The 120,231-nt window shown below is 47.8% G+C and overlaps 1 protein-coding gene and 1 long non-coding RNA gene across 5 annotated transcripts; one reads left to right on the top strand and one right to left on the bottom strand.

Annotated features, from left to right (window-relative positions):
- Positions 1-5,203: 5,203 nt before the first annotated feature.
- LOC143788428 (uncharacterized) lies at positions 5,204-46,565 on the bottom strand. Of its 2 annotated transcripts, none has more exons than XR_013218629.1 (3): positions 46,450-46,565; positions 9,034-9,107; positions 5,204-5,590 (listed from the first exon to the last, which is right to left on the bottom strand). It is a non-coding gene; the product is annotated as an uncharacterized LOC143788428 (long non-coding RNA). The 2 variants fall into 2 exon arrangements; XR_013218630.1 differs by lacking the exon at positions 46,450-46,565 and adding an exon at positions 20,624-20,637.
- Positions 46,007-119,358, top strand: IFT27 (intraflagellar transport 27). 3 transcript variants are annotated; one of them, XM_077278100.1, is made up of 7 exons: positions 46,007-46,193; positions 90,769-90,848; positions 99,825-99,884; positions 110,304-110,363; positions 115,460-115,577; positions 115,857-115,966; positions 118,320-119,358. In XM_077278100.1, the coding sequence occupies exons 1-7, from the start codon at positions 46,160-46,162 to the stop codon at positions 118,416-118,418; spliced, it is 561 nt and encodes a 186-aa protein (XP_077134215.1). In that variant the 5' UTR covers positions 46,007-46,159; the 3' UTR covers positions 118,419-119,358. The 3 variants fall into 3 exon arrangements, with proteins under 3 accessions (XP_077134215.1, XP_077134216.1, XP_077134214.1); XM_077278101.1 differs by lacking the exon at positions 46,007-46,193 and adding an exon at positions 46,202-46,317 and having other exon boundaries at positions 110,304-110,357; XM_077278099.1 differs by lacking the exon at positions 46,007-46,193 and adding an exon at positions 46,208-46,317.
- The last annotated feature ends 873 nt before the right edge of the window (positions 119,359-120,231 follow it).

Here is a 120,231-nt window from a genome sequence, read left to right as displayed (position 1 = left end):
ATCCTAAATAAAATCCATAGAAATATGCGCCCAAGGCCTCTCAGGGACCGGCAAAGGCAAAAGCAACCCACTAGCGCTGGAACAGCAAGGCTTGGCCCGCGCACAAGTCCCACAGGACTGCACAAAAGAACACACATCCCGTGACAAAGAAGGTCACCAAAAGGACCTACCAACCAAATCTCTGGTACCAAAAATCCCAGGATGACCAGCCAACACAGAACAATGAACCTCCAAAATCACTTTACTAGTCCATCTGTCAGGAACAAACAGTTTCCCCACTGGACAGCGGTCAGGTTTATCAGCCTGAAATTCCTGAAGAACCCGTCGTAAATCAGTTGAGATGGGAGAAAGAATCATCCCTTCCTTCAGAATGCCGACCGGCTCAAGGACTCCAGGAGAATCAGGCAAAAAGCTCCTAGAGAGGGCATCGGCCTTAACATTCTTAGAACCCGGAAGATACGAGACCACAAAATCAAAACGGGAGAAAAACAGGGACCATCGGGCCTGTCTAGGATTCAGCCGTTTGGCAGACTTGAGGTAAATAAGATTCTTATGATCGGTCAAGACTAGTGTTGAGCGATACCGTCCGATACTTGAAAGTATCGGTATCGGAAAGTATCGGCCGATACCGGCAAAGTATCGGATCCAATCCGATACCGATACCCGATACCAATACAAGTCAATGGGACTCAAGTATCGGACGGTATTCCTGATGGTTCCCAGGGTCTGAAGGAGAGGAAACTCTCCTTCAGGCCCTGGGATCCATATAAATGTGTAAAAGAGAGAATTAAAATAAAAAATATCGCTATACTCACCTGTCCGACGCAGCCTGGACCTCAGCGAGGGAACCGGCAGCGTTGTTTGTTTAAAATTCGCGCTTTTACTTGGTTACGTGAAGTCCCGGCTTGTGATTGGTCAGGGCGGCCATGTTGCCGGGACGCGGACCAATCACAGCAAGCCGTGACGAAATTACGTCACGGCTTGCTGTGATTGGTCCGCGTCCCGGCAACATGGCCGCCATTAACCAATCACAAGCCGTGACGTCACGGGAGGCTGGACACGCGCGCTTTTTAAAAAGCGCGCGTGTCCAGCCTCCAGTGACGTCCCGGCTTATGATTGGTCACGGCGCCATGTTGCCGGGACGGGGACCAATCACAGCAAGCCGTGACGAAATTACGTCACGGCTTGCTGTGATTGGTCCGCGTCCCGGCAACATGGCCGCCATTAACCAATCACAAGCCGTGACGTCACGGGAGGCTGGACACGCGCGCTTTTTAAAATGGGCGCGTGTCCAGCCTCCCGTGACGTCACGGCTTGTGATTGGTTGCGTCTCCCATGTGACTGCGACGCAACCAATCACAAAGCCGGGACGTAATTTTAAAATCCTTAAGGACCTGAAATTACGTCACGGCTTGCTGTGATTGGTTGCGTCGCCCATGTGACTGCGACGCAACCAATCACAACGCCGGAACGTAATTTTAAAATCCTGAAGGACCTGAAATTACGTCACGGCTTGCTGTGATTGGTTGCGTCCCGGTCACATGGGCGGCACGCAACCAATCACAAGCCGGGACTCACGTAAAGGAAAGAAAAGCGCGAATTTTAAACAAAGAACGCTGCCGCTTCCCTCGGTAAGGTGCAGGCTGCGTCGGAGAGGTGAGTATAGCAATATTTTTTATTTTAATTCTTTCTTTTACACATTTTTACATTAATGTTGTTTCGATACCGATACCCGATATCACAAAAATATCGGATCTCGGTATCGGAATTCCGATACAGCAAGTATCGGCCGATACCCGATACTTGCAGTATCGGAATGCTCAACACTAGTCAAGACCACAATACGGTGCTTGGCCCCCTCAAGCCAATGTCGCCGCTCCTCAAATGCCCACTTCATAGCCAACAACTCACGATTGCCGACATCATAATTGCGTTCCGCAGGCGAAAACTTTCGAGAAAAGAAGGCACACGGTTTCATCAAGGAACCATCAGAATTCCTCTGAGACAAAACGGCCCCTGCCCCAATCTCAGAAGTGTCAACATCAAACTGAAAAGGAAGAGAAACATCCGGCTGACGCAACACAGGGGCAGAAGTAAATCGGCCTTTAAGCTTCTGAAAGGCAGAAACAGCCGCAGAGGACCAATTCGTCACATCAGGGCCTTTCTTCGTCAAATCGGTCAGGGGTTTAACCACACTGGAGAAGTTGGCAATGAAACGGCGATAAAAATTAGCAAAGCCCAAAAATTTCTGAAGGCTCTTCACGGATGTGGGCTGGATCCAATCATGAATGGCCTGAACCTTAACCGGATCCATTTCTATAGATGAGGGAGAAAAACTGAAGCCCAAAAAAGAAATCTTCTGTACTCCAAAGAGGCACTTAGACCCCTTCACAAACAAGGCATTATCACGAAGGATCTGAAATACCATCCTGACTTGTATCACATGAGACTCCCAATCATCTGAAAGAATCAAAATATCATCCAAATATACAATCATGAATTTATCAAGATAATTCCGAAATATATCATGCATGAAGGACTGAAACACAGATGGAGCATTAGAGAGTCCGAATGGCATCACAAGGTATTCAAAATGGCCTTCGGGCGTATTAAACGCAGTTTTCCATTCGTCACCTTGCTTAATACGAACAAGATTATATGCCCCTCGAAGGTCAATCTTAGTAAACCAACTAGCCCCATTAATCCTAGCAAACAGATCAGAAAGCAAAGGCAAAGGGTATTGGAATTTGACCGTGATCTTATTCAAGAGGCGATAATCAATACAGGGTCTCAAGGAGCCATCTTTTTTGGCAACAACAAAAAAAACCTGCTCCCAATGGTGAAGAAGATGGCCGAATATGCCCCTTCTCCAAGGACTCCTTAACATAGCTCCGCATGGCGATATGTTCTGGCAAAGACAGGTTGAAAAGTCGGCCCTTAGGGAACTTACAGCCTGGAATCAAGTCAATAGCACAATCACAGTCCCTATGCGGTGGAAGGGAACTGGACTTGGGCTCATTGAATACATCCTGGAAATCTGACAAAAACTCAGGAATTTCAGAAGAGGGGGAGGAGGCAACTGACATCAAAGGAACGTCACCATGAACCCCCTGACAACCCCAACTAGTCACAGACATAGATTTCCAATCTAATACCGGATTATGCACCTGTAACCATGGGAAACCCAGCACAATAGCATCATGCAAATTATGCAACACCAGAAAACGACAATCTTCCTGATGGGCTGGCGCCATGCACATGGTCAGCTGTGTCCAAAACTGAGGTTTATTTTTAGCCAACGGTGTAGCATCAATGCCCCTCAAAGGAATAGGACTCTGCAAAGGCTGCAAGGGGAAACCACAACGTCTGGCAAATTCTAAGTCCATTAAGTTTAGAGCGGCGCCTGAATCCACAAATGCCATGACCGAAAATGACGATAATGAGCAGATCAGGGTCACAGATAACAGAAATTTAGGTTGTACAGTACTGATGGTAACAGAACTAGCGATTCTCTTGGTACGCTTAGGGCAATCAGAAATAACATGAGCAGAATCGCCGCAGTAAAAACACAACCTATTCTGACATCTGAATCCTTGTCGTTCCACTCTAGACACAATCCTATCACACTGCATAGGCTCAGGACTCCGCTCGGAAGACAATGCCATAGTGTCCACAACTCCGCGCTCGCGCAAGCGCCGATCAATCTGAATGGCCAGAGACATAGAATCACTCAGACCAGCAGGCGTGGGGAACCCCACCATAACATCTTTAACGGATTCAGAAAGACCGTTTCTGAAAATTGCCGCCAAGGCATCCTCATTCCATTTAGTCAGCACAGACCATTTTCTAAATTTCTGGCAATATGATTCTGCCGCTTCTTGACCCTGACACAGGGCCAACAAGGTCTTCTCAGCATGATCCACTGAATTAGGTTCATCATACAATAACCCAAGCGCCTGGAAAAAGGTGTCTACATTAAGCAAAGCCAGATTCCCAGGTTCCAGGGCAAATGCCCAATCCTGGGGGTCACAACGCAGCAGAGATATAACAATTTTAACCTGCTGGATGGGATCACCAGAGGAACGGGGTTTCAGAGCAAAAAACAGTTTACAGTTATTTTTAAAGCTCAAAAATTTGGACCTATCCCCAAAAAACAAATCAGGAGTTGGAATTCTAGGCTCTAAAACCGGAGTCTGAACGATATAATCGGAAATACCCTGTACTCTAGCAGCAAGTTGATCCACACAAGAAGCCAATCCCTGAACATCCATGCCAGTGCCAAACTCCTGAGCCACCCAGAGGTAAAGATGGAAAAAAAAACACAACAGACTACAGAAAAAAAAAATGGCTCAGCACTTTCCTTCCCTTCTTCTGAGATGCGGTTAACTCATTGTTGGCCAGTTGTACTGTTATGATCTGGTGGCCTAAGAGCAGCATGAGACGTACTCTGGAGAAGGTGGTACCTGTACTGACCGCAGACCCTGAACTTAACACCGCAACTAGAAGTAGCCGTGGAATGTACCTTTTACTCCCTAGACATCTTGACACAGCCGGAGGACTAATTACCCCTAGAGATTGAAAAGGGAAAACCATCTTGCCTCAGAGAAAATCCCCAAAGGATAGACGGCCCCCCACAAATATTGACTGTGAGAGGAGAGGGAAAAAAGATACACATACTGAAATCAGAATTTAGCAAAGGAGGCCACTTCTAGCTAAATAGAAAGGATAGGACAGAGTACTATGCGGTCAGTATTAAAACACTAGAAAATATCCACCACAGAAAATACAAAATCTCCACATCTAACTAAAGATATGGAGGGTATATCTGCATCTCCAGAGATACCAGCTTGGCTAAACAAATCCTTATACAGACCAAGCTGGACAAGACAAAAACATGGAAAAGAACTGAACAATAAGGCCCACAGCATGTGGACAGCAAAAATAAAGGCCAGAACTTATCTTTGTTGAAACAGCAAAGCAGGAGAGACCAGGCAGGGATGTGAATCCTCCAGGAACAATGGACAACTGGCACTGACTAAAGGGTCAAGCAAGACTAAATAGCCCAGTCCGAATTGCAAAAAGTGGACACACCTGATGAATGCTGCGATCCAGAGACAGCAGCACTACCACTTATAACCACCGGAGGGAGCCCAAGAGCAGAATTCACAACACATGTTATTTGTATGCACTGTTGCTTTTACTTATTTACTTACAGCAGGGTACAGTTACTCCTATGGCGGTAACCTCGGGTGAGGTACTCGTCTTTTACACCCCGCTACGTTACATGTGTGGACTTGTGCTGTGAGGGTCCGTAAAGGCCACATATAACCGGTGTTGCTGGTTTACCAAGACCAGATGTTTTACAGTTCAATGAGGGAGACCACCATTTGAAAATAAACTTTTTACTAAACGGGAACTTGGCAGGGAATATATACAAGAGATAGAGGGCATTGAGTCTTAGGCACAATTTCTTCACAACTTGAAGCATTTTCCACACACTTTGCTTCCTTCTCTGCTGTTCTCCATCTTCACCTTTCCTCTTTACTCTTTCTACTTTTCCCTGTTTCCACTGTTTCTCACTACTTCACCACTGTAAAGGGGGTGAGAAGAAGATGCCGAGTCAAGAAGAGTTAAATTATATGAGTTATATTAATATTTATTGTTTTATTGTTATTACTGTTTTATATAAAGTTGCATTATATCCTTATGACCTGTTTGTGTCTTGGTTCTCCTGGAGGTTTTACCCCAATTATTTGGAGGGGTTAGATTAGATAACAGGGAATTGTGAGATGCTAAAAGTTAAAGGTCAATGTTTCTTTCATCAATTTTACTCTGCCATCCATGTCCAGGAAGATTAGCTACAGAGCCATAAGCTGTAAACTTGAGTATGTTCTGCACCGTGGACCAAGGAACATCAAGGTCTAAGGAGATGTGCTTGTAACTTTGAGATAGTTAATATTGTTTAAGAATTTTGGTTCTCAAGTCCTCAGACAGTTCTCTTCTTCTCTTTCTATTCTCCATGCTTAGTTTGACACACAGACACATAATGCAAAGATTGAGTCAACATCTCCCCTTTTATCTGGCTTCAGGTGTGATTTTTATTTTGCCCACACCTGTTACTTGCCACAAGTGAGTTTGAACAAGCATCACATGCCTGAAACAAAGTTGTTTACCCACAATTTTGGAAAGGTGCTAACAGTTTTGTCCTGCCCATCTTTGAGTTTTTGTGTGAAATTATATTCAATTTGACTTTTTTTCTTAGTTTTTTTTGTGTTGTTGCAATACATACAAAGAAAATAAACATGTGTATAACAAAACGTGTAATTACAATCATTTTCTGGGAGAAATACTTCATTTTATGGAACAATTTCAAGGATGCCAACACTTTCGGCCATGACTATAGATCACATAGACACTGGTAGCCATGTTATACATCGACTAGAAACACACTGCCTTATTATATACAAACTATAAACTGGCAGTCATGTTATATAATAATATTACACATTATTGTACTAGTTCAGTTAGTCCATGAATGTCTTGCAACACTTGAATGTGAGGGGTCACATAACTGAGCCATCGCTTTAATTTCTAAGCAATACACAAGCTAATCTATACTATCCAATTGGTACAAGAAAGGTATATGAGCAGAATTTTCAATATACTTATATTAGGAAATGGCGTGATTTCCTATTTTTTATTCTTTCTGTAAAAAGAAATAAAATAATTAAATATAAATCTGACAGCCCATTTAACTTCAATAAATGACATGCAGACATATACTATTCCACTGATAAGTTTTTTTTTGCCATGGGCATCCCATTTTTATGTCATGACAAATTAAAAGGAGAAAGGTGGTGACAACAGCTTTGTGTATTTGTGCCACAGAAACAATATGATGTAACCTGTCTGTATTGACGGTTCAAATAAAAAATGCGAGAAGACCATAAAGGAGTGATAGATTTTAAGATATAACTACATATCTAAAACAAGACTGATCACATTGAAGGCTGTCCTTCTCCGCATCTTCAATGTCAAGCATGTCACCACAAAAAATAAGATATTCCAGTGAAAAGTTACAAGCCGAACCATGGTTGCTAAATATCTTTCCATCATCGCATGTCTTGGAGCTAGTCAGCCGCAGAATAGATAAGGGACATGTGTCTTTTACATGGTGCGCACTGTGGGAAATGACCAAATGGGCTTTTATCACCTACTTGTGCAGACATATCCTGGAGTATAGCCTCAGGCCTCCTATGTTCACATACAACTCGATCCATACTGATACTCCAACTCTGTGGCTTAAAAGAGATTGAATAAAAGCAGCATTTCTATGTCCAGCCCAGAATTCATTATATTATCAGTTCTATATATAATCTAACCCAAATATTGGCAGCTGTGAGCAAATGATTGGGTGTGGATACATGTAACGTAGAATCCATAATCCATTCTAGGTTATATTCTCTATACTATATAAATTTATACTGTAAGTGGCTGTAGGACACCTAGTGGATGGGAGATTAACCTGGAGTAATACATATGGGACTATAAGGGGTTAATCAGCCATGACAGGCTGATTGTGAGAAGCTTAGGAGTTCGGAGAGACTGCTACTCACCATGTCTCCACCTTTTGGGTGTGGGTCACTTTGTTAAATGAGACCAGTTTGTCTCACACATGGCTGTGTGCATGGAGGTTGCAGATCTCCTGGATTGAGTGCCTTTGCTAAAGGTACTAGGAAGCCAGATGGGCTAACCAGCACTATCGTATGGACTTTATGTTTTACTTTGTGCCGGACAAATGCTGTATTTAAGTTTTCTTGTGATGTGGTTTATTAAGACTGAAATAGAAACGGATCCTGAAATCCCTCATATCGCTCCCAAGTGAGTAGCATTGTTACAATACATATATTGTTGCATATTTAAAAGCATACTGAATAATTCACACTCGATAGTTGTGCTGAGTTGTTATCCTATTACAGACACAGCCACACATAAAATCAAGTTGTAATCTGAGGATGAGAATAAAACATAGTAGAGACCAGTTAGTATTGGGTAACATATAACAGTGGTTTACCATTGAGGTCAGTATTGGGCCATCTTCCTTTTTTACTATATTTAACCCCTTAACAACCGTCAATACTCATTAAAACAGCGGCCGCTAAGGGTACATATTCCTTCATCGCCAATTGGAAATGAGGCTGTACCACCCCCACAGTCAGAAAATCTTAGAGCTTTCGGCTAACTGGAGTAGCCGAGACCTAGAACATGAACACTCACGTGCCCGCCGTTATTTAGCTAAAACGGCGATCACAAAAAAAAAGTGTGCACACTGTTACAATGACTTCTCTCTCTTCTGACACGATACACGTGTCAGAGTAGAGAGAAATGATGCCTCACGAGACCCCCTGATACATCCACCATCCCCAGGCCCTCCTCATCCATCTGCCAGCCCGCATCATTGTTCTGGAAGATCTGCTGGCCGGTCCCCGGAAACAATAGGAAATTTTTCCTATGGGTTGCTTTTGATCATTGTAATAAACCGTATCACAGTGATTAAAAGAAAAAAAAAGTAAAATCAAATCCCCTTTTGTCACTCCCTTAGTTAGATAAAACTTATAGAATCACATTTTTTTTCCATTCTTTGCAGTTGGGGATAGGGTTGGTATTAAAGGGAACCTGTCACCTGAATTTGGCGGGACAGGTTTGCGGTCAGATTGCCTTGCGCAGGCGTGTACTACGGAGGACACAGCATGAACGTCAATCCAATATTGCGGCCAGCATGCAGCCAGCGGGTAAGGAAAGGGTGAATCAAACACCCGAAAACCCCGCCCATATGACCGCAAACCTGTCCCGCCAAATTCAGGTGACAGGTTCCCTTTAAAGCTGGGTTAGGCTTAGGGTTAGGGTTGGGGTTAGAATAGGTTTTTTTTCCAAAAGTAAAAAAAAATGACGATATGATGGCTAGGGTCAAGCAGAACAGTCGCAGAAATAGTGGGATACGTTGAAGCACTGCAGAGTTGTAGGGTGACTCACTCGGCTGCTTTCTGTAGTAGACACAGGACACCAGGGTCCATCGGCCTCTAGTTGCACATACATCTGCATGTGAGCTGTGTACAAAAAACAGTGGAGTATTGTCAATAAAGATTATTTACAAAGGTTATACATTTTTTTCCAACACATTTCCTAATTAAACCACACAAATACAGATGCCAGATCCTGGGAAAGCTCCATCCTCAGAAATAATAGCACAGACTTGGCTGGAGCATAGTCTTTCTTCCACCTCATAGACTGTCTCAGCAACATAAATTTGACACAATGTCAAAGCTTGTACTATGGCTGTTTAAAGAGTTGTTCCCAAAAACACAATGTGGACTTATAACAATGTACACATATATTTATGCTAATATAACTCACTTTTATATCTTCCTGTTTTGCATTTCTCGCCCTCTAAAGCAGGGATTTCAAACTCAAACACACAGCAGACCAAAACTTAAAACTGGGACAAAGTTGTGGACCAATATTGTTATTTAGTGCAAAAATTGAAAAAGTTTTTCCTTTTCATCAAACGTAAAAATGAACCTTTTCGTATGGAAACAAATATAAGTTTTGCTTCACCCCTTTACCCCCAAAGGTAGTTTACATGTTAATGACCAGGCCAATTTTTACAATTCTGACCAGTGTCACTTTATGATGTAATAACTCTTGGTAGTTGGACCATGAGAAAATACCAAATAATGTCTAACAGAGCTGACCTGTGTCTCAAGGTTGATGTGTAACAGCCGATCTGTGTGCCTCAACTCTGATGTGTTACTGCCAAGCTGTGCCTCAACCATACCTCCCAACTTTTGAAGATGGGAAAGAGGGACAAAGGTTGCGGCGCGCAACGTGCGCCACGGCAAATTTTAGGCCACGCCTCTGACCACACCCATTCATAATTAGTCACACCCATATCCATGTCCCAACCACACCCATTTAGCACTGCTGATCACACTGTTTTATATGCAATAATTCTAAACAAAAAAATATGGCCACACAGTGCTCCATACTGTATAATGGCCACACATGATGCTCCATACTGTATATTGGCTGCACATGATGCTCCATACTGTATAATGGCCACACATGATGCTCCATACTGTATAATGACCGCACATGATGCTCAATACTGTATAATGACCGCACATGCTGCTCCATAATGTATAATGACCGCACATGCTGCTCCATAATGTATAATGACCGCACATGCTGCTCCATACTGTATAATGGCCACACATGATACTCCATACTGTATAATGACCACACATGATGCTCCATACTGTATAATGACCGCACATGATGCTCCATACTGTATAATGACCGCACATGATGCTCCCCCTGACGAAGGCAGACGCCGAAACGCGCGTCGGGGCTCGGCACATCCCAGGGACGTCTTACTCCATATAGCAGGTAAATACCAGGTGGCTTTGGCCTCTATTTCACTTAGTCTTTTGCCCGCTTGGCGCTCTACACTTTACTGGTCACTATGTTCCTCATGTCACATATCGGCTGTATTTAACGCCAGTATTTAGCGCCAGTATCTAGCGTTAGCAATTCTATTTGGTTCTCTTTTTGCCACCAATCGATTTTTGCACATGCACTTTATAATATTGATTTGGTATACCTGCTTCTTATACCTATATGATTTACATACATAGGTATGCACATATGTCGTACCTCCACTGTGGTTATATATTTAATTTATTTTTAGTGCTATTTATATGTCCCTGGTGTTGTGCTTTTTATGGTATTTTTTCCACCGTTCCACTATATCATATATTTTAATAAATTTTGGTATTTATACTTCATCTTGGACTTTGTTTCGGTTGTTTTCTTCATGTTTTTAGGTGTTATTCCGATTTGTCTGTTACACTCCTTATTGGTGCACATTGGGTGGTGATATATATATTTTTTCCCCCTTTTTATTTATGTGTACCGTGCCTTGAGATGATGCTCCATACTGTATAATGGCCGCACATGATACTTCGTACCATATAATGGCCACACATAGCTACTCCTACACATGCGGCTGCGCTCCGTACACTTTGCACGCACGGCTCCGCTCCGTACACACGCGCTCCGCTCCATACATCTCGTACACATTCAGCTCCGCTTCATACACCTCGTACACATTCAGCTCCGCTCCATACACCTTGTACACACACGGCTCCGCTCCATACACCTCGTACACATTCAGGTGTGCTCCGTACACCTCATACACATGGCTCCGCTCCATACACCTCATACACACACGGCTCCGCTCCATACACCTCGCACACACGCGGCTCCACTCCATACACCTGGCACACACGCGGCTCCGCTCCATACACCTCGCACACACGCGGCTCCGCTCCATACACCTCGCACACACGCGGCTCCGCTCCATACACCTCGCACACACGCGGCTCCGCTCCATACACCTCGCACACACGGCTCCGCTCCATTCACCTCGCACACACGCGGCTCTGCTCCATACACCTCGCACACACACGGCTCCGCTCCATACACCTCGTACACACACGGCTCCGCTCCATACACCTCGCACACACACGGCTCTGCTACATCCACACTGTACACCTCCTGACCCCACACAAGGCATTACTTACTTACCTCATCATCGTGCAGCACCATGTGGCAACCAGCACAGCCGAGTCCTGCAATCCACGGACGGAGGTCCCGATCATGTGACTCCTGACTCCTCCCCTCCTGTGACCTCATCACAGGTCCTGTGCGCAGAAAGCAGGCAGCCATATGGAAGGGTAAGGGCCCGGGGCATGGCTTAACACAAGGGGGTGTGTCGGCTGCTTCTCACTCCTGCTGTCTGTGGGATCAGAGCGTCCCGTGCGGGAGTGCGGGGCAAAGGCTCAAAACCGGGACAGTCCCGCACAATGAGGGACGGTTGGGAGCTATGCCTCAACTCTGATGTGTAACTGCCAAGCTGTGTGCCTTAACGTTGATGTGTAACTGCCAAGCTGTGTGCCTCAAGATTGATGTGTAACTGCCAAGCTGTGTGCCTCAACTCTGATGTGTAACTGCCAAGCTGTGTGCCTCAACTCTGATGTGTAACTGCCAAGCTGCGTCTCAATGTTGATGTGTAACTACCAAGCTGTGTGCCTCAACTCTGATGTGTAACTGCCAAGCTCTGTGCCTAAATAAAATGTTTAACCATCAAAGTTGAGCTCATTTTGAAGTTCTATCAGATCACAAATTACTTTACTGAGTAAACTCTTGTTCCAGTTAAGACTTGATGTGTTTCTGTGAGTTACTGCGCCATTCTTTAATGGGGATACTGAGTAAAGGGTCCGCAAACACTGACTTCCTCCTCTTGTAAGCCAGTGTAGATTGCTTCTTATTGGTCTAAGTTTTTACCGTCAGGTTTATCTATGGTGTGTTTACATTCTCTCCCATTTTGCTGCTACTTCCCTCCAACTTAGCGTAATTTTTTTTTTATTATTTATTTTTTGCAAAAAGGTGTTTTCAGATACAAAATAAGTGGTTCAGTCAGGTCATTTATGTTTTAAGCAGTAAAAGAGCCTTGATTTTTTTTTCAATGATTCACTACTTTTTCCCTGCAGTTAATGCCTACATCCAAGGACCTAGAAGGCATCAATACTTCCGTCCCACTTCTTTATTGTGCAGCTCTCAAGTTTCTATAGCCATCCTTACATCTGGAGAGGTTTTCTACGTCTTTTATACTTGCCCTGCTAAGTGCCAGTCTATAATGCATTCACTGACTGCAGGATCCTTTGTTGTTTATATGCTATACTAGATGGCAGCCCGATTCTAAAGAATCGGGAGTCTAGAATCCATATATACTTTATTTATTCAAATGTAAGAATAATTTGGTGGGCGGGGACCCTCGGCCTCCGATTTGGTTGGCGGGGCCCCACGGCCTCCGATTTGGTGGGCGGGGTCCCTCTGCCTCCGCTTTGGTGGGCGGGGCCGCTCGGCCTTCGATTTGGTGGGCGGGGCTCCTCGGCCTCCGATTTGGTTGGTGGGGCCCCTTGGCCTCCGATTTGGTAGGCGGGGCCCCTTATCCTCCGATTTGGTGGGCGGGGACCCTCTGCCTCCGCGTTGGTGGGCGGGGACCCTCTGCCTCCGCTTTGGTGGGCGGGGCCGCTCGGCGTCCGATTTGGTAGTCGGGGCCCCTCGGCCTCCGATTTGGTGGGCGGGGCCCCTCGGCCTCCGATTTGGTTGTGGGGGCCCCTCGGCCTCCGATTTGGTGGGCGGGGACCCTCGGCCTCCGATTTGGTGGGCGGGGACCCTCGGCCTCCGATTTGGTGGGCGGGGACCCTCGGCCTCCGATTTGGTGGGCGGGGACCCTCGGCCTCCGATGTGGTGGGCGGGGCCCCTCGGCCTCCGCTTTGGTGGGCGGGGCCAGGCCCCTCGGCCTCCGCTTTGGTGGGCGGGGCCGCTCGGCCTCCGATTTGGTGGACGGGGCTCCTCGGCCTCCGATTTGGTTGGCGAAGCCCCTCGGCCTCCGATTTGGTTGGTGGGGCCCCTCGGCCTCCAATTTGGTGGGCGGGGACCCTCGGCCTCCGATTTGGTGGGCGGGGACCCTCAGCCTCCGATTTGGTGGGCGGGGATCCTCGGCCTCTGCTTTGGTGGGCGGGGCCCGTCGGCCTCCGATTTGGTGGGCGGGGCCCCTCGGCTTCCGATTTGGATGGTGGGGCCCCTCGGCCTCCGATTTGGTGGGCGGGGACCCTCGGCCTCCGATTTGGTGGGCGGGGACCCTCGGCCTCCGATTTGGTGGGTGGGGACCCTCGGCCTCCGATTTGGTGGGCGGGGCCCCTCGGCCTCCGATTTGGTGGGCGGGGCCCCTCGGCTTCCGATTTGGATGGTGGGGCCCCTCGGCCTCCGATTTGGTGGGCGGGGACCCTCGGCCTCCGATTTGGTGGGCGGGGACCCTCGGCCTCCGATTTGGTGGGTGGGGACCCTCGGCCTCCGATTTGGTGGGCGGGGCCCCTCGGCCTCCGATGTGGTGGGCGGGGCCCCTCGGCCTCCGCTTTGGTGGGCGGGGCCGGGCCCCTCGGCCTCCGCTTTGGTGGGCGGGGCTCCTCGGCCTCCGATTTGGTGGGCGGGGCCCCTCGGCCTCCGATTTGGTTGGCGGGGCCCCTCGGCCTCCGATTTGGTGGGCGGGGACCCTCGGCCTCCGCTTTGGTGGGCGGGGCCCCTCGGCCTTCGATTTGGTGGGCGGGGCCCCTCGGCCTCCGATTTGGTTGGTGTGGACCCTCGGCCTCCGATTTGGTGGGCGGGGACCCTCGGCCTCCGATTTGGTGGGCGGGGACCCTCGGCCTCCGATTTGGTGGGCGGGGACCCTCGGCCTCCGATTTGGTGGGCGGGGCCCATCGGCCTCCGATGTGGTGGGCGGGGCCCCTCGGCCTTCGATTTGGTGGGCGGGGACCCCCGGCCACCGATTTGGTGGGCGGGGCCCCTCGGCCTCCGATTTGGTGGGCGGGGACCCTCGGCCACCGATTTGGTGGGCGGGGACCCTCGGCCTCCGATTTGGTGGGCGGGGCCCCTCGGCCTCCGATTTGGTGGGCGGGGACCCTCGGCCACCGATTTGGTGGTCGGGGCCCCTCGGCCTCCGATTTGGTGGGCGGGGCCCCTCGGCCTCCGATTTGGTGGGCGGGGCCCCTCGGCCTCCGCTTTGGTGGGCGGGGCCCCTTGGCCTCCGATGTGGTGGTCGGGGCCCCTCGGCCACCGCTTTGGTGGGCGGGGCCGGGCCCCTCGGCCTCCGCTTTGGTGGGCGGGGCCGCTCGGCCTTCGATTTGTTGGGCGGGGCTCCTCGGCCTCCGATTTGGTTGGCGGGGCCCCTCGGCCTCCGATTTGGTTGGCGGGGCCCCTTATCCTCCGATTTGGTGGGCGGGGACCCTCGGCCTCCGATTTGGTGAGCGGGGACCCTCGGCCTCCGATTTGGTGGGCGGGGCACCTCGGCCTCCGATTTGGTGGGCGGGGACCCTCGGCCTCCGATTTGGTGGGCGGGGACCCTCGGCCTCCGATTTGGTGGGCGGGGCCCCTCGGCCTCCGATTTGGTTGTGGGGGCCCCTCGGCCTCCGATTTGGTGGGCGAGGACCCTCGGCCTCCGATTTGGTGGGCGGGGACCCTCGGCCTCCGATTTGGTGGGCGGGGACCCTCGGCCTCCGATTTGGTGGGCGGGGACCCTCGGCCTCCGATTTGGTGGGCGGGGCCCCTCGGCCTCCGATGTGGTGGGCGGGGCCCCTCGGCCTCCGCTTTGGTGGGCGGGGCCAGGCCCCTCGGCCTCCGCTTTGGTGGGCGGGGCCGCTCGGCCTCCGATTTGGTGGACGGGGCTCCTCGGCCTCCGATTTGGTTGGCGAAGCCCCTCGGCCTCCGATTTGGTTGGTGGGGCCCCTCGGCCTCCAATTTGGTGGGCGGGGACCCTCGGCCTCCGATTTGGTGGGCGGGGACCCTCAGCCTCCGATTTGGTGGGCGGGGATCCTCGGCCTCCGCTTTGGTGGGTGGGGCCCGTCGGCCTCCGATTTGGTGGGCGGGGCCCCTCGGCTTCCGATTTGGATGGTGTGGACCCTCGGCCTCCAATTTGGTGGGCGGGGACCCTCGGTCTCCGATTTGGTGGGCGGGGACCCTCGGCCTCCGATTTGGTGGGCGGGGCCCCTCGGCCTCCGATTTGGTGGGCGGGGCCCCTCGGCCTCCGATTTGGTGGGCGGGGCCCCTCGGCCTCCGATGTGGTGGGCGGGGCCCCTCGGCCTCCAATTTAGAGGGCGGGGACCCCCGGCCTCCGATTTGGTAGGCGGGGCCCCTCGGCCTCCGATTTGGTGGGCGGGGACCCTCGGCCTCCAATTTGGTGGGCGGGGACCCTCGGCCTCCAATTTGGTGGGCGGGGACCCTCGGCCTCCAATTTGGTGGGCGGGGCCCCTTGGCCTCCGATGTGGTGGTCGGGGCCCCTCAGCCTCCGCTTTGGTGGGCGGGGCCGGGCCCCTCGGCCTCCGCTTTGGTGGGCGGGGCCGCTCGGCCTTCGATTTGGTGGGCAGGGCTCCTCGGCCTCCGATTTGGTTGGCGGGGCCCCTCGCCCTCCGATTTGGTTGGCGGGGCCCCTCGGCCTCCGATTTGGTGTGTGCTCTGCCTGGGGCCACTGTGCTCTGCCTGAGGCCCCATATGCTGCCTGGGGCCCCTGTGCTCTGCCTGGGGCCCCATATGCTGCCTGGGGCCCCTGTGCTCTGCCTGGGGCTCCATATGCTGCCTGGGGCCCCTGTGCTCTGCCTGGGGCCCCTGTGCTCTGCCTGGGGCCCCATGTTCTGCCTGGGGCCCCTGTGCTCTGCCTGGGGCCCCATAAGCTGCCTGGGGCCCCTGTGCTCTGCCTGGGACCACTGTTCTCTGCCTGGGGCTCCATATGCTGCCTGGGGCCCCTGTGCTCTGCCTGGGGCCACTGTGCTCTGCCTGGGGCCCCATATGCTGCCTGGGGCCCCTGTGCTCTGCCTGGGGCCCCTGTGCTCTGCCTGGGGCCCCTGTGCTCTGCCTGGGGCCCCATGTTCTGCCTGGGGCCACTGTGCTCTGCCTGGGGCCCCATATGCTGCCTGGGGCCCCTGTGCTCTGCCTGGGGCCCCTGTGCTCTGCCTGGGGCCCCATATGCTGCCTGGGGCCCCTGTGCTCTGCCTGGGGCCCCTGTGCTCTGCCTGGGTGTAGGACACTGGTGACGTCACTTATCTCCGGACATTAGCTCCGGACATTAGCTCCGGACATTATCTCCGGACAAAGCCACGGAAGTTGGCACAAATTGCAGGAAGTAGTATTCTAGGCAATTATATATTAGATAGTTCTTTGTTTTCCCCAACAATGCAATGGTTGTCACTCTTTCTGCTTGTCATAATAACCTTTGCTTTATTCAAATTATATGAAGCCTAATCTTTCATTGTGTTCTATAACTTTCCTTTCTATGGTGTTAAAGGAGTTTAGAAAGAACCTGTCAGCTCTCCTGACATGTCTATTTTAGTGAATACCTGATTTCTCTATGACAATTCCGCGACAAATCTAGATCATCATTTCATATAACACTATTCTGTTATTCCTCCTAGAAATCTAATATATAATTGCCTAGAATACTACTTCCTGTAATTTGTGCCAACTTCCGTGGCTTTGTCCGGAGCTAATGTCCGGAGATAATATCCGGAGATAATGTCCGGAGCTAATGTCCGGAGCTAATGTCCGGAGATAAGTGACGTCACCAGTGTCCTACACCCAGGCAGAGCACAGGGGCCCCAGGCAGCATATGGGGCCCCAGGCAGAGCACAGTGGCCCCAGGCAGAGCACAGGGGCCCCAGGCAGAACATGGGGCCCCAGGCAGAGCACAGGGGCCCCAGGCAGAGCACAGGGGCCCCAGGCAGCATATGGGGCCCCAGGCAGAGCACAGGGGCCCCAGGCAGCATATGGGGCCCCAGGCAGAGCACAGTGGCCCCAGGCAGAGCACAGGGGCCCCAGGCAGAACATGGGGCCCCAGGCAGAGCACAGGGGCCCCAGGCAGAGCACAGGGGCCCCAGGCAGCATATGGGGCCCCAGGCAGAGCACAGGGGCCCCAGGCAGAGCACAGGGGCCCCAGGCAGCATATGGGGCCCCAGGCAGAGCACAGGGGCCCCAGGCAGCATATGGGGCCCCAGGCAGAGCACAGTGGCCCCAGGCAGAGCACAGGGGCCCCAGGCAGAACATGGGGCCCCAGGCAGAGCACAGGGGCCCCAGGCAGAGCACAGGGGCCCCAGGCAGCATATGGGGCCCCAGGCAGAGCACAGTGGCACCAGGCAGCATATGGGGCCCCAGGCAGAGCACAGTGGCCCCAGGCAGAGCACAGGGGCCCCAGGCAGCATATGGGGCCCCAGGCAGAGCACAGTGGTCCCAGGCAGAGCACAGGGGCCCCAGGCAGCTTATGGGGCCCCAGGCAGAGCACAGGGGCCCCAGGCAGAACATGGGGCCCCAGGCAGAGCACAGGGGCCCCAGGCAGAGCACAGGGGCCCCAGGCAGCATATGGGGCCCCAGGCAGAGCACAAGGGCCCCAGGCAGCATATGGGGCCCCAGGCAGAGCACAGGGGCCCCAGGCAGCATATGGGGCCCCAGGCAGAGCACAGTGGCCCCAGGCAGAGCACACACCAAATCGGAGGCCGAGGGGCCCCGCCAACCAAATCGGAGGCCGAGGGGCCCCACCCACCAAAGCGGAGGCCGAGGGGCCCGGCCCCGCCCACCAAAGCGGAGGCCGAGGGGCCCCGACCACCACATCGGAGGCCGAGGGGCCCCGCCCACCAAATCGGAGGCCGAGGGTCCCCGCCCACCAAATCGGAGGCCGAGGGTCCCCGCCCACCAAATCGGAGGCCGAGGGTCCCCGCCCACCAAATCGGAGGCCGAGGGTCCCCGCCCACCAAATCGGAGGCCGAGGGTCCCCGCCCACCAAATCGGAGGCCGAGGGTCCCCGCCCACCAAATCGGAGGCCGAGGGGCCCCGCCCACCAAATCGGAGGCCGAGGGTCCCCGCCCACCAAATCGAAGGCCGAGAGGCCCCGCCAACCAAAGCGGAGGCCGAGGGTCCCCGCCCACCAAATCGGAGGCAGAGGGACCCCGCCCACCAAATCGGAGGCCGAGGGGCCCCACCAACCAAATCGGAGGCCGAGGAGCCCCGCCCACCAAATCGAAGCCCGAGAGGCCCCGCCAACCAAAGCGGAGGCTGAGGGTCCCCGCCCACCAAATCGGAGGCAGAGGGACCCCGCCCACCAAATCGGAGGCCGAGGGTCCCCGCCCACCAAATCGGAGGCCGAGGGTCCCCGCCCACCAAATCGGAGGTTGAGGGTCCCCGCCCACCAAATCGGAGGCCGAGGGTCCCCGCCCACTAAATCGGAGGCCGAGGGGCTTCGCCAACCAAATCGGAGGCCGAGGAGCCCCGCCCACCAAATCGAAGGCCGAGCGGCCCCGCCCAACAAAGCGGAGGCCGAGGGGCCTAGCCCCGCCCACCAAAGCGGAGGCCGAGGGGCCCCACCCACCACATCGGAGGCCGAGGGGCCCCGCCCACCAAATCGGAGGCCGAGGGTCCCCGCCCACCAAATCGGAGGCCGAGGGTCCTCGCCCACCAAATCGGAGGCCGAGGGTCCCCGCCCACCAAATCGGAGGCCGAGGGTCCCCGCCCACCAAATCGGAGGCCGAGGGGCCCCACCAACCAAATCGGAGGCCGAGGGCCCCCGCCCACCAAATCGGAGGCTGAGGGTCCCCGCCCACCAAATCGGAGGCAGAGGGACCCCGCCCACCAAATCGGAGGCCGAGGGGCCCCACCAACCAAATCGGAGGCCGAGGAGCCCCGCCCACCAAATCGAAGGCCGAGAGGTCCCGCCAACCAAAGCGGAGGCTGAGGGTCCCCGCCCACCAAATCGGAGGCCGAGGGTCCCCGCCCACCAAATCGGAGGCCGAGGAGCCCCGCCCACCAAATCGAAGGCCGAGCGGCCCCGCCCAACAAAGCGGAGGCCGAGGGGCCTGGCCCCGCCCACCAAAGCGGAGGCCGAGGGGCCCCGCCCACCACATCGGAGGCCGAGGGGCCCCGCCCACCAAATCGGAGGCCGAGGGTCCCCGCCCACCAAATCAGAGGCCGAGGGTCCTCGCCCACCAAATCGGAGGCCGAGGGTCCCCGCCCACCAAATCGGAGGCCGAGGGTCCCCGCCCACCAAATCGGAGGCCGAGGGGCCCCACCAACCAAATCGGAGGCCGAGGGCCCCCGCCCACCAAATCGGAGGCTGAGGGTCCCCGCCCACCAAATCGGAGGCAGAGGGACCCCGCCCACCAAATCGGAGGCCGAGGGGCCCCACCAACCAAATCGGAGGCCGAGGAGCCCCGCCCACCAAATCGAAGGCCGAGAGGTCCCGCCAACCAAAGCGGAGGCTGAGGGTCCCCGCCCACCAAATCGGAGGCCGAGGGTCCCCGCCCACCAAATCGGAGGCCGAGGAGCCCCGCCCACTATATCGGAGGCTGAGGGGCCCCACCAACCAAATCGGAGGCCGAGGGGCCCCGCCCACCAAATCGGAGGCCGAGGGTCCCTGCCCACCAAATCGGAGGCCGAGGGGCCCCGCCAACCAAATCGGAGGCCGAGGGGCCCCGCCCACCAAATCGGAGGCCGAGGGGCCCCGCCCACCAAATCGGAGGCTGAGGTTCCCCGCCCACCAAATCGGAGGATAAGGGGCCCCGCCTACCAAATCGGAGGCCGAGGGGCCCCACCAACCAAATCGGAGGCCGAGGAGCCCCGCCCACCAAATCGAAGGCCGAGCGGCCCCGCCCACCAAAGCGGAGGCAGAGGGACCCCGCCCACCAAATCGGAGGCCGTGGGGCCCCGCCAACCAAATCGGAGGCCGAGGAGCCCCGCCCACCAAATCGAAAACCGAGCGGCCCCGCCCACCAAAGCGGAGGCAGAGGGACCCCGCCCACCAAATCGGAGGCCGTGGGGCCCCGCCAACCAAATCGGAGGCCGAGGGTCCCCGCCCACCAAATTATTCTTACATTTGAATAAATAAAGTATATATGGATTCTAGACTCCCGATTCTTTAGAATCGGGCTGCCATCTAGTGTATAATAAATAAATTGACAACTGTTACCAGCTGGTGGTGAGTTGAGTCACCCGCCAGGGCCGTGGGGTACCTGGCTCCGGGTCCAGTGTTCACAGGGGGATGTCACGGTGGCGACCGGGTCCGTGGTCCTGGGCGCCCATGTAAAAGGGGAAAGTCTTTAAAGGGATTTGGTGAATAAAGTCTATTGTTCGTGATGCCACCTGTGGTATTCGGTCAGTGGGGACCGATGCTGCTTTAAGGGGTCCTCTGGGGTGATGTTATGGCAGCTAGATGGTATAACTTCCCACAGGTGAAGTGTATCTCCAGGGCTCCCGGTCTGTAAGTGGAAGATGGTGTGAGGCGCAGTGAAGAACGAGGACACAAGGTTGCAGTCTCTTTACCTTATTTACTGAAGACTTCAGCAGCCACAGTCCAGGGCACCAGATCACAGGGCAGGCAGGGTTCGGCCGGTTTGGAGGCAAGTTAGGAGTCCCCTTATCCAGGTGGAGATCAAAGCCTTCCTCTAGCGCGGTGGTGTTGTAGTCCCTTACTGCCTATGGCTTCAGATAAGGTCCTCACAGTTCGTCTCTGTCCGAGCCTGTTTTTAGGAACTCTAGCACGCCCCGGGCTCTATGTGTTACTGTGTCTCAGGTGTGTGTGGCGGACAGGTAATTTGCAGTTGAGCTGTCCTGCCGGTCTCTGATGTAAGTCATGGAGTCCCTTACAGTCCTCGGTATTCCGGGTACCGGTGTCTGCACCTCAGAAGGAGGCAGCCTGCTCGTGGCTGGTCTCCCACTGGTCTCCTCGCCTGTGCTCCTCTCTCTTACACGCTCACTGCAATGTATTCGGCTTTCGTATAATCTCTTCCCAGGAGCTGCAGCACTGCGGCTACACAGCTCCGTACACCTTCTTCTGCCTCAGACTGCTCCAGTCTGCTTCCTGGCACTAACTGTCTAACTTTCCCTCCAAACTACCATATATATGGGGAGTCACCTAGTAAATAGGATCAAAAGCTCCCCTTGGTGGCCTGGAGTGTGAACATGTTGCATGCTTGTGTTTACCTGGTGACAGTTATCCTTTCTTGCCTCCAAACGTAACATCACCTCCCCCGTGAGGGAAGCAATGCTACTGTGATGACCAGGACCCTGGGGCGCCACAGAGTCCTTTCACAGTATGACACTGTCCAATCAGTGGTATGGTTTTTGGCCCGAAGAAGAAGTAGGTTACTTCGAAAGGCGTCGACAAAAAAAACCCACATACCCTTCTTGTTGGTACCTTCGTATGTCCTTCCATCCACCAGCAGCGCAGAATATCCACATTTTTTTTCCTCTTCACTGTCTAATCAGGCCTGTCCCTGTCAGACTCTTTCAGGACGCAAAATGGTAACACACATTTATTAATTTCCAGGAGGAATAATAGAGAAATAGTATAGATCACAGTTGTAAAAATAGATGCTTCAGAGTTATCACTTCATGGGGAACATGTCACTAATGTCCCGCACTCTGCTAGGACTTGTTGTAGTTGAGCACATGTACTCATTGAAATCTACATGGCCATTCATGACTTAAACAGGTTTATGGTTTCTTGTGGTGTGGATGGGGTTAAGAGTTCCTTGTAGTAACTCTGCTGAGTTTTTCTATTGGTTCTTGTGTCAGTTGCTGCCTCTTGGAATTACGCCCGTTCCTTGCTTTCTCCCATGCCAGCTATAGAGTTTCTATCCTGCGCCTCACTACTCTGGAGAAGGTGTTCTTGGAGAAACTGTTTTGCTTCTGGAGCACCCCCCAGGGCCGTGGGGATACTCGGTATCTGTCCGGTTCTTAAAGGGTAAGTGGTCACAGCAGCAGTGACCCGGTCTGTGGCCCTGGGCGCCCAATTAAAGGGGAATGGATTCTATTAAAAATAAAGTTTGTTCGGGATAACGGGAGATTGAAAAATGTTTGTGATGCCACCTGTGGTACTCGGCAATAAAGGTGTTAGCCGATGCTGCTTCAGAGTCCAATGGGGCTGATGGTGATGCAGCAGAGTTGATACAGCTCTCCACAGGTAGAGCTAAACCCCAGGGCAACTGTATGAATAGGTGATGAGATGATGGTGATTGTGGTAGGCCGGGCAGGTGTTGTAGGAATAAGGCAAGGACACAGCAAGGTGCAGTTTCCACCTTTACTCACAGTTCTCCAGTCCACAAACGTCAGCCGAATGCTGTGTTCTCCGGGTCAGTGGTCCAGCAAACTCCCGGGCAAATTGGGATGCACCTTTCCAGGACTCATTTCATATGCCTTTCTCTGGCCATCTCACTACACTGGCTTTCCATTTTTCCTGCCCAGCGACTTACCCACAGTGTCCCAAGCCAGCAGCCACGAACCTGGTCGGGCAACATCCTCTCAGTCCCCTGGATTCTATGCGGCTGCCTTTTTGGCAAAGTATGGGTGGATGTGGCTGTGACTCTTGCAAAAGCCACAGCCTCCGGTTTCTTAGCTAAACTTGAAGATTTCCACTAAGTTGGGGCCGTGTTATGGACCTGGTGGTTAGGAGCACCCGAAATGACCTGATGGTTAAAATGGAAAAACCTGGGACAAGCTCTGAGGAAGTGGTAACTCTACTGACCGCAATCCCTAATCCTATCACACACACTAGAAATAGCCGTGGAGCGTACCTAACTCTCCCTAGACGCCTCTTCACAGCCTAAGAGCTAACTACCCCTAAAGATAGAAATAGCAGCCTACCTTGCCTCAGAGAAATTCCCCAAAGTAAAGGTAGCCCCCCACAAATATTAACTGTGAGTTAAGAGGAAGTAACAAACACAGGAATTAAACAGATTTTAGCAAAGGAGGCCGAATCTTCTCTAGATAGACAGAGGATAGGAAAGGGAACTATGCGGTCAGTATTAAAAACTACAAAAACCACGCAGAGTGTGCAAAAAGACCTCCACACCGACTCATGGTGTGGAGGTGCAGCTCTGCACCCCCAGAGCTTCCAGCTAGCAAGGAAATATCATAATAGCAAGCTGGACTAGAAACATAGCATGTACTGAGAAATATATTCAAAAACCAATGAACAGCAAATGGACTAGCGAGGACTTAGCTTCTGCTGGAGTAGACAGGTCATCTGAGAAATCCAAGAGAGATCTGAACCAGTACAGAGACATTGACGGCTGGCATGAACTAACGACCTGGGAAGAGTTAAATAGGGAAGCCAGCAGCAGCAATAAACGAGGGCAGCTGAGAAAGCCAACCTCAAAGATCAGCAGTTCCACTTAAAGCCACCAGAGGGTGTCCAAGGACAGAACTCACCAAAGTACCATTCACGACCACAGGAGGGAGCCCGAGAACGGAATTCACAACAGTACCCCCCCTTGAGGAGGGGTCACCAAACCCTTACCAGAGCCCCCAGGCCGATCAGGACGAGCCAAATGAAAGGCACGAACCAAATCGGCAGCATGGACATCGGAGGCAACAACCCAGGAATTATCCTCCTGACCATAACCCTTCCATTTAACCAGGTACTGAAGCTTCCGTCTCGAAATACGAGAATCTAAAATCTTCTCCACCACATACTCCAACTCCCCCTCAACCAACACCGGAGCAGGAGGATCAACAGAAGGAACAATAGGCGCCACATATCTCCGCAACAACGACCTATGGAACACATTATGGATGGCAAAAGAAGCTGGAAGGGCCAAACGAAACGACACAGGATTGATAATTTCAGAAATCTTATAAGGACCAATGAAACGAGGCTTGAACTTAGGAGAAGAAACCTTCATAGGAACATAACGAGAAGACAACCAAACCAAATCCCCAACACGAAGTCGGGGACCAACACAGCGACGGCGGTTAGCAAAACGTTGCGCCTTCTCCTGAGACAATGTCAAATTGTCCACCACGTGAGTCCAAATTTGCTGCAACCTGTCCACTACAGAATCCACACCAGGACAGTCAGAAGGCTCAACCTGCCCTGAAGAAAAACGAGGATGAAAACCAGAATTACAAAAAAAAGGCGAAACCAAAGTAGCAGAACTAGCCCGATTATTAAGGGCGAACTCGGCCAATGGCAAGAAGGTCACCCAATCATCCTGATCAGCAGAGACAAAGCATCTCAGATAGGTCTCCAAGGTCTAATTAGTTCGTTCGGTTTGGCCATTTGTCTGAGGATGGAACGCTGAAGAAAAAGACAAATCAATGCCCATCTTAGCACAAAAGGACTGCCAAAACCTAGAAACAAACTGGGAACCTCTGTCCGACACAATATTCTCCAGAATGCCATGCAAACGAACCACATGCTGAAAAAATAATGGAACCAAATCAGAGGAGGAAGGCAATTTAGGCAAGGGTACCAAATGGACCATCTTAGAAAAACGATCACAAACCACCCAGATGACAGACATCCTTTGAGAGACAGGAAGATCAGAAATGAAATCCATGGAAATATGCATCCAGGGCCTCTTCAGGACAGGCAAAGGCAAAAGCAACCCACTGGCACGAGAACAGCAAGGTTTGGCCCGAGCACAAGTCCCACAGGACTGTACAAAAGAACGCACATCCCGTGACAAGGAAGGCCACCAAAAGGACCTAGCAACCAAATCTCTGGTACCAAAAATCCCAGGCTGACCAGCCAATACTGAACAATGAACCTCAGAAATAACCCTACTAGTCCATCTATCAGGGACAAACAGTTTCTCCACTGGACAGCGGTCAGGTCTATCAGCCTGAAACTCCTGCAGCACCCGCCGCAAATCAGGGGAGATGGCAGACAAAATCACCCCCTCCTTGAGAATACCAGCCGGCTCAGAGACTCCCGGAGAATCAGACAAAAAACTCCTAGAAAGGGCATCAGCCTTCACATTCTTAGATCCCGGAAGGTATGAGACCACAAAATCGAAATGGGATAAAAACAGTGACCATCGAGCCTGTCTAGGATTCAACCGCTTGGCGGACTCGAGGTAAGTCAGATTCTTGTGATCAGTCAAGACCACCACGCGATGTTTGGCTCCCTCAAGCCAATGTCGCCACTCCTCGAATGCCCACTTCATAGCCAACAACTCCCGATTGCCGACATCATAATTACGCTCAGCAGGCGAAAACTTTCTAGAAAAGAAAGCACACGGCTTCATCAAAGAGCCATCAGAACTTCTCTGAGACAAAACAGCCCCTGCCCCAATCTCAGAAGCATCAACCTCGACCTGAAAAGGGAGCAAAACATCTGGCTGACGCAACACAGGGGCCGAAGTAAAACGACGTTTAAGCTCCTGAAAAGCCTCAACGGCCGCAGGGGACCAGTTCACCACATCAGCGCCTTTCTTCGTCAAATCAGTCAAAGGCTTAACCACACTAGAAAAATTAGCGATGAAGCGACGGTAAAAATTAGCAAAGCCCAGGAACTTCTGAAGACTCTTCACAGATGTAGGTTGAGTCCAATCATAAATGGCCTGAACTTTAACAGGGTCCATCTTGATAGAAGGGGAAAAAATTAAGCCCAAAAAGGAAACCTTCTGAACTCCAAAGAGACATTTAGACCCCTTCACAAACAACGCATTAGCACGAAGGACCTGGAACACCATCCTGACCTGCCTCACATGGGACTCCCAATCATCCGAAAAGACCAAAATATCATCCAAATATACAATCATGAACCTATCCAGATACTTCCGGAAGATGTCGTGCATAAAGGACTGAAACACAGATGGGGCATTAGAAAGCCCGAGTGGCATCACCCGGTACTCAAAATGGCCCTCGGGCGTATTAAATGCTGTTTTCCATTCATCGCCCTGTTTAATACGCACAAGATTATACACCCCTCGAAGGTCAATCTTGGTAAACCAACTAGCCCCCTTAATCCGAGCAAACAAATCAGACAACAGAGGCAAAGAGTACTGAAGTTTGACCGTGATTTTATTGAGAAGGTGGTAATCTATACAGGGTCTCAGAGAGCAATCTTTCTTGGCCACTAAAAAGAACCCTGCTCCCAACGGTGATGAAGACGGGCGAATATGTCCTTTCTCCAAGGACTCCTTCACATAACTCCACATAGCGGCATGTTCTGGCACAGATAAATTAAACAGTCGGCCCTTAGGGAACTTACTACCAGGAATCAAATTAATAGCGCAATCACAGTCCCTATGAGGAGGTAGGGCACTGGACTTGGGCTCATCAAATACATCCTGGTAATCCGACAAAAACTCAGGAATTTCAGAAGGAGTGGAAGAAGAAATTGACATCAAAGGAACATCACTATGTATCCCTTGACAACCCCAACTAGACACAGACATTGATTTCCAATCCAGTATTGGATTATGAACCTGTAACCATGGCAAACCCAACACGACAACATCATGCAAATTATGCAACACCAAAAAGTGAATATTTTCCTGATGTGCGGGAGCCATGCACATGGCCAGCTGAGTCCAGTACTGAGGTTTATTCTTGGCCAATGGCGTAGCATCAATTCCCCTTAAGGGAATAGGAATCTGCAAAAGCTCCAAGAAAAAACCACAGCGCCTGGCAAACTCCAAGTCCATCAAATTCAGAGCAGCGCCCGAATCCACAAATGCCATAACAGAGTAGGACGACAATGAGCAAATCAGAGTAACAGATAAGAGAAATTTAGGCTGCACAGTACTAATGGTGACAGACCTAGCGAACCTCTTAGTGCGCTTAGGACAATCAGAGATACCATGAGAAGAGTCACCACAGTAAAAACACAGCCCATTCTGACGTCTGTGTTCTTGCCGTTCAGCTCTGGTCAAAGTCCTATCGCATTGCATAGGCTCAGGCCTATGCTCAGAGGACACCGCCAAATGGTGCACAACTTTGCGCTCGCGCAAACGCCGATCAATCTGAATGGCCAAAGACATTGATTCATTCAGACCAGCAGGCGTGGGGAACCCCACCATAACATCTTTAAGGGCTTCAGAAAGACCCTTTCTGAAAATTGCTGCCAGGGCACACTCATTCCATTGTGTAAGCCCAGACCACTTTCTAAACTTCTGGCAATATACTTCTGCCTCATCCTGACCCTGACATAGAGTCAGCAAGATCTTTTCTGCCTGATCTACAGAATTAGGTTCGTCATAAAGCAATCCAAGCGCTAGAAAAAATGCATCTACATTAAGCAATGCAGGATTTCCTGGCTCAAGGGAGAATGCCCAGTCTTGCGGGTCACCACGCAACAAAGAAATAACAATCTTTACTTGCTGAATGGGGTCACCAGAGGAGCGGGGTTTCAGAGCAAGAAACAGTCTGCAATTATTTTTGAAATTCAAAAAATTAGATCTATCCCCAGAAAACAAATCAGGAATTGGAATTCTAGGCTCTAACATCGGATTCTGAACTACATAATCTTGAATACTCTGTACCCTAACAGCGAGTTGATCCACACAAGAGGACAAACCCTGAATATCCATATCTACACCTGAGTCCTGAACCACCCAGAGGTTAAGGGGAAAAGAAAGACAAAACAAGCAGCAAAGAAAAAAAAATTGACTCAGAACTTCTCTTTTCCCTCTTTTGAGATGCATTAACACTTTGTTGGCCAGCTGTACTGTTATGGACCTGGTGGTTAGGAGCACCCGAAATGACCTGATGGTTAAAATGGAAAAACCTGGGACAAGCTCTGAGGAAGTGTTAACTCTATTGACCGCAATCCCTAATCCTATCACACACACTAGAAATAGCCGTGGAGCGTACCTAACTCTCACTAGATGCATCTTCACAGCCTAAGAGCTAACTACCCCTAAAGATAGAAATAGCAGCCTACCTTGCCTCAGAGAAATTCCCCAAAGTAAAGGTAGCCCCCCACAAATATTGACTGTGAGTTAAGAGGAAGTAACAAACACAGGAATTAAACAGATTTTAGCAAAGGAGGCCGAATCTTCTCTAGATAGACAGAGGATAGGAAAGGGAACTATGCGGTCAGTATTAAAAACTACAAAAACCACGCAGAGTGTGCAAAAAGACCTCCACACCGACTCACGGTGTGGAGGTGCAGCTCTGCACCCCCAGAGCTTCCAGCTAGCAAGGAAATATCATAATAGCAAGCTGGACTAGAAACATAGCATGTACTGAGAAATATATTCAAAAACCAATGAACAGCAAATGGACTAGCGAGGACTTAGCTTCTGCTGGAGTAGACAGGTCATCTGAGAAATCCAAGAGAGATCTGAACCAGTACTGAGACATTGATGGCTGGCATGAACTAACGACCTGGGCAGAGTTAAATAGGGAAGCCAGCAGCAGCAATAAATGAGGGCAGCTGAGAAAGCCAACCTCAAAGATCAGCAGTTCCACTTAAAGCCACCAGAGGGTGTCCAAGGACAGAACTCACCAAAGTACCATTCACGACCACAGGAGGGAGCCCGAGAACGGAATTCACAACAGGGCCGGTCCCCTAACTGCAACCTGTTCTCTCCACTTCTGAAAGCGAGCCCCACGGGTGGCTTCTGCACTACCCATGCCCCTAGGACCCCTTCTGTCCTCCCGAGAGCTTCCTTCTGTCTCTCCCTCTCAATTCTCTCTCTTTAGCTCTGTTCTTCCACTCTTTCTCCATTGGTCTCCCAGAACCAACTGCTCTGGCACACAGTCTTTGCAATATCTCTCTAGCTCCCTCTGACTGGGAGCTCCTTCTCAGTACGTCTGCTTCACTCCATCTCCACCCTCCTTCTCCCTGACTCCCTTCTTATTAGCTCCTCCCCTACTCAACCTACCCCACCCACTACCACCACCCATTCCTATCCAGCCTGGGATGAGGCCTTCCTACCTAAGGGTATGCCCTGGTACCCCGACTGAACTAATGTGTGTTGGATGTGAGTGTTAGAGACCTGGGTAGTGCCCCTCTTTACCTGAGAGTGGGATACCACACCTCTGGATGAGGTGCAGCACCTCTGTGGTGACTGGAGCCCAGGGGCCACACACTTCTTTGAAGCTTGTGGATTTTCCATTTGTTTGTGTGTTTTCCCCTGTCTATCTCATTCTATGTGTTGTCTTTACAGTAGTAGTATGACTAGTGTCTTGCTGTCCTGCACACTAGCCAGGGCAAGGCGCAAGATCAGTCAGGGCTTAGGCACATGAAGGCGCATGGGGAGGGGAGAATAGGGAACACGGGTTTCAGCATAAAGTGAGTGTTGAGGGGTCACCATCTCCCCCCTCTCCCTACCCCTTTACCAGCCCTTCCTATCTCCTTCCTTTGCATCCCACATCGGGCATCTCCCTGCCCTGGCTGACAAAAGGTCCACTTTAAGATGGCTTATAAGGGTCTCAAACTGTTTTTTTCTGTTTAAAGGGAACTTGTCATCAGATCCATGCTGCCTTCACTACAGGCAGCATGAATCAGAATATTTCAGACCAAAAATACTTAAAAGCTGGCCAGGGACTATGTGTCTTGGCTGGCTAGTCCGAGCAGGGTCCCTGGCAACTTTTCCCCACCCAGCTCCAGTTGACTGACAGGTCTCACCTTATATTTGTTAAAAAAAAAGAAGAGACCTGGCAGCCAAAGAAATCGACAAGGGGAGAGACTGGCTGGGGATGGTATTGAACTAGTCAGCCACATAGTCCTCAGTTGGCTTTTCAAAGCATGTTCAATAGCTTCAGGGTTTAAAGTAAAACGTGCCTGGCTGCAATTGCAACCATGGTGCTAGCCACTATGCATCCACAGGACTCCAATCAGTACAAACCCTTCCTTTGCACATTACCTTCTTTATCTGCCACAAATTTTGCTCCCTAATTTCCAGATAAAAAAAAATTGCATTAGATTTATGCACAACCAGAAGCTGGGCTGGATGCTACGCTTTGTCAAAAATTACAGTACATGTGCTTTAGATCTGAGATGTGTAGCCTGCAACCTAGGATCCACACAGAATAGCATCACAAACCATCATCTCTAGCATCCCAACACCGGACTCCTCTTTGTTCAGTACTCTAGAGAGGAAAAGTTTGTTGTGCATGAATGTAAATCTCTCCATCATAGTTTATAGAGAATGTGAAAAGCTTGGCCATTTCCGTTACTCTCAAACTACTATGATGGTAACCTCCTTTATGCCTGGCCACCTCGACTGCTCATTTCTGAAAAGCCATATGAGGGAGCAGCAGGAGGACCCATTCTCCATATAAATGGAAATAGCAGAAATGAAACCCTCAATTATCTGATATTTATGGCATTTATGTCTAAGAGTGGAATACCCCTTTAAGTTTTTCTTTAGGCTCTTGGGGGTAATACAATTTAACAATGTGGTTTTCCAAACAAGAAAAGATGCATTCTACTTTGGACAGTTCCTTTGTCATATCTCAACCAGAACCTGTTCCTGGAACGTCTATTTCTGTCACCATTTGCCACTGTATTCATTCTGCGGGTGGCACTGGTGTTAGAAAAGACATCACAACTAAAAGTTCTGGACAGCGCAGGCCCTGCCCTGCCATTTAGATTTGGGTGGCTGTGACCTACAGTGACGTTTGACATTATAGGTGTGTGTACTGTCAGGCTTCAGTTATCAGCTCATTGCTTCAGCCTAATTAAACTTCCAGCTTACTGCTGGAAGCTGCCAGGTATAGTCTTGTGCCCCTCTGGTTTAGGCCATAGTCACACTTTCAGATTTGGTCAGTTTTTTACCTCAGAATTTGTAAGCCAAAACCAGGAGTGGGTGATAAATACAGAAGTGGTGACGTGTTTCTATAATACTTTTGCAGGGGGCATTCGTGCACTATTATTCGTGTACATTTTTTTTTCAAAGTACTTTTTTTTTCTAAGTATTCAGCAGTTATAACATGGCAGTTAAACAGGGCAGGAGACAGGTAAGACAATCAAAATCTATTCCCTATTCAGTTGGCACACAGCAAATACTCACCATATGTATTTGTATAATCTATATCATGGCTGCTGCTTTCACACACAATCACCGCCCTTGCATAAACTCTTTACACTCCATCCATATCGGCCCCTCTGTCCTCTCCTCTCCTATGTATAGCACTCATGCTCTGTTCACATTGCTTAACAGTACAGATCCATTCAGTCCCACCATCCAACACAAGAGACGCTCTCACAAATCACTTAACCATCTGCTCACTCTTTCTATCCTCCTTCTCCTAGTTGCTGGAGACATCTCTCCGAACCCCGGCCCACCATGTTAGTAGCCAGTCAAACCTCCCAACTGCTACACCCAGAAACCCCTCTAACCTTATTAATATTCCATGCATGCCTTCTGTCTCTTTCAATTGTGCTCTTTGGAATTCTCGCTCTGTGTGTAATAAACTCTCCTTCATTCATGACTTCTTCCTTTCTAACTCTCTTAATCTCCTGGCTCTTACTGAAACCTGGATCCAGCAGTCAGACACCACCGCTGCTGCTGCTCTCTCATTTGGTGGACTACACTTTTCTCATACCCCAAGATCAGACAACAGAGCAGGTGGAGGCGTTGGTCTGCTCCTTTCACCCAAATGTACCTTCCAAGTTATCCCCCAAGTACCCTCACTTGTATTCCCTTCCTTTGAGGTCCATGCTGTCAGATTCTACGTCCCCTTCTCCATGCGAGTGGCGGTGGTGTATCGTCCTCCCGGCCCCTCTCACCAGTTCCTGGATCATTTTGCCACCTGGCTTCCACACTTTCTCTCTTATGACACCCCCACCCTCATCATGGGTGATTTCAATATCCCAATTGCTTCTCCCCTCTCCCCATCTGCTTCTCACCTTTTATCTCTAACCTCCTCTTTCGGCCTCTCGCAGCATACTAACTCTCCAACACATGATGATGGAAACTCCCTTGATTTGGTCTTCTCCCGGCTTTGCTCACTGGATGATTTCACAAACTCCCCTCTCCCGCTCTCTGACCACAACCTTCTTTCATTCTCTATCAAGAACTGCCATCCCGCTCAGGTCATCCCCACTTTCCACACTTATAGAAACATACAGGCCATTAACACCCAGAAACTTATGAAGAACTTGCAGTCTTCATTGGCCCCAATCTCCTCCATCTCTTGTCCTGATTCTGCTCTGAAGCATTACAATGAAACCCTGCAAAGTGCCCTGGAAGAAGCTGCACCTCCTATACATAGAACTCGGCACAGACGGCGACAACTGTGGCACACGCTGCAAACACGTTTCCTGCAGCGGTGCTCCAGGTGCGCCGAACGTCTGTGGAGAAAATCTAATCTGCCCGAAGATTTCATCCATTATAAGTTCATGTTAAAAACATACAACTCTGCCCTTCACCTCTCCAAACAAACCTATTTCAACACCCTCATCACCTCGCTGTCCAATAACCCTAAACGTCTCTTTGACACTTTCCGGTCCCTACTCAACCCAAGAGAGCAGGCCCCAACCACAGATCTCCACGCTGACGATCTGGCCAATTACTTCAAAGAAAAAATTGACCACATTCGACAGGAAATCATTTCCCAATCTCTTCATACCAAGCACTGTCCTCCCTCCCCCACTGCATCTAGTTCACTCTCTGACTTTGAACCAGTTACAGAAGAAGAAGTAAGCAGGCTCCTTGCATCTTCTCGCCCGACCACTTGCACCAGCGACCCCATTCCGTCGCATCTCCTCCAGTCCCTTTCCCCGGCTGTCACCTCTCACCTAACAAAAATATTCAACCTTTCCCTCACTTCCGGTATTTTTCCCTCCTCATTTAAGCATGCCATCATACATCCACTACTTAAAAAGCCCTCCCTCGATCAAAATTGTGCCGCTAATTATAGACCTGTCTCTAATCTTCCCTTCATCTCTAAACTCCTGGAACGCCTGGTCCACTCCCGTCTTACCCGCTATCTCTCAGATAATTCTCTTCTCGACCCTCTTCAATCTGGTTTCCGCTCTTTACACTCTACTGAAACTGCCCTCACTAAAGTCTCTAATGACCTACTAACAGCTAAATCTAATGGTCACTATTCCATGCTAATTCTCTTGGATCTCTCCGCAGCATTCGACACTGTGGATCATCAGCTCCTCCTCACTATGCTCCGCTCCATCGGCCTCAAGGACACCGTTCTCTCTTGGTTCTCCTCCTATCTCTCTGGCCGATCCTTCACTGTTTGTTTTGCTGGTTCCTCCTCCTCTCACCTTCCCCTTACTGTTGGGGTTCCTCAAGGATCAGTCCTAGGCCCCCTCCTCTTCTCTTTGTATACTGCCCCTATTGGACAAACAATCAGTAGATTTGGTTTCCAGTACCATCTCTATGCTGACGACACCCAATTATATACCTCTTCTCCTGTTATCACGCCGACCTTTTTAGAAAACACCAGTGATTGTCTTACCGCTGTCTCTAACATCATGTCCTCCCTCTATCTGAAACTGAACCTGTCAAAAACTGAACTCCTCGTGTTCTCTCCCTCTACAAACCTACCTTTGCCCGACATTGCCATCTCTGTGTGCGGTTCCACCATTACTCCAAAGCAACATGCCCGCTGCCTTGGAGTCATCCTTGATTCCGAGCTTTCATTCACCCCCCACATCCGATCACTGGCTCGCTCTTCTTATCTGCATCTCAAAAACATTTCCAGAATTCGCCCTTTTCTTACTTTCGACTCTGCAAAAACTCTTACTGTCTCACTTATTCATTCTCGTCTGGACTATTGTAACTCTCTACTAATTGGCCTACCTTTTACCAGACTCTCCCCGCTCCAATCTGTCCTGAATGCTGCTGCCAGGATCATATTCCTCGCCAACCGTTACACCGATGCCTCTACCTTGTGCCAGTCATTACACTGGCTACCCATCCAATCCAGAATCCAGTACAAAACTACTACCCTCATCCACAAAGCACTCCATGGCTCAGCACCACCCTACATCTCCTCTCTGGTCTCAGTCTACCAACCTACCCGTGCCCTCCGCTCTGCTAATGACCTCAGGTTAGCATCCTCAATAATCAGAACCTCCCACTCCCGTCTCCAAGACTTTACACGTGCGGCGCCGATTCTTTGGAATGCACTACCTAGGTTAATACAATTAATCCCCAATCCCCACAGTTTTAAGCGTGCACTAAAAACTCATTTGTTCAGATTGGCCTACCGCCTCAACGCATTAACCTAATTATCCCTGTGTGGCCTATTAATAAAAAACAACAACATAATCACGTTCCTCCATCATGTTCTCATACACTTTATGCAGTTAATAGCCTCTGTGTCTGTACTGTTACATACTTAGGCAGTTAACTGGTTCATGCAGCTTTACATGAACACCCGAGCCTTACACTATGGCTGGTCCAAATAACTAAAGCAATTGTTACCATCCACCTCTTGTGTCTCCCCTTTTCCTCATAGATTGTAAGCTTGCGAGCAGCAGGGCCCTCATTCCTCCTGGTATCTGTTTTGAACTGTGATTTCTGTTATGCTGTAATGTCTGTTGTCTGTATAAGTCCCCTCTATAAGTTGTAAAGCGCTGCGGAATATGTTGGCGCTATATAAATAAAATTATTATTATTATTATTATTATTATTCCTCCGATTGTCCCGCTCCTGGTTTTGGCTTACCATACAGATGTAAAATACTGACGAAATACTGAACATGTGGACCTGGCCTTAGTCCTGTCTGTTTAGCTCCTTGTTGTTGTCATCTAATATATAATTGCCTAGAATACTACTTCCTGCAATTTGTGCCAACTTCCGTGGCTTTGTCCGGAGCTAATGTCCGGAGATAATGTCCGGAGCTAATGTCCGGAGCTAATGTCTGGAGCTAATGTCCGGAGATAAGTGACGTCACCAGTGTCCTACACCCAGGCAGAGCACAGGGGCCCCAGGCAGCATATGGGGCCCCAGGCAGAGCACAGTGGCCCCAGGCAGAGCACAGGGGCCCCAGGCAGCACATGGGGCCCCAGGCAGAGCACAGGGGCCCCAGGCAGCATATGGGGCCCCAGGCAGAGCACAGTGGCCCCAGGCAGAGCACAGGGGCCCCAGGCAGAACATGGGGCCCCAGGCAGAGCACAGGGGCCCCAGGCAGAGCACAGGGGCCCCAGGCAGCATATGGGGCCCCAGGCAGAGCACAGGGGCCCCAGGCAGCATATGGGGCCCCAGGCAGAGCACAGTGGCCCCAGGCAGAGCACAGGGGCCCCAGGCAGAACATGGGGCCCCAGGCAGAGCACAGGGGCCCCAGGCAGAGCACAGGGGCCCCAGGCAGCATATGGGGCCCCAGGCAGAGCACAGTGGCCCCAGGCAGAGCACAGGGGCCCCAGGCAGAACATGGGGCCCAGGGCAGAACACAGGGGCCCCAGGCAGCATATGGGGCCCCAGGCAGAGCACAGTGGCCCCAGGCAGAGCACAGGGGCCCCAGGCAGAACATGGGGCCCCAGGCAGAGCACAGGGGCCCCAGGCAGAGCACAGGGGCCCCAGGCAGCATATGGGGCCCCAGGCAGAGCACAGGGGCCCCAGGCAGCATATTGGGCCCCAGGCAGAGCACAGTGGCCCCAGGCAGAGCACACACCAAATCGGAGGCCGAGGGGCCCCGCCAACCAAATCGGAGGCCGAGGGGCCCCGCCCACCAAAGCGGAGGCCAAGGGGCCCGGCCCCGCCCACCAAAGCGGAGGCCGAGGGGCCCCAACCACCACATCGGAGGCCGAGGGGCCCCGCCCACCAAATCGGAGGCCGAGGGTCCCCGCCCACCAAATCGGAGGCCGAGGGCCCCGCCCACCAAATCGGAGGCCGAGGGTCCCCGCCCACCAAATCGGAGGCCGAGGGGCCCCGCCTACCAAATCGGAGGCCGAGGGGCCCCGCCCACCAAATCGGAGGCCGAGGGTCCCCGCCCACCAAATCGGAGGCCGAGGGTCCCCGCCCACCAAATCGGAGGCCGAGGGTCCCCGCCCACCAAATCGGAGGCCGAGGGGCCCCGCCTACCAAATCGGAGGCCGAGGGTCCCCGCCCACCAAATCGGAGGCCGAGGGGCCCCACCAACCAAATCGGAGGCCGAGGGGCCCCGCCCACCAAATCGGAGGCCGAGGGGCCCCGCCTACCAAATCGGAGGCCGAGGGGCCCCGCCCACCAAATCGGAGGCCGAGGGTCCCCGCCCACCAAATCGGAGGCCGAGGGTCCCCGCCCACCAAATCGGAGGCCGAGGGTCCCCGCCCACCAAATCGGAGGCCGAGGGTCCCCGCCCACCAAATCGGAGGCCGAGGGGCCCCGCCTACCAAATCGGAGGCCGAGGAGCCCCGCCCACCAAATCGGAGGCCGAGGGTCCCCGCCCACCAAATCGGAGGCCGAGTGTCCCCGCCCACCAAATCGGAGGCCGAAGGTCCCCGCCCACCAAATCGGAGGCCGAGGGTCCACACCAACCAAATCGGAGGCCGAGGGGCCCCGCCCACCAAAGCGGAGGCCGAGGGTCCCTGCACACCAAATCGGAGGCAGAGGGACCCCGCCCACCAAATCGGAGGCCGAGGGTCCCCGCCCACCAAATCAGAGGCCGAGAGTCCCCGCCCACCAAATCGGAGGCCAAGGGGCCCCGCCAACCAAATCGGAGGCCGAGGAGCCCCGCCCACCAAAAGTAAGTGCGGCCCCAAAAGTAAGTGCGCTCCCGGGTGCAAAAGTAAGTGCGCCCCGGGTGCAAAAGTAAGTGCGCCCCCGGGTGCAAAAGTAAGTGCGCCCCCGGGTGCAAAAGTAAGTGCGCCCCGGGTGCAAAAGTAAGTGCGCCCCCGGGTGCAAAAGTAAGTGCGCCCCCGGGTGCAAAAGTAAGTGCGCCCCCGGGTGCAAAAGTAAGTGCGCCCCCGGGTGCAAAAGTAAGTGCGCCTCCGGGTGCAAAAGTAAGTGCGCCCCCGGGTGCAAAAGTAAGCGCGCCCCCGGCCCCGGGTGCAAAAGTAAGCGCGCCCCCCAGTCCCGTGTGTGAAAAGTGCTGCTGTAAAGCTGGTAGCGCTGTTCAAGCACCATGTATTTCCTTCAGGAAATGCCCATCTAATATATAATTGCCTAGAATACTACTTCCTGCAATTTGTTCCAAGAAAGAACATACCAATATACATAGTTATTGATACATATTATTTATTATTTACATTATTTTTCTTAAGCAAAGAACCGTTGTGGCATTTGCCACAACACGCAAAGTTGTTGTCTGATGTCTTTCATCACTCCCCTCATAAGCATGTTCATGGATCCTGTGTAACTGTACCTTAAATAACAAGAATTGTCAAGAGCTGGTGAGTGCAGCCATTTTTTGTTCTTTCTTACTATTATTTATTAATTGTATTATTCTTACATTTGAATAAATAAAGTATATATGGATTCTAGACTCCCGATTCTTTAGAATCGGGCTGCCATCTAGTTATTCCATGTTTTGATATCAGCTTGTCTTTCTTACTATTTTTATGGATTCTGATTTTGTACTTTCCCTGCCCTCTTTGGCTCTGACCAGACTACTTGACCACTTCTGCCAGCCTGCACCACCGAACAGCAGTGTATTCCGTAGCCCCAGCCCAGGGGCCCCTGTTTAGGTCCAGATCCCTGTACAGGGGTTAAAGGGTGAAGGCCAGGGCAAGACCTGGGATCTCAGAGTAGCTTGGGCCAAGTATGTCAGTGGTAGGCATTTTAGAACTGACAGGTAGCCACTGACAGAATGTCCCTACAACCTTATTATAAGCCCCATGGGCAATATGAAATCACTGTAGCAGAAGACTCAGGCAATGAAAACACCTCTTTATCAAGACTTTGACCAGTCTAGGTTTCTCAAAAAGGACTTATTTGCTACAAATATGTAGTTTTTCCCTGTTGAGAGTGCTGCTGTTTGACCGTTTGACCTGAATTTGACTTTGTTTTTCTTTTGTCCCTATGCCTCTCCAGTCCTGAGATACGACATCCTCTTCCCTGTATATAAATAAAGTTTTTATCAAAGTGGGCATGGCCCTAACTCTTCCTTGCGGAAATCTTCTTGAGGACCATGCCCAGTTCGCTAAAAAGACTACGTTTATATACAAGGAAGAGGAGGCCATATCTCAGGAACAAAATGGCGTAGGAACAAAAGAAAAACAACTCCAATTTCAGGAGAACAGCGGCATTTACACTGGGGTAGGAAAAAATAAAGAAAATTACATATTTAGTGACGGATTCTATTAGAGCATTGCTAACATGCATATTTCCAATTCAATTCTCCAGAGCAGTTTATTACCCTATTTTTTTTATCGCCTGTTGCGTCACGCACATTTCTTCCTGCCGTAATCTCATTTCTCTACACCTGACAATATCACAAGGAGCCAATTAGCCTATTGATATGTTCCCGGTGTGTGGGAGGAAGCGTAGAACAAATATCTACAACAGGGAGAACATACAATTTCAACCCAGGACATTGGTGCCCTTCTAAATTTATCTCGGAATATTCTATATTTATTTTAAATCTGATGTTCGTTTTAATTGCCATCCTTAATCTTTCACCCGCTTCACGGTCCAGAGTCGGAGCTTGCAGATTTGACGTCTATTATAAAGCATGAGTCGACCCTGGAAGCTCGTCTATTCCTTCTTTCAATTTATTTCCTCCACACTGCGGGGTTGAAGCTCTGGGATTTTACGCGGGTTCGCTGATTACTAATAGGTCAGATTGTCATTCTCACAGTATTTTAGCGGGTGACATTCCTGCTGACATCTATATGAGGCAGCTTGTATGACTCAAGCCTACGTCTCCGAGTGCTCGTCTCATTAGGTTTACCACCAGCACAACCATTGATTAAGTGGATCTAAAGCCTATTTCTGGCCTTCTGGATTCCCTACATGGGCACCTTGGTCACCAATACCATGACAATTTTATTTTTTGCTTGCCTATCTGCATAACAGGATTACAATTAGCGACGCTACATAGACGTCAATTCTCCATTTATAGATCCATGTATCCCATTCACTTTTTATTTACTGTGCTTTCTTATGGAAGCTGGCAGTAATCCCACTTTACAAAAAAAAAAAAAAGAAAAGAAATGTGCCATTCACAAGCTAATTTCCTCCAGATCTATCCATTTCACGGACTTAACTCTTACATGGGCTCTATTTGCAGCATGGGGGTAGAAGAATAAATTCAGAAAGCATTTTTGCAAAAAAAAAAAAATAAATAATAGTAGCATGCAACAAGAGAATAAATCTGCACCGCATGAGAGAGATTTCTTGAGCGTTTATTTTATTTTATTTTTTTTGCCTTTACAATGACACCTTGAAATCTGAGATAATAATGAGGCAGGCAGGCAGAGATGGCATATTTAATAAAATGCTGCCCCCTAGTGAGGAAATTGAAAAATAACACTCAATTTAGGCTCTGCTCCAAAACATAAGATTTCTCCGCATGCTTCATTTTTCTCTTCCTTTCGAGTGCAAGAAAATCAATACTACTATGCTTACAACAACTTGAATGTACGGTGTGAAAGATTTATTTCAGATTAGGGCTCGAGTAATAAATGATGCTTTGTTTTCTACATTTCATGGAGACTGGAGACTAAGCAAATAAAAAGTCCCTTTGGACATAGCAAATCTACCAGCGGTACACATTGCTCTTCTAGCTTAGAGGAAACATCTGACCATATTAGTAGCAGACTAAATTTCGGGCTCCTTGCATTGACCTTACAACGTTTTTACCGCTAAATTGCCCACTTGGGGTATACGCCCGCGGATGGGAAATAGTGTAGATGTTTCTTATGGATTGTGGTGGGGATTTGTCCGTGCAGATTTCTGCGGCACAGAATATGAAATATATCAATTTCTATTGCGGATTTTCAGAGTTTTAGAACAAATTATACAAAGAGAAGTTCTGGAAAGTCAACAGCTGGGAGACAGTGATACCCAAACACATACCGGCATATTACCCCCAACTTGCACCCCCTGTTTTATTTAGGCTACAGATACTTTGAGACATTGGCCGCAACACTTGTAACACAGCCAAAGTTTGATAGTTGTTGCTGCTACGTCGCAACACACATTGGTCACATTTCAACCCTGAGGGTCCTGCGAGTGCGAAATGTAAGTGAAAGGGGTTGCAGAAGGCTCTGCAACTTGCTTGTCGCACCACCGTCTAGGTTGCAACACAACCCCCTGCGATGTAGAAGTGACACCTAGCGAACTTTGGTCACTTGACGGGCGTCATGGCCAAAGTCACTGCATAGTCCCAGCCTTATCTGTGCCAAAGAGCTGTTGGCTGGTAACAACGCAATGTAATATGATGTTGTACCAATCCCATTAGTAATAACGTGACTGAGGCTTCAGATCTACCATAGCCCTTTAGACTCATATGAATATTAGTTCAAACACTGATTTCTCAGTAACAGAGGAACGGACTAGCCATGTACAGGTATTGCTGGACTTGTCTTTGAAAGAGCCTCATGCGTATATAAATAGTATAAGGGGCAGGAAATCCTGCTGACAGATTCCCTATAATAGAAGGGTTGAAATTTTTAGCAAAATAGGTAACAAATATCCACGCTATTTGCAGTGGAAAAAAACTCCCTTATAGTGCAGTGTTTTTTTCATGTATGAATAAAACAGACCAGTTATTGTGATCAGAGTGTGGGCTGTGCATCATCCTTTTTCTTATACGTGGAGAAATTTAAAAAAAAAAAAAAAAAAAGTTTCTCCACCATCTCCATTCTGACAGTCTGTGGAAATCTGGCTACATTTGGATGTCATCAGAGCGTAGGCTAATTTTTTCACTGACCCATAGATTTGCATTGCCTATTCTGATCAGGCCCCCGGATCAAAATCAGACATCTCCGATACTTTCAGCAAACCACTTGGTCCAAAGAAAAAAATTTGTCATGTGCACGGCCCCATGGAGTAACAAGGGTCCAAGTGCAATTCGATGTTTTGTTGGAACACACTTGGACTGAAAATACAGTCGTCTACATGAGCCCTAAGGCATACTTACCGACTTTATATGGATGTCAACTGGAGGATGCAGAGCCCAGTGATAAGAACATTGTAACACTGAAAATATTTGGATGTAGCCATGACAGTTTTCAAGACTGAGCCCCTGCATACCCACTACCATCTCGCCCACTACCATAAACTTCCTCTTTGCCCCTTCCATACCCTTATGGGGGGGCCTGAAAGATTTACCAACTTTGACGCGAGTACGGGAGGGTCTCCCCTTTTTCTGGGAGCCCCCAGATGCTCTGGTGGAGTTGGCAAGTATGCTGTAAGATCAATGTCATATGGACATGCTGTTTCACTAACATTACGGCTTCAAATCAGATATCCACAGTCCAACTGCAGCCCGCGTTGTCATCAGTACCCGGCGACTGTGAATAGTAGGAATTTTAGTGTTATTCACACACAACGAACCAGGAGAGCGATGGACTACAACGGAGCGGCGTGGGAACATTTTTGCTAATAAATTGGGGAACGAGGGACTGTCTCTTGTGTTTGTCTGATAGGCGTCTCTCCATTACTAACCCCAGGGCTTGATGCCAGCTATGACTTTTGACAAATCACAGCTATCATGAACCCCAGCTACCATTACCCTGATTGCTACCGCACCAGGGCAATAGGGAAGGGGCGAAGGCGAAGAGCCAGAATTGGAGCAACTCATGTGATGTGCCAATTCTGAGGCAGTGGCAGACTTGTATTTTTAGGCTGAGAAAGACACAACAACCAGAGACTTTCCCAGCCTGTTAATATAAGCTCACAGCTGTCTGCTTTACCTTGGCTGGTTATCAAAAAAATATGTGGAACCCAAACTCATTTTTTTCATTTATTTGTTAGCTTAATACATATACAGTAAATTACACATGCAAGGTACTAAAAAAAAAAGTGTTAATCGAGCATGCTCAAGCAAGCCGAACTCGCTCGATTAGGACACAAGCATGCTCGTATAACACCTTATGCAAGCAAATTTGCTCATCATTACTCTGCAGCTGGCTACGACAAGCATATGGGCACACACCCCTGCAACAGTCTATGATAGGTACATGGGCACACACCTCTGCAGCTGTCTATGACAGGCACATAGGCACACACCTCTGCAACTGTCTATGACAGGCACATAGACACACACTTCTAAAGCTGTTTATGACAGTCACATGGGCACACACCTCTGCAGCTGTCTCTGACAGGCACATGGGCACACACCTCTGCAGCTTGCTATGACAAGCACATGGGCACACACACCTCTGCAGCTGTCTATGACAGGCACATGGTCACACACTCCTGCAGCTGTCTATGACAGGCACATGGGCACTCACCTCTGCAGCTGTCTATGACAGGCACATGGGCACACACCCCTGCAGAAGTCTATGACAGGCACATGGGCACATTCCTCTGCAGGTGTCTATGACAGGCACATGGGCACTCACCTCTGCAGCTGTCTATGACAGGCACATGGGCATACACCCCTGCAGCAGTCTATGACAGGCACATGGGCACACACCTCTGCAGCTATCTATGACAGGCACATGGGCACACACCTCTGCAGCTGTGTATGACAGGCACATGGGCACACACCTCTGCAGCCATCTATGGCAGGCACATGGGCACACACCTCTGCATCTGTCTATGACAGGCACATGGGCACACACCTCTGCAGCCATGTATGACAGGCACATGGGCACACACCTCTGCAGCTGTCTATGACAGACACATGGGCACACACCTCTGCAGCGGTCTATGATAGGCACATGGGCACACTCCTCTGCAGCTATGACAGGTACATGGGCACATACCTCTGCAGCTGTCTATGACAGGTACATGGGCACACACCACTGCAGCTATGATAGGCACACACCTCTGCAGCTATGACAGGCACATGGGCACACACCTCTGCAGCTGTCTGACAGGCACATGGGCACACACCTCTGCATCTGTCTATGACAGGCACATGGGCACACACCTCTGCAGCGGTCTATAATAGGCACATACCTCTGCAGCTGTCTATGATAGGCACATGGGCACACACCTCTGCAGCGGTCTATAATAGGCACATACCTCTGCAGCTGTCTATGATAGGCACATGGGCACACACCTCTGCAGTGGTTTATAATAGGCACATACCTCTGCAGCTGTCTCTGACAGGCACATAGGCACACACCTCTGCAGCTGTCTATGACAGACACATGGGCACACACCTCTGCAGCTTGCTATGACAAGCACATGGGCACACACACCTCTGCAGCTGTCTATGACAGGCACATGGTCACACACTCCTGCAGCTGTCTATGACAGGCACATGGGCACTCACCTCTGCAGCTGTCTATGACAGGCACATGGGCACACACCTCTGCAGAAGTCTATGACAGGCACATGGGCACACACCTCTGCAGCTATCTATGACAGGCACATGGGCACACACCTCTGCAGCTGTGTATGACAGGCACATGGGCACACACCTCTGCAGCCATCTATGGCAGGCACATGGGCACACACCTCTGCATCTGTCTATGACAGGCACATGGGCACACACCTCTGCAGCCATGTATGACAGGCACATGGGCACACACCTCTGCAGCTGTCTATGACAGACACATGGGCACACACCTCTGCAGCGGTCTATGATAGGCACATGGGCACACTCCTCTGCAGCTATGACAGGTACATGGGCACATACCTCTGCAGCTGTCTATGACAGGTACATGGGCACACACCACTGCAGCTATGATAGGCACATGGGCACACACCTCTGCAGCTATGACAGGCACATGGGCACACACCTCTGCAGCTGTCTGACAGGCACATGGGCACACACCTCTGCATCTGTCTATAACAGGCACATGGGCACACACCTCTGCAGCGGTCTATAATAGGCACATACCTCTGCAGCTGTCTATGATAGGCACATGGGCACACACCTCTGCAGCAGTCTATGATAGGCACATGGGCACACACCTCTGCAGCGGTCTATAATAGGCACATACCTCTGCAGCTGTCTATGATAGGCACATGGGCACACACCTCTGCAGCTGTCTATGACAGGCACATGGGCACACTCCTCTGCATCTGTCTATGACAGGCACATGGGCACACTCCTCTTCATCTGTCTATGACAGGCACATGGGCACACTCCTCTGCATCTGTCTATGACAGGCACATGGGCACACTCCTCTGCAGCTGTCTATGACAAGCACATAGGCACACACCTCTGCAGCAGTCTATGACAGGCACATGGGCACACACCTCTGCCGTCTATGACAGGCACATGGGCACACACCTCTGCCGCCGTCTATGACAGGCACATGGGCACACACCTCTGCAGCACATCGCATACACACATGGGTATAATTGGTAAACACAAACCTCTGCTGACTGCACATTACAAACTCATAGGTCAATAAGTTATATACATAGCTCAGTACACACATACGCACACACATCCCCTGGCAAAGCTTGTGGGAAACACTTCGGAGTGCAGTGCAGACTAATCTCAGGGTGCGTGGTGGATACCCCTAGCTGGATTGTGGGTATTGGTATTGATTGTAAATGATGATGATTGGTTAAACTTTCCAACTCTCCCAGGTGTCGCCAAAGCTTCCCTTAACCTTCCGGTACACAGCACGCCCTAAATGTTTCCTGTGGGTGCTGACGCCAGACCAATCAGACACACATATAGTGGGAGGGAAACGGGACCTGGCATGTAAAAAAGGAATGTGGCTATCACAAAAAGCCCAGAACACCGTGGGGCGCGGGACATTTATCTTTCCATTTGCACAAGGCAAATTTATTAATGTTTTACACCATTTATCACGCCGTGTTTTGCACCTATGCCGAAACTTTAATCACGTCATGCTGAATATTTGGCTTTATGTACGACACATTTATGATTTGCATTTCTACATAAAAGTTGCAAGAAATAAGTCCTATATTCTAGACAGGTCATAGCTGCCTTAAGAACAGGCGTCAACACACGGTCGTGTTTCCACCATATTACACAGAAATCAACTCGCAATTTGTGCAAAATTCTTCATTAAACTGCAACATTTCAATATCAATTACTTTGCTTTTAGAAAAGAGCAATTTGCAAAAAAAATATTCTAAATGATTGTCTCCATTTGCCCCACCGGTCTCAGGCCCTTATCTAACATTGCCAGGCTTAATGCCCGCTGTGTGGAGCTTTTTTTTTTTCTTCACATAATGGCATGTACCTGGGGATAAAAACTGCTATAAAGCTTTGCACCACTGTGCCATTACGGACTCTTTGTTTCTCAGCACTTTTAACTTTGAGAAAAATAGTGAGCTCACTGCCTGAGTCCCAGTGCGCTCCTTCTGCAGCCAGCAATAGACAGTGCAGCATAAAGGCTATAAAAGGCGAACGGTGCAAAAGTTTAACGAAACCCAATTGCAAAAATGACTTTCAGCCCAAAGCGCATGTGATTAGGACAGCATGTATGTGCCGTGCGTCACTGTGCCTGCCACACACAGCACAGGAGGTCACTGCACTGCGCACAGTGCGCAGAATCCAGTCACAGCCCCGCCCGCATCCCCAGGCAAGACACGTGGTCAATTACGTCATCTAAGGTCCTTTACTCACCATTGACGTGCTGCGTAAATGACTGGCTCCTCCCTCACATGTGATCTATCACGTGCTCATTACGTCATGAAAGGTCCTTAAACCTTTCTATTTGTTGCTATGGTAGCCGGAGCGTCTCTCTCGGGCACAGATTAGAGCACCGGGTGCTGTGTGTACGGTACATGACCGGGGAATACCGACAAGAGGCGGAGAGAGCGCAGGAAGCATGGTGAAGCTGTCGGCCAAGTGCATCGTAGCCGGTGAGTCCTGTCTGGCCCCTGTACACACTGCGACCCCAGTGCAGGCGACATTCATCTGTCAGCGGTAATGGCCGGCAGCAGACACTGATGGGAATCGGATGCAGAGACCATGGGGAGCCAGGAGGTAGTGACGTAGCACTTCTTACATAACGCGGGTTTTTTTGTTACCATAGAGCCGCGTTCACACGTAGCATACATGCTGCAGTTTTTGATGTCCATTTTAAAGACTCTTGAACTGTGATTTTTTTTTCCTTACCTTATTTTTCTCCATGGAGAGGCCTGAGCTGCGTTTTTGGTGCAGAATCAAAGCTTTTCTGTACTTAAAAAAAAAAAAAATAATTATTTATTATTCTGCATGGAAATAGATGAAGCCCCCGGTCTCTGTGTGTCCTCAGGGCGCCCCAACATTCAGCATTCATTTTGTTATTTCAGACTATGTGGGGACACCGCTTTATTGGTCGGGAGAAGGGTAACACCCAGTTGTCAATGTGTTTTAAAGTCATGGCTGAAAGTGATGGCATCCGTGTAATTGTTCCAGAAAATGTAAAAGTATTGCTTGAGGTATCCTGAGGAGTATTTAAAAAAAAAATCAATTTGAAAATGGCGCCTGCCTGTGCAGTAGCGGCTAAGTGGGGGCTAGTTTCACCTATTAACCCTTGTGTACCTGACAATTTGCAGCAAATACAAAAATTACATTTTTACCACTAAAATGTCATATTTCCACATCTCCATTTTATAACATTTTTTTGAGGCACCTATAGGTTCAAAAAATACTCCACCCCTAGATGAATTCCTTCAGGGGTCTAGTTTCTAAAGTGGGGTCACTTATGGGGGATTTCTGCTATTTTCACGTGTCGGGGGCTTTTCAGACGTGAGATAGCATTCACAATCCATCCCAGGCAAATAGCGCTCTTTCCTTTCCTAGCCCCGCCACGTGCCCAAGCAGACGTTTTTGACCACATATTGGGTATGGTCGCAACAAATTATGGGGTCCGTTTTTTCCTATTAACCAATAAAGAATTTGGGGCGAAAACAACAATTTTGTGAAAAAAAAAAAAAGAAAACTTTCAATACGACTACCTAATCTTATCAAATCCTGTGTGGTACCTGTTTGCCCAAAATTCTCACTGTACCCCTGGATAAAAGAGGGGTGTAGTTTCCACAATGGGGTCACTTGTGTTTTTTTGTTTTTTTCTTCACTGTTTAGGCACATCACTTGTTGAATGTGGTTTTGAGCACCTTGAGGGGTGCTGTTTTTAGAATGGTGTCACTTTGGGGGGCCTATATAGCAGAAAATACCCAAAAGTCACTTCTAATGTGATGTGGTCCAGAAAAAAATATTTTTGTAAAAACTAGAAATTGCTGGTCAACTTTTAACCCTCATAATTTCCTAACATAAAAAATGTTTAAAAAATGATACAGATGTAACAAGACATGTGGGAAATGTTATTTATTAACTTGATAAAATATTAGAAAACTAAATATGGGAGTGATATACATAATCAGTGCTTTGTGTGTGTAGTTTACTGTGCATGTATTTTATTACTAAATAAATTCATTTCCCCAAAAAATTGCATGGGATCCCCTGAAGTTTTATTAACCAGCAGAGGGAAAGCTGACAGCCGGGGGCTGATGTTTATAGCCAGGGAAGAGGGTAATACACATGGAGTTTCCAAGACTAACATTGGTCAGAGTACAATTCAATATTAGTTTTTTTATTGGATTGCACTTGTCCATTTTTATCGCAGATGAGTTTGAGCTCTTACAGTGGCCCTAAAGGGTGTCAATAGTGTTTCCCGCTAGGCCACAAGTCCTAGATATGTGAGTCACTTGGTACACAGTGTGCTTGTCACACTTTCCGTCTCCGTTCCCTGAGCATGGTTCCAGATCACACACTGTACCGTGCGTCTACGCTGGAGGTAACTGCCTGATTCACTCAGAAATTCTATTAAGCAGAACAGGCATTCCTCCTTATTCGAAGATCAGTGTCTTGTCTGCACTACTTGTCCTGGGAAGTCGGCTCTTTGCTGCTTGTCCTGGGAAGTCGGCTCTTTGCTACTTGTCCTGCGATGCCTAGCCTGCTCCTGGATCAGATCACTGTCAGGTAGTTCTGCTGCAGAGGTCACCACAAGCTTATTCTGCTGTTCACGTGTCCTCTTTCTTTGGCCGGTTTCACACGTCAGTGGCTCCGGTACGTGAGGTGACAGTTTCCTCACGTACCGGAGACACTGACACACGTAGACACATTAAAATCAATGTGTCTCTGCACATGTCAGCGTGTTTTCATGGACCGTGTGTCCGTGTGCAAAACACGGAGACATGTCAGTTTTCGTGGGAGCGCACGGATTACACGGACCCATTAAAGTCAATGGGTCCATGTAAAACACGTACCGCACACGGATGCTGTCCGTGTGCAGTCCGTGTGCCGTGCAGGAGACAGCGCTACAGTAAGCGCTGTCCCCTACTTTGGGTGCTGAAGCCGCCATTCATATCTTCTCTCCAGCAGCGTTCGCTGGAGAGAAGATATGAAAAATCCTTTTTTTTTTGTTTTTCGTGTTTAAAATAAAGATCCCTCCCCTATGGGAGGTGGAGCCGCATATTCATGACTGTAATGGGCGGCACCACGTGACCGCTCATACAGGAGAAGCCGGCGGAGAGGAGAAGATGCAGGGAGGGAGCCGGGTGAGTATTTTAGTAACAGCGGACGGGCGCACAGGGGGTGGGAGGGGACAGGGATCTTTATTTTAAACACGAAAGAAAAAAAAAAAAAAAAAAGGATTCTTCATATCTTCTCTCCAGTCAACGCTGCTGGAGAGAAGATATGAATGGCGGCTTCAGCACCAGATGCAAGGGACAGCGCATATCTCTAGCGCTGTCTCCTGCACGCTCCATGTGGTACCCAGTCGGCACACGGGCGGCACATGTGTGCCGCACGTGTGCCACACGGATGGCCTACGTGAGCTCACGGACACGGATAACTCCGGTACCGATTTTTCCGGTACCGGAATTATCTGGATGTGTGAGACTGGCCTTAGACATCTTGGCTCCAACTGAACTCTGCTTCGCCATCCCGGCCTCTTATATTTAGCAACTGCGCCACAGGGGTCTCCTGACCCGATGTCTCCTTCAAATTCTTCCATTCAGAGAACACACTCTCCATCCTTCAGTTTCTGCCTATCCAGCCCAACTAACAGATGGCGGCAGGTGCTGTGATATATTGACTGAATGCATCTTCTGTTCGCCACCCCCTTACACAACCCTATCTTAGATGATAAAGTGGTCTGAATAAAATGAATGTTTCAGTAATGTCGGCACTAGTGTTGAGCGATACTTTCCGATATCGGAAAGTATCGGTATCGGAAAGTATCGGCCGATACCGTCAAAATATCGGATCCAATCCGATACCGATACCCGATCCCAATGCAAGTCAATGGGACGAAAATATCGGAATTAAAATAAACCCTTTATAAACTTGTAGGTTCATTCTACATGAAGGAAAACAACTAAGAATAATGTAGGATGTATTGGGGGACGTGGCGGAGACATTAAAGGCACAGAGGTTTAGCCCAATGTAATAGAATAGCAGGATTTTGGGTGTTTTTTATGACGTTCGGCGGTAGAAAGATTTTGACTATGTTAATTTTTTTTTTTATTTTGTCAGATATTGATGTTTCACTACTTCCACGCCCTTCACCTTCTTTTTTACTTCTCCCACACTTTCTTCTTCATTATCCTCATCATCAGCTTCTTTGACATCAACTTCTTCACCTTATTCATCTTCTTCTTCATCTTCTACCTATTATTTTTTTGGTTACATTGTTCATATTCTTTTTATTTTACTATTATCTTCATCATATTCTACTTCTTCATCATATTCTTATTTGTGACAGGCATTCCCGTAGTTGTTATCTATAAAAGTTTGAAGATTACACCTTCCGTTCTGCCTGTCACAAAACAGTTACATTTGTCCGCGTTCAGTTTGGCCTGCAGCATCAGGCTTTATCCAGGGGCACCACGAGGAGGAACGGACTCACCCCCATACACTGCTTAGTCTTCTTCTGCTTATAATTTAGATAATATTTTTTGCTCTGATATTTAGTGTTATGCTTAATGTTCTTCTGCTCTTTGTTCTGCAGCCTCTTGTTCTTCTGCTTCTCGGTCTTCCAGGTCGTCGTCGTCTCCAGGGTCGTCGTCTCCGGGGTCGTCGTCATCAGGGTGGTCTTCAGGGTCGTCGTCTCCGGGGTCGTCGTCATCGGGGTGGTCTTCGGGGTCATCGTCTCCAGGGTCGTCGTCATCACGGTGGTTGTCGTCTCTGGTGTCGTCGTCATCTTAGGGGTGGTCTTCCGGGTCATCGTGTTTAGTCTCTTGAACTTGGAAATGTAGCAGAAGGTACAAGAAGGCTGAGAAAATGCCGAGAACCAGCTGATGGAACTGGAACTCGGATGGCTACCCGAAGGTCCAAGAGCCAATGGAACTACCGAGGACCAGCTGACGTTACTGGAACCCAGTTACTAAGCAGGAGGTACCCGTGCCTGAAAGCACTACCAAGGACCACCTGACGTTGGTGGAACTCGGATACCCAGAGGGAGGCACCTAAGCCAAAGGCTCTGCCCGGAACCAGCTGACGGTACTGGAACCAGGATGGGGAGCAGAAGGTACAAGAGCAAAAGACACTGCCGAGAACCAGCTGACGGTGCTGGAACCCGGATGGGTAGCCGAAGGTCCAAGAGCCAATGGAACTACCGAGGACCAGCTGACGTTACTGGAACCCGGTTACTAAGCAGGAGGTACCCGTGCCTGAAAGCACTACCAAGGACCACCTGACGTTGGTGGAACTCGGATACCCAGAGGGAGGCACCTAAGCCAAAGGCTCTGCCCGGAACCAGCTGACGGTACTGGAACCAGGATGGGGAGCAGAAGGTACAAGAGCAAGTGTCTGCGTGGCTTTTGCAGGACACGATGCCGGCTGCACAGCAGGGGAACAGCTGGCGGTGCTGAACCCCACTGACACATTGGCTGGTGTTTTTTTCTGTGCAGCTAGCAGTACCGGGCCCCAACTGGCGGTGTTGGAGCCCGGGGTCAGCAGGAGGAGGAGATGGAGCAGAGTGTAGGCCGAAGCCTGCACTGGCGGCAGCTTTTGGGTCTGTTGTGCCTGCGTGGCAGTTGCAGGACACGTTGCCGGCTGCACAGCAGGGGAACAGCTGGCGGTGCTGAACCCCACTGACACATTGGCGAGGTGTTTTTCTCTGTGCAGCTAGCAGTACCGGGCCCCAACTGGCGGTGTTGGAGCCCGGGCTCTGCAGGGGGAGCAGAGTGTAGGCCGAAGCCTAATCGAACCAATTTCAAAGGTAACCTTTAACCCCCCCTCAGGGGTTACAAAGTAGAAGAGCCACAGCTTATGCAGCAGTAGTGCTGCACAAGTCAAAGGTTGCTCTTTTAATTTCGCTCCTTGCACACGCTGAATGGAACACGTATAACATTTAGCCCTTTATACAGTCAAACTGTGTTGGAGGCGCGAGTTCCCTTTGTAATGAGACGCAGCACAGATGTCAAGAATCCCACCTTGGTGCTGGGTGCAGCCTCCTGAGCGTTGTTATTTGCTGTACAGGAGTCTGCGCTGTCGTGTTATCCCTTGGCCTAGCGCTGTTAGCGCTGCCCATGTTCTGGCATCATTTAATGTCGGCCGGTGCGGTTCGCGATGACCATGAATCCCAGCCCCGCAGTGTCTTAACATTGTTAAAACACTGCGGGGCTGTGATTCATGGCCTGGCGCAGTACATATGTTCGCCTCTCGCTTGGGTTCTTACACCTGCTTCAGACTATGTGGCGTCAGCTGATCCCTTATCGCATGCCACGGCCATGAAGCCGCACAGTCTGAAGAAGGCGGAAGGAGATGAGGGACAGGCGAACTGATGCACTGATCATGCCCATCAATCACACCCTCGCAGTCCCAATAACTAAGACAACGAGGGGCGTTGTGTGGGTCAGGGCGGCCGCAGAGGCGCAGGCAGCCAAACCATGATGCCAGAAGACGGGCAGCGCTACCAAGGGGGTTGCAGCGTGTCATTACAAAGGAAAGTCACACCACCGGGACGGTTAAATGGTCACACAGAGGACACATTTTAGACGTGTTTTCAGTTCCACATGTGCGAGGAGAATACGTTTATGAGCCACCTTGCACACATGCAGCATTACCGCTGTACAAGGTGGCCTTAAAAACGTACAAACGCCTGGGGGAGGGGGGACAGGTTCCCTTCAATTTCAGTTCTGGTGTCTGCGTGGCTTTTGCAGGACACGATGCCGGCTGCACAGCAGGGGAACAGCTGGCGGTGCTGAACCCCACTGACACATTGGCTGGTGTTTTTCTCTGTGCAGCTAGCAGTACCGGGCCCCAACTGGCGGTGTTGGAGCCCAGGGCTCTGCAGGGGGAGCAGAGTGTAGGCCGAAGCCTAATTGAACCAATTTCAAAGGTAACCTTTAACCCCCCCTCAGGGGTTACAAAGTAGAAGAGCCACAGCTTATGCAGCAGTAGTGCTGCACAAGTCAAAGGTTGCTCTTTTAATTTCGCTCCTTGCACACGCTGAATGAAACACGTTTAACATTTAGCCCTTTAAACAGTCAAACTGTGTTGGAGGCGCGAGTTCCCTTTGTAATGAGACGCAGCACAGATGTCAAGAATCCCACCTTGGTGCTGGGTGCAGCCTCCTGAGCGTTGTTATTTGCTGTACAGGAGTCTGCGCTGTCATGTTATCCCCTGGCCTAGCGCTGTTAGCGCTGCCCATCTTCTGACCTCATTTAATGTTGGCTGGTGCGGTTCGCGATGCCCATGAATCACAGCCCCGCAGTGTATTGACATAGTTAAAACACTGCGGGGCTGTGATTCATGGCCTGGCGCAGTACATATGTTCGCCTCTCGCTTGGGTTCTTACACCTGCTTCAGACTATGTGGCGTCAGCTGATCCCTTATCGCATGCCACGGCCATGAAGCCGCACAGTCTGAAGAAGGCGGAAGGAGATGAGGGACAGGCGAACTGATGCACTGATCATGCCCATCAATCACACCCTCGCAGTCCCAATAACTAAGACAACGAGGGGCGTTGTGTGGGTCAGGGCGGCCGCAGAGGCGCAGGCAGCCAAACCATGATGCCAGAAGACGGGCAGCGCTACCAAGGGGGTTGCAGCGTGTCATTACAAAGGAAAGTCACACCACCGGGACGGTTAAATGGTCACACAGAGGACACATTTTAGACGTGTTTTCAGTTCCACATGTGCGAGGAGAATACGTTTATGAGCCACCTTGCACACATGCAGCATTACCGCTGTACAAGGTGGCCTTAAAAACGTACAAACGCCTGGGGGAGGGGGGACAGGTTCCCTTCAATTTCAGTTCTGGTGTCTGCGTGGCTTTTGCAGGACACGATGCCGGCTGCACAGCAGGGGAACAGCTGGCGGTGCTGAACCCCACTGACACATTGGCTGGTGTTTTTCTCTGTGCAGCTAGCAGTACCGGGCCCCAACTGGCGGTGTTGGAGCCCGGGGTCAGCAGGAGGAGGAGATGGAGCAGAGTGTAGGCCGAAGCCTGCACTGGCGGCAGCTTTGGGTCTGTTGTGCCTGCGTGGCTGTTGCAGGACACGTTGCCGGCTGCACAGCAGGGGAACAGCTGGCGGTGCTGAACCCCACTGACACATTGGCTGGTGTTTTTCTCTGTGCAGCTAGCAGTACCGGGCCCCAACTGGCGGTGTTGGAGCCCAGGGCTCTGCAGGGGGAGCAGAGTGTAGGCCGAAGCCTAATTGAACCAATTTCAAAGGTAACCTTTAACCCCCCCTCAGGGGTTACAAAGTAGAAGAGCCACAGCTTATGCAGCAGTAGTGCTGCACAAGTCAAAGGTTGCTCTTTTAATTTCGCTCCTTGCACACGCTGAATGAAACACGTATAACATTTAGCCCTTTAAACAGTCAAACTGTGTTGGAGGCGCGAGTTCCCTTTGTAATGAGACGCAGCACAGATGTCAAGAATCCCACCTTGGTGCTGGGTGCAGCCTCCTGAGCGTTGTTATTTGCTGTACAGGAGTCTGCGCTGTCGTGTTATCCCCTGGCCTAGCGCTGTTAGCGCTGCCCATCTTCTGACCTCATTTAATGTTGGCTGGTGCGGTTCGCGATGCCCATGAATCACAGCCCCGCAGTGTATTGACATAGTTAAAACACTGCAGGGCTGGGATTCATGGCCTGGCGCAGTACATATGTTCACCTCTCGCTTGGGTTCTTACACCTGCTTCAGACTATGTGGCGTCAGCTGATCCCTTATCGCATGCCACGGCCATGAAGCCGCACAGTCTGAAGAAGGCGGAAGGAGATGAGGGACAGGCGAACTGATGCACTGCTCATGCCCATCAAACACACCCTCGCAGTCCCAAGAAATAAGACACCGAGGGGCGTTGTGTGGGTCAGGGCGGCCGCAGAGGCGCAGGCAGCCAAACAATGATGCCAGAAGACGGGCAGCGCTACCAAGGGGGTTGCAGCGTGTCATTACAAAGGAAAGTCACACCACCGGGACGGTTAAATGGTCACACAGAGGACACATTTTAGACGTGTTTTCCGTTCCACATGTGCGAGGAGAATACGTTTATGAGCCACCTTGCACACATGCAGCATTACCGCTGTACAAGGTGGCCTTTAAAACGTACAAACGCCTGGGGGAGGGGGGACAGGTTCCCTTCAATTTCAGTTCTTGTGTCTGCGTGGCTTTTGCAGGACACGATGCCGGCTGCACAGCAGGGGAACAGCTGGCGGTGCTGAACCCCACTGACACATTGGCTGGTGTTTTTCTCTGTGCAGCTAGCAGTACCGGGCCCCAACTGGCGGTGTTGGAGCCCGGGGTCAGCAGGAGGAGGAGATGGAGCAGAGTGTAGGCCGAAGCCTGCACTGGCGGCAGCTTTTGGGTCTGTTGTGCCTGCGTGGCTGTTGCAGGACACGTTGCCGGCTGCACAGCAGGGGAACAGCTGGCGGTGCTGAACCCCACTGACACATTGGCGAGGTGTTTTTCTCTGTGCAGCTAGCAGTACCGGGCCCCAACTGGCGGTGTTGGAGCCCGGGCTCTGCAGGGGGAGCAGAGTGTAGGCCGAAGCCTGCACTGGAGCAAGTTGAAAGGTAACCTTTAACCCCCCCCCCAGGCGTTTGTAGCTGGAAGAGCCATCGTGTACAGCACTAATGCTGGAAAAGGTAAACTTAGCTCTTTTAATTATGGTCCTTGCAGATGCTGAACCTAACACTTATGAAATGTGTCCCCTCACAGCGTTCAACCGTCCGGTAGGTGGAACTTTCCTTTGTCATGTGACGCAGCACAGCCGTCATTTTTACCCCCTTGTCGCCGTGCGCCGCCTCCTCAGCGTTGTTTGAATCTGTCCCGGAGCCTGCGCTGTTAGGTTACCCCTTGGCCATGCACACATTTTGCGCTGCCCGTCTTCTGACATCATTTGCTGTCAGGCTGGCTGCGCCTGTGCGGGTGCGCTGTCCGAGATTCAGCCTCGCGGTGTCGTCTAATGTAATCCCACCGCGGGCCTGGGATCCGTGTCCATGCGCAGTGCATATCCTCGCCTCTCACACCCCTCCCAACGGCTTCTTAAGACTGTGCGGTGTCACGGCCGTGGCATGCTATTAGGGATCAGCTGACACCGAACAGTCTGAAGAAGCCGTAGGGAGGGGAGTGAGAGGCGAGGATATGCACTGCGCATGGACACGGATCCCAGGCCCGCGGTGGGATTACATTAGACGACACCGCGAGGCTGAATCTCGGACAGCGCACCCACACAGGCGCAGCCAGCCTGACAGCAAATGATGTCAGAAGACGGGCAGCGCAAAATGTGTGCATGGCCAAGGGGTAACCTAACAGCGCAGGCTCCGGGACAGATTCAAACAACGCTGAGGAGGCGGCGCACGGCGACAAGGGGGTAAAAATGACGGCTGTGCTGCGTCACATGACAAAGGAAAGTTCCACCTACCGGACGGTTGAACGCTGTGAGGGGACACATTTCATAAGTGTTAGGTTCAGCATCTGCAAGGAGCACCACGAAAAGAGGCACTTTTTCCCTTTGCATCATTACTGCTGCACAAGGTGGCTCCTTCAGTAACAAACGCCTGGGGGGGGGGGGGGACAGGTTCCCTTAAATTTAACTTGTTGTGCCTGCGTGGCGGTCGCAGTACACGTTGCCGTATACACAGCAGGGGAACAGCTGGCGGTGCTGAACCCCACTAACACATTGGCGAGGTGTTTGGCTCTGTGCGTACAGCACTTCTGGACGGCAACTGGCGGTGTTGGAGCCCAGGGGCAGGTGGAGGAGGAGGAGGTTGGAGGAGGTAGGAGGGATTGCCACACACACAGCAGGGGAACAGCTGACGTTACTGAACCCCAATAACAGAGGAGGGACTGTTGACTGTGCGTACAGCACTTCTGGACGGCAACTGGCGGTGTTGGAGCCCAGGGGCAGGTGGAGGAGGAGGAGGTAGGAGGGATTGCCACACACACAGCAGGGGAACAGCTGACGTTACTGAACCCCAATAACAGAGGAGGGACTGTTGACTGTGCGTACAGCACTTCTGGACGGCAACTGGCGGTGTTGGAGCCCAGGGGCAGGTGGAGGAGGAGGAGGTTGGAGGAGGTAGGAGGGATTGCCACACACACAGCAGGGGAACAGCTGACGTTACTGAACCCCAATAACAGAGGAGGGACTGTTGACTGTGCGTACAGCACTTCTGGACGGCAACTGGCGGTGTTGGAGCCCAGGGGCAGGTGGAGGAGGAGGAGGTTGGAGGAGGTAGGAGGGATTGCCACACACACAGCAGGGGAACAGCTGACGTTACTGAACCCCAATAACAGAGGAGGGACTGTTGACTGTGCGTACAGCACTTCTGGACGGCAACTGGCGGTGTTGGAGCCCAGGGGCAGGTGGAGGAGGAGGAGGTTGGAGGAGGTAGGAGGGATTGCCACACACACAGCAGGGGAACAGCTGACGTTACTGAACCCCAATAACAGAGGAGCGACTGTTGACTGTGCGTACAGCACTTCTGGACGGCAACTGGCGGTGTTGGAGCCCAGGGGCAGGTGGAGGAGGAGGAGGTTGGAGGAGGTAGGAGGGATTGCCACACACACAGCAGGGGAACAGCTGACGTTACTGAACCCCAATAACAGAGGAGCGACTGTTGACTGTGCGTACAGCACTTCTGGACGGCAACTGGCGGTGTTGGAGCCCAGGGACAGGTGGAAAAGCAGAGGAACACAATGTAGGCCGAAGCCTGAGAAAGTCGAAAGGGAACCTTTAACCCCCCCCCAAGGCGTTTGTAGCTGAAAGAGCCAGCTTGTGCAGCACAAAAGATGCAAAAGGAAAAGGTGGCTCTTTTCATCATGCTCCTTGCAAACACAGAACTAAACACTTATAAAATGTGTCCCCTGCAACCGTAAAACCGTCCCGGAGGTGGGACTTTCCTTCGTAATGTGACGCAGCACAGCCGTCATTCCTACCCCCCCGGCGCCGCGCACCGGCTCCTCAGCGTTGGTTTATTCCGTCCCGGAGCCTGCGCTGTTATGTTATCCCGTGGCCAGGCACACTTAGCGCTGCCCGTCTTCTGGCATCATTTGGTGTCAGGATGGCTGCGCCTGTGCGGCCGCGCTGGCAGAGAGCCCGCCTCGCAGTGTCTTCTGATTTAATCCCACTGGGGGCCTGGGATCCATGGACATGCGCAGTGCATATCCTCGCCTCTCACTCCCCTCCCTACGGCTTCTTAAGACTGTGCGGTGTCACGGCCGTGGCATGCTATTAGGGACCAGCTGACACCGAACAGTCTGAAGAAGCCATAGGGAAATGAGTGAGAGGTGGAGGTTCAGATATGCACTGCGCATGTCCATGGATCCCAGGCCCCCAGTGGGATTAAATCAGAAGACACTGCGAGGCGGGCTCTCTGCCAGCGCGGCCGCACAGGCGCAGCCATCCTGACACCAAATGATGCCAGAAGACGGGCAGCGCTAAGTGTGCCTGGCCACGGGATAACATAACAGCGCAGGCTCCGGGACGGAATAAAACAACGCTGAGGAGCCGGTGCGCGGCGCCGTGGGGGTAGGAATGACGGCTGTGCTGCGTCACATTACGAAGGAAAGTCCCACCTCCGGGACGGTTTTACGGTATCAGTGGACACATTTTATAAGTGTTAAGTTCTGCGTGTGCAAGGAGCTAAACAAAAATAGCTACCTTTTCCTTGTGCAGCATTACTGCTGCACAAGGTGGCTCTTTCAGTAACAAACGCCTTGGGGGGGGGGGGACAGATTCCCTTACATTTCAGTTGTGTCAGCGTGGCGGTCGCATGACACATTGCCGGCTACACAGCTGGGGATCAGCTGACGTTACTGAAACCCAATAACACTGGGTCGTATGTTTTGACTGTGCAGACGGCACTTCTGAGCCTCAACTGGCGGTGTTGGAGCACAGGAATTTAAGTTCAGGTGGTAGAAAGATGAACACAACAGGAGACCTGGATAACGTATACAGTGACCTAATTATTTAATCAGGAGGAGGAGTGGCAAATTCCTGCGAGATCCAGGCCTTGTTCATTTTCAGGAAAGTAAGCCGGTCAACGTTATCGGAGGATAGTCGCATGCGACGGTCAGTTAGTACACCACCTGCAGCACTAAAGACACGTTCCGATAATACACTGGCCGCAGGGCAAGACAGCACCTCCAATGCATACTGGCTTAGCTCTGGCCATGTATCCAGCTTTGAGACCCAAAACTTGAAAGGGGAAGAGCCGTCTGGGAGTACAGCAAGAGGGCAAGACATGTAGTCTGTCACCATCTGACGGAACCGTTGCCTCCTGCTGACTGGAGCCGTCTGTGATGGTGTAGACTTTTGTGGGGGGCACAGAAAACTGTGCCACAGTTGGGCCATACTGGTCTTGCCTTGGGCAGAGGCACTGCTTCTGCTCCCTCTTTGTGCAGAGCCTCCTCCACTGCCTGGACGCACTGAGCTGCTTTGTAATGCACTAGCAGCACTTCTCTCAGTTGGAATGGAGAAGATGATGGAATTGACCAGTGTGTCTTGGTACTCCCGCATTTTTCGCTCCCGGTTCAACGGTGTGATGAGGCTTTCTACGTTGTCCCGGTAGCGAGGATCGAGGAGGGTGAACACCCAATAATCAGACATGTTGAGAATGTGGGCGATGCGGCGGTCGTTTCTCAAGCACTGCAGCATGTAATCCACCATGTGCTGCAGACTGCCAACTGCCCAAGAAACGCTGTCCCCTGCTGGAGGCGTGATCTCTGCCCGCTCGTCATCACCCCACCCTCGCTGTACACACTGAGTACTGGACAATTCGGTAACTCCCTCCTCTGGACGGACGTCTTCCTCCTCCATTGACTCCTCCTCATCCTCCTCACAAACTGTCCCCTGCCTACGCGTTTGTGAGGAACCACGTGGCGCTGACTGTCCAGAAGATGATGGAAATGGTGAATCCTCATCCTCCACCTCTTCCACAACATCATCCCTTAGCGCTTGCAGTGATTTTTCAAGCAGGCAGATAAGGGGGACAGTCATGCTGACTAGTGCATCATCTGCACTCGCCATCCGCGTGGAATAATCAAAGGGACGCAAAACCTGGCAGACGTCATTCATAGTGGCCCACTCTGTTGTTGTGAAGTCTGTACGGCGCTGACTGCGACTTTTTTGCGCCTGAAGCAGCTGGTACTCCATTACAGCTTGCTGCTGCTCACACAACCGCTCCAACATATGTAACGTGGAATTCCACCTGGTAGGTAGGTCACATATGATGCGATGTTCCGGCAGGCGGTGTCGGCGCTGCAGAGCCGCAATGCGCGCTTTTGCCGTGCTGGAACGCCGCAAGTGAGCACACTCTAGGCGGACCTTGTGCAGCAGTGCATCAAGATCCGGATAGTCCCTCAAAAAGCTCTGCACGACCAAATTGAGCACATGTGCCAGACATGGGATGTGAGTGAGGTTGCCGAGGCCCAGAGCTGCCACCAGATTTCGGCCATTATCACACACTACCATGCCTGGCTGGAGATTCGCTGGCACAAACCACACATCGCTCTCCTGCTTGATGGCATTCCAGAGCTCCTGCGCTGTGTGGCTACGATTCCCCAAAAAAATTAATTTCAACACGGCCTGTTGACGTTTGGCCACGGCTGTGCTCATGTCGGTCGTAACAGGTACACGTTCATCACGGGTCCATGTGGAGGTGGACTGTGACGGCTCCTGCAGCGATGATTCTGAGGAACTGGTGTAAGAGGAGGAGTCAATGCGTACAGAATGGATTCCTGCAATCCTTGGAGTGGGCAGGACACGTCCTGCGCCACTCGCACGGTCTGTACCTGGCTCAACGACATTAACCCAATGGGCAGTGAGGGAAAGGTATCGCCCCTGTCCATGTTGACTGGTCCACGCATCGGTGGTGAGGTGGACCTTGCTACTGACGGCGTTCAGAAGCGCGTGTTTTATGTGTCCCTCCACATGCTTGTGCAGGGCAGGGACGGCTTGCCTGCTGAAGTAAAAGCGGCTGGGCACATTGTACTGTGGGACTGCCAATGACATCAAGTCACGGAAGCTGTCAGTCTCCACCAGCCTGAATGACAGCATTTCCAGTGACAGCAGTTTGGCAATGCCTGCAGTCAGAGCCTGTGCTCGTGGGTGGTTTGACGAGAAAGGCCGCCTTTTCTCCCATGCCTGTACTACCGATGGCTGTAGACTGGGCTGGGAGTGTGTGGATGACTGGGAAAGTGGTGCTGCGGGTGGAATTACAGCGGGTCTCTGGACAACAGGGCCAGAGGTTCTTCCACGGCGATCCTGGGAGGAAGCCGAACCAGCTGCGTGTGAGCTAGAGGAAGAGGCAACACGAGCTGAAGAGGTGGTAGCTGCCGCTGTTGGTTGGCCTACCTCTTCAGTGTGTTTTTCTAACTCCGCCGGGTGCCTGTTGCGCACATGTTTCCACATGTTGGAGGTATTGAGGTTGCTGACATTTCGACCTCTTTTGACTTTTTGATGACACACGTTGCATCTGACATAGCAAATGTCATCTGCAACTGTGTCAAAAAAGGACCAGGCACTGCAAGTCTTGGGAGCGCCCTTTTTGGCTTTTGGAAGAGACATGCTCCTAACGGGTGCCAAAGCGGAGGCTGCAGGATCCGCGGTCTTCCCCCTCCCTCTCCCTCTTTGGGCCGTACGGGGAATCTCTTCCTCAGAGCTGCTCCCACCACCTTCCTGTCCCTCACGCCAAGATGGGTCGAGGACCTCATGATCTACACTACCCTCTGCCCCCAACTGCTCCTCCTGGGTAGTCTCAGCAGCAGAGCACGCACCAGTAAGTGGCACCTGAGTGTCATCATCAGCTGATGCGGCCTGCGATGTGGTGACCGGAGCCACTGGCCCACCCGCCTCTTCAGAGGAAGACAGAAAAAGCTGTTGGGCATCACTGCACCCTGCCTCTTCTTCCATTTCTCCAATGCTGCTTGGCTGGCCCCCTGTTTCCAAGCCAAGAGATTCAGAGAACAGAAGTAGAGACGGCTCCTGTCCTGGGCTCTCTGTCTGCCTGGGCAATTTGGCAGGTGGTGAAGAGACAGATGGCTGCTCTCCAGTGCTCTGTGTCTGAGAGGATGTGGCACTAATGGAAGTTGATGCATTAGCTGCCATCCATCCGACAACAGCTTCAATTTGGTCTTGACGCAGCAGCGGTGTACGACGCTCTGACACAAAGCTGCGCATGAACGACTGTTGCCTGGTGAAAGTGGGTGCTGATGAGTCACCGGTGCCCGCAGCAGGCACAGAATCCCCACGTCCCCTCCCTGCTCCGCGCCCACGCCCACGTGCCTTACTCACTGCCTTCTTCATCTTGGTTGACTGATAAAGATAAGCAGAAAAGTACTAACGGATTTGTGTGCTTATTCCTGAGCAACTCCTCCTAACAGGTATAAGAAACACTAATTTTCTAAAGTGTGGACTAGACTTTAATATGAGCTAATGTGGCCTACAGAAATGTAAAGTGGTGTAACTGGTGTGTTTGGTGAACTTTATTATTTATTTCTTTTTTGGGGGCTGAACTGACAACAGATAGAGCTGCAGTCACACGGAGACCGTGCAGACAGCCGTAAACGGCGCTGCAAGGCCCAAAAACCCTCCTCTACTTTATCCTATGTAGTGTTTTTCCACAAATTAGCTGGAGACGGGTGGAAAGACACTAATAGGATTTTTTAAAATTAATTAGCAGCAGACTACACTACTTGAAAAAAAATTAAAATTGATTTGGCGGTATGACGCAGTGAACAACCCTGAGCTGGAGACAACCAGGCTACGGCTGCTCACAGACTACAGGGCGAGCTGCAGTCACACGGAGACCGTGCAGACAGCCGTAAACGGCGCTGCAAGGCCCAAAAACCCTCCTCTACTTTATCCTATGTAGTGTTTTTCCACAAATTAGCTGGAGACGGGTGGAAAGACACTAATAGGATTTTTTTGAATAAATTAGCAGCAGACTACACTACTTGAAAAAAAAAAAAAAAAAAAAGAACAGTATGAGGCAATGAACCACCCTCCCTGAACTGAATACAACCAGCTATGGATGGCCTATGTGGCTGCACTCAGACTAGAGAGTGGGCTGCACTCACACACACACACACACACACACACACACACAGACCTTGCAGATCGCTGTGAAAACAGCGCTACAAGGCAAAAGCAAGGTGAATAGTAGGTGAACACAGCGGTTGCTAAATTAGCCTTTGGAAAGCACAAAGAAGCAAATCGCTATCTCTAAACTGTCCCTCAGTCAGCAAACAGCGTCCTGTCACTAACTGAATTCACAGCAGAGTGATCGCAAAATGGCGCCAGCGACTTTTAAACTGCATCATGACATCATTTCAGCAGCCAATCACAGCCTTGCCAGTAGTTTCATGCCCTCCATGCTAAACAGGATGTGCCCACACTTGGAATCATTCTCATTGGCTGAATTTCGGAATTTTGAATCTGGGAACTTCCGATTCCGGTATCCGATACGCGGCAAGTATCGGAATCCCGGTATCGGAATTCCGATACCGCAAGTATCGGCCGATACCCGATACTTGCGGTATCGGAATGCTCAACACTAGTCGGCACTGTTCTCCTGCCATTCACTTGCTGTTCTTATTCTACGTGAGTGCTGCAGCTCAGAGGGGAATCTACGTTTTTTTGCACCCTTGGCTAAAATTCAGTTTGGTACCTCGCCCTTTACACAGCTTATGTGATTTGAGTAGCCATCATGTGATTGCTTATATATGATTTGCATACTTAGTCTCTTGCCGACTCGCTGCTGTTCCTATTTTCTTTTTTAATCTTCAGTGAAAAATTACAGGCCCTGCTTCAGTATGTGACTATAAGTATGAAAATAGCATATACACTCACTGGCCACTTTATTAGGTACACCTGTCCAACTTCTTGTTAACACTTAATTTCTAATCAGCCAATCACATGGCGGCAACTCAGTGCATTTAGGCATGTAGACATGGTCAAGACAATCTCCTGCAGTTCAAACCGAGCATCAGTATGGGGAAGAAAGGTGATTTGAGTGCCTTTGAACGTGGCATGGTTGTTGGTGCCAGAAGGGCTGGTCTGAGTATTTCAGAAACTGCTGATCTACTGGGATTTTCACGCACAACCATCTCTAGGGTTTACAGAGAATGGTCCGAAAAAGAAAAAAAATCCAGTGAGCGGCAGTTCTGTGGGCGGAAATGCCTTGTTGATGCCAGAGGTCAGAGGAGAATGGGCAGACTGGTTCGAGCTGATAGAGAGGCAACAGTGACACAAATCGCCACCCGTTACAACCAAGGTAGGCCTAAGAGCATCTCTGAACGCACAGTGCGTCGAACTTTGAAGCAGATGGGCTACAGCAGCAGAAGACCACACCGGGTACCACTCCTTTCAGCTAAGAACAGGAAACTGAGGCTACAATTTGCACAAGCTCATCGAAATTGGACAGTAGAAGATTGGAAAAACGTTGCTTGGTCTGATGAGTCTCGATTTCTGCTGCGACATTCGGATGGTAGGGTCAGAATTTGGCGTAAACAACATGAAAGCATGGATCCATCCTGCCTTGTATGGAGCATCTTTGGGATGTGCAGCCGACAAATCTGCGGCAACTGTGTGATGCCATCATGTCAATATGGACCAAAATCTCTGAGGAATGCTTCCAGCACCTTGTTGAATCTATGCCACGAAGAATTGAGGCAGTTCTGAAGGCAAAAGGGGTCCAACCCGTTACTAGCATGGTGTACCTAATAAAGTGGCCAGTGAGTGTAAGTGGTCACATGATGACAGCTGGCATCGGCAAGTAGAGTTGAATCCTGACAGTGAGTATATTACACGCTGGTAGGATTTGACATGCTACAGTGTGGAATTTTATAATTAATTATCCTAATATAAATACAGATGTAGTAACCATTAACTTGTCATACAGCACAATACTTTATTAACATAACCATCCATCACATTATCTGACTAGTTTTGAATTGCTACAAGTGTACAGAATCAGAACCAATAACAGCACAGAAATACATCACCAGAACAACCATAAGTACATAAATACATAACCAGAACCATCACCAATATATGAATACATGACCAGTACCACCATCAATAAAGAAATAAATCATTAGAATCATCATCAATACAGGAATACATTATCAGAACCACCATCAGTGCATGAATACATCACTAAGCTTATGTGAAAAAGGAACAATCAGCTCACCTGTCCAGGTGAATGGCAAAATACTCCAGTAATAGCAACAGTTAAACAGTAGCCAGCACTCGCATATCTACTATATAATTGTCTAAGGGTCACTTCCGTCTTTCTGTCTGTCCTTCTGTCTGTCTGTCACGGATATTCATTGGTCGCGGCCTCTGTCTGTCATGGAATCCAAGTCGCTGATTGGTCTCGCCAGCTGCCTGTCATGGCTGCCGCGACCAATCAGCGACGGCCACAGTCTGATTAGTCCCTCCATACTCCCCGCAGTCAGTGCCTGCTCCATACTCCCCTCCAGTCACCGCTCACACAGGGTTAATGCCAGCGGTAACGGACCGCGTTATGCCGCGGGTAACTCACTCCGTTACTGCCGCTATTAACCCTGTGTGACCAAGTTTTTACTATTGATGCTGCCTATGTAGTAAAAAGATCTAATGATAAAAAAAATCATTATATACTCACCTTCCGCTGCCTTTCCCGCTCCTCGCGACGCTCCGGTGACCGCTCCATGCAAGCGGCAGGTTCCGGTGCCAAGGATGGTATGCGAGAAGGGACTGCCATGACATCACGGTCATGTGACCACGACGTCATCACAGGTCCTGCGAGAAGGACCTTCCATGACGTCACGGTCATGTGACCGTGACGTTATCACAGGTCCTGCGCTCATACCAACCCTGGGACCGGAAGCTGCCGCGTGCACCACACACAGGGCCAGGACTTCAACGGGCCTTCGGAAGGTGAGTATATGTTTGTTTTTATTAAGTATGTATACTGCGTTGCTCTGTGCTGTATGCTCCATCGCTGTGCAATATACTACGTGGCTGGGCAATATACTACGTACGTGGCTGGGCAATATACTGCGTGACTGGGCAATATACTACGTGACTGGCAGGGCCGTATTTGCCACCAGGCACTTGAGGGCACGTGCCTAGGGCGGGAACGATGCGGGGGCGGCACCTGAGCAAGGTGTTTTGTTTCTTTTATTTAAGTCGTGGGTCACCTCCCGACCGACCATGCCATGCATACGGGGGGGGGGATATGAGCCATGCATACGGGGGGGGGGGAATATGAGCCATGCATACGGGGGGGGGGGGAAATATGAGCCATGCATACGGGGGGGGGGGAATATGAGCCATGAATACTGGGGGGAATATGAGCCATGCATACAGGGGGGGGGATATGAGCCATGCATACAGGGGGAGGAATATGAGCCATGCATAGAGGGGGGATGTGAGCCATGCATACAGGAGGGGGGGATATGAGCCATGCATATGGGATGGGAGTGAGATGAGCCATGCATACAGGAGGGGGGGTCATTATACAGTATGGAGCATGATGTGTGGCCATTATACAGTATTGAGCATCATGTGGGATCATTATACAGTATGGAGAACTGTGTGGCCATTATATAGTATGGAGCATCATGTGTGGCCATTATACAGTATTGAGCATCATGTAGGATCATTATACAGTATGGAGAACTGTGTGTGGCCATTATACAGTATGGAGCATCATGTGTGGCCATTATACAGTATGGAGCATCATGTGTGGCCATTATACAGTATGGAGCACTGTGTGGCCACATTTTTTTTTGTTTATAATTATTGTATATGAAACAGCGTGATCAGCAGTGCTAAATGGCTGTGGTTGGGACGTGGATATGGGTGTGACTAGTTGTGAAATGGGTGTGGTCAGAGGTGTGGCCTAAAATTTGCCGCGGCGCACTACGTGCGCCAAAAATGTTATACCTCCTTCCCTTCATCAAAAGTTGAGAGTTATGGTACCGCATTTGCCAGATCACGGCAAGTGCCACAAGTCCCATAGGGAATGAATGAGGCTGAACGCAGTGTTGCTGTAAGTGATCCGTTACGCGGCAGATGCAGAAAAACTGCCCGATCTGCTGCAAAAGGCGACTTTCACATCAGCGATTCTTGCCAAAGTCACTGCCGATAGTGTCATACTCACCAAAGCGGGAGGCAGCACTAAAAGTGCCTAGGGCAGCAGAAACTCTAAATACGGCCCTGGAGACTGGGCAGTATACTACGTGGCTGGGCAGTATACTACGTGGCTGGGCAATATACTACGTGGCTGGGCAATATACTACGTGGCTCTGTGCTGTATACTCCGTCGCTGTGCAATATACTACTTGGCTGGGCAATATACTACGTACGTGGCTGGGCAATATACTACGTACGTGGCTGGGCAATATACTACGTACGTGGCTGGGCAATATACTACGTGGCTGGGCAATATACTACGTGGCTGGGCAATATACTACGTGGCTGGGCAATATACTACGTGACTGGGCAATATACTACGTGACTGGGCAATAAACTACGTGGCTGGGCAATAAACTACGTGGCTGTGCAATAAACTACGTGGCTGGGCAATATACTACGTGGCTGGCCAATATACTACGTGGACATGCATATTCTAGAATACCCGATGCGTTAGAATCGGGCCACCATCTAGTTCTTAAAATAATTTCATTATTGATCAAGTAGTATAAAAGGCACAAAAACTGGTTGAACACTACAGCACAAAAATTGAAAAGGCAGGAAGGAAATATCCGCTGCACTTCCAATCAACATGTTTTAGACCTGCATGGTCCTTTGTCAGGGCAGCCCCATATGTAATTGTATTGCATGAGCTTGCAGCTCCCAGTATGTCCTTAACAATCGTACGAGTATATATACATCACTAGAACCACCAACATAACACAAATACATCACCAGGACCACCATTAGTGTAAGAATAAAATAAATCTCCAAAATCATTATCAGTACGTGAATACATCACCAGAACTACGATCTGTTCACAAATACATCACCGACAGTACAGGAATACATCACCAGAACCACCATTTGTACAGGAATTAATCACCATACATGTCGCATGCACCTACAACTCTGAGTAAGTGCTTATCAATGGTTAGAAGATGCTGGGAGTTGTTGTAACCAGCCATCATCAGACTGCGGGCCATATAGGAACCACAGTAACGATGAGATGAAGTGAGTATCACAAACATTTTACATCCTGGTATCTTATAGATGCCATCTTCTCTGATTTGGAGTTATTCTCTTTCTTTTTTTTTCTTCATCTTGTCCAGACACTTTAATGACTTCCCTCCTCTCCGGTCTTTTGCAGCACATCCCGACACGGTGCCCTTAGAAATAAGTGTCATTATCTCCCCAAATAAGATTATCTGCCCTGTGCCCCTGAATAAATAGATGCTCCTCACTGTGCTCCCTGCACTAAATATGACCCCCACATTGTCCCTCTTATGGTACACTAGATGGTGGCCCGATTCTAACGCATCGGGTATTCTAGAATATGCATGTCCACGTAGTATATTGTCCAGCCACGTATTGTATTGGCCAGCCACGTAGTATATTGCCCAGCCACGCAGTATATTGCCCAGCCACGTAGTATATTGCCCAGTCACGTAGTATATTGGCCAGCTACGTAGTATATTGGCCAGCCACGTAGTATATTGGCCAGCCACGTAGTATATTGGCCAGCCATGTAGTATATTACCCAGTCACGTAGTATACTGCCCAGTCACGTAGTATACTGCCCAGTCACGTAGTATATTGCCCAGTCACGTAGTATATTGCGCAACGACGGAGTATACAGCACAGAGCCACGTAGTATACAGACTTAAAACAAAAAACAAACATATACTCACCTTCCGAAGGCCCGTTTAAGTCCTGGCCCTGTGTGCGGTGCACGCGGCAGCTTCCGGTCCCAGGGTTGGTATGAGCGCAGGACCTGTGATGACGTCGTGGTCACATGACCGTGACGTCATGGCAGGCCCTTCTTGCATACCATCCTTGGCACCGGAACCTGCCGCTTGCATGGAGCAGTCACCGGAGCGTCACGAGGAGCGGGAAAGGCGGCGGAAGGTGAGTATATAATGATTTTTTTTTTTATATATATATATTTTTAACATTAGATCTTTTTACTATTGATGCTGCATAGGCAGCATCAATAGTAAAAACTTGGTCTCACAGGGTTAATAGCGGCAGTAACGGAGTGAGTTACCCGTGGCATAACGCGGTCCATTACCGCTGGCATTAACCCTGTGTGAGCAGTGACTGGAGGGGAGTATGGAGCGGGCACTGACTGCGGGGAGTATGGAGCGGGCACTGACTGCAGGGAGTATGGAGCGGGCGCCGGGCACTGACTGCAGGGGAGTAGGGAGGGACTAATCAGACTGTGGCCGTCGCTGATTGGTCGCGGCAGCCATGACAGGCAGCTGGCGAGACCAATCAGCGACTTGGATTCCATGACAGACAGAGGCCGCGACCAATGAATATCCGTGACAGAAGGACAGACAGAAAGATGGAAGTGACCGTTAGACAATTATATAGTAGATGGCCTTCACAATGTCCGCTTCTTTCCATATTGTCCCCGTCTTCACACTGTCACCCCTATACAGACCAGTCTGTATACTGTGCTCCCTCATCACACTCCCTTCCTCGGCATACTGTCCCCTCCATGCTGTGTCCTTGCTCTGTCCCCCACACTGCCCCCTTATCTAAACTACCTCCTCCCCATGCTCTACCCAGACTCTCTACCGTCAGTCTCTCACTGTCCAATCACTCGATTTTCCCCCCATACAGTCTCCTCACACTTCATCCCTTCCCCACCCCCAATAACACTCTTGTTTCTTGGTCTCCATTGGCGCACTTGCCTTACCACTAACCCCCACCTCTGCGACGCAGGAGTGTCATCCGCATCGACCCGACTGTGCTGCCCTGATAATGTGCTCCCCAAGCAAATGCCCTGCCTCCACCACCCCAGATATGTCCCTGCCGCAGCCTTTCAGCAGCCGCAATGGGCTGCAGCCTTCATAGTTTCATCAGAAGGGACAGTTCGGTCTAACGGAATTGTGAAGGCTGCCGCTGATCAGTGGCCACTGATTGGTTGCAGTGCTCACATTGATGGTCTGGGAGGTAGGTCCTTTTTTGTTTTATTGAAGCCACTTTCGCTTTTAAGAACGACGTCTTGTAGTGGATAACCTCTTTAAAAAAAAACATCGCTCATCAGCTTTAAAACTGGAGATTCACCTAAAGGTGCCAATGATTTTTATTTTTTAATTTTTTTTTTTAGATGGAAACCTCTATTTTAATAGCATATTTCTAAGGGAATGTTCACACTCCATCTTTTTTGATGCTTTTGAGTGGGTCTGAAAAAAATAATGACAGAAAAATGAATTCATTTGTATCGGAGAACGACTCAAACGAGTTCCTATGTTTAGGGTTTGGGGCTTAAAAAGATGCAGTGTGAATATGACCTAAGAGAATCCTAATGACACCTCTGACTGTAAGTGTCCTGCTGAAAGTAGAGTCTGTCGGCGCCAAATCGCCATCCTCACAATCCACGTCATACCTTCTGAGAAAATCCGTTAAGATATAGTGAATGGTGAAACCACAGGATGTTGATGAACGCCATGAAGCACCATGGATGAAAAGCAGAAGTGTTGTTGTCATCAGAAAACATGCTGCTTACATGGGACTGCAACTTATTGAGTGCACAGTTAAAAAATAATCTTCCGCATGAGAAATGTCCCCGATAACATACAGTATGCACCGTTTTTCCATGCCTGGGTTACTCTTATTAATATCCGTACAATTTATGTATTTCATTGCTTCATGTAATGTTTTCTATAACTCCTCCAAGTGCTGCACATAACTGCTCTCCAGAGCTCGTAAAATTGCTCAAAAAAGTGTCCAGAAACGTATATTGCTTCCCATAAATGTCCCCTATAATTCACGCTGTAGATCATATTGTACTGTAGAACTTCTTCCTATAGTCTATCCACATTAGATCTTTCCATATGTTATAGCGGATCTTCTGCGGCCTAATATCGGAGCTGTCAAATTAAAGCTGCACTCGGAAGCGCTATAATATGTAGACAAGAATATATGAAACGAGCTGCATTACTGCTGTAGAAAACATGCTAAAAGTAAAGGTACTTGGCCCACAAATCGGACAATTAGTGTGAGCCCAACAGCCAGCGACAAGGCGTACTCCTTTGTTGGGACCCTAACGCCTCTCCCAGGCTAATAGCCTACAATTATGTGGGCAGGTAGGACCAAGCTCTATGTAAAAAAACGCCAAAGGCTGATGGGAGGAGAAGTGCTCAGTCAGAGGGCGAGTACTGCAAATGTAAAAAAACTGACCGTCAAGTGTGAACAGGTACACACAAATTGACCAGTTTGAGCGACTGCAGACTGCCAAATCATGACACTCTCATAATTCCCCCGTGTTCCCCGTGCAAGTGTATAGTCGCGTGAGACTAGTCGGCATGTGACCGCTAGTGTGCAGATTACATGCAAGTGGTCACGTGACTGCTCACCTGCATCGGGAATTCTCGGGTATCCTGACGATTCCGCAGTCTGCAATCACACAGGGACTGCAGATTTTGTTCTTAGAATGGAAAACCACTTTAAATATCGAATATATATAAATGCTTTGTTAAAGATGCTGCCTCTAAGGGCGCTGTCAGACGGCCTTATAAATCATACGGAGATTGGATCGCAATGCTCGGATTGGCCGGTGACTCTCCTGGCCTGAGTGTGACAGCTGCATAGAAATATATGAAGCTGTGATTTTCGGGTCAAAAAACACTGAAAAAACACCTAGTGTGAACGTAATCTTCCGTTTATGGCCAACATTAGACAATTTCTGTATAAATTGCACTAGATTCCCCCTATGAATCTGAGCTAACGCCCCCTAGACTAATCACATGCCTCATTTACATATCATAACCCGACTTTAGGAATACTTTTTCTAAAGATGTGTGTATTGTAATGCAGGGACTGTTAGGCGGGGCGTCTACATACTGTATGCAGACACAATTGCTGGTGGTTCTTGGGTACGGGGGACCTGACAGGTTCCCTTTAAGTACCTGGGTTGATGAGTATCTCCATCCCCTAGTGCTATGTACACCATGTTTTTTTACGAGACAGTACCACAGTATTACAAACGTTTGACAACATTGAATGGAAGGATTATTACAGTTTCATTTCCTGTGATATAGTGAACTTCTATTCTTGTGTTCCACACGATTTGGCACTACAGGCATTCTCCTTCCATCTTGACCGCTGTAGTGCTTACACTTTAGAATTAAGAGTTCATTTTTATTGCCATAGATTTTTTACGAAAACATCATTTTTTTTTATTTTCAATACAGAGGGTTTTTTTTTTTTTCAAATAAAAGGAGCAACGATGGGGTCCCGCTTCTCCCCTTCTTTGGCTCTATTATATGTTGCCTGGAGGGATGAACATTACATTTTTTATTCTCATAATCCTTTTTTTGCTAATTTAGTCTGCTATGGTCGCTATGTAGATGACATTTTCATTTTGTGTTCCCATGACATCGCGACCAAGCAAGACTTTATTCACCATCTAAATTATTATAATATTAACCTTCAATTTACTTTCAATGGTCCCAGCAACATCGTAGAATTTTTAGATATTGCCCTTACCAGTGTTATAACATCTAAAAAAAAAATTGTGTTCATTATTCTGAAAACCGGTTAGCGGTAATATAACATTGTATGCGGACTTTTGTCGCCCATTTCATACCATTGCTGCCATCCCTTTTGGCGAATTTGTCAGGGCAAAATGGTTATGCTCTGATAATGGTTCTTATCAGAAAGAATCCTCTGTTATAAAATCGATACTCGGGAAGGGAATATACGGATAAAATCATGGATATGGCCTATAAAAAAGCATTGGGAATAGAGAGAAAAGAAATGTTATCTGTAAAATCAAAGAAAAAAAAGAACAAACCCCCTAATGATTCTGAGCAAGTTATAACCTTCTGCACCCCCTACAGTACCCAATTTAATAAAATCAAAAATATCATTAAAAAAATTGACACTTACATGATATTCTTGATCATTTTTTTCCTTTTAAAACTCTCATTTCCTCCCATTGACAACCATACTGTATGACTAACGGCACAATAGACGACCGAAACGCGTCAGTGTGTTTCACCATCAGCATGTGAAAATTTAACTTTTTGTTAGTGAAATAAAGCTTGAAGATTTTATCTGGAGGTGCCTTTCCTGCTATATTTAGGTAGCGGAGGGTCTGGAAGCCACAAACCGGTTGTGTTGCACCAATAATCTATGAGACTTGGTACCAAGAGATGGTGTGTGTCTTGGTAGGCCTTATATAGGCTGGTCTGATGATGAGGATGCATCCTAAATCTGCCCATACACATAAAATAAAAGTCAGCCAAAATGTCCAATGTCAGCCTTCGGCCGCATTGGTGTTTTGAGCGAGGATGGACCATTGTTCATTCTTGTTCAAAATACCGATTGGGCATATTGAATTTTTATCAGCTGCAGATATGCACTGACTGCATTATCGACTGAAAAATTCCATTATTTGCAGATGCAGTCTGAGATGTAGTTTGGCCTGTCGACAAATGATGTTTTATCATGCCATTTTCATCTTGTGTGTGGAAGTGGGGGCCTTACGGATTAATATTATATGCCCAGACAACCCCTTTAAAGGGAATCTGTCACTAGGTTTTTGTTACCCCATCTGAGAGTAGCATAATATAGAGGCTGAGACCCTGATTCCAGTGGTGTGTCACTTACTGGGCTACTTGCTGCACTTTTGATAAAATCTCCATTTTCTCTGCTACAGATCTAGCTGTTCTATGACTGCTGAGCTGTGTATAACCCCGCCCACACCACTGATTGGCCACTTTCTGTGTACACTATGCAAAGCTGCCAATCAGTGGTGGGGGTGTGTTTATACAGAGCAGGAGGACTACGAGACAACTAGTCCCCTAGTGATAATCTCCTGCTGATAAAACAGTGATTTTTTTGTTTTTAAACTACAGCAAGCAGCCAGGTAAGTGACACAACGCTAGAATCAGGGTGTCTGTCTTTACATCATGCTGCTCTCAGACTATGTGGCAAGAACCTGGTGACAGATTCCCTTTAACTCTAGTATTACTTACCAGAATCATGTGATTTCCTATCACTATATTGCTGGGTGTTCTAGTATAACCAGTCCTTGACCTATCGTGTAACCGTGCTGTCTCCATACTTGTTTCATATAATCTCTTGTTACCTGCCTCACACTCACACAGTGCTGACACGTTGGATTTCTAGTACCTGCATGATGCCCGTACCCGAGGAGAATGCTGGAGCCGCGATACTCGGGGCATTCTGTTTGTATGACACCAAATCGCGACTCCTTATTGGTCTAAAGTGGCCGAGAAAGTGGCAGCGTCTGCGCGGCAGCCCTCTGATTATACACATTATCATATTGGATATACAGCGCACAATACCACACCGCAGGGTACGTGATTACACGGGGAAAGAAATTGCATGTCTTGAGAAATCGAGCTCTGAGTACCTTTAAACAGACAAGAGAGCAGCAGAATTACTCTTCGTAATTACAGACCCCCAAAGAGTTTATTGCTCTCGTATTAAGGAAAGAGAGAGACCTTTATTGGGAAAGAAAGCGAGCCAAGCAGCCTACCTGAGGTTTTCCCATCTCTCTCCTTGTCCTGCCGCTGGTAATGTTCGGCCGTACACCGCACGTTCAATCGCTACAGTCAATGCCGAATAAACAGGCAAGTTTTCCCGTTTTAAGAGAAATAAACCGTTTTTATTTAGTTGCAATTTTCTCTTAAGTTACTGATCAATCTAAGCTACAAGGCTGATAAAAGAGCAGCTGGTAATGGCCAAACCTGTTGTTTTGGGCATCTATCTCAGAGGTATGTTTCCGGAGAATCCCCTGACCTGTGCCTCCATCAGAACGCCGTGACGTATTCCTGTGTCTCTCTGTACAGGTAGGCATAGCATCCGACTTCTAGCTACTATGGACGGAACATCTAGGTGTGAGCATAGTCTTAAAGGCGCAGTCAGACTGCTGTGTAAGGGTAAGTTCACAATATGCGGGGGGGGGTTTTCCGCAGCGAAACCTGATCTCTTAAGGTATGTGCACACGTTGCAGATTTGCCTGTGGAATTTTCTGTGATTCTTCCCTCTCTTGCCAGAAAACGCAGGTGCGGATTTGCTGCGTTCTTTGTGCGTTTTTTCATGCGAATTTGTCTGCGTTTTTTTAACCTAAATAAAGCTAACATACTTAAAAAAAAAAAAAAAAAAATTTTGATATCATTTCTTGTCCAACCTCTTCATTTATATACTCCATTTGAAGAATAATGTTTACACACACAGATAGATTTAAGATAGATAGATAGATGATGGATAGAAACTCGCACGAGTCTTGCACCTCAGTACCCGGCACTGCCGCCGGCACTCGAGACCAGAGTGTGCGGCTGCATGTATTTTTATGTAGCTGAACGCTCCAGTCCGAGTGCCGGCGGCAGTGCCGGGTATTGAGGTGCGAGACTCGTGCGAGTTTCTTGCAAGTGTGACCCCAGCCTTAAAAGCAATGTTTAGCCTCTCTCTTCCCACTGCCCTATAGCAGTGGCATATGGGGTAATAAGGGGTTAATGTCACCTTAGTATTGGAAGGTGACATCAAGCCTGGTTGGTAATGGAGAGGCGTCAATAAGACACTTATCCATTACTAATCCTATAGTAGTGAAAGAGTTAGAAAAAAAAAACACAACCAGAAAAAAGTTTAATATTTTTAATTTCACCATACTTACAACTACGCCTAATTCCCCGAAGCCCTCGATCACCTGCAAAAAATAATAATAAACCAACTGTATACTTCCTGTCCGACGCAGTCCAATTAATAACGAGTGTCCCACGACGATCTCCCCTATAGAGCTGTCACATCAGGAGATTTGACAGCTCTATAGATCTTCAGTGACACACTGACAGGAGACAATGGCTCCTGAAGTGTTATCACTGAGGGTTCAATGAGTTCATTGCTCTCACTTTACGGCACTGCTGCGTGAGAATTTTCCCACACAGCTGTGCCGCAAGTGACAGTATGAACTATACTGTACTCACAGCGGCGGAGGGATACAGTGCGGATGGATACCTTCCGTCATTGTATCGCCGGAGCCCCTGGAGAGCGGTCGCATCTGCTGATGTGACAGCTCTCCATGGGAGATCGTCATGGGACACTCGTTATTATGGATTAGGGAGTATATTTTTGGCTTATTATTTTTATATTTCTTACAGGAGAATCGAGGAGTTTGGGGACTAGGTGGTTGGTGAGTATGTACTCTATGCTGTATGTGCTGTATGTATGTACTGTCTGTTCCAGGGCTGTGGAGTCGGTAAGCCACAGTTGCGACTCCGACTCCGACTCCTGGATTTTATCAGGTTCCGACTCCGTCTCCGACTCCGACTCCTTCATAAATGGCCAATTCGTAACAATAAATTTACTGTTGTAAAATATTAACATCGTGCTTATTCAGTTTCTCACCATCATATAAGTAATCAGACCACTTAGAGTAAAAACTATATTTATTAGAATACAATTAGAATATAGCAAATAACTTTTATAAACTTTTCTAAACTCTTGTAAGTAAATATGCAATAAACACTGTTATGCAGTTAATAAGAAGAAATCTATAAATTTGTCCTCAGAAAAAGTATTGCCTCTGTCAGATCCTCCTTCATGGATGCCCTCAAATCTGATCTAATCATTTTGAGAGCAGAGAACAACCTCTACACTAACTTGGGTTGGTGGCAAAGCAGTAACCACTCGGGCAACATCTCTGACAATGTCAGGATACAGAGGAATCGCTTGTTGCACTGTTATTTTTGATGAACGGTCAAATTTCTCAATTTCTTTTAGTGCACATGAAAAATTCTGCTGAAATGTACTGGCTGTGTTCTTTGATGGGGATGACTCTTCTTCTATGCGGGAACGCTTTGCACGGTCCTTGTGATCCAAATATTTTTCGAAATTAAATTCTTCATCAGTTGATGAGGGTGAAGATGTGACCGGACGACCAAATTCTTCTTGTTCCTCCTGACTGTTCTGCAACCCTTTCATCCTTACTGCTATTTCAAACAGAGCTTCTTTTCCTTTAGTTAGCTGTTGATCATCTAGAAGAATCCGATGCATTGGGTCTACATAAACAGCTGCCAAAAGAATGTTATTTTGTAATAGTAGCTCCTCTCTCCGTTTGATTGATGTAGCAATGCCACTTGCAATTAACCCTCCTCTTTGGGACAGGCGAAACATCAGGTTCTTCCACTCCTTTAAGAAAATACCTGGAGTTAAGTCCTCTGCTTGTAATTTTTTAGTCACTGTAAGGGTGTGTGTCCACGGTCAGTAAACGCTGCGTGTTTGACGCTGCAGCGTCAAACACGCAGCGTCCAGATGTTCCAGCATAGTGGAGGGGATTTTTTGAAATCCCGTGTCCACTATGCGTGGAAACCCACACGCGAAGGGCCTGCGACTCCAGACATGCTGCGCGTCTTTTCAGATCGCAGCATGTCCGTACACCTTGCGGGGACGCAGCATCCCCGCAAGGCATAACACAGGGCCCTATGGGAGGGGGGCGATGATCCCGGATGTGTACAGTTAACACATCCGGCATCATCGCGTCCCAGAAGGGGGCGGGGCTTAGCGCCGAGCGGCTTTGCCGCTCCGACGATACCGCCGGCCATCCTGACCGTGGACACACACCCTTAATGGGTGCTCTAGCAATTTTTCCAGCTCAGTCACCTGATTCCAATGACTTTCATTTAGCGTCAGTTGAGGGTTAGCCATGTCTACAAGAAAGGATTTCAGTTCAACCAAGCGCTGAATCATTAAGTACTGCCCCATCGTGTGGCTTGATCAATAATTGCCCCTTTTCCAGCACGTCTCTTCAAAATTGAGTCAACTTTAGGGGTTCTGGCAACAGTAGCCAATTTTCTCACCTTGCCAATCAGTGCAGCAGCATGTCCTTCTTGCAGACTGTCTCTTATAGCCAGCTGTAGCGTATGCACAACACAGCGCATGTGATGAATGAAAGAACGTATTGACACAGTTTCAACAAGATCATCTAAACTATCATGTTGCTGTTCATCTGAAGCAACTTCAGTTTGCTCCTCATTTACAATACTGTGTTCCTCTATTTCAAACATTTCTGTGTCTGTGGACCCAGAATGTTCTTCTAGCTGCTGGTCACCATCATTACTCTCATTCATTAGCTTAATGGTACTTATCATATTTGAAGCATTGTCAGTTACGACAGAAAGAACTTGCTCTTTTTCAAGTTCATAGTCTTGCAGAACCTTTTCCACCAAGACCTGGAGAAACTCACTGGTGTGATGAGCTTTGGTGTCTTTTACTGCCAATGTCTTGGTAACTATTTCATTTTTGTCACAAACAAATCGGACATTGATGGCAAAATAGTTCACTCTGTGACGTGTGCAGGCATCCATTTTAAGAAACAGAAAGCGTCCCTTGAGAGTTTTTTTAAGTTCTTCCTTTTGTTTAAAAGCTTTTTCGATTACTAATTTTCTAATACTCTCTCTCTCTCCAGAGAAACACCAAGCTTGCGGGCCATTTCCCCATTCAGACACATAAAAGCTGGTTGTGAAAATAATGAAATAGGCACACTATCATTTACAACAAGCTCTATCTGTTTTTTAAATGTATCTACTGTCATTGTCACAGTAACTTTGTCACTGACAAAATATCTTGCAACTGATGGCTGCAAAGTTCTCTGCTCCTTTGTTTGGCTGGAAGAGCTGGGCACTGGTTCATTGGTTTGGATGCAGTCTTTCTCATCCACTGCTTTCAGTACTTCTGGATGCTAGCGCTGTAAATGTCTCTTTAGATTAGAAGCTCTGGTAGGAGCATTTTTATCTTTGCCTGAATATGCACTGATCTTGGCTTCACAGCATTTGTTTTCGTCTGGATCATTTGTCATACACTGACAGACATAATGTTTTCTATCTTGAGTGATGGTGAAATGTTCAAATACAGCTGATTTAATGTGACGCTTCTTTGACATTCTCAGGTTTTTAATTCTGCATTCACAATCCAAATGACAATTGTTTTTCCTAAAAACAATTGTACAAAATTATTGCCAGGTCGTACAACTGATAGAGTGGTCAGTAATACTGTTATTCCTCATGTACTTACAGTTAACTGATGCAAAATTTGTTGAAAGGATAATACTTCTTACAGTCTTCCTCTTCTGAGTAGCAGCTTTGAGATGCTTGGAAGACGCACACCTAGTAAACATCTAGCCTAGAGGAGGAGCTTTACTACTAAGAATTTGCAACACATTTTCACTTTCAGTTTCATACATTGTAAGTAGGGGGGTTGGGGCAGCATGAGGTTAACCAAGTATAAGATTAGATAAGGGCAGTGGAGAACAGTGACACACAAGAAGTAAGGGTATGTGCACACGTCAGGATTTCTTGCAGAAATTTCCTGAAGAAAACCGGAAATTTTCTGCAAGAAATCCGCATTTTTTTTTTTGCGTTTTTTTTTTTAGCATTTTGCAAGCGAAATTAGCTTGCAGAATGCTAAAGTTTTCCAAGCGATCTGTAGCATTGCTTGGAAAACTGACTGACAGGTTGGTCACACTTGTCAAACATAGTGTTTGACAAGTGTGACCAACTTTTTACTATAGATGCTGCCTATGCAGCATCAATAGTAAAAGATAGAATGTTTAAAAATAAAAAAAATAAAAAAAATGGTTATACTCACCTGCAGACAGCCGATCTCCTCAGCGGCGTCCGTTCCTATAGATGGTGTGTGTGTGCAGGACCTTTGATGACGTCGCGGTCACATGAGCGGTCACGCGACCAATCACAAGACCGCGACGTCATCGCAGGTCCTTCACCACACCATCTATAGGAACCGAAGCGGCAGCATGCACCGGAGAGGCGGGAAGACTCTGGGGCCATCGAAGGTGAATATATCACGATTTTTTATTTTAATTCTTTTTTTTTTTACCAATTATACGGTGCCCAGTCCGTGGAGGAGAGTCTCCTCTCCTCCACCCTGGGTACCAACCGCACATGATCTGCTTACTTCCCGCATGGCATGGTGGGCACAGCCACATGCGGAAAGTAAGTAGATCAATGCATTCCTAGGTGTGCGGAACCCCGCAATTCCGCAAATTTAATGAACATGTTGCTTTTTTTTCCGCGATGCAATTTTTTCGGGGACAAAAAAATGCAACATTTGCACAAGAAATGCAGAATACACTTAAAATAATGGGAGGCATATGTAAGTGTTTTTTTCGCGTTTTTGTCTCGTTTTTATAGCGAAAAAACGCGAAAAATATTGTACGTGTGCACATGGCCTAAGAAATGTCTCTATCTCCAGCAGAACTGCTTATCACTGTTGTTCTTAGTTTGATAGAACATATATATTTGAGTAACATTTATAAAATTCATATGAAAGTTCAATTATGAAATATTAATACATTTTTTTTAAAGCTGGAGTCGGAGTCGGTACATTTCTACCGACTCCAACTAAAACTAACTCCGACTCCACGACTCCGACTCCACAGCCCTGGTCTGTACTATATGTGTGTGTGTTTTTTTTTTTTTACACTTGAACACAGTAGCCAGATGATGGGACGATACTGTCCCATCATCTGGCTAGCTGGCACTGTAGCATTCATAGCCGGATGGGACTAGAAGTCCCATTGGACGATGCCTGCCTACATACAGACACACACACACACACACACACACACACACACACACACACACACACACACACAGCCCCGCACACACACCCACAAACACGCACAACCCCGCGATCCCTGCACAGCTCCGACACACCCACACAGCTCCGCAGACACTCGCAGACCACCACAGACACACACAAACACCCGCACACAAACACGCACATCTTCCTCGCACACACAGTCTCCGCTCACACACTCTTCCCCCTCCTGATCTGCAGGGTTCTCACACCCAAACCACAGATCCTGCGGTTTTGCTGCAGATTTGACTGAATCAATGGAAGTCAATGGGTGCAGAAACGCTGCAGATCTGCAAAACGAATTGACATGGTCCTTTTTTTTAATCTGCAGCGTTTTCGGTGCGGATTTTTTCACACCATTAGCACAGCATTTTTTTTTTTCCCCATTGATTTACATCGTACTGTAAATCACTTGCGGATCTGCAGCTTTTCTGCAGAGAAAAAAACGCTGCGGATCCGCCGTAAATCCGCAACGTGTGCATATAGCCTTAGCAGGAAAGAAGCATGTTTTCATTGTTTTTTTTGCAGCATTTTATGTGTGTTTGCTGGTACTGTAAACCACAGCTGAAAATTAGCATTAAAAAAATGCAGCAAAACCGCCTGGTGTGAACTTAGCCTAACACGGACTACAATCAAATTGCATTGCCCGGACCGGCCGGCGGCTGTCCTGACCCGAGAGTGACAGCTACATGCAATCAGGCTCATCTCAGGAGACCCGCCGGCCATCGTGTGACTGCGCACTAGTGGGTATGGAGATACTTATAACTGGAGATAAGGAAGATCAAAGGGTGGGCATTGGGGCCTCCTCTGTTATCCTCTTGAATCTGATGTGTCACAAGACACCTAAGGGTATGTGCACACGTCCGGATTTCTTGCAGAAATTTCCTGAAGAAAACCGGAAATTTTCTGCAAGAAATCCGCATTTTTTTTTTGCGTTTTTTTTCCGTTTTTTTCGCGTTTTTTTAGCATTTTGCAAGCGTAATTAGCTTGCAGAATGCTAAAGTTTTCCAAGCGATCTGTAGCATCGCTTGGAAAACTGACTGACAGGTTGGTCACACTTCTCAAACATAGTGTTTGACAAGTGTGACCAACTTTTTACTATAGATGCAGCTTATGCAGCATCTATAGTAAAAGATAGAATGTTTAAAAATAATAAAAAAAATAAAAAAATGGTTATACTCACCCTCTGCAGACAGCCAATCTCCAATGGCGTCCGTTCCTATAGATGCCGGTGTGGTTCAGGACCTTCGATGACGTCGCGGCTTGTGATTGGTCGCGTGAGTCACATGAGCGGTCACGCGACCAATCACAAGACAGCGACGTCATCACAGGTCCTGAACCACACCATCTATAGAAACGGAAGAGAAAGCATGTACCGGAGAGGCGGGAACACTTCGGGGGCCATCAGAGGGTGAGTATAGGACTATTTTTTATTTTAATTCTTTTTTTTACCAATTATATGGTGCCCAGTCCGTGGAGGAGAGTCTCCTCTCCTCCACCCTGGGTACCAACCGCACATAATCTGCTTACTTCCCGCATGGTGTGCACAGCCCCGTGCGGGAAGTAAGCAGATCAATGCACTCCTAGGTGTGCGGAATCCCCGCAATTCCACATTTTTATGAACATGTTGCTTTTTTTTCCGCTATGCGATTTTTTTCGCGGAAAAAATCGCAACATTTGCACAAAAAATGCGGAATACCCTGTAAATAATAGGAGGCATATGTAAGCGTTTTTTTCGCGTTTTTATCACGTTTTTATAGCGAAAAAACGCAAAAAAACCGCAAAAAATCCTGAATGTGTGCACATGGCCTAAACAGAAATTTTCATCCGCACCACCCTTTAGGCCTCATTCAGAGGTCTGATTTTTTTAATGTACGAGAAGATTGGACCAATTACTCTCAGAGTCTGATTAGAGTGTGGTTTAAGTGCCATCTGATTCTTTCGTACGTGGAGAAATTTAAAAAGAAATGTCTCCATCTTCTCCATTCTGACAGTCTGTGAAAATCTGACCACGCTTGGATGTCATTTGAGTGTAGTCTGATTTTTTTTTTTTTCTTTTTCCCGAACCCATTGACTTGCATTTCCAATTTTTGATCTGAACTTTGGATAAAAATCAGACAAGTCTCTGATAGTTTCCATGGACCACTCGATCTGAGAAAAAAATCAGACATTTGAATGGCCCCATAGAATTATCAGAGGCACGAGTGCAATCCATGAAAATCACCGATTAGCACTCCTACACAAAATCTGGATGTCTGAATGACCCCTAAGGGTGCGTGTCCACGCTCAGGATGGCCGGCGGTATCGTCGGAGCGGCAAAGCCGCTCGGCGCTAAGCCCCGCCCCCTTCTGGGACGTGATGATGCCGGATGTGTTAACTGTACACATCCGGGATCATCGCACCCCTCCCATAGGGCCCTGTGTTATTCCTTGCGGCGACGCAGCGTCGCCGCAAGGAACACTGACACGCTGCGATCTGAAAAGACGCGCAGCATGTCCGGAGTCGCAGGGCCGCCGCGTGCGTGTTTCCACGCATAGTGGACACGGGATTTCAAAAAATCCCCTCCACTATGCTGGAACATCTGGACACTGCGTGTTTGACGCTGCAGCTCTGCGCAGCGTCAAACACGCAGCGTTTACTGACCGTGGACACGTACCCTTATGGTGTCCTTGAGGTTAATATGACAGGCGCTCTCCTGATAAGACTTAAAAGGCCATTCTGATGTACATAAATTATTACCTGTGCACTGAATAGGTGATTAGCGTTAGGTCAGATGTGGATCTTCAACCTTGTTTTCCATTATTCCTGTACTGGCCATAAGACCATGAATGGAACAGCCGGTTATTCTAAGTGTATGGGAATGAAGATCGCGAGCGCCTCACTGCTCCAAAGGCTATGGTCACACTATCAGTGTTTGGTCAGTATTTTACCTCAGTATTTGTAAGCCAAAACCAGGAGTGGGTGATAAATACAGAAGTGGTGACGTGTTTCTATTAGGCCGGCGTCACACTCGGCGTAAGACAATACGGTCCGTATTTTACGGCCGTAATACGGCCATAATACGGAGAAATGTTCCCAAAATAGTGATCCGTAGTCAGGGTGTGTCAGCGTATTTTGCGCATGGCATCCTCCGTATGTAATCCGTATGGCATCCATACTGCGATATTTTCTCGCAGGCTTGCAAAACCGACATCTAATGGATTTATGTGCTCAAATGTTCGGGAAAACATATATACAGTATATATATATATATGTCATTGAGACACACATATATATATATATATATATATATATATATATATATATATATATATATATATATATATATATATGGTCTGTATTTATATTTACTACAGCGCGATATCTGTGAAAAGCCGGTAATTCAATTGCCGGCTTTTCATTTCTCCTTCCCAAACCCGACAGGACATGAGACGTGGTTTACATACAGTAAACCATCTCATATCCCCATTTTTTTTGCATATTCCACACTACTAATGTTAGTAGTGTGTATGGGCAAAATTTGGGCGCTGTAGCTGCTAAAATAAAGGGTTAAATGGCGGAAAAAATTGGCGTGGGCTCCCGCGCAATTTTCTCCGCCAGAGTGGTAAAGCCAGTGACTGACGGCAGATATTAATAGCCAGGAGAGGGTCCATGGTTATTGGCCCCCCCGTGGCTACAAACATCTGCCCCCAGCCACCCCAGAAAAGGCACATCTGGAAGATGCGCCTATTCTGGCACTTGGCCACTCTCTTCCCACTCCCTGTAGCGGTGGGATATGGGGTAATGAAGGGTTAATGCCACCTTGCCATTGTAAGGTGACATTAAGCCAGATTAATAATGGAGAGGCGTCAATTATGACACCTAACCATTATTAATCCAATTGTTTGAAAGGGTTAAACACACACACACGATTTAAAAGTATTTTAATGAAATAAACACAGCGGTTGTTTTAATATTTTATTGCTCTCTCAATCCATTTGCAGACTCTCACTTGGCAAAACAATAAACCCACAATATACATACCTTCTGCTGACCCGTCACGTCCCACGAGGTAATCCATCTGAAGGGGTTAAAATAATTTACAAGCAGGAGCCCTGCTAATGCAGCTGTGCTCGTGCTTGTAATTCCCCGGCGAATGAAGGAAATGTAGGTCATTGACCTACATTTCCTTCAGTCGCGGTGATGCGCCCCTGCTGGATGTTCTCATGAACTGCAGCCTGGGAACTTTTTCCCACGCTCCAGGTCATATGAGGACATCCACCAGGGGGCGCATCACCGCGACTGAAGGAAATGTAGGTCAATGACCTACATTTCCTTCATTCGCCGGGGAATTACAAGCATTAGCAGGGCTCCTGCTTGTAAATTATTTTAACCCCTTCAGATGGATTACCTCGTGGGACGTGACGGGTCAGCAGAAGGTATGTATATTGTGGGTTTATTGTTTTGCCAAGCGAGGGTCTGCAAATGGATTGAGAGAGCAATAAAATATTAAAACAACCGCTGTGTTTATTTCATTAAAATACTTTTAAATCATGTGTGTGTGTGTGTGTTTTTTAACCCTTTCAAACAATTGGATTAATAATGGATAGGTGTCATAATTGATGCCTCTCCATTATTAATCTGGCTTAATGTCACCTTACAATAGCAAGGTGGCATTAACCCTTCATTACCCCATATCCCACCGCTACACAGGAGTGGGAAGAGAGTGGCCAAGTGCCAGAACAGGCACAGAACAGATGTGCCTTTTCTGGGGTGGCTGGGGGCAGATGTTTTTAGCCACGGGGGGGGCCAATAACCATGGACCCTCTCCTGGCTATTAATATCTGCCGTCAGTCACTGGCTTTACCACTCTGGCGGAGAAAATTGCGCGGGAGCCCACGCCAATTTTTTTCCGCCATTTAACCCTTTATTTTAGCAGCTACAGCGCTGAAATTTTGTACATACACACTACTAACATTAGTAGTGTGGAATATGCAAAAAAAATGGGGATATGAGATGGTTTACTGTATGTAAACCATGTCTCATATCATGTCGGGTTTAGGCAGGAGAAATGAAAAGCCGGCAATTGAATTACCGACTTTTCACTAACACCGCTGCGTATTTCTCGCAAGTCACACTGCTGGTCCGCGTGTAATCTGTATTTTTCTCGCCCCCATAGACTTTCATTGGCGATTTTTTTTGCGCAATACGCTGACAAACGCAGCATGCTGCGATTTTGTACGGCCGTAGAAAGCCATATAATACTGAACCGTAATATACGGCTAATAGGAGCAGCCCCATTGAGAATAATTGTGCCGTTTATTTTGCGAGTTTTACGGACGTATTTTCTGTGCTCTTACGTCCGTAAAACTCGCCAGTGTGACGCCGGCCTTATACTTTTCCTCTGATTGTCCCACTCCTTTTTCGGGCTTACAAATAGTGAGGTAAAATACTGTCCAAATAATGAACGTATGAACGTGGCTTAAGAACCTGGATAAGGCTTTAAAGACAACCTGTCATGTTCCCAAACGCTATTAACCTGCAGTTATGGGGTTAATAGCTTTCTAAAGCCGTGCCACTGCTGCATTTAAAGCCCAGCTGCAGGGTGGAAATCAATTGTATTCCTCCTGGCAGCCTCCGGCTTTCAGTCACACTTCAGTCACCCCTCAGTACATAGTGGGCAGTGGCAGTAACCACGCCCCGACACTGACTGGCAGCCGGCTCAGCAGTGTATCTACCCAGCTGTTTTCCATTAGGCCTATGACATCACGTGATTAAAAGCTGACCAAGCACCATACCTCCCAACATTCGAAGAAGAGGGACAAATCATGAGACGAAGCACGTTTCATGATTTGCCCCTCTTTCTCCTCTGCACCATGGAAAAATTTTACCTCACCCTTAGCTACACCCATTCACCATTTCTTTCAAGAGGAGATGCCAGAGGGACGCTGGCAGTGAGGGACATTCAGAAGACTGCAGGACATGGACTGAAATCCAGGACTTTCAGCTGTATCTGGAACAGTTGGGACTAGAGACTAGTGATGAGTGAGTGTACTCATTACTCGGGTTTTCCCAGCACGCTCGGGTGACCTCCGAGTATTTATGATGACTGCTTGGAGATTTAAAGAAAACTATATGTGATATTTGCGCTAAATGCACCTATATGAAGCCATAAATAGTTAAAATACTGGGGAATGTCATAAACTAGGTTCCTCATACAGGACCAGGATTAACAAGATGTATTTACCTTAATATCAAAGAGAAGGAGATCTGTGTCCAGTGCTGGCATGCGGAAAGGTCCTTCACTCATGTGCTGAAAGGTTGGTGTCTGAAGCCTTCTCTGAATCTCTGTTCCAAAAATATCCAATGTGTTGCAGAACAAATAGTAGTATAGGAGACGCTGTCCCGGCCGGTGACTAGCGTACTCCCCCAGAGCTTGGTAACTGCCGTGCACAGGCAGTGGCGGCCGCGTGTATAGAGCTGAAGCCGACAAGGTGCAGGACCTTGTGTGACGTCAGTCACGTGATGTGTACACGTGACCAGCTACAAAGCTGCGGAGCTACGGAGCTACAAATAGCACACAGGACCAACTAATCCTACGCGTTTCAGAGTCGCTGACTCCTTCATCATTGCTGCTTATTCACTTGGAGCAACTAAGCAGCGCCGTATGGTTCATTTTTAGACATGCTTGGAGATTTAGTTTTCATCGCCGCAGCTGAATGATTTACAGCTATTAGCCAGCTTGATTACATGTGGGGGGTTCCCTAGCAACCAGGCAACCCCCACATGTACTCAGGCTGGTTAGTAGCTGTAAATTATTCAGCTGCCGCGATGAAAACTAAATCTCCGAACACTAACAAATACTCAGAGACCACCCGAGCGTGCTCGGGAAATCTCGAATAACGAGTATACTCGCTCATCACTAATTGTAATCAGTATAACGGCGCCGACCTGACACTGTCTGTAGGTTACTGAGCACAATCCTGCTGACAGGTTCCCTTTAAAGGGGTTGTCCACTGCTAGGACAACCCCTTCTTCAAAAAATTGTTCGGCCTTGATAAAATAATAAAGCTATACTCCTCTCTGGTGCTGGCGCCATTCCTGTGGTGTCTGCACTCGCTCTCCCCGGGGCTGTGACGCAGTGGAATGACACATGATGCCGGTGCCTAATAAGCACTGGCGTCACTGTCTCTTTATCGGGGCCGAACATTTAGTTGTAGAAGGGCTTGTCCTAGTAGTGGACAACCAGGGGTGCCCAAACTTTTACATGTCACTGCACTTCCAGGTATTTGACTTTGACCAAACGTTATTGATATAGTCATGTGCGAATTACGTGTTTTTAGTGCGTTTCTGCGCATATGAGTTTTATTCCTGCTGAGAAATAGACATGTTGCAGACTTGAAACAACACACGCCGCCGGTCAGTTTACTCTGAGGTAAAGTAAGGCACAGTGGGCGCGAGATTTCTATAAATCCCATCCACTTTGCAAGGACTGTAAGATTTTCTCAGCAAATATACACAGCGTCAAAAAAGTCATCCTGGGAGCTTAAAGGGGTTGTCCAGATTTATAATGACAGTCTGCAGTCACTCTTGAATCCTCACAGTGCGCACTGTGAGAATACTCTTGTGCCGGCAGTGACTGTATGCACAACATGACGGACTCCCTTTAAAGGGGATTTGCAAGATCTAACCTATGCTTATTCTGGGCTCACAGTATGGATGCCGTAGTCAGATGGCTATATAACACAGACGATCATCGCACCTCATTGCATGCACAGACTGGCCGACTGCTCTCCTGACCCGAGCGTGATGGGTCCATACTAATACATGCTGCCGGCCAGTCCGAGCTTTACAATGCGATAGTCGTCTGTGTTAGGCCATGTTCACACATTCAGTATTTGGTCAGTATTTTACCTCAGTATTTGTAAGCCAAAACCAGGAGTGGAACAATTAGAGGAAAAGTATAACAGAAACATATGCACCACTTCTGCATTTATCACCCACTCCTGGTGTTGGCTTACAAATACTGAGGTAAAATACTGACCAAATACTGCTAGTGTGACTGCAGCCTTACAGAGGAGATTTCACCGGCACAGTTTCTGCTCCTCCGTACGGTGGGCCGAGCCCCCAGCTACTGCAAGCATTTACTGCTTTCTTGCCCCCACAAGTCACTCCTGACTCCTGCTAATAAGCCCTGACCTCTGCACATTTATTCCAGCCCTTCAGTCAGGCTGATTCAGGGACCATTTCCCAAATGTGCTTTGTAGATGTATTCCTAAATCCTAATAAGTGCAGCGCACTAAGCAGAGGGATTGGAAAATGACGACTCACTAGGCCGATTCCCACGCTCGGCTGTCTCTCACTCACTGTTCCCACATAGCGCCTCATCACTCCTAGGAATTACTTTTCTATGTTAACTGTCTGGAATCACTCTGAAGTACTTGTAGGCCTTATGAAGATTAGCATTTACATGAAGGTGGGTGTTCTCGCTGGAATACAAGAAGTGCTTTCAGTATAATGTAGGCACGGAGATCCCTCCTCGCGGCTCCTGCTCCATTCTGCCATGGATTGGAGCCAGTGTTAGGTGCCATGGAGGACACTAAGAACTAGTAGATGCAAAGCTCTGATGTCAAGTGAGTCATCATTCGCCATCCTCTGCTGTACAGCCCAGTAACATGCAGCAGTAGCCATTACCTGTGGTGTAAAGAGGTTTCCTCACATCGTCTCTCCCGGCCCCCATGCTTCTTGCCTACGTAATAGGCTAGGCTGGGACTGCAAGGTGGTCGGTCACCTAGACAGTGAGCTGTCCATATTGAAATTAAATCTTCCTCTGTTGAGAATGGAGAGACATTTTAAGGCCGGCGTCACACTGACGTTTTAAACGGCCGAGTGCAATGCGATTAAAAAATCGCATTGCACTCGGACCAATGTTCAGCTATGGGGCAGCTCCCATCAGCCGACTTTTTGTCGGCCGTTTTCCTCGGTCCAAGACATTCACAGCATGCTGCGATTGTCTCGGACCGAGGAAAACTCTCAGCTCACTCGCACCCATATAAGCCTATGGGTGCGAGTGAGACAGCGCACATCACTTGGATATCATCTGAGTGATGTGCGTTATAAGCGGACCCCAGCAATGGAGGAGATGGAGAAATTCTTTTCTCCGCCTCCTCCGCAGCTGTGCTCCGATCCTCCCTGTGTGAGAGAATCGGAGCACAGACGCATGACACTCGGCTCCTGCTCTGCTGCCGAGTGTCATTAGCATATCGCATCCGATGCTCTCGCAGTGTGACGCCGGCCTAATAAGGTTATATGCACACCACGTCTTATTCAGGTGGATGCTGCCTGGAAGCCTCAAAAAAAAAAAAATATAGGTAATGCACAGCAATGTCAAAACAACTTGCTGTGCACATGTTCCATCTTTTTTAACTTCTTTTAAAGCCATAAAGTGGCTTAAAAAAGTGATTGGTCCATTCTTTCCTTTGAAACCACCACTATTTTATATAAAAATAACATAAAAAGCCTGCAGCAAAGATGCCTCAAATGCAAATAAAATGCTTCAGGAAAAAAACACCACTGGTGGGTTCCTGAAGTAGCAGGAGCGCTATTTTCTTATCCTCTAAAGTATTCAATAAATCATTTCTATATGTCCCGAAATATTCATTTCTGATTTGATACCTGTTGTATATGAATCCATTGTGTCAGCACTATGACATCAAGCTTTGAAGCCACATGGAAATTCATTTAGAGGCACGTCCATGTTCTTCAAGTGCATAACCTCCCCCGTAATGCTCTTCTGGGGTAATTGGATCAAGCTGAATTTCTCCGCCTCCTCCATTGCCGGCATCTGCGGTAATCGTACTGCACTCGGATGACATCTGAGTGCAGTCCAATGTTACACACTGCACTGCCCTAAAGTAACACTTGTCCGACTGCTATATGTCTTATACTCTCTTCTGAACAAGCCCTCTCCCTGGCTCAGGCTTCGGACTGGGTATTGGGTTACTGGGATACATGGGTTTTGGAAATTAAACTAAAGTAGATTTATTCATTCTATATATATTTTACCGTAAATGTAAATAAATGGCGAATCCCTGCGAGATTATTCTGTATTGTGTCATCACTGAATCTATAGATTATTTTATCTATTAATTTACCTGTGATAGCTGGTGGTATGATGGTTTTATGCTTTCTGCTCCACAGGTGACTCCACTGTTGGGAAGAGCACTCTCATCCAGCTTTTCCGTAGTGACGGAAGCCATTTCCCAAAGAACTATAGTATGGTATGACAACGATAATACTTATCAAACCTATCGCATGGCAATTATCCGAAATTGGAAACAAATTGGTAAAAGGCGATGATGCCACAAAATAACAAAAGAAACATGACTCACCTGATACATCCCCAACGCTCCAGCACTTATTTTTTTTGCTTTATCCTCCTCTAGCTATTTTTTTTCTGCTCTTTTTAGCCTTTTTTTTCTACTACTTTTAGGGTATGTGCCCATGTTGCGGATTCTGCTACTTCTTTTTTCCCGCAGCGTTTCCGCGTGGAATTTTCCGCAGCATGTGCACTGCGGTTTTTGTTTTCCATAGGTTTACATGGTACTGTAAACTTAGGGAAAACTGCTGCGGATCCGCAGCGTCAAATCCGCTGCGGATCCGCAGGAAAATCCGCAGCGTATGCACATACCCTTAGGCTAGGGTCACATTGCGTTATGTGACCGCGTTTAACGGACTACGTTACACCGCGGCATAACGCGGTGTAACGTAGTCCGTTAACGCCGCCATTGCCTGTAATGGCGAACGCATCGCTAGCGCCCACCCACATTGGGCGTTCGCTAGCGATGTGCTGTCATTTGAGTGACAAAGCAGCGTTTGCGGTCCATTCCTCGCTAGCGCAGATCGGCTAACACGATCCCTTTTGGAACATTGCGTTAGCGCAGTCCGTAGCGCTATGCGCTAAACGGACTGCCTTAGGGTCCTGAATGTAAATTTTGCCCAGTTATGGAGAATGAAAGGCATAACTAAACAGATTCCCTATCCAGACGTCCGGGAAGGCTACACGATGACCTGTCGGAAGCTGGAGTTCAGCCATTATTATTATTATATCGCCATTTGTTGCATGGCACTTCACATGTGAAAAGGGAAAGCCATAATTGTTTGTCTCCCACCTTTTCTGGAAACATACGATGAGTTAAAATTTGTACTAATGTTTACAAAAAGGAACAACTCTAAGAACCAAAATGTAGCATACTTTGGTTACATTTGTCAGAAAAATATTTATTCTAATCCAAGGTATATAATGAAATCCCAGATAGCCAGTATACAGCCTTTAGAGGAAGACCGGACAGAGCGGCGCCATTTTTAATTTTGCTTTTTAAACATACGGAATTTTAAAGAACAGGTATTTGATCCGCAAAACCGTGCAACCAATAGAATTCTATTAGGATAGAAACTACAAGAATATTACTGTTATTAGTACCTGCTTCAGGTTTTTATGGGTTAATGAGGAAGGCAGTCAGGTGCTAAAGTGTTATTGAGCTGATCATATCCACAGCTCACGGCTGGTTAAAAAATATATATTATTTTTCTTTAAATTTATTTATTTTTTGTGTAATTTTGCAAATCCAATTGGAAAATGCATGAAGGATAATTGTCCTAGACGATCCGCCATTTATCGTTCCCTGCTGTGCCTGCGGTTGGGACAGAGATAAGGTTTTCCAGGACTGTAGTCGGGGGCTGACTTAAACACTCACATTGCTCAACTGATTGAAGGGGTTCTGGGGTTTCCTCTTGATTGTTCACCTCCAAACATTTTGCAGTATCGGCCTCAGCCAGGTACCACAGCTCGTTATCATTAAAGTGAATAGGGCCGAGCTGCAATACCAGACACTTCTAGTACAAAATAAAGGTCCCATTAAAAGGGGTTTTCTGCTTTTAGAAAACTCATGTCCCCTGGCTTCATTTTTAAGTGCTTTACTCACCCTCCCCGGGTCCAGCACTGAGTTTCCACTGCTGCTCCTAGTGTCTGTGTTGATTGCAGTCAGTAACTGAGCTGAACAGTTCATGCCATTAACTCAGGCAAGGCCGCTGATCTCAGTGATTGGCTGCAGTGCTATTGGCTTGACGTCAGACAATAGTGTGAGCAGTGCCTGAAACTCGGCGTTGGACCCGAGGAGGGTGAGTAAATCACAGCTTGTTGGTTTTGTGTTTGTTTGTTTTTTTAAACAAACTGTAGCCGGGGAACAGTGGGGGTTTTGTTTTCCCAAAAACTCTTTTAATCAGCTGATTATTTGGGACAGGATTTGGACTCGCACTGATTTGATGTTGATCACCTTTCATAAGGACAGGTAATCAATATGCGAACTCCCAGATAAAAACCCTTTAAGGGTATGTTTCCACATTCAGGAAACGCTGCGTGTTTGACGCTGCGCAGAGCCATAGCGTCAAACACGCAGCGTCCAGATGTTACAGCATAGTGGAGGGGATTTCATGAAATCCCGTCTCCACTATGCATTAAAAGACGCATGCGGCAGACCTGCGGAAACGGACATGCGGTGCGTCTTTTAAGAAAGCAGCATGTCCTTGCATTGCTCAAACAACGCAAGGACAATGCAGGTGACCTCCCAGTGACCTCAGGTGCAGATTTGGTCAGGATTTTACCTGCATAAAATCCTGACCAAATCCTGATGCAATCCTGAACGTGGACATATACCCCAAGGCTATGTGCACACGTCAGGATTTCTTGCAGAAATTTCCTGAACAAAACTGGACATTTTCTGTAAGGGTATGTTTCCACGTTCAGTTTTGCTTCAGGCTTTGGTCAGGATTTTATGCAGGTAAAATCCTGACCAAAACTGCACCTGAGGTCATTGGCAGGTCACCTGCGGTGTACCTGCGTGTTTTGCTCATAGTAGCAACATGCTGCGTTTCGAAAAAACGCACCACGCATGCGTTTTCGCGGCAAAAACGCATGCGTTTTTTAACGCATAGTGGAGTCTGGATTTCATGAAATCCCATCCACTATGCTGTAACATCTGGACGCTGCGTTTTTGACGCTGCGGAAAAACGCAGCGTCAAGAACGCAGCGTTTCCTGAACGTGGAAACATACCCTAAGAAATCCGCACGCAGATTTTTCACGGATTTCTCGCTTTTTTTGCGCGTTTTTTTTTTGCTGATTTTTTTTGTGTTTTTTTTTCCAGAGGTTCTTGGATGTAATAATATAGTGGAAAATCCACAAAATTAATGAACATGCTGCATTTTTTTACGCGATGCGCTTTTTTAGCGGAAAAAATATGCTCAAAAATTGCGGAATGCATTATAAATGATGGGATGAATATGTGAGTGCAGCGCCCCAGAGTCCTGGTCGTTGCAGTACTGTGGCTCCGCCACTATGGGGAGCTATGGTGCGTCCGATGGCACTGAAGGAGTTCATCTGATCAGGTATCACAGACACCAATATATTTCACAGCCGGGCCTCCGGGGGGAGCTAAGGGTGCTATTCATTAGGCCACTCCCCACCATAGTGGGTAAACTGGGGGTCAGGCAGGAAGTTAGATCAGAAAGCTGACTGGGTTGGAACCAGGCAACACCTTGTGGCAGAGGGTGTTGTAGGGGAAGATACAGTAGGGTCTCTGTCAGGGGTGGGATCCTGACAGAGGCTTGGCAACGAGAACGAACGTAACGGGACCGTGCCTGCTCCGGGTAGTGGCGGTGCCCAAGAAAGGATTAGAAGAGAGATAGATTGTGCTGAGTGAGAAACGGGATCAAGCAAAGGAGAAATACCAGTAGGAGTCGTGCTGTAAGACCGAGGCAACATCCTACTGAGGCGCACTACCGGTGGCCGGAACGCCGAGGGAGTAGAATAAAATTCAGCTTCAAGCAATACTCCAAACAGCGGCAGGACAGTCAGTCTCAGGCGGGCTGTCTAACTCAAATCACCTATGAAGTCTTGGGAGGCAATTGTGGGAGAGGGGCGTCTCTAGGGTCCCGGAAGAACTCCAGGCCTACCCGTCAAACGGGTGCCGTTCCTACCCGAACCTCAGGGAGGGACGGAGGATTAGCAGAACATCATCTAGTCGAGTTGTGAGGGAACTTAAGAAACAGACACAACAGTTGTGGGGTACTTTCCGTAAGCGCAGCAGGGGAGGACTACAACACATAGCGCTAGGGGGAAGGCACAGATTTCCTCCTGTGAAGAGAACTCTGGAAGTGTCATTGGATCGGCCGGACTTGCGCAGCCTGGTGAGCCGTATTCTGGACTGAGGACTCAGAGATCTTCAGTAAAGAGGTAAAGAGACTGCAACCTGGTGTCCTCGTTATTTACCGCGACCTGCACCCCACAACTGCACCGTTACAACACCACTTATTGCACCGGACGTCCCCCACTGACGGACAGGGCCACGGACCGGGTCTAGCCACCGTGACAACCCCAGAGCAGAGACTCAGAGGCCCGGCTCCGGGTACCCCTCGGCCCTGCGGCGGTGTGGGGGCGCTCCAACTTGGCGTCACGAACAGGATCTACTTAAGCCTGAAGAATCAGGTCATGTGTGCCTTGGGACTGTGATTTACTGTGCTTGGACTGTACTTTATTGCAAGAATTGTGCTGCGCCATTTACCGCCAAAATCCGCCGCCATTACAGCGCTGAGGAGAGCGCAGGAAGAGAAGAGGGGCGTGGAGTGGGCGTAGGCAAGCTGGAGAGCGCGAAAAACAATGGCCGCCCAGTCTAAATATTTCTGCACGGTGAGGACGTGTCCGTCAGCGGCAGAGATCCGCCTCCTAATCCTCAATGGAGGGCGAAGACCGAGAAAACGACACCGCCCACGAAGGAGAGAGCGGGAAAGAGACCAGGAAGCGACCCACGTAGAGGAAGCCATGGCCAGCAGCTCTGAACCCGACAGTGGGGTTGAAGTGGAAATCTCCCCCGACTACCCGGATGAGCACAGCAGCCCGTCTTCCGTGGACAACACCAGATTCCTGAGGGCCGAGATGGAGGACTTATTCAACCAACTTCTCCAACTGAATGTGAGGGTCCAGGCTCCGCGCTTAGTGGTGCCGGCAGAGAGTTCCCGGACATCGGAGACCTCACCGGAGGAACCAGCGGGACCTGTCGCGGAAAGTGAACTCGCACCGGTTGGTGAGTCCGCCGATCCTGCCCCGCCAGCAGAAGGTGTGTTAGTGGGCCCCGTTGCAGCGCCCCCTCCCCCTGGGACTCATAAGCTCCAACGTCTGTTGCCCTGGGAGGAAGCTACGGGCATGGAACATCGTATGAAGGCCCCGATCACACCAATCACCCTGTCCTGCGAGGCCCGTGCGGAGCGCACGGTATACCGCTGGGTGAACCCCGGACCCGACCTCATGGGATTCCCCGGGGTGGAGACGCGGGAAGGGGAGATGGTGCAGGCCCTGAGCTGGGAGACATACCAGGCCCAGCTGGAACAGCAATGGAAGGAAGCGGACGAGGCGTACCGGGCTGGGATGGAGGCTTACCATCAGAAGGACCTGGCAGTAAAGGATCGGGCCCGCAAGGACCCCATCGCTCACCAGGCCCCGCGCAGGCAGGGCATCGTCACCACCTTTAAGCTCCGAGGAGGCTGGGGCTTTATTAAAGAACCGGGGTTATACGCGGAGGTCTTTGTTAACCGCCGGGACGTTGAGTCGCACCTCAGGGAGGGCCACCCCGATCGAGACCTCTACCCGGGAGACAGTGTCATCTACACCAGACATTTCGGGGAGAAGGGGTGGTTCGCTCTGAATGTGCGCAAGAAGAGGCCAATGGGACCCCCGCCCAAGGTGCCGGAAAAACCGGCCCCTGTAGCCAAAGTGTCCCCGTGTGACCGGTCTGTGGCCACCTTAGTCACCCCCACCTGTACACTAACGGAAACTGTGACCTGCAGTCTGGCCACCACCACCACCACTGTAGTGGCCAAGGAGGCGCCTCCTCGAGTGACCGGTGTTCCTGCTGTGCCAGCACAGAGAGAAGTGGGAACACAGACCTTTATCACCGCACACGACCTGGTTGTGCAACAGACCCGAACCCATGGGGTGTACCTGGCAGCGGGAGTGGACCTGGAACCTGGACTGCAGGGGTTCACCCGCCAGGTGGCGCCTCGTGGGGGATTCTGAAAATGAGTAAGCATGAATGCTTTGACAATGTAAATAGTTCTCCCTTTAACTGTTTGTTCCTGTTTTGCTGCTGAACCCGTCTAGGGTTAACTTTTAAAAGGATCCCTTTGTTGACCCGGGATCCCAATTGTTTGGTTTGTTTTTCCACTTTTTGTTTCCTGTTATCAAGAACTGCCGCAATCATGAACAGTGCATGATACAAACTTATTGTAAATAGTTGCACCTTCTTAAAGGCGCTCCCTACTGGTTTTACTTCAAAAAGGACTCTTTGTGAAGATACCACACTGGAACCTTTGATGAGTAAGGACTGGTAGCTTGAGAAGAAATGCTACCTCATAGAGACTTGGTCCCTTCTTAAAGGGGATGTTCAATTGTTGCACTTAAACGGTGATATTGCTTTAAGACAGGTAGCAATAATGTTCGATGAAAGAAAGTGATGATAATGTGTACATGAGAAAGTTATATGTATCCAACCAGTTAATTGTGAAGAAATGATGATGATGTTTCTCGGAAGAAAAGGGATGATTGATAATGTTGATAGAAAGTGGGGATAGAAGGTAAACCCTGAGTCCTCCATAGAAAGTTAGTTTATTGTAAAGAAAGAGTTAATAATGTGTTACAGAGGACAGAAAGTGAACCCGTAGGGGTTAGGTAGTGAGTCCTCCTAGGAGCCATACGTAGATGGCTCAGTGCTTCTAAAACTGAAAGTATGTTATGATCTATACTGTGTATAGAAGTTGAAAAGGCAGTAGGCCCTGGCTGAAAGGGGCGGTCCTGTAACAGAAAGGAGAGGCAGTAGGTCTGGTGCCGATAGGACAGGCGGTCCTGCAGATTTAAAGAAGGAGAATGAAAAAGTTAAATTACCTTATAATGTGATTATAGGAAGGTCTTTAGTGGATACGGAGTGTATGTCCTTAAAGGCAACATTAAAGTATTGTTTAGCAATTTTTGCACTTAGTAGAATACCCGGTTGGGTAAGAAGAGTTATTTATAGCATGTTGCTATGTTATTTAACCATGCTTTGTAACGTTCAAGTGTCCTTACCTCCCATAAAGGGAAGCCTGTTCAAGTATACTTATTGTTATTGCACTCAACAAAATTGTATGTCTTTTTGCTAAACTTGTATTGTTGTTTTCTTCCCAGTCCCGGAGTACTGTGTTTAACCAGGGGGGAGTGCAGCGCCCCAGAGTCCTGGTCGTTGCAGTACTGTGGCTCCGCCACTATGGGGAGCTATGGTGCGTCCGATGGCACTGAAGGAGTTCATCTGATCAGGTATCACAGACACCAATATATTTCACAGCCGGGCCTCCGGGGGGAGCTAAGGGTGCTATTCATTAGGCCACTCCCCACCATAGTGGGTAAACTGGGGGTCAGGCAGGAAGTTAGATCAGAAAGCTGACTGGGTTGGAACCAGGCAACACCTTGTGGCAGAGGGTGTTGTAGGGGAAGATACAGTAGGGTCTCTGTCAGGGGTGGGATCCTGACAGAGGCTTGGCAATGAGAACGAACGTAACGGGACCGTGCCTGCTCCGGGTAGCGGCGGTGCCCAAGAAAGGATTAGAAGAGAGATAGATTGTGCTGAGTGAGAAACGGGATCAAGCAAAGGAGAAATACCAGTAGGAGTCGTGCTGTAAGACCGAGGCAACATCCTACTGAGGCACACTACCGGTGGCCGGAACGCCGAGGGAGTAGAATAACATTCAGCTTCAAGCAATACTCCAAACAGCGGCAGGACAGTCAGTCTCAGGCGGGCTGTCTAACTCAAATCACCTATGAAGTCTTGGGAGGCAATTGTGGGAGAGGGGCGTCTCTAGGGTCCTGGAAGAACTCCAGGCCTACCCGTCAAACGGGTGCCGTTCCTACCCGAACCTCAGGGAGGGACGGAGGATTATCAGAACATCATCTAGTTGATGAGGGAACTTAAGAAACAGACACAACAGTTGTGGGGACTTTCCGTAAGCACAGCAGGGAAGGACTACAACACATAGCGCTAGGGGGAAGGCACAGATTTCCTCCTGTGAAGAGAACTCTGGAAGTGTCATTGGACCGGCCGGACTTGCGCAGCCTGGTGAGCCGTATTCTGGACTGAGGACTGAGAGATCTTCAGTAAAGAGGTAAAGAGACTGCAACCTGGTGTCCTCGTTATTTACCGCGACCTGCACCCCACAACTGCACCGTTACAACACCACTTATTGCACCGGACGTCCCCCACTGACGGACAGGGCCACGGACCGGGTCTAGCCACCGTGACAACCCCAGAGCAGAGACTCAGAGGCCCGGCTCCGGGTACCCCTCGGCCCTGCGGCGGTGTGGGGGCGCTCCATGTGCGTATTTTAAGCGTTTTTATCGCGAAAAAAAACGCGAAAAATCAACAACTTGTGCACACAGCTTTAGGCTGCCGTCACACTAGCAGGATTTGGTTAGTATTTACATCAGTATTTGTAAGCCAAAACCAGGAGTGGGTGATAAATGCAGAAGTGGTGCATATGTTTCTATTATACTTGTCCTCTATTTGTTCCACTCCTGATTTTGGCTTACAAATACTGATGTAAAATACTGACAAATACTGATAGTGTGACGGCAACCTAAGTGTTACTTGTTAAATAAGACTAGAAAAATTATAACCCTGTGTTCTCAAACGTTGCGTTCTGCACGAAAAGTGACCTGCTTATTCAGGTTCTAAAAGCTGCAGCCTGTCAATTTTTGTGTTCGACTACGTTCCCATGATAAACTCGTTTGTTTTTTTCTCTCCACCCATTAAGTAAATTCCTTTTTAAAAAAAAATAAAAAATATGCAGCATAAAAAAAACCTCACCAAAATCTGATCATGGGAACGTAGCCTCCCAGATTTCGCCCCTTGAGGCTGTGTGCCCACTTTTCCATCCTGTTGAGCTCTGGTTTGTAGCTGATCCTTTTTCTTAGTTTTTGTTTTATTAATATGGATTCTTTAGAATCAGACGACAGCTGCTCATGTGAACAGAGCCTTATGTTACCCTGTCTTCAAACCGCATGGAAAGGGGACTGGTTTCAGCAGAGCAAACACTGGGATGGTGTATTTCCAGATTCTAATCTTGGCAAAAGAAACATGTAAGGACGACTCTGACTGATGGCGATTTCTTTTCTCAACAGACAACTGTCATGGACGTCATAACGAAAACCGTGCAAATTCCAGATACCGGTGACAGTGTGGTGAGCGCAGCTATGGTTTCCTACTCCTGGGTTTATGTCTTGGCTTTTCACTTCTTGAGCAAGAAGAAGAGAGTTAGGCCGGGGACACACATAACGTATAAAAAAAGGTCCGTTTTTCACGGACGAGAATCGCACAAATGTTTCAAAAACAGCGATCCGTGTGCAGTGCGAGGATGCGATTTCCTCGCATCAAATGATCCGTGTGACATCCGTATGGCATCCGTATGCCGAGATTTTCTCGCAAGCTTGCAAAACCGACATCTAATGGATTTATGTGCTCAAATGTTCGGGAAAACATATACAGTATATATATATATATATATATATATATATATATATATATATATATATATATGTCATTGAGACACATATATATATATTCTGTATTTATATTTCATTCAGCGCCATATCTGTGAAAAGCCGGTAATTCAATTGCCGGCTTTGCATTTCTCCTTCACAAACCCGACAGGATATGAGACATGGTTTACATACAGTAAACCATCTCATATCCCCTTTTTTTTGCATATTCCACACTACTAATGTTAGTAGTGTGTATGTGCAAAATTTGGCCGCTGTAGCTGCTAAAATAAAGGGTTAAATGGCGGAAAAAATTGGCGTGGGCTCCCGCGCAATTTTCTCCGCCAGAATGGTAAAGCCAGTGACTGAGGGCAGATATTAATAGCCAGGAGAGGGTCCATGGTTATTGGCCCCCCCATGGCTAAAAACATCTGCCCCCAGCCACCCCAGAAAAGGCACATCTGGAAGATGCGCCTATTCTGGCACTTGGCCACTCTCTTCCCACTCCCTGTAGTGGTGGGCTATAGGGTAATGAAGGGTTAATGCCACCTTGCTATTGTAAGGTGACATTAAGCCAGATTAATAATGGAGAGGCGTCAATTATGACACCTATCCATTATTAATCCAATTGTTTGAAAGTGTTAAAAAACACACACACACATGATTTAAAAGTATTTTAATGAAATAAACACAGCAGTTGTTTTAATATTTTATTGCTCTCTCAATCCATTTTCAGACCCTCGCTTGGCAAAACAATAAACACACAATATACATACCTTCTGATGTCCTATCACGTCCCACGAGGTAATCCATCTGAAGGGTTTAACTAATATTACAGGCAGGAGCTGCGATAAACCACTCGCTCGTGCCTGTAATCCCCGGGTGCTGAAAGGAAAGCAGAGTGATCTATACTTACATTCAGTCGCGGTGATGCGCCCCTGCTGGATGTTCTCATGAACTGCAGCCTGGGAACTTTTTCCCACGCTCCAGGTCATATGAGGACATCCACCAGGGGGCGCATCACCGCGACTGAAGGAAATGTAGGTCAATGACTTACATTTCCTTCATTCGCCGGGGAATTACAAGCACGAGCACAGCTGCTTTTGCAGGGCTCCTGCTTGTAAATTATTTTAACCCCTGCAGATGGATTACCTCGTGGGACGTGATCGGACATCAGAAGGTATGTATATTGTGTGTTTATTGTTTTGCCAAGCGAGGGCCTGAAAATGGATTGAGAGAGCAATAAAATATTAAAACAACTGCTGTGTTTATTTCTTTAAAATACTTTTTAATAATGTGTGTGTGTGTTTTTTAACCCTTTCAAACAATTGGATTAATAATGGATAGGTGTCATAATTGACGCCTCTCCATTATTTATCTGGCTTAATGTCACCTTACAATAGCAAGGTGGCATTAACCCTTCATTACCCCATATCCCACCGCTACAGGGAGTGGGAAGAGAGTGGCCAAGTGCCAGAATAGGCGCATCTTCCAGATGTGCCTTTTCTGGGGTGGCTGGGGGCAGATGTTTTTAGCCACGGGGGGCCAATAACCATGGACCCTCTCCTGGCTATTAATATCTGCCCTCAGTCACTGGCTTTACCATTCTGGCGGAGAAAATTGCGCGGGAGCCCACGCCAATTTTTTCCGCCATTTAACCCTTTATTTTAGCAGCTACAGCGGCCAAATTTTGCACATACACACTACTAACATTAGTAATGTGGAATATGCAAAAAAAAAGGGGATATGAGATGGTTTACTGTATGTAAACCATGTCTCATATCCTGTCGGGTTTGTGAAGGAGAAATGCAAAGCCGGCAATTGAATTACCGGCTTTTCTATAGAACACCGCTGCGTATTTCTCGCAATGCACACGCATGGTCCGTGTGTAATCCGATTTTTTCTCGCACCCATAGACTTGAATTGGCGAGTCTCGGCCGAGATACGCTGACAATCGCAGCCTGCTGCGAGTTCCCTCGGATCCGAAATACGGTGGAGAAAATATCGGATGATGGGAGCTGAACCATAGATTAACATTGGGCCGAGTGCTATGCGATTTTTTTATCGCATAGCACTCGTCCGTATTATGGTCTAGTGTGACCCCGGCCTTAGGCTAAGTTCACACCAGGAGATGTTGCAGCGTTTTTTTAATGTCTTTTTTAGGTTAATTTTCAGCTGCGTTTTACAGTACCAGCAAAAACGTATGAGATTTCAGAAATCTCATGCACATTTACTCCAGTTTCCAGCACCGCTCTGGTCCTCTTCTCACTCTAAGACGATCCTATTTTCTCTCATCCGAGAACTGTGTAAATCACACTCTGATCACAGAGCGATCAGATTCTCTCGAATGTGGAGAAGACAGAAAAAAATTTCTCAATTCGTCGAGTCCGTGGAAGGCGGACTGCACTCAGATGTCATCCAAGTGCAGTCCGATCTTTTCCACAGACTTGTTAACTTGCAGCTTAAACTCGGGCATGTCGCGATTTTTCCTCTGACCAGCTATGTCCAATTAAAAAAATCGGACCAGTGCACGGCCCCAATAATTTTGTACTTTCTTCTAATGCTGCGCAAATGAAATATAAAGGAACTTTGGAAATCGTAGTGATTAAAAATATCCTACAACTCTGTGTTCACAGCCCCTGTGCAGGCCAATGTGTCCACAAGGGAACAGACTACAAACCCTGTGTAGTCTATTTCTTTCAGTCAAACTATTTCCATCTTCATCTTCTCCTTCTTTTTTCTTTCTTTTTAAATAAATCTTCCCTCTGATTTTCTTTAATTATGTTTGATAAATTACAAGTTGGGGACAGATGGAAAAGAGTCACAATAAAATATGGTTGTGAAGATGCAAAGATAATGTCAGAATATGCTATTGTAGAAATAAAAAAGCCACAATTCTGTGCTAAATAGAAAAACACGGGGAAAAACAATACATGGGGTAGGATTTCTGTTGATGGCAAATTGCACCCGAGAGACTAGTGCCAGGTAGCTGCTGCCGTCAGCCATTATAGCCGGCTGACTGACAGATTCTCAGTTAGCTCCTTCCGCAGCCAGCAATAGATGGAGCAATACAGCGGCTACAGAAGGCAAATGGTGCAAAATATTTAATGAAACCCAATTGCAAAAGTTGTTTCTACCCCAAATTCTGTGCATTTTAAGCAAAAAAAACAAAACAATTTATCCAAGGGTGATCACCCCTTTTACTCCGCTTCTTTGAAAATAAACATTGTTGGGTTAAAGTTTCTGTTTCTGCACTCTAGCTGGAGCTGGTCCGGTCCCCAGCTTTATAGGGACTCTGATGAGTGAACGTACTCGAATAAGGTGTTATCTGAGCATGCTCTGTGCTAACCGAGGGTATTTGCCGTGCTCAAAAATTATGTTTGAGTATATATTTATAAAGCATTTTCCAACAACGTAATGACTCCACCACTAATAAAGATATGAAAAATACATTTTATTCATATAAAATGCATTTTATTATATACATAGAATAAAAGAAGTCGTTACATACACTAGGCATTAAAAAAAGAAACCAAAAATGTCTTGGCTGGTCATTAACCAGTAAAGGGTTACATTTATAAGGCAAACTTGTTTGCGTCTTTAAAGGAGCTGTACGGGATTGGAAGAGCAGCGCCACTGCTGTCCACAGGTTGTATGTGGTATTGCAGCTACCGTAATTTTCATAGATTTTGCATTATTTCTGGAAGAAATCAGCCATAGTTTCTAGTCTACTACATCTATAATAACTTAGAAGCCAGCACTGCTTTTGCTTTTTGATGGGTTTAAAGGTGCAAATTTACTGATCTCTACAAGGAAAAATTAGCTGCTCATCAAGAATGTCAATTCTTTCACTGGTCTTGATAACGGGTGTTATGCCTCTTACTGAATCAGGCAAGGCGCCTAGTGACAAGCACGCAGTGTCAGACTGGGGTCACAAGGGCCCACCAGTAAACAACTCCAGGGCCCCATTTTTCAGCTATATGCAAATGTGACATTATCCTCAATTACTAATTTGTATAACAATGAACTGGGTAGATTGTGAAATTAATAAGATGTCGCCTTTGTACATAGTGATTGCAGTATATTGTGCCTAGTTCTGCTCATATAAGAGGGTGGTGGCCCACTACTGCACAGGGGCCCACCGGAGGATTCTCCTGTGGGCCAGTCCCAGGCCTGTGTGCTCTTCTATGTGCGCCTCCCACAAATCTTAGGGTACCGTCACACAGTGGCATTTTCATCGCTACGACGGCACGATTCGTGACGTTCCAGCGATGCATTTACGATATCGCTGTGTCTGACACGCTACTGCGATCCGGAACCCCGCTGAGAATCGTACGTCGTAGCAGATCGTTTGAAACTTTCTTTCGTCGTCTAGTGTCCCGCTGTGGCGGCATGATTGCATCGTGTGACACAGGTTGTATACGATGTGCGCACAGTAACCAACGGCTTCTACATCGCAAATACGTCATGAAATTATCGCTCCAGCTCCGTGTATTGCAACGTGTGACCGCAGTCTACGACGCTGGAGCGATAATCATACGACGCTGCAACGTCACGAATCGTGCCGTCGTAGCGATGAAAATGCCACTGTGTGACGGTACCCTTACTCCAGCCCCTGCTTTTTGTCACTAGAAGGCCGGGATCACACTTCTGAGTGTGATGCGAGAAACTCGCGCATCAACACCCGGCACTGCCCCCAGCACTCGGGACCGGAGCGTACGGCTGCATGTATTTCTATGTAGCTGAACGCTTCGATCCCCAGTGCCGGCGCCTGTGCCGGGTATTGATGGGAGAGACTCATTGCACTCGAAAGTGTGACCCCGGCCTTATACTCGCCTCCAGTGCCAACACCATTCCAGCAGTGGCGACACTCGCTGTCCCAGGGATCACGTGACATTATTATGTGAAACAATGCCTGCGACTGATCAAAACTGACTTCACTTTCCTCGTCTACTAACGTAATTGACATCCAAAAGAAGTGAAATCTGCGACTGCCCTCTCACTTCCTCTGGATGTCTTGAATCGTCTGAAGAAAAGAAGAGTGAAGCCTGTGCTGATTGGCCTCAGGGATAGTGTAACATAGTGTCACGTGATCCCCGGGACAGTGAGTATAAGGCCACATTCACACTGTCAGTATTTAGTCAATATTAAACCTAAGTATTTGTAAGCCAGAACAGAAGTGACGTGTTTCTATTATACTTTTCCTCTGATTGTTCCTCTCCGGATTTTTGCTTCCAAATACTGATGTAAAATACTGACCACATACTGATAGTGTGAATGTGGCCTTGGTGTTAGCTTATTGAGGGAAATACGTGGATTCAGAATGGGTTGTCTGAGTAGTGGACAACCCCTTTAAGTCTCCTCTAGAAGAAATGACTCTCTTTAGTGCCACTTATTAGCGTTTATACAGTGGAGACCTAGGCCATAGAGCCAATCTGTACCCTGTGCTTTTCTAGCAAGTGGCAAGAAACCCCAAACTGCTGTGCATCTTTGGGTGTCTCTTCCTTTTGGAGGAAACTAAAACATGTTAACGGGTGAAATGCTGGTGGAACAAGAGACTCCCTACACCGGCTGGCGAAACGGCACCCCGGAGAGTAGCGGTGCTGTGACATGACAACTGAGCCATTCCTTTATTAATAGTAGATTAGGCCATTTCTGTCATTCCCTAATCCATTCTTTGCAGTGACTGTAATGTGTAGCTTTGCTTGAATCAGTCTGATCTATTATGTCTCCATTTTATACAGATAGCAGCATTAAGCGTAGCAACATCAACAGGGATGATATACAGAGCGACAATCGCAGAAAAGACTAAATGGTACAGGGTCTCAAAGCATTGTTACACTTGCTTACATCTACATAAATCATAGGCATATGAAAACCGAGCTTTCTTACAGGAGCGTAAGATAAATCATTCCTAAATGTGGTGAGTGCTCAGTTCTTGTGCAGGACAGCTAATCCTTAACACTCGGGAAACAAGTCCATTAATCAGGGGATCTGAGACAAGTTCAATTCATCAGCACAATCGGGACCCAGGCAGATCCTACTAACCAGGACTTCCAGACAAATATGCAAGTACGCGCTATCAAATCAATACCGGGACAAGATTGTGTTCACACACGGCTTCACTGCGGTTTAGCCACTGCCGTATCCTACTCCATTAAGGCATATTTAAATCATGATGATCACTTGTAGTTTTTATCAAAAGTAGGAGACGTCTTCCTCAGATTATTGCTAAGAAAAATTCGAGTTAGTTCAATATACCTTTTTTCCCTCCGACAGACAGTGTCTGAGGAAAATATTGGACATGTGCACAACCTCATAGAATAACATTGGTCCGAATGCAATCTAATGTTTTGTCCAATTGCACTCCAACCTAAAATCCGGTCGTCTGCACGAGCCCTTAGGGTATGTGTCCACGTTCAGGATACGCTGCGTTTTTGACGCAGCGTTGAGCCGCAGCATAAAAAACGCAGCGTCCAGATGTTACAGCATAGTGGAGGGGATTTCATGAAATCCCGTCTCCACTATGCAGTAAAAGACGCATGCGGCACACCCGAGAAAACGCACATGCGGCGCGTCTTTTAAGAACGCAGCATATCCTTACATTGCAGAAAAAACGCAGGTGACCTGCCAGTGACCTCAGGTGCAGATTTGGTCAGGATTTTACCTGCATAAAATCCTGACCAAATCCTGAAGCAATCCTGAACGTGGACACATACCCTTAGGGTACGTGTCCACGTTCAGAATGGCCGGTGGTATCGCCGGAGCGGCGAAGCCGCTCGGTGCTAAGCCCCGCCCCCTTTCTGGGACGCGATGATGCCGGATGTGTACTGTACACATCCGGGATCATCGCACCCCTCGCCATAGGGCCCTGTGATATTACTTGCGGCAACACAGCGTCGCCGCAGGTAGCACGGACATGCTGCGATCTGAAAAGACGCGCAGCATGTCCGGAGTCGCAGGGCCGCCGCGTGCGGGTTTCCACGCATAGTGGAAACGGGATTTCAAAAAATCCCCTCCGCTATGCTGGAACATCTGGACGCTGCGTGTTTGACACTGCAGCTCTGCGCAGCATCAAACAAGCAGCGTTTACTGACCGTGGACACATACCCTTACACTTACATATCATACTTAATTAAAGGAGGGCACCTAATAATTTCATTTAATATCTACTCCCTTCCTTACATACATCAGCTTGGTGGGTGTTGAGGACCCCAAACTCCCACCAATTACTCAAAAAACGCTTTGCGTCAGTCAGAAGCGCTGAGGTCCTGCATGAGCACATGCACAGAGTGATATATGGCCTCCATAGAAAGTCTCTGAACCTGTGCACATACAGTACAGACCAAAAGTTTGGACACACCTCATTTAAAGTTTTTTCTGTATTTTCACGACTATGAAAATTGTACATTCACACTGAAGGCATCAAAGCTATGAATTAACACATGTGGAATTATATACTTAACAAAAAAGTGTGAAACAACTGAAATTATGTCTTATATTCTAGGTTCTTCAAAGTAGCCACCTTTTGCTTTGATGTCTGCTTTGCACACTCTTGGCAATCTCTTGATGAGCTTCAGGAGGTAGTCACCGGGAATGGTTTTCACTTCACAGGTGTGCCCTGTCAGGTTTAATAAGTGGGATTTCTTGCCTTATAAATGGGGTTGGGACCATCAGTTGTGTTGTGCAGAAGTCTGGTAGATACACAGCTGATAGTCCTAATGAACAGACTGTTAGAATTTGTATTATGGCAAAAAAAAGCAGCTAAGTAAAGAAAAACGAGTGGCCATTATTACTTTAAGAAATGAAGGTCAGTCAGTCCGAAAAATTGGGAAAACTTTGAAAGTGTCCCCAAGTGCAGTGGCAAAAACCATCAGGCGCTACAAAGAAACTGGCTCACATGAGGACCGCCCCAGGAAAGGAAGACCAAGAGTCACCTCTGCTTCTGAGGATAAGTTTATCCGAGTCACCAGCCTCAGAAATCGCAGGTTAACAGCAGCTCAGACTAGAGACCAGGTCAATGCCACACCGAGTTCTAGCAGCAGACACATCTCTACAACAACTGTTAAGAGGAGACTTTGTGCAGCAGACCTTCATGGTAAAATAGCTGCTAGGAAGCCACTGCTAAGGACAGGCAACAAGCAGAAGAGACTTAAGAGACTTGTTTGGGCTAAAGAACACAAGGAATGGACATTAGACCAGTGGAAATCTGTGCTTTGGTCTGATGAGTCCAAATTTGAGATCTTTGGTTCCAACCACCGTGTCTTTGTGCGACGCAGAAAAGGTGAACGGATGGACTCTACATGCCTGGTTCCCACCGTGAAGCATGGAGGAGGAGGTGTGATGGTGTGAGGGTGCTTTGCTGGTGACACTGTTGGAGATTTATTCAAAATTGAAGGCATACTGAACCAGCATGGCTACCACAGCATCTTGCAGCGGCATGCTATTCCATTGGGTTTGCGTTTAGTTGGACCATCATTTATTTTTCAACAGGACAATGACCCCAAACACACCTCCAGGCTGTGTAAGCTCATCAAGAGAATGCCAAGAGTGTGCAAAGCAGTCATCAAAGCAAAAGGTGGCTACTTTGAAGAACCTAGAATATAAGACATATTTTCAGTTGATTCACACTTTTTTGTTAAGTATATAATTCCACATGTGTTAATTCATAGTTTTGATGCCTTCAGTGTGAATGTACAATTTTCATAGTCATGAAAATACAGAAAAATCTTTAAATGAGAAGGTGTCTCCAAACTTTTGGTCTGTCCTGTAGTTGAGTACAGGCTCCTGCAGGAGCTTAGCGCTGACCAGCAGAGCAGTGTTTTGAAGGACCAGTTGTAGTCTCAGGACCTGGACCCCACAGGTTTACACATATTAGGAAGGTAGTAGATAATAAAGAGATATACCAGGTAGACAAAATTATGACCTGTCCAGAAGAAATGCCTATTCCAGTGGTCAGACCCCCTGCGATCTCCAGAACGGTACACTTTTACCCCTGATAGAGTAGGACTTCATTTACTCTCCATGACACTGCTGGAGTGCTGGACTCTGTTTTCTCCAGCGTTCCCATAGAGAACGATGGAGCGGTGGTCAAACCTGTGCACTGCCACTCCATTAACCGGGATAAAAGGTCTCCCGTTCTGTCCAGGAGCCTAGATTCAAAAGGAATCCATCCCCTCATATCACAATACAAACTGCAATAGTAGAAAAAACTTGGCACTCAGTAGTGAGGAAAATTATTTTGCTTCTTTTTATTATTAATGCATCCAGACAAAATTAACAAATAAACGTTTTCGGTCCGGCAAAGGACCTTCATCAGACAATTCTTTAGTGTGAACTATAAATACATAAAGTAAGAGAATATCAGAAAATATAAATTGTCACAAGATGCAAAATATATCGGAAACAGTTGCTATACAGTGGTGAAGATCATTAGAGCTGGTGAAATAGAATTCAAAAAACGAAGAGATCTATCCGTGAGTGCTCCGTGGACACTAAAGAATTGTCTGATGAAGGTCCTTTTCCTCACTACTGAGTGCCAAGTTTTTTCTATTATTGTTCTATGGGTTGGAGACCCTACTTGAGCACCTACAAAAAACTTTTTTCTATTGAGTGCCGTGCTTTCTTCTACAATTTCTTCTACAATACAAACTGCATATCTATCTATATCCAATGAGGCTGCTGTACATATTTTGAAAATAAATACCAATAATGGCTATATAATCCTTTATTGGCTTTTTCTGCCATATACTAAAGTCTAGGGATGAATGCCTATACTACTCGTTTTGATGTCAAAAGGATTATACAGCCATTCTAAGAAAAAAGAAATACAAGTGAGTACAACAGCCTCATCAGGTCCAAGATCTATTTAATAATATTTACAGTTTGTATTGTGAAATCTGGCGACAGATCGGCATTAAGTAAGTGATTAAAAGCTTTCATACTTCAACAGTTTGTAGTAGCAATTTTCTCGGCGGCTCCTCAGCCATCACATGCAGCTCTCATGTCAGATAAGTAGATCTTACTTAATTACTAGAGAGCTTTAAAAAAAAAAGAAAAAAGAAACAACATATTTTAATTCACTAAGGTATTACTTTGGTTTTTTTTTTCTCTTGCTTGTAGGAGCTTTTCCTGTGCGATTCTCCTGGGAAGGCAATGTTTTACGAGATGACAGAGGTATTGGTGAGTCTTTTTTTTTTCGCTTTAATTTCAATACTTATTTGCAGACTTTGAGAGCGACTTAAAAGAAAAACAGTTTAAAAACAGTAAATGTCAAGAATTTGCTAATGTTGGATCACTATTGGGAATTGTAACATTAAATATTAACAAGAACACACAACAGGCAGTCCTCTGAACACCTGCATCCAACATCTCTGTTCCCCTTATTAAGGCATTAGACAAATGTTGTCCGAAGTCGCCGACCAGCTACGGGGGCCTCTCGACTCTTCCCAGACAAGTGATGGGGTGAACAAGGATTTGGAAGGTTGAATTGCAACATTTAATTCTATCATTCCCAGGGCAGAATAAGCCATTGTCCAGGTTGTCTGGCAGCAGCTTACTTTCATATAGAAAACCAGCTAGAATATTGAAAGGATATATTAAATTGAATAACCAGAAAAAACGTACTATCCTTTAAAACGATATTTTATTACTATTAACTTATCTAAAATTCCAATAAATAAAACTCAATTGTATGCAATCAACATCAGCCAACTGGGTTGGGTAGGCTAGAAAAATAGGGAGAAATTAGCAAATATGCCTGACACAGTCCCTGTAGGTGGCCCTAAAGTGTCTTAAACCTACCTACCAGCGGAGGTTGGCACCCTAGAATTCGATATGGCGCCCCCGCTCACCGTCGACTGTCCCTTCTCACCCTAGTAGGGTCCTACTTGCTACCCACACCCAGGTACCCACAGACATACACACACAAATTGACCATTAGGTCACACTAACCAAAAAACGTGAAAAAGTGAAAAAGTGAAAGAAAAATTCTAAAACCACTGCAGACATTGCTGCATAATTACACTAAATAGCATGTACCCCACAGTTACCTCAAAAAAGTTTTTCGAGAAACAAAGAAAAAAAATTTTTTTGGATAGTGCAGAGTTATGGGGTACAGCGGGGCACAGTTGGAGTGTGCTTAGTTAACTATTCAGAGGTCATGAGTAGTGAAGCCTCTAATAGATGTAACAGTAGGTCACTGTCTTAGTTAGTGATTGATGACCTGAAAATCATAGACAGACCAATAAGACTAATGTACAGAGTGGATCCCTAGGCAAGATAGCACCCCTCCGAAAAGGTTATCAGATATATGAGTACACTCAATGGATGTAAGTATTTTGTTGGGTGATATAGATAATACACCCTAGATTGTCCAAAAAATAAAGCAAAATATTCAACAAAGACAAAAAAAAACCAACAAAATAGACCCAAATGAAAAAATTATCTGCCTTATAGGGTATCACATATAGTATTTCTCATTTAGTTTAAGGGCTAATGCACACCAGAATACAGAGATGACTGAGAACCATCCCTCATTACTCACTCTATATTAGATGATCTGATAAGCTTATATTGCTATAAGTAGCATATTTGTCTGCACTCTAGATGCCATACGAGTTCCGCATCTTATAACATAGAAAAAAATCAGCAAAACATTAAACAAAATCAAAAGAAAGAAAGTTTCTTTCTTTCTTTTGATTTTGTTTAATGTTTTGCTGATTTTTTTCTATGTTATAAGATGCGGAACTCGTATGGCATCTAGAGTGCAGACAAATATGCTACTTATAGCAATATAAGCTTATCAGATCATCTAATATAGAGTGAGTAATGAGGGATGGTTCTCAGTCATCTCTGTATTCTGGTGTGCATTAGCCCTTAAACTAAATGAGAAATACTATATGTGATACCCTATAAGGCAGATAATTTTTTCATTTGGGTCTATTTTGTTGGTTTTTTTTGTCTTTGTTGAATATTTTGCTTTATTTTTTGGACAATCTAGGGTGTATTATCTATATCACCCAACAAAATACTTACATCCATTGAGTGTACTCATATATCTGATAACCTTTTCGGAGGGGTGCTATCTTGCCTAGGGATCCACTCTGTACATTAGTCTTATTGGTCTGTCTATGATTTTCAGGTCATCAATCACTAACTAAGACAGTGACCTACTGTTACATCTATTAGAGGCTTCACTACTCATGACCTCTGAATAGTTAACTAAGCACACTCCAACTGTGCCCCGCTGTACCCCATAACTCTGCACTATCCAAAAAAATTTTTTTTCTTTGTTTCTCGAAAAACTTTTTTGAGGTAACTGTGGGGTACATGCTATTTAGTGTAATTATGCAGCAATGTCTGCAGTGGTTTTAGAATTTTTCTTTCACTTTTTCACTTTTTCACGTTTTTTGGTTAGTGTGACCTAATGGTCAATTTGTGTGTGTATGTCTGTGGGTACCTGGGTGTGGGTAGCAAGTAGGACCCTACTAGGGTGAGAAGGGACAGTCGACGGTGAGCGGGGGCGCCATATCGAATTCTAGGGTGCCAACCTCCGCTGGTAGGTAGGTTTAAGACACTTTAGGGCCACCTACAGGGACTGTGTCAGGCATATTTGCTAATTTCTCCCTATTTTTCTAGCCTACCCAACCCAGTTGGCTGATGTTGATTGCATACAATTGAGTTTTATTTATTGGAATTTTAGATAAGTTAATAGTAATAAAATATCGTTTTAAAGGATAGTACGTTTTTTCTGGTTATTCAGCAGCTTACTTTCCCCTCCCAGTTGAGAACACATGCACACCTAGTTAAGCAGAGCGTGCATGTGCATGGCAGAGTCCAGAGAGGAGGCTGTAGGTGAATACCCTACAGTCATGGCCAAAAGTATTGACACCCCTGCAATTCTGTCAGATAATACTCAGTTTCTTCTTGAAAATGATTGCAAACATAAATTCTTTGGTATTATTATCTTCATTTAATTTGTCTTAAATGAGAAGACACAAAAAGAATTGTTCTAAAGCCAAATTAGATATAATTCCACACCAAACATAAAAAAGGGGTGAACAAAAGTATGGGCACTGTTCGAAAAATCATGTGATGCTTCTGTAATTAGTGTAATTAGCAGCACCTGTAACTTACCTGTGGCACCTAACAGGTGTTGGCAATAACTAAATCACACTTGCAGCCAGTTGACATGGATTAAAGTTGACTCAACCTCTGTCCTGTGTCCTTGTGTGTACCACATTGAGCATGGAGAAAAGAAAGAAGACCAAAGAACTGTCTGAGGACTTAAGAAACCAAATTGTGAGGAAGCATGAGCAATCTCAAGGCTACAAGTCCATCTCCAAAGACCCGAGTGTTCCTGTGTCTACCGTGCGCAGTGTCATCAAGAAGTTTAAAGCCCATGGCACTGTGGCTAACCTCCCTAGATGTGGACGAAAAAGAAAAATTGACAACAGATTTCAACGCAAGATTGTGCGGAACCTTGACTAACATCCAAACAAGTTCAAGCTGCCCTGCAGTCCGAGGGTACGACAGTGTCAACCCGTACTATCTGTCGGCATCTGAATGAAACGGGACTGTATGGTAGGAGACCCAGGAAGACCCCACTTCTTACCCCGAGACATAAAAAAGCCAGGCTGGAGTTTGCCAAAACTTACCTGAAAAAGCCTAAAACATTTTGGAAGAATGTTCTCTGGTCAGATGAGACAAAAGTAGAGCTTTTTGGGCAAAGGCATCAACATAGAGTTTACAGGAGAAAAAAAGAGGCATTCAAAGCAAAGAACACGGTCCCTACAGTCAAACATGGCGGAGGTTCCCTGATGTTTTGGGGCTGCTTTGCTGCCTCTGGCACTGGACTGCTTGACCGTCTGCATGGCATTATGAAGTCTGAAGACTACCAACAAATTTTGCAGCATAATGTAGTGCCCAGTGTGAGAAAGCTGGGTCTCCCTCAGAGGTCATGGGTCTTCCAGCAGGACAATGACTCAAAACACACTTCAAAAAGCACTAGAAAATGGTTTGAGAGAAAGCACTGGAGACTTCTAACGTGGCCAGCAATGAGTCCAGACCTGAATCCCATAGAACACCTGTGGAGAGATCAAAAAATGGCAGTTTGGAGAAGGCACCCTTCAAATATCAGGGACCTGGAGCAGTTTGCCAAAGAAGAATGGTCTAAAATTCCAGCAGAGCATTGTAAGAAACTCATTGATGGTTACCGGACGCGGTTGGTCGCAGTTATTTTGGCTAAAGGTTGTGCAACCAAGTATTAGGCTGAGGGTGCCAATACTTTTGTCTGGCCCATTTTTGGAGTTTTGTGTGAAATGATTAATGTTTTGCTTTTTGCTTCATTCTCTTGTGTGGTTTTTCATTTAAGACAAATTAAATGAAGATAATAATACCAAAGAATTTGTGTTTGCAATAATTTTCAGGAAGAAACTGAGTATTATCTGACAGAATTGCAGGGGTGTCAATACTTTTGGCCATGACTGTATATACTCTTGTATAAGCCGAGTTTTTCAGCATATTAATTAGAAAGCCATTTATGTTTAAAATAGTATTCATCTCCAGATTATCACTATGGACCCGATTCATCATTTGCAATTTCTTGCAGTCACTTTTCTGTTTTTGTCTTGTATTCGCTGACCTTTTTGTGCCAAAATCCTCAAAATGGCGCACACGGATAATTTCTGTGACTTTTCAGCACCTTTTTGCGACTGTTTTGGACATTTTTTTTTTACTTTTCCGGACAGTTTTTTTTTACTTTTCAAGACCAAAAGTCGCAAATCCCTTTAAAAAGTTGCAAATAAATGTGCCATAGTGAAAACTTCTCTCGAAACCTTACTATAGAGGGGATAATGGAGCGGGAAGCACCAAACAATGCGATATTTTGTAAATGTCGCATTTCATGAATCTGTCCAAATCATCTGGATATGCAAAATTGTCTAGGAAAAAAAAAGACAGATTTGAAAGACAACTCAAAAAGGGGCACAATACCTATAGAGAATAAGGCGCAAATGCAAAAGCCACTAAGAAAGAACTGGAGTAACAGAAGAGGTGATTTGGGACCAATATCTGTAGGTAAATACTGTTTTTGTTTTGTTTTGTTTTTTTGCTGTTATTTTCTGTTTAAAAATGAGGAAGATGGAATTGCTCCAGATTTTCAGACTAGTTTCTGCATTTTTTTGCCTTAATTTACTTTATTGGAAAAAGTTGCTTGAAGGAGTAGGTCCTGGTCTCCTTGGCTTCTTCAGTGATGATTATTACTCTTCTCTTCTCAGTGGGATCAGCCTGGTGCCCTGTGCCTGGTATTCGATGTCACAAGCGAGTCTTCGTTTAGTAGCTGTGCAAGGTGGTTACAACGAGTAAAATCCAAGACCTCGAGCCCTCACTTACCCGGTAGGTAAAGCGGATTCTCCGGGGGGTCATTTGTAAAAATATGTTGTTGTCAAATTTTGGAACAATAAAGTCGAAAAGAAAAATTGGGAAGTAGCGGGTGATGGTTATGAAACTAGTGCAAGAGAAAAGACCATCTTCAATCTAGATGTAGCTTTTCCAAAAGACCCCCTAAAAATGAACGTCGTAATGTGATTGGTTGTTCTCAGCATCTCCCCGGGTTTTCTCGCCTTCTCTAATCCATCTGTCATCATCCTCCTTCATTATTTCTTGTCCTTTCAGGAGTTCTGGTGGGAAATAAGACCGACCTAACCGGCCGTAGAGTAGTGGAGAGGATCCAGGCTGAAGAGTGGGCAGCGAGCCACGGGCTGGAGTATTTTGAGACATCAGCGGTAATTACATCCTGTGTATAAAGCGGATAACTTAACAGAAATACAAATTATTTTTGGCTGTGTGTGGTACGAGGCATCTGTCTCTCTCCAGCACTGTTCTGCAATGTCTTGTTTTAGTACAAGGAGGCTTTGTTAATCTTCTGTTCCCTGTCAGTAACTCTTCTGCTTAGTATATTTGATCATTAGAAAAATTAGGTTTTTTTCCCCAAATATTAAGTTATCCCATACCCATAGGATCGGTGATCGCTTATTGATCTCGGAAGTCCAACTATTGGGACCCTCCATGATCCCAAAATTGAGGATCTGGAACCCGAACCTGGGTTTTGTAGAGCCCCGTCTTGAATATAACAGAGGTGCGTATGTTCAATCTTTGCAGTTCCATAGGCCATGAAAGGAGCCAAGCGCTTTGCTCGTTTTTCTTTGGCAGTACCTTAGGCAGTGGATGGAGAAGAGGCTGAGCATGCGTACTTCTTCATTCAAGACAGGGCTCTACAAAGCCTGGTTTACAGGATCTATGGCCCCGATCTCTATCGCAAGGGTTCCAGCAGTTAGATTATCCCCCAGCAATCAGGATAGATGATAACTTTATATTTTGGTGAAATCCTTTAACTTTTTTCTTTTTTTAATCAGGGGTGATATCGTAGCTATATTTCCGATTATGTGCATGCCTGCACCTGACTGCTGCAGCCAATCATTGCCCTCAGCAATGGGGGAAAGAAACCTAGTGAAATTATGCCTCTTACAATGAGTCTCTAGATATCAGTCAGAGTATCTAACACTTGTGGTTACAGACGCTGAAAATGAGTGGGGTTGTATTATTAGAGACAACCGATTTTAAAATGTATCCAACATAACAATTTGCTGGTTTCGCTGGGTAAAGCCAAGATCAGCCAGGCATTTTTTCTGAAGAGGCACTACAAGGGGAATGGCATTTTACTTGGGGACCATATAGATCAATGGCTGCCATAATATAGAAGAATAGTTTGAAAGGGTATTCTCAAGTTATTAAATTGTTTTAGGTAGTTAGCCTGAAAATAACCAACTTTAGAGGAAAATTACAGCAGAAAGAAAAAACAAGTCAATTGCAATGAGAGCTTTTATCTTTCATAGTGTACAGCTGGTTTCCATGGAGCTCAGCCACTTGTGCCTGCCCAGACCCTGGGAGAGTGTGCATTAGTTACATTCCAGGAGAGGAGTTGCCTCCTAACATTCCAGTCAGCCCATTGAGTTCTATACAGTTATGTGCTCACATCCCTTCCCTTCCCTCTCTGCTTCTGACAAGCTGCTGTTCTAAATCTTGCAAAATCACCAGTCCTGCAGCTTTCAGAGCAGTTTTCGATATCATGGATCTCACTTTCCTGAGCTGAGTGCTTGTTCAAATGCTCTGTTATTGCTAGTGATGGCAGTATACACTCAGAACAAACCTCTGATAGCTGGATGTGTTACAGCAGAACTTGTACTGAGCTTTAAAGATCTGCTAATACTATAGCTCTGCTACTCACCAGAACTATTACTCAATGAAATGAGCCCGCCCTGCCAGAGACCAGGAAGTGAGAAGACCACATAGCTCTGAATTGCTCAAGAGACATCTTGAGAATAAGCCTACAAGTCCACCAGAACGGCTGCTCAAATATGCTCTCTGTTTTGGTGTATTGAGGACATCCCTGAGCAAGATACTCCTCTTCTACTATAGCCATGTACTATAATAGGACATGTGGTCAGGAGTTATCCTTGTGGACAACTTCTCTAAGAGGCCCCTGGGTGGCAATTATGAGTCACTACTGGCTGTATCTTATGGAGGCTCTTTGGCTGGTAAATAAATATTTTAGGTTACTCACTTATGGGGGACTGTAGGGCCAAACAATTCAACATTAATGTCATTCGTGGGCAGGATGTTGTACTTTTTAGTTCAGAGTGTTGGGTATGTGTATACTATACTGTTTTAATCTGATAAGCAAATAATTCTTAAAGAATTTCTGCTGAAACTAGTTTTTGGAATAGACTGTCTTACAGTATGTTACCCTTTTTACGATCAATAGGGTAAAAGCTGAGCTTGGCGATATATTCCTTTCCATTTTATTCAGTCTTTTTGTGAAAAAAAAGCTGTAATTCTGCCAGGACTCCTAGAGTCAACCTGGGAGTCCGGCATCCTCCCTCACAGACGTAGTGATTGACAGCTTATCCTGTGTACTGTACAGTGAGGAACCATTGGATTCACACTCTAGAAATATAGTAGATATCTGTACAATGCCATCGCAACTTCACGGGATTACGAGATTGATGTCTGTACTAGATCTTCTGTCCCGGTAGACTCTGTGCTAACACCTTACATCCTTCAATATATTTATTGCAGAAGGAGCTGGAGAACTTTGATCAACCATTTCGAGCTTTGGCCAAGTCATTCCATCATCTCTACCAAGAAAGAGTAGAAACCTTCAAAAGTCTTGTGTAGCATCCTTGATGCAAAGTTACTGATGGCAGCATATGTCTGCAATAGAGATAATGATTCAAAGTCAATGGGGCTAATTTATTAAAGGGATCGCAAGTTAGTCCACAAACCCACTCATCTACTTTCTGATAGGCTCCTTGTCTAATGTGGCAAAAAAATGTTCGAAATACATAATAAAAGTGCTGCAAGGTATGGAAGACAGTTTTTTGGTCCAAATTCAAGATGTCATGTATCACTTTGTTTTAACAACTTGCTGATTGTTGGGTGTCCTACTACTGGGACTTGCACTGATCGGCAGAACCGGAAACTTTTATCCCAGTTAGAACAGAACAGCAGTGCTCATTTTCGACCCTCGCTCCATTTATTCCCTGTGGAGCCGACGTGCACTTGGCTATTTACGACAGTCCCATAGAGAATTAATGGTGTGGCGATCGAGCGTCCAGCTTGCCTCGCCATCTTGTAACGGGAATTAAAGTTATCTGCCAGCAATAAAAATTCCCCATTGTGCTGGGTCCAAGCAATGGGACACCTACCAGTCAGCAAGTTATTACCTCTCGCCTTGCTTTAACTGGACAACCAGTTCTAAAGGGAATCTGTCAGTGAGATCAACCCTCCTGAGCCGTCTATATGGGCATGATCGTAACAGCTAATTTACATATTAAGAAAATTGTGAATTACTTTGGAATAAGACATCAGATGTCAAGGTATCATATGACCTACGTGCCCATATAGATGGCTTAGGAGAGTAGACCCTGCTGACAGATGTCTGGTGCATGTAGCTTACTAAATGGGTCCCAATGTGTGGGTGACATATGTAGGACTTTTGCCTTATTGTGATGTTTAAGGTGTTAATTTCTTGCATTTATTTGTATGTGTTTTACCTCTCTACATACTGTATATCTGTTTCTATACCAAAATAAAGCTTTATACAAGATTTTCCTTATACTGAGAGGTTTCCATATGGAAATGTGACTGTACCAAGAGTTTTACAGCAGTGAAATGTGTGCCAGTAATCAATTTAGAGACCATTACATTGTGACCTCAGCCTGGAATGGTAGGGAATAATTTTGGTTCTTTTATTACATCGGGAATGGTGCCCCGGTCTCTGGAACAGGGCAGCCGGCACCAATTTCATAAAATGGGCTCGTACTATGTGGATAAAGGCATCGTATGGAGGAGCAAGACCAGGTTGGAACGAACTTTGTTTTCAGATGCCTTTTTTTAGTTAGTAATGTAAAAACTTGTAAAGAAACAAATGATACCAGCTATCCACAGTAGAGGTGATAATTATCTGAATGCTGGGGGTCCCACAGCTGGTACCTCCATGATCACTAGTGCACAGCAGTATAGGTTATAATGAGTACGTGTGGGGTCCATGAAAGAAATGAATGCCACACATACTGCAAACACGGACATATGAATGGGCCTAACAGGATAATCTGCCAGCACTAAGGATGCATGATGAGATTGAGCAACCAAAATACCTTCTCTTCTGCTAGCAGTTAAAGAGAACATGTCAGGAGATTGACGCTGCTGAAATCACCGGCAGCATGAATCAGACACTGGTTGCATTTGTCCAGCAATATATGCTTCAGGCCAGGGTCATACGAGCGTTAATTCTCTCTACTGAGAGAATCTAATGAGTCTGCGGAAATCCGACTGTATTCGAATGATTGTCCGATGTTTCCCGCGCACCCATAGACTTGAATAGCTCTGTGCGATCCAATTTGCTCTGATAACTAGTTGGAGACCAGTCCCCTGTGGCTTCTCCTTGACCGCTACCCTAGAATAACAGATCTTCCCCTATATGTACAGT

This window comes from Ranitomeya variabilis, chromosome 8, assembly GCF_051348905.1.
Source record: "Ranitomeya variabilis isolate aRanVar5 chromosome 8, aRanVar5.hap1, whole genome shotgun sequence".
Taxonomy (NCBI): domain Eukaryota; kingdom Metazoa; phylum Chordata; class Amphibia; order Anura; family Dendrobatidae; genus Ranitomeya; species Ranitomeya variabilis.
This window is presented reverse-complemented; position numbering and strand designations above follow the sequence as displayed.

What these genes read in the sequence shown, in the direction of transcription:
- IFT27 (XM_077278099.1), top strand. Translation starts at nt 46,281, where the DNA reads ATGGGAATCGGATGCAGAGACCATGGGGAGCCAGGAG. An exon ending in AGACCATGGGGAGCCAGGAG is followed by an intron (nt 46,318 to 90,768) that starts GTAGTGACGTAG and finishes TCTGCTCCACAG; the next exon opens with GTGACTCCACTGTTGGGAAG. An exon ending in CTCGAGCCCTCACTTACCCG is followed by an intron (nt 115,578 to 115,856) that starts GTAGGTAAAGCG and finishes TTGTCCTTTCAG; the next exon opens with GAGTTCTGGTGGGAAATAAG.